Consider the following 139,709-nt stretch of genomic DNA (forward strand, 5'->3'; position numbering starts at 1 on the left):
CCCCTGCATTGGCAGGCAGATTCTTAACCACTGCACCACCAGGGAAGCCCCCTACACTTCAATTTTTTAAAATATTAAAAAATAACAAAACAAAACAAGTAAACCCCAGTGGGCTCTCCGGAAAAAAAAAAAAAAAGGCCTTGATTTATAGCAGTTATAGGTTTCTGGCCAATTTCAAGCTACCAGCGTGATATCAGTGTGATGTTGCCAAATTCCTGAAAAGGTAACAGTCAGTTTTCACAAGTTAGTATAAGTCGGCTCCAGGACACCACCAAAATGTGAAAAACATTGCAATTTGTGCAATTTAAAAAATAATGATTTTTTAGGGGCTTCCCTGGTGGTGCAGTGGTTAAGAATCTGCCTGCCAATGAAGGGCACACGGGTTTGAGCCCTGGTCCTGGAAGATCCCACATGCCGCGGAGCAACTAAGCCCGTTAGCCGCAACTGCTGAAGCCCGCGTGCCTGGAGCCCGTGCTCCACAACAAGAGAAGCCACCGCAATGAGAAGCCCGCGCACTGCAACAAAGAGTAGCCCCCGCTCGCCGCAACTAGAGAAAGCCCGCGCGCAGCAACGAAGACCCAACGCAGCCAAAAATAAATAAAATAAATAAATTAAAAAATGATAATAATAATAATGATTTTTTAAAACACCCATGTCATCATTACCCAGATCAAGAAGAAGGACAGTGCCAGCACCACAGATGTCAACCCCCCCTCACCCCGCATCCCTGGTCACAATTTATTCCCTGCAGAGGTAACCACCATCCTGACTTCAGCCATCACCACTTCTTTGCTTTTTATTCGTTTTGTGTTTGTTTGTTTTTTTTTTTTTCACCGTGCCACATGGTTTATGCGATCTTAGTTCCCCAAGCAGGGATTGAACCCAGGCCCTCTGCAGTGAGAGCTCGGAGTCCTAACCACTGGACCACCATGGAATTCCCTGCTTTTAATTAGTTTTAACACCAACCTGGGCATCTCTGAAACAGATAACTGAATCTCTGAAACATAACTGAGTCTATTTCTTTTTTTTTTCCTTTTTTTTTCATTCTAACAAATTGAACTTTTTATCAAAGTTCATACAGATCTGGGCACATACAGAAAAGTGCCCAGATCATCAGTGGACACCGGGAAGAATTTTCACAAACTGAACACACTTCTGCATCCACCCCTCAGGTCCAGAAACAGAACATTCCCAGCCTCCATCCAGAGCAGGGAAATTTAACTCCACCATCTGGGAGGAGGAGTATGGAAGAATTTGTGGACATATGTTAAAACTATACTAACTAATAAATGCTTTGAGTGAGATGCTTTGAGGCTATGCAAAGACCCTGTTTCCCGTTCCACCCACTGATGTTAGCATTCATTGGTGGATTGTGTGCATTTGCTATTATTTATTATTTGGAATTCTTCTGTAAGGAAGAGTTGTTTCATCTCCATTTATTTACTTGTTCAATTATTTGTTTATACCAATATGGACTCATGAATAGTTATTTTTATTCTTTGGGTTAAAATTCAATACTATTATTATTTATTTCACTGCCCAAATTGTTCCAGCTTTGGCCATTGGGAGCTCTTTCAACTGGTTCCTGCTCTAAGCATTTTCTTTCAGGCGCTGCTCTTTTGACATGACTATCTCTCTCTGTCTCTCTGTCTCTGTCTCTGTCTCTGTCTCTCTCTCTCTATATATATATATATATTTTTTTTTTTTTTAAAGTACTTCCTTACTGTCTGGCACCACAAGATGTTCCAGGCTCATCTTGCATTTCCCCTGCCCCAGTCCTAGTATCAGCCATTTTCCCAAGGAGCGTGTGTTCCCTTTACTGGAGAGTGGCATTGAGAAGCCAAGACCTGGATGCTGAGTCTGCTCATTGCTACTGAGGGTGGGAGTTGATGTTGTTGCTTCTGGGCCTTCTCAGCTGATAGCATCACTTTAAAAAAAATATATTGAGGTAAAATTCATATGAAATAAAATTGACCATTTTAATGTTACATGTACATGCATGTTCATAGTAGCACTAGTCACAATAGCCAAAAAGTGGAAACAACCCTGATGCCCATCAACAGATGAATGGATAAACAAAATATGGTCCATCCATACAATGGAATATCACTCAGCCTAGAAAGGAACGAAGCAATGACACATGCTACAATGTGGATGAACCTTGAAAGCATTGTGCTGAGTGAAAGAAGCCAGACACCAAAGGTCACATAGTGTATAATTCCATTTATAGGAGATGTCTGGAATATGCACACCCATAGAGACAGAAAGCAGACTAGTGGTTGCCAAGGGTTGGGAGGAGGGAGGAATCGGGAGTAAATCCTACTGGTATGTCTCTGGGGTGACGAAAACATTTTGGATCTAGACAGAGGTGGTGGTTGCACAACATTATGAATATACTAAATACCACTGAATTGTTCACTTTACCACGGTTAATTTTATGTTATGTCAATTTCACCTCAATTTATTTATTTGTTTTGTTTTGTTGGTTTTTGTTTTTTGCCACACCGCGCAGCTTGTGGAGCTTCCCCAGAGAGGGATCGGAACTGTGCCCCCTGCAGTGGAAGTGCTGTCCTATTTAATTATTTATATTATATAATTTTAAATTTCACCTCAATTTACAAAAAACAACAATAAGGGCTCTGGTGATGGGCAGAGCTGGGTTCGAATCCTGTGTATGCCTAGTTCCTGCTGTGTGTCCTTCGGCAAGTCACTTAAGCTCTCTGTGCCTTGGTTTCCTCACCTGTAAAACAAGGAGGATTCAATGAGTGCATCAAATTCTTAAAACGCATGCAGTAAGTGTTGCTTAATTAAATGTTATTTCTTTTTTTTTTTTTTGCGGTACGCAGGCCTCTCACTGTTGTGGCCTCTCCCGTTGTGGAGCACAGGCTCCGGACACGCAGGCTCAGCGGCCATGGCTCACGGGCCCAGCCGCTCCATTGCATGTGGGATCTTCCCAGACCGGGGCACGAACCCGTGTTCCCTGCATCGGCAGGCGGACTCTCAACCACTGCACCACCAGGGAAGCCCAATTTTTAAATTTTTATTTTTATTTTGGCTGCATTGGGTCTTTGTTGATGCACGAGGGCTTTCTCTAGTTGTGGTGATCGGGGGCTACTCTTCATTGCGGTGTGCAGGCTTCTCATTGCGGTGGGTGGCTTCTCTTGTTGTAGAGTGTGGGCTCTAGGTGTGCGGGCTTCAGTAGTTGCGGCACATGGGCTCAGTAGTTGTGGCACGCGGGCTCTAGAGCTCAGGCTCAGTAGTTGTGGTGCATGAGCTTAGTTGCTCTGCGGCATGTGGAATCTTCCCAGACCAGGGCTCGAATCCGTGTCCCCTGCATTGGCAGGTGGATGCTTATCCACTGTGCCACCTGGGAAGCCCCTTAAATGTTATGTCTACTTGACGCATCCCCTTTGGATTCGAACTTTATTCCTTTGTCCTTTTCTTCATGACGGACTCCTGGCCTTGGTTGCCCCCAAGGCCAAGGACAACGCTCCAGAAGACAGGAGTCATATCTGACTGTACTGCTTCAAAAGGGCTGATGAATAATATGCTCCCCTCCTCTGCCTCTTCTCCTGGCCACTCTCTAGGGATGTACCCTTCTGCCCTTTTCTCCATATCCCCAATCCTGGCCCAGGGGTTGCTGATGAACAAACATGTCAGGAAATATTTGTTTCCTGACTGTTTGACTTTAACTGACTGTCCCAGAACCAGAAGCTTCTTTTGTGCCTCACACAGAATCAGAATTTTGAGCCCATCACCGCTGAGTGCAAATCCCACTTCCTGCGAGCAAGGCGCTGCATCTCTATGCGTTCATTGGGAAGATGTAGATAATAAGCGTTCTACTTTATGGGATTGTTTGAGGACTTGGGTGAAATTATGTAAAGTGCTTAGCACCGGGCAAAAGACCCAAGTGCAGAGGGTTGAATGGTGATCACCTCCTGGTGATATACAGCAGGACCTGTGAACGTGATCTTATTTGGATAAAAGGATCTTTGTGGATATAATTAAGGACTTTGAAATGAGATCATCCTGGATTATCTGGGTGGGCCCTAAATTCGATGACAAGTGTTAATAGACAGAGACAGAAGAGATAAGCCCAAGTGAAGATAGAGGCAGAGATTGGAGTGATGTAGCCAAAGAGGCTAAGTCATGCCAGGAGCCACCGAAAGCTGCAAGAGAACGAAAGATCCTCCCCTAGAGCCTTGGGAGGGAGCCACAACTCTGCTGACACTTTGATTTCAGACTTCTGGCCTGCAAAACTGTGAGCGAATAAATTTCCACTGCTGTAAGCCACGCAGTTGTGGTGAATTGTTACAGCAGCCATAGGAAACTAATATATAAGAATTGGGAAATATTATCTGCTACCAATATCATTATTGTTACTGTCATCATCATCATCATCACCACCATTATCATGGGCAGCATAAAAATGCACTTAAGGGACTTCCCTCGTGGCACAGTGCTTAAGAATCCGCTTGCCAATGCAGGGGACACAGGTTCGAGCCCTGGTCTGGGAAGATCCCACATGCCACAAAGCAACTAAGCCCATGCACCACAACTACTGAGCCCACATGCCACAACTACTGAAGCCTGTCCGCCTAGAAACCGTGCTCTGCAACAAAGAGAAGACACCTCAGTGAGAAGCCCACGTACTGCAACAAAGAGTATACCCTGCTCATGGCAACTAGAGAAAGCTGGCTCGTAGCAACCAAGACCCAACGCAGCCAAATATAATTAATTAATTTTTTAAAAAAAGAAACAAAAATTAAAAAAAAAAACTCCTAGAAATCAGGAAGGAAAAGATCAACAACCTAAAAGAATAATGGACAAGGAAGGTGACCAGAGAGGAAAAAGAAAACTATAAATAGCTCTTAAACACATGGAAATATGGAAACATGTTCTGTCTTGTTTGTGGTTAGGAAAATGCAAATTTTCTCTACTCTGAGATACCATTTTTCACTTGTTCTTTTGGCAAAAATCCAAAGTTTGATAATATTCTGTTGGTGAAGCTAAAGGGAAACAGGACTCTTATCCATTGCTGGAGGGAGTGTGAATTAATCTAACCCTCAAGGAAGGAAATTTGGTAATATCTGTAAAAATTACAAATGCACATAATCTTCGAGCCAGAAATCTCACATTGCAGAATTTATATACAGATACACTTGCATACGTGTGAAATGACATTTGTGCAAGGTTCTTCACTGCAGTGTTAACCTAAGAACAAACGAATGAAAAAAATGTCTGTCTCTGGCAGTGAAATTAACTATGGGGTATCTACATGGCAAAATACTATCCGGCTGTAGAAAATGACAAGGGTGCATAAAGAGAGCTTTGGAAAGGGGAGCACTCCAGCATTTGTTGTTAAGTTGGGGGGGTGGAGGAGGAAGGTACAGAAGAATATGTAAAACATGTTACCTTGAACTGAAATTCTGACACATTCTACCACATGGATGAACCTTGAACGGTTACACTAAATGCAAGAATCTAGACACAAAAGGGAAAGTCCTGTATTGTTCCAATTTGCAATCTACCTTGAATAAGCAAATTCATAGAGACAAAATGTAGAATGGTGTTTACCAGGAGCTGGGAGAGGGAGGAATGGGGAGTACCTGTTTAACTGGGTACAGAGTTTCAGTTTGGGAAGATGAAAAATTTCTGGAGATGGATGATGGTGATAATTGCGTGACAATGTGAATGTACTTAATGCCACTGAACTTTATACTTAAAAATGGCTAAAGTGGGGCTTCCCTAGTGGCACAGTGGTTGAGAGTCCGCCTGCCGATGCAGGGGACACGGGTTCGTGCCCCGGTCCAGGAAGATCCCACGTGCCGCAGAGCGGCTGGGCCCGTGAGCCATGGCCGCTGAGCCTGCGCGTCCGGAGCCTGTGCTCCGCAAAGGGAGAGGCCACAACGGTGAGAGGCCCGCGTACCGCAAAAAAAAAAAAAAAAAAGGCTAACGTGGTATATTTTATGTTATATATATTTTACCACAGTAAAAAAGCCCGTGCTCTGCAACAAGAGAAGCCACCGCAATGAGAAGCCCGCTCACCGCAATGAAGAGTAGCCCCTGCTCACCACAACTAGAGAAGGCCTGCACATAGCAACAAAGACCCAACGGAGCCAAAAATAAATAAATAAAATAAATTTAAAAAAAAAAAGAAGAAGAACGAGCCTGCTAATCATTCACTACACCTCATGTTTAATAAGCAGAAATGCACAGGCTTTTAAGATGAATTTCCAGCATAACAGAAGGACATCTTGTTTGCATTTCAATGCACCAAGTGTCAGATTCTTATTTCATTACTCACTGGCACATTAATGGATGGCTCTTAATTTCTTTTTTTCTCTCTTTTAGCAAAACTCCATGAAGACCTCTCACTCCTGCCACTTGGGTCAGGAGCAAGGTTGCCTTATTTTAAAATGCTATAGTGTCTGAGTTTCACCGCATCAGCATCACATTTTTTAAGAGCTACTTTGCTGCTTTCACTGTTAGATTAGTACTCTATATCATTCAGCATTCTTATTTCATCTTTCTAGTCCCTGAGGGATGGACACCTACATTGCTTCCAACTTCCTGCTTCAATGAGCATTCTTATCTGGTGCAAAACTCAGCGACTATAAAAACTTGGAAGAGAATTACCAAAGTTGTGGTTCTCTCAATTTAACAGGGATCCAATAACTGGCTTAAACAAGAGAGAATGTTTGTCTCTGCTGGCAGACAGCCTGGGGACCCTGGGTCCTTCTGTCAGTTGCTCCACCATCCTCCAGGGCAGTATCTCCAAGGACATTTGGCTGTGTCTGGAGACATCCTTGGTTGTCACACCTGGCAAAGGGAGGGGGTGGGAGGTTGTGTGCTACTGGCATGTAGTGAGTGGTGGCCACGTATGCTGCTCAATACTCTACAGTGCACAGAATATCCCCCTGCGACAAAGAACAATTTGGCCTCAAATGTCAATGATGTCGCCTGCCCTACAATAGTCCCCACTCTTTTTTTTTTTTTCTTTTTTGGCCTCACTGCGAGGCATGCAGGACCTTAGTTCCCCGACCAGGGATGGAACCTGTGCCCTCTGCAGTGGGAGCATGGAGTCTTAACCACTGGATCACCAGGGAAGTCCCCCACTCCTTTTTGTCATGACTGACGCGTTGAAGACACTGGGACAGTTGTCCTGTAGCACACTCCACCCTCGGGGTTTGTCAGTTGCTTCCTGATGTCATTTAACTTGTTCCTCTACGCTTCCCATTTCCTGCAAACTGGATGTTAGGTCAAGAGAACTGATCAGAGTCAAGTTTAACATTTTGGCAAGATGTGTCCCAGGGGAAGCTGTGAACTTCCATTGGTATCGCATCAGGAGGCCCCGGAGGCCCAAGGGTCCCTCTACTGTGATGCTCAGCTTCACTGCAGCTAACACTGGTGACAGTATGTCCTCTGTGATGAAGTCTGCACCCCTACACCAAGTGAAGCCTGGGTGTATCTTTTTTTTTTTCCCCTGGGCGTATCTTGCTCCCCATCATCTTCTCACCTGACGTTTGATAACACCCATCGATGAATGCTGCCCAAATCAATTATTTCATTGGCTTCTGCAAAATGGTGATTGTTCTAATTCTCCCATTCCTTCCAGTGTTTTTGGTCATGTCACACAGCTTGCGGGATCTTAGTTTCCCGAGCAGGGTTGGGGCCAGGGATCAAACCCAGGCCCCCTGCAGTGGAAGCGTGCAGTCCTAACCACTGGATCGCCAGGGACTTCTCTCCTTCCACATTTTTTAGCTGGCATTCTTAGACTGTTTGGTGACCATGAAAAGTTACTACTGGGAAGGAAACATCGTGCCTAATTCCTTACTTTTAACTACCAACATTTTCGGAAAGGAGTTGGTTGAGAGCTACTTCCAATGGGTTAATAAGTGTGTGTGTGTTTTAACTTTCAAATCGAGGCATAACATACATAAAGTGCACAGATCTTAAATGGAGAGCTCAGGGAATTTTTACGGCTATATACCCGTGCAACCACCACCAGATAAAAATATAGAGCATTTCTAATCCCACACTGCCTTCCCTGCCATTAAGTTTTTTGTTTCTTTTTTTGTGGTACGCGGGTCTCTCACTGTTGTGGTCTCTCCCGTTGCGGAGCACAGGCTCCGGACGCACAGGCTCAGCGGCCATGGCTCACAGGCCCAGCCTCTCCGCAGCATGTGGGATCTGCCCGGACCGGGGCACGAACCCATGTCCCCTGCATCGGCAGGCGGACTCTCAACCACTGCGCCACCAGGGAAGCCCTATAATGAGTAATTTTAATTGAAGAAATGATTTCCAGGCTTGGTTGCACCCATCTTGGGGGGTCAAGGACTTCAGGAAGGTGGGGAAATGGGTGAGAAGTAAAAATAGGGCTTCTTGGCACTCCCCCACCCAACATGGCTGGCTCTGGCACCCAAACCTGTCTCACAGAAGTAGCTGCAAGGGTCAAGCGACTTGCTTTGCCAGTCAGGATTTATCCCGGGCACCTCCTGCCTGGAAGTCTCATTAATTCTTGGGGCTCAGCTAGCATTTCCAAGCAGAGGGGGTCTGCCCCTTCTAGTCTTCCATCGAGGGTCACACCCAGGGGCAGAAAAGCACACTGGCAAGTCCCAGAAAAGGAGACAGGCTGTCTGGGTTCTGCAGCCTTCAGTTACATGATCCTAGAGGAGGTACTTTCCCTTCTGAGCCTTTGTTTGCCCACCTGTCAAGTGGGGGGAATATTCCGCTTTGCTGGGTTCTTGGGAGGATTTCTGCAGAACCATCAGACTACCTTTACATTTCTGACCTCACCTCTTGGCACTTTCCTCTTTGCTAATTCCGCCCCTGCCAGATGTTTGTTCCAGTCCCCAGGCCTTTGCTTCTGCAGTTCCCTCCACCTCCGTTTTGTGGGGCTTGCTTGCTTTCTACAACCCAGGCACAGTTCGAATGACCCCCTCCTCAGATTACATGCGCTACAGTGGGCTCTCTTATCACACACACTCTAATGTTGCTTTTTTTTTTTTTAAGAGTTTTTGTTGTTGTTGTTTTGCGGTACTCGGGCCGCTCACTGCTGTGGCATCCCCCGTTGCAGAGCACAGGCTCCGGACGCGCAGGCTCAGCGGCCATGGCTCACGGGCCCAGCCGCTCTGCAGCATGTGGGATCTTCCCGGACCGGGGCACGAACCTGCGTCCCCTGCATCGGCAGACGGACTCTCAACCACTGCGCCACCAGGGAAGCTCTGTTGTTGTTTTTTAAATTGAAGTATAGTTGATTTACAATGTTGTGTTAGTTTCAGATGTAGAGCAAAGTTATTCAGATATATATATATATATATATATATATATATATATACACACTTTCTCAGATCCTTTTCCCTTATAGGTTATTACAAAATATTGAGTATAGTTCCCTATGCTATATTATCAGTCCTTTCTGATTATTTTCTATATAGTAGCATCTCACAGCTCTTACGAACCTATCTTGAGTATTAATTTCACTGCTTATTGTGTCTCCTCCTGTAGTAGAATGCAGAGTCTAGGGACTTGTCTGCTTTTTTCACTTTTACAGGCAGGGCCTTGCACGAGGAAAGTGTAATGTTTGTTGAACTAGGAAACATAAGCCCAGAGAGGTGGAGCCACTTTCTCATTTGTCACACAGCAAAATCTGAATTAGAACTTAAGGCTCTGAGCCTTTGCTTTCTTTTCCCTCCCTCTTTGGTGGGGATTAGGACACAAAATTTAAGGGGTGTCAAAAAAATTAGTCATCAAGATATTTTTAAAAGTCAAAATTGGGGGCTTCCCTGGTGGCGCAGTGGTTGAGAATCTGCCTGCCAGTGCAGGGGACACGGGTTCGAGCCCTGGTCTGGGAAGATCCCACATGCCGCGGAGCAACTAGGCCCGTGAGCCACAGCTACTGAGCCTGCGCATCTGGAGCCTGTGCTCCGCAACAAGAGAGGCCGAGAGAGTGAGAGGCCCGCGCACCGCGATGAAGAGTGGCCCCCGCTCGCCGCAACTAGAGAAAGCCCTCCCACAGAAACGAAGACCCAACACAGCCAAAAATAAATAAATAAATTTAAAAAAAAAAAAAAAAAGTCAAAATTGGGAATTCCCTGGTGGTCCAGTGGTTAGGACTCTGCGCTTTCACTGCGGAGGGTCGGGGTTCAATCCCTGGTCTGGGAACTAAGATCCTGGCCAGCTGTGCCGCCGCCAGGAAAAAAAAAAAAAGTAGAAAGAAGCAAGCTGTGTGTCGCCGCCAGGAAAAAAAAAAAAAGTAAAAATTAATGTCAACAAAAAGCAAAAGATAAGATTCGACCTTGCACTCGCATGACTCACCCCGCCCGAATCCCAGTCCTGGCACATCCCGTCTTTATTTAAAATTTTGCTATTCTGTTCACCATGGATTTATTTTTTCCCCATTAATTTTGATATTTAAAAAGTATTGCAATATTTCATTAGAATGTTATTCATCTTGATGATTGAGTTTTTCCACCCAAGACGCTCACCCTAGTACAAGCCCCGCTTCTGTCTCTTCTCCTCCCCTAGAGAAACTGAGGCACGGACGACTCGGGGTGGGATTCGGGGAAGGATGGGGGAGCTGTGTGGAGCCGGTTGAGCAACCCGAGCTGCCCCGGCAGGGGCTGGACGCTGACCTTTGCTTATCGTCCGCGGTAGAAGCAGCTAATTAAGTCTCCCCCGCCTGCGGGAGACCTTTCCCAGGTCGGCCCGCGCCTCCTGCAGGGCCGAGACAGCCGCCGTAGCCCCGGCAGCGGTGACCTTTCTGGGTCCAATGGGGCGGGGAGGCGGGAGAGAGCGGGATGGGTTTAGGCGGAAATGGTGGCGGGGGTGTCGCGCCCCTGGGATCGAACCCCGCCTCGGCCCCCCACGTTCATCCTACCACCGTAGGGTGATGGGGGAGGGAAAGAGCGCCCGGTGACGTCATCGAACCCCGAGACCGGCCTCCGCCGCCAACGTCACAGACAAGAAGCGTAGCGTCACCGCATTCCTCCCGTGACGTCAGCGCGCAAGGCCAAGAACTGGCCCATAGGGGAAGGGAGAAGTCTGAAGGAAGAGATCATTCCTTTCACGCACTTCGTATTTGGTAAGGCGTTTGAAGTACGCAGAAACTGACTACCACTCCCATCTGGCCTTGCGTGCTGCGCATGAGCGCAGCTTCCAGCGAGAGAGGGCGGCAAACCTTTGGGCTAGATTGACGTCCCTTTAGTCGAACCAAAAGGCAAGTTTTACGGCCGCACAACAGTCCCGACCTTACAGGCCCCACCCCTTTATTCTTAGCCCGCAGCTTCCTTGAGGGAGTGACGGGCTCCTCTGCCTTTGAGGGCTTAGTTTCCCTTGATGGACATTCATACCAATGAATCAGAGCGCCGGGAAGTCGAGAGGATGTTGAAAGATGTGCCTTGGAGCCAATAGCTTAGCGGTAGGGCCTGGCGCCATCCAATCACTTTTCCCAGTGCCGCCAATCACCCTGGACCCCGCCCCCGGCGCGTGACGTAAGTAGGGTGGGTAGCAACAGTTGCCCCGGTGAGGGAAACGGAGGCGCCATAGCCACGGTAGTCGTGGCGACCAAGCAACCCGGCAACGCGAGTCAACAACAACAACCGACCGGCCGACCCCCACCCCCACCCCCCCGGCCCGGCCCGGGGACCCCGGCACGTTCTGTCCCCCTCCCAACATCGCCTCCGAGACCTGTGGAAAGCCCTTCCGCGGACAGAAGTAGGGAGAAGCCGAGGTAACCCGTGCAGCCCCAGGGTGGCGGTCCGGGCCGGGGAGGACAGCGAGGCCCGGGCGGCGGGTGTCTCTGTAATCATAATCTTGGGGGAAGGGGCGGGCGGTCAAAATGGCGGCGGCGACTGTCGGGGCCGTGGGGGAGGGGGCTGGGGCCCGGCCGGGGCTACACCACCCGCCCCCGGGCCCCGCAGCCCGGCCCCCGCGAGGGGCGGGCGCTCGCAGGCAGACGGCGAGTGGAGGTAGGCCGGCCAGCCGGGGCGGGGGGCTTTTATATGTCGGGAGGTGCAAGGGGGCGGGACTGGGAGGGCTGGGCCAATGGGAACGAGGGAGGGGCGAGGCGGGACCGAAGTGGGTGGGCGGGACCAGGTCATAAGGTGTGGGCGGGACCGGCCGGTGCCCCGGGAACCGGGTGGGGCAGCTGCCCCCTAGGCATTCCTGCTCGCCTAAGCGATGGAACCTGTGCCTTGTCACTTTAGAACCTACCAGGACTCAAGTGTGTACCACATGTGAGGCCTCAGTTTTCTATCCTGTAAAGTGGGGAGAATCACTGCCACCGCCTCTTTTTTGCATTTCAGGGACTCCTAATTCCTAGGAATTTCTCTAGGGCTCATTCTTGAACTTTTTACTCCTATCTACTTTTTCTGAATTTTTTTTTACAGATTAACTGTTAGTCTTGATTTCAACATTGCTGTTCGCTCCTAAATCTGTCTTCTCTCTGAGAAGAGGTGAAGGTAGACAATTTCATGAAGCTGTGGGATAGGGGTATGGCTTTAGTCTGGACGATCTGGTTCGCAGAAAGCGAAGCCCATGGCAGAGAGGAGTGATCTTGGGTGACTGAGTTAGAAGGACAGAAACTTGATTGGTTCTATGTGGGCAGCTCTAAGATCTAAGATCTCGTCTTGTTCCTGGGCAGGGTGCTTGTTCCCGGAGATGGGACCATTCCTAGCTGTTCTGCCCATTCTGGTCTTCCTTTGGGGAAGGAAGTAAATGATGGAGTAAAGGGCGCCTGAGGAAGTTTCTGACGCTGCTTCTCTTGGCTAGACACATGTTTTTGTGTCAGTCAAGTTGGTGTCAACTGGGTCACATGTCACTGAGGAGGTACCAGCTTCCAGAGCCACGTGGGCAGGGAGCCGGGACACCGAGGTCAGAGGGAAGGGGAAGTGTTCCACATTTGTTAGAGGAGAATCTGAGTGACTGCTTTGCCGGGAGACAAGATCTGCCAGCTTGGGGAAGAATTTTTTTTTTTTTTTTTTAAATAGCAGCTGGGCCAAGTCCACTGTGCTTATTCTCCGTCTTGCTTTGGAGCTTGACATCAGCAGAGCCGAGTGCATGCTGCAGCCGTTTTCTTTTAAAATCAATCAGTAAACTTCAGGGAGAAGGAAAGTTTCAGGTTCTCCCACAGCTTTCCCTCAAGAATTTGAGATAAGGCTTAGGAGTGTCACTTCTCCAGGGACTTCTCCTAGGTCAGGAAATAACCTGATCTGGGAAATATTTCTAAAATCTAGAAATAACCAAGTTGCCAGGTCATCGGCACCTGTTAGAAAGGCGAGCTCTGAGCAGAAAGTGATCTAGTCTTGTTAACTGCCCCTCCCCCTTCTTATATCTTATGCATTTGAAAGGCCCAAGCCCAGAGGGGTTATTAGACTCCTGAAGGGAACACTGGCTTTGGTCACTTGTCCTTGAAACAATCAACTGCTTTCTAGCTGTATGCTCCTGGGCAAGTAACTTAACTTCTCTGGACCTTAGTTTCCTCCCATCTAAACTAGGGACAGTGATCACTGGTAATGATTTTAATCTCATATTACTGTGCTGTGGATCCCATAAAAGAATACATGCTGAGCATCAAATACATAGTAATTGCTCAAACTGTGTTGGCTGCTACTGTTATTATGATGGTTGTTGCTTCCTGCTCAGCCTTTGGAATTATACCATTCGCATTTATTTTTATCATTTTGAATCGGGTGACAGCCTAGTGGCTTTAAGGCTTGACTCACTTGCTGTGTGGGCCGATGACTGGGATCCCGGGAAGCTGAGTGCTAGGACTCTAGTTTCTAGTGGGAAAGTGTCACTCTCCTAAGGCCCTTCTCCAGCTTTAGGAGTGTAGCCAGAAAGAAATTTTTTCCCTGCGCCCAGGCTCAGACTCAACCTTCCGGGAGGCAGCTGGATGAGCTGGGGCTGTGGGTGTCATGGGAAAGGTGGGGACCTGGGAAGGGTGTCTCTGGAGCTAAGGGTCTCTCCCTGCCCTTCCTGCCACACGCCCCAGCATTTTGGGGCTGAAGACAGGGGTTAGGCTAGGCAGGATCCACCCCCTCCCCATCACCACCTACTAGGGACACGGCCTCCAGATAGCAATCTCACAGCGCATAGTCTTCCTGGCCTAAGGGGCCTGTTCTGGACCAGGAGGCATCACCTGCCCCTGTAGCACAAGCTTGCTGCTGGCAGGAGGCAGTAACTTTTTCACAAGGTCTTACCAGTCTGTAGATTTGAACCGGCTTTTGACAGTCACTAGCGGTGTGTTCCCAGCATTGTGGACACTTATTTGACAGTAAAAGTTGAGCCCCAGCTGTGTGCTTGTCAGTGTTTTAGTAGCTGGGGATAGAGTCATGGGCAAGGCAGGTCACATCTCCACCCCTGGGGAAAGTTTACCTTTCTTGTCGTGGAGGGAAGAGGAAAATAAACAGGATACAGGGCCAGGAAAAAAAATAAAACAGGAGTATGTACTCCAGAGGGCTTGGAAGGGGGTTACTTGAGACCTGAGAAGGTGGCATATGAGCTAGGACATGAGTGATAAGGAGCCAGCAGGTGGAGGTGAGGAGAGCATGCCAGTAGATGGAAGAGCTGGTGCAAAGGTCCTGAGGCAGGAGGAGGCCTGGAGCATTTGGGAAGCCACATTGTGGCTAGAACATTCAGAATGAGAAAGGGGAAAGGGCCAGATCCCACAGGGCCCTATGGGTCATGGGGAGGGCTCTGGATTTTATTCTCTGTGATGGGGAGCCTTAGAGCCTTCTCAATAGAGAAGTGACACGATAGGGTTTGTGTTTTCAAAGGATCTTATAGACTATACAGGCAAGAGTAAAGCCAGGAGCCAGTGATGAGAGGGTCCAGGCAAGAGATGATGATGGCCCAGACTAGCATGGTATTGATAAAGATGGAGGGAAATGCCCAGCCTTAGGATCTATTTTGGAGGAATTATTGACAAGTCTTAAAAACTAAGTGGCTAGGGAATTCCCTGGCAGCCTAGTGGTGAGGACTCCGTGCTTTCACTACTGGGGCCTGGGTTTAACCCCTGGTTGGGGAACTAAGATCCTACAAGCTACGTGGTGTAGCCAAAACAAAAAACAAAAAAACCAAAAAAAACTGGATATAGAGGATGAAGGAAACACACATTATTATATTTAATTTCCCCATTCCCCAAAAAGTTCATTTTTGAAGCCAGTCTACAAGTGAGGGAAGTGAGGTTTTCTTTCCATTTCCTTGGGAGGGCCTTGTCCAAGATGTAAACCATTCAATTAAGTATCTGGCATCTAAAACAGTTGGCAAACTACAGCCTTCACCTGTTTTATATGGCCTGTGAGCTAAGACTGATTTTTACATTTTTAAGAATGATATTTTGTGGCATGATTAATATATCATGATATGTGAAAATTATGAAAATTCAAATCTAAGTATCTAGAAATAAACTTTATTGGCACACAGCCACACTTGCTTGTTTACATATTGTCCATGGCTACTTTAACACTCCAGTGGCAAAGTTGAGTCATTGCAATAGGCTGTCTGCCTTCAAAGCCAAAAGTGTTGACTGCACAGAAATTTGCCAGCCCCTGACCTAAAGAATTGATTCAAACATGCTCCAAAAGCAGGTGTTGGCTTTGAAGATAGGTGCAGCCATTGGTGCTTTTTTTTTTTTTTTTGGCAGTTTCGTTGCTAAGGGACAGATTTGCTGAGTCATGCTCAGATAGACGGGGGAATGCCTCATCCTGTATAAATATTTGTGACTTATTCCTCTCTAGGGAACACCCTACAGAACTCTGCTTAACCTAGTCTTCCACAAATGGCAAAAAAAAGGGTGCAATAATTATGGGAAATATGTCATTCTGTATCATTCTTCCTGGAGACTAACAATGACAGTGCTGAGAAGGTCTCCAACAGAGAAGTTGGTTTAACTGTTTTATCCATCTCCTCTTCCCCTTTTTGAGCTCAGCCTTTTAGTTGTCTCATCGCCACCTCCCCCTGCCCCTGAGGGGAAGGGAGGAGGCCTGCAGGGTTGGCACCTCGAGGAGGAGAAAGCACCAGTAAGTGTGGAGCTTTTAAAGCCCTTTTGTGGTGGGAGGGGCCCCTAGGGGCCAGCTCTCCTAGGGCTGGGAAAGTCCAGGCCAGGGTTTCTCAGTGCCCCCAGAACCACCTGCCTCTGAATCATCCAGGGGACTAGCTCAAATAGTAGACTCCAGGGTCATCCCAGACTCTGGCAGTGGAGCCTAGGAACCTGCATTTAACTAACTCCCCAGGTGAGGCTGATGAACACCAGAGTCAGAGTCCCCCTTGGCACCTCTTTCCAAGAGCTTGAGGATTGTGTCTCTCTCCCCCTTCCAGCCCCAACTGGCATGGATGTTTGTTGAATGAATAATAATAATAGCAACTTCCATTTCTCAGTGCTTATTGGGTGCTGGGCTGATCACATTGGATCTTTACAACAGCCTTATGAATCAGGTGTTCTCATCATCCCCAGGTGACGGATGGGAAAACTGAGGCCCAGAGGAAAGTCAGTTACATGTTTATGAATTAAGAGACAGGCCAGGGTTCATGTGGAGGTGGGTCTGATACTGGGCAGACAGGTGCTGATCAGCTGCAGTGACTTGAGCACCTGATCTGGGCCAGAGTTTGGACCCAGTAGTATGAGACCTGAGGAGGTGGGCCTCTCTAATGCTGGCAGAAAAGAGTTTGGGAAGGGCAGGGGCTGGGGGAAGATGTCTTCTCTGTGTGCATGGCAGGCAGTAGCCTCTTCCCTCTCCCGGTGGGCAAGCTCCCCTGCTGCCTGAGCCCCTGGCAGGCCACCCTTCCATCCTGCCCAGTGGGAAAGCCCAGAACAGCTCCCCTGGACCTGAACCAGGGCCCATTCCCCCTTGGCAAGAGAGACCATGTGCCTCACCCAGCTCCTGGGAGAGGGACCACAACCTTTTAGTAGCCACAAAAGCTGCCTCTGCCTGGTCAGGTGGGCCCCATTCTGAGGTCAGCGGCGGCTGCTGGGCCTGCTCTGTGGCCAGGACCTGTTCCCAGCCCAGCTGCCCCTGGTCCTAGAAGGCCACTTTCCTTGAGGAGCTCACATCTGGTGTCACCACCCATAACTGCCCTCACTTCTGTGGCAGCAAGCAGCTCAGGAGGCTTTTTGGACTCAAACAGCTTCCCTGTGTCTGGCACCCCACTGGGAATGATACTCAGCCAAGAATCCAAGCCCAGATGGCAGGCAATTAGGGAACTGGCACAGGTTGGCTGGGAGATAGCTTTCCCCATGACTTTCCTTTCTGGCAATTATCCAACTAGTCAAGTGCTTAGAATGCCCAGGGTTCAGACTCAGTCTTGCCACTTCCCTGCTGTGTGGCCTGGGGCAATCTCAACCTCTCTGAGCCTCAGCTCCTCCTCGGGCAGAAGGAGCCCAAATTCAGATGAGATTGTTGCAAAGTTTTAAATTAAGTAATGTAGGGGGACTTCCCTGGTGGTGCAGTGGTTAAGAATCTGCCTGCCAGGCTTCCCTGGTGGCACAGTGGTTGAGAGTCCGCCTGCTGATGCAGGGAACACGGGTTCATGCCCCGGTCCGGGAGGATCCCACATACCGCGGAGCGGCTGGGCCCGTGAGCCATGGCTGCTGAGCCTGCGCATCTGGAGCCTGTGCACCGCAACAGGAGAGGCCACAACAGTGAGAGGCCCGCATACAGCAAAAAAAAAAAAAAAAAAAAAAAGAATCTGCCTGCCAGTGCAGGGGACACATGTTCGAGCCCTAGTCCAGGAAGATCCCACATGCCGCAGAGCAACTAAGCCTGTGCACCATGAGTACTGAGCCCGCGTGCTGCAACTAATGAAGCCAGCGCGCCTAGAGCCCATGCTCCACCGCAATGAGAAGCCCGGGCACTGCTCGCCGCAACTAGAGAAAGCCCGTGTGCAGCAACAAAGACCCAATGCAGCCAAAAATAAATAAATTAATTAATTAAAAAAAAGAAAACCACAAGCTTAAAAAAAAAAAAAAAGTCATGTAGGTACTTCCCTGGCATGGCAGTCCAGTGGTTAAGACTCCACGCTTCCACTACAGGGGGCACAGTTTCAACCCCTGGTCAGGGTACTAAGATCCCATATGCCACGTGGTGCGGCCAAAAAAAAAAAAAATTAAAATTAAAATTAAGTAATGTAAAGAAAGCACTCAGCACCAGTGCCCAGCCTGCAGGAGCCTGCAGGAGAACTGTATTATTTGTTTTGGGGTGAGAGCTGGAGCTCTCCCAGCACAGGGGTCCCCCAGGCGCTGGGGCCTAGGAAGGAAGAAGGCAAGAAACCTGTGCAGGGAGGAGTGGAAGAGGTGCAGACCAGCTCCGGTCCATACTCAGTTGCCCTGCAGTGATGGATTCGTTATATCTTGCCACCAGCCTCGGGATTTAATTAAGTTACTGATGAACTCAAATGTGTCTCTAGGGAGCCAGGAGCTGTCCCTGGTTTCCTCTGCCTGTAGATTAATTCTTGTTTTTCCTTCTTTTTTCTTCCTCCTCTTCTCCCCCGCCCTGCCCCACCTTTCTTCCCAAGCAAGCAAAAAAAAAAAAAAAGAAAGAAAGAAAAGCCTTATTTATTATCATTTTCCCCACTGTTGGCATGGCAACACAGGCGTACGTTACTGAGCTACAGGCAGCCCCGCAACCATCCCAGCCGCCACAGGCCCAGCCCCAGCCACCGCCACCACCCCCCTCAGCAGCACCCCAGCCCCCCCAGCCCCCCGCCACCACTGCCACCCCCCAGCCCCAGTATGTCACCGAGCTGCAGAGTCCGCAGCCTCAGGCACAGCCACCGGGCAGCCAGAAGCAGTACGTGACGGAGCTCCCGGCCACCCCCACGCCCTCGCAGCCGGCTGGCACACCCGCCCCATCCCCGGCGTCCCAGCAGTACATCGTGGTCACCGTCTCCGGTAAGTGGACACGTGCTCAGAGCCAGGGCACTCAGTGAACAACCCCAAAGGGAGTTTTGGGGAGCCTAGCATCCTGGATGTGGGGGCACCCTGGCGCCCTCTCATTGTCACTTATTATGCCTGTTACCAGGAGGGCAGCTTTTAAACTCTCTGGGGTTCCCAGGTGGGATGTGGAGGGCACCTCTGGGGAAGGAGTAGTCAGACCAAGCAGGGAGGCCTCTGTGCCCCCAAACTCCTCCCCACCGGGGCAGCTCTTAGAGCTGTTTCTGTCTCTATCCTCAAGTAAGGTGTCACTTGAAGAAAGGATTGGGCAGTGGAGTTAATTTGCAAACGCCTGCTGGAGATGGAGGGTGAGCACACAGCCATCATCCATAAAGGGATCATAACAGCTTCGAGCGCTCAGGGGCTGCGTGTGAGGTGCTCCCTGTGGCAGTTCAGGGAGGTCCGCTGGGAGGCCTGGAGGGACCACTTCCCCTCCCCTCCCATTTCATTTTTGGCAAGACTCAGGCCAAGCGGGGCTCTTGGCTGAGCGAGTTTGTGAGCATGTGATGCGGCCAAGGGCTCCTGTTTGTCACTGTGGCCGCCCCTTGAGGCTGTGGAGCAAATGACTAGGAAGCTTGGGTCATGGCACCCATGGTTCCTGCCTAGAGCATCTTCCCCGTGCCCGGTTATTCTAGAATGGGGGTGGGCTGAGCAGAGGGAAGTGGGAGCACAGGGTCACGACAGGCAGTCTCTCCCCTAAGGGAGAATGTGGAGCTCCGAACAGGGCTCGGCGTCATTAGTGGTTTCTGATGTGCTCTGTGTAGAGGGGAGGATGCAGCGAAACCTCATGTTGAGGCTGGCCCTGGTCCTCCCAGAGTGGAAAAGGAAGTGGTGGGGATCCTAAGGGCATCCTGGGAGGCAGCGGAAGGAGCAGGTCAAGACTGCATTTAGGACCATAGGACAATAAAGAGTCAAGATTTGGGGCAGTTGACATGGCCCCATAGGACCAGGACAGAAGCAGCTGGGCCCCGGCAGCATCCTGGAGGCTCCTGGCTGTGTCGGGGTCCCCAGGGAGGGCCAGGGGGCGGGGCACGCAGGGGCTCAGGACAGTGACTCTTTAACACACAGACTGGTGTGGAGGGATGGCACGCGAGAGTCAGCTGGGTGCAGAGTGAGGCCAGGCCAAGGACGTGGCCAGGGTCACCGGGCCACAGATCTCCAGGGTGTTCTCGGTGCTGCACAGGGATCCTGCTACATTTCCTAGCCAGCATACCCATCACTCTCCAAGGAACCCACTCCCGCATCTCTCACCTCTGTCACCTCCCTCTCACTCTGTGCTTTTGACCCCTGACCCTGCTACTGACCTCACTGGGGACAAGGTATTATCACATGACAAGAAGGACCCCTTCTCCCACCCAGCCAGCCTCCCAGCACCCAGGGTCCATCTGCACCCACCAGCTCTGCTTTCTGGCTTCTGGAAGGGTGAATCGGTGCCCTGCCTGTTCCAGGCTGCCCCCTCCAAGACTTGCTTCTGCCATCCCGGCCTCTTCGCTTGGTCCCTCTCTTGCTGATCTTTTCCACCTGCTTGAAAAGATGCAACAGCTCCCATTTTAACCGGGCCCCCCCAGGCCCTGCACCCACTTCAGCTGCTGCCCGATTCTCTTCCTTTTAAGTTAGAATTCCTCAAAGGATTCATGCTCCCTTCCTTAGTCTCTTCTCCCTCACCTCAGCCACTTGCACCTTCCCTCGCCATAGTCCTAGTCAGGGTCACCCATGGCCCCTATCTTGTCGATCCACTGGTCGCTCTCTGTTCTTCTCTTCCTTGGCCTCTGGGCAGCGCCTGACACACTGGTCCCCCTCCTCCCAGAGGTGCCCTCCTGCCCTGGTATCTGCCCACCTCCCTCCTTCCTCCTCATCTTCCTGACTTTGTCAGCAATGACCTCATCAGGCCTGAGGCTTCCTCTCTGCTCCCGTAAGTCTCCCTTCATGGTGGCCTTGTCCGGTGTCTCAGCTTGCGATGCCACCTCTTATGCTGACAGTGCTACATTGAGGTCTGCATCCTGGGCCTCAGCCCTGAGCCCTAGCTACCTGTGAGCCATCAAAGGGCCCTTTCAAACCAGCATGGCCAAATAGAAGTCTGGATTTTTTTCCTTCTTCAAATCTGGCCTCCATTGAGACTTCCTTGTCCTTGTCCCAGACCCCAGGTCTGGGTCAACCTTGATTCCTGTCTTACCCATCCTTTTTTTTTTTTCTGGCCGTACCGTGTGGCACGTCGGATCTTAGTTCCCTGACCAGGGATCGAAACCTTGCCCCTGAAGTGGGAGCACAGGGTCTTAACCACTGGACCGCCAAGGAAGTCCCCTGTCTTACCCACCCTTGAGCAAGCAAGATCTCTTGGCTCCACCTCCTAAATGCAGCCAGAACCCACCACCTCTCCCACCTCCACGGCCCCCTACCCTGGTCCAGCCTCTGCTCATACCCTTCACAGTCCTCCCCCCACAGCAACCAGAGGGAGCCTCTTGCCAGCTGTTGATTAGGTTCCATCATGTCCCAGCTCAACCCAGATTATTCCAAGGCAGGTGGCCCTGGGGGCACTCTCTGAGAAACCTTGGCCTGGCCTTCCTTGGCCCTAGGAGATCTGGCCCCCTGTGGCTCACAGGAAGGGGCTTAAAAAGCTCCACACTCCCTGTGCCCCTGCTGACAAATGTCCAACCTCCTGACTCTGGCCTTCAAGGCCTGCTGGCCACCCAGCCCTACCTGGTACTAACCTGCCCCCTAGCACACCTGCTTCAGCCCCACTGGTCTTCCTGTGGCTCCTCAAACCTTCTGGGCTTAGTTCGTCTCTGGGCCTTTGCACTCACGTTGCCCTCTGCCGGGAGCACTCCCATCCCAGACCTTCTGGTGGTTCATCCCTCGTGAATGCTGGCCTGACCCAGCTCAGCCCTCATACCCCATCAGCCCCTGGGCAGCCAAGAGCAGGTAGGAGGGCATGTTTGTCACTGCTGGAGGACTTTTTGTAGCCTACAGGGTATCTTATTGGCCCTGAACCTCCTGAGTGCTGGCTTTTGCTGCTTCAGGTGTCCAGGGTCCCCAGAACAAGGGTCTGGAATGGATGCACATCTCCAGACCCCAGAACACCCCAAGTCCCAGCCTACCTCCTCTCTTCCCCTTGTCTTCAGCTCCTCCTAGCGCTCTCCCCAGGGAGTCCCTGGTGCTTACAGGTCAAAGCCTTTGTTTCCCTCCTCCCCTGGTTCCCCCATCTTGCTGTGGGGCACTCAGTGTGGGCGGGTTGCAGTGTTGGCGTGAATGGCTGTTGGCGTGAATCTTAGCCTCCCTTCTTTGGTCAGGCAGTGGCTTAATTGTCTTTCACAGTGGTCCTGGGGAATTTCATTTCCCTTCTGCTCCCAGTTCTGCCAGGAGCAAGCCTGTCCCCGGAAGGCTTACTGGGCAATGCTTCCTTGATTTGTTCTAAGAGGAGGTTGGGTTGCGCCCTGTCACTGAACTTGTGCTGCTCCGTTCACCCCTCCCCCATCCCCCTTGCTGTGATTTCCTAGGGTTCCTCCATAACCCTCTCCCAGTTTTAGTGTCCCTTTTAACTAAGGGTGGCCTTTGGGCCATGTGAGCCAGTCCTAGGGGTGGAGGTGTGTAACTGACACCAGCAAAGGCTGCAGCAAGGTGCCTGGGGTTCCTCCAGAGCCAGAAGCAATCTGAGCTGAGCAGGGACCCAGGGAGTGGCAGGGAGGAGGCAGGGAGGGGCCCTGGACCCAGACCTGGAGCCTAGACTGGAAGCCAGCCAGGAGCAGCACCAGAAGCAGCTCAACTAACCCGATCCTTGCAAGCTCTGCCCTAAGGTGACTTTGGAGGTGATGGGAAGGAAGCTCAAATTTCCCGGCTTAGGAACAATTCTCTAGATCCATAAATCCCTGTCCTCAGAGGGAACCGGACTCCCACCCAAAACCCAGGTGGAAGGAGGGCATTTTGGGTCCTGCCAGCTGTCCCTAGGAAAGTGAAAGTGAGCCTGTGGAAGGGGATAGGGCTGGGCTGAAGAGGCTGGAGCCTCTCTTCCCTGCTTCTGACTTGGAGTCCTTGGGAGTCCAACAAGACTTGTGTCCAGGAGAGGGACATGGAGGGTGTTTGTCAGTGTCCCCAAGCAGATGGGGAAACCGAGGTCAGGGCAGACAAGGGACTCAGGACGCTGGGGGCAGCAGGAGTCCACAGGCCCCCCAAAGAACCTTTGACTGAAATCATCGGCAGGATGGGAGCAAAGGATCAGGAGGGAGAGGGCCATGACTGCCCCATCTATTGTCCGTGGTGAACTGGGTCCCAGCTTGGAGTCGAGCCTCTCAGGTTTCCCTCCGTCTTCCCCCAAGTAGCTCGCGACATTTGAGGCATGAGTAGGTCTCAGTGAGGAAGTGCAAGGCCCAGGGAGGAAGAGACACTCATCAGATTGAGGGACAGGAAATCAGCTGCTGCTTCCTGACTGGAGACTTGAGACAGCGGGGCCCTCTCTGGTCTGGTGCACATGCCCAGAATGGAGTTTGCAGACAGATGCAGATGCTTGCAGACTCAGTGACCCCCTACGCGCGCATGCACACACACGCACACACACGTGCACACACACACACAGCCAGGGCTAGACACAATGGTAGGGAGCCTGCCCTTGCTACAGGCAGACAGGGGCTCACACATAGGAAGCCCCTTGTCCAAAGAGTAGACTCTGGAACCTCACCTGCCCAGCATGCCCTCCTGGCCTGGCAAAGCTGGGGATTCCGGCCTTTAGGGCTACCCCAGAGGCAGGAGATGGGCAACACTGGTTCCCAGGGCTTTCCTGTCCCAGGCAGATGCTTGATCTCAGCAAGTCCCCCGGCCTCCAACTGCTCAGGGTCCCGCTTAAGGATCAGCCTTGGCATTTTCATCAGAGCACCGGGGCCTAGGAGGTGGCTGGGGCCAGCCCCCCATTCGCTGCCCACCCTGAGCCAGGCTAAACCTGCCACGGGCCTCCTCTGTCAGGCACTATCCCTTGGGCTGTGCCTGGCTTCCTGTGCCTCATGGACACCCAGGTGTGCCGGGCCCCTCACGTGACTTGGGGCTTTCTCAGGTTCCTCCCAGCGGGCCAGCTCAGTGAGGGCCTCCTCTTTTACCATTCAGGGAAGCCTAAGTACAATAGATGCGAGGGACAATTCCAGCAAAACATAGGAATCGGTGCCCCCTGGAATTGGTTGCAGAGGCAGCTGGCCAAGCAGGCCTGCGGTTCTACTGTCCGCCCCACATCTGGCTACCACTCCCCCACACCCAACATGTATACATTCGTGTGCTCTGCCCCAGACTTGGCCCCTGAGGTCCTTGCTTCTACCTGGGGTGACCTTTCTGTCCCGGCCAGGCCCTTCTCCATGTCTCCCCACAGCAGCTGAGGCCCAGCTCCCCACTTTGGAGGCTGAGCCCCAAAGGGACACTCTGGACCTTGTGGTGTCCCCATAGGCCCCTGGCTCACTGTCCTCCGGTACCCACATGCCTGAGTCTGCACACCACTGCCTTTGGGCCCTCAGCCTGGGCCTGACCCTTGACTCTGGGTTCCACACATGGTGTGACATTCATGTGGGCACAGACACGAGCCTGTGTTCTGGTCTGCCAGTTCCCGGCTGGGCGACCTCGGACAAGTTACTTCCTCTCTTCCGGTCTCTGTTGCCCTCTCTAAAAACGGAGGTAATAAAAGTTCTTTCCGTTTCCAGCTGCCCAGGAAGACCCTACTGCAGTGCCTGGGGCACCGGAAGTGCTATAGTTACTCTTATTATTCCTTGCCCACTGCCCTCCAGTCCCACCAGAGGGCTCCCAGGGGATGGGACTGGGACCTTGGCTCCCTCTGGCAGCACACTGGAGGAAGGGCAGGCGCATGTGTGCCCCCAGCCCTACCCCACAACTGAAACTGCTGGGAGCAACCAGGCGACACAGAGCGGGTGGGGTGGATTGTGTCCCAGCTGGGGTGAGGGTCTCCCAACCAGTGCCTCTCAGCGACACTTGTGCTCCACGCCCCTCCCTCCCCGCCAGCTCGCCTGTTAATCACTTAGCGGGATGTGCATGAAACTCGACCTGTGCCTTCCTGATAGCATCTCTGGGTACCAGCCTCCCTCCTGACCCCACAGAGTGGCCCCAGCCCCGCGAAGGCCCCACTCAGGCTCTGCCCGCTGGGAGGGAAGTGTGTTTATCCCAAGAGGACAGCCAGGAACTCTGCACCCAGTGGGGGGGATTAGCTCCCCAAGGTTGCAGGTATAAAGCCGCCCGCACAGCCTGCTGTTCCCCAAGAGGTGGGCGAGGAGTGCCGGGCAGGCTCCCCGGGACAGACGGGGCAGTGGGGCAGGTGGGCACCATGTTCTATGATGGCCTCTTCTTGGCTGCCTGTCAGCGTGAGTACCCGCCTGCCCAGCTCCAAGCCCTCTGCCCCCCCACCCCACCCCAGTGAGGATCAGGAAGCAGGGACGGTGGAGAGGGAGGGGGTGTTTGGCTGCAGGCCCGTGAGACCTTCTGGGGCGACTTCTCTGACCAGCTTCCATCCCTGGGAAGCCAGGGGTCATTTCAAGGAAGGTGGCCCCGACGCCTTGCAAGGCTGTGGGACCTGGTGGGGGGGCGGGGGGCGGGGTCAGTCACGGTCCACAGTCCTGCCTGTTGGGCAGAGGCATCCATCCCTCCGAGCCTCCGCTGCATCATGGCTTCTCAGTCACCGCTTCTGGTCTGACTTCGGGACAGTGAGGGTAGGGGTGAGGAGGGAGGCTGCTTATGGGTGTTAGGGATTATAGGCCCTTGGGGCCCCCAGCCCACCCCAATGGGCAGTGTTGGGGCTGACCATGGGCCAGGCAGAATTCTTGGAGAGCCTAGCCCCATCCAGAGCTGGCTTCAGGCTGCATCGTCGCATCCCAGCGGGCTCAGGCTCAGGGTGAGGGCAGTGGCAGCAGGCAGAGCTGACCTGGTGACCTTTCCCTACAGAAGGTGCCATGAGGGCCAGCGAGACTGTGTCAGAGGCCAGCCCGGGCTCCACGGCCAGCCAGACTGGAGTCCCCACTCAGGTGGTGCAGCAGGTGCAGGGCACCCAGCAGGTAGGACACACACCCCTCCCCCAGGGGTGTGTAGAGAGGGCACCTGAGGGGGGCAGCGAGGCTGTGGCCTTGGGTACCTTGCTTTCCCCCGGTCCTGCTGCCGGAACCATCTGCTCACCTGTTCTTATCAAGCTGTTCACTGCTGCTGCCCCAACAAATCCCCCCCCCAACCCCGCCCCGGGCCGGGCCTCCCAGGGGAAGCCAGCGTGGCTCAGGTCCTTCCTGCTTCTCCCGCAGCGGCTGCTGGTCCAGACGAGTGTGCAGGCCAAGCCGGGCCACGTGTCACCCCTCCAGCTCACCAACATCCCAGTGCCCCAACAGGTAAGCGCCCCGCATCCAGCCCCCACCCTCAGAGCCTCCCCAGGGTGCAGAACCCACCCCTGTGGCCTGCTCTTATCTACCCTCACCAGCATCGAGGCTATGGGGCCTATCCAGGGGCTGCCCTACCTGTTGTCTCCAGCCAGTGAGGCTGTGTCAGTCAGGGCCCATTGGGGAAGGAAGAGCTGCAGGAGTCATCTTAACAGAGAGACCTGAGGATTGACAGTAAGGAACATGGCTGGTGGGTCCAGCCCCAGTGTCCCAAAGCAGAGAAGCCAAAGCCGGTTAGGAACCAAGAACCCATAGCCAGCACAGGGGCGTGACTGGATGGTGGTCTGTCACCTGGAAGGCTACACACCGGGTGCCGGCGTCCAGCATGGACCGGGACAAAGTCCTGTCAGGTTTCAAGGGTGAGAGCACATTTCATGTGCCCTGTGGAGCCAGGCTCCCTGAACACAAACTCCAGCTCTGCTGCACATGGGCTCCAGGATCTCGGGCAAGTACTTTCACTGTCCTAAACCTCTGTGAAGTGGGAGAGCGACTGCAGCATCAGGACTGTCAGGGCGATTCTGTGAGCTAGCAGGCATGCAGCACTAGAACGGCGCCTGGCACGGCACAGGTGCTCATTAAAAACACACAGGCAGGGCTTCTTGGTGGCACAGTGGTTGAGAGTCCGCCTGCCGATGCAGGGGACACGGGTTCATGCCCCGGACTGGGAGGATCCCACATGCCACGGAGCGGCTGGGCCCGTGAGCCATGGCCGCTGAGCCTGCACATCCGGAGCCTGTGCTCCACAACGGGAGAGGCCACAACAGTGAGAGGCCCGCGTACCGCAAACAACAAGAACAACAACAACAACAACAACAACAACAAAACACACAGGCCGTTGTCAGTGAACTGTGGTCCTTCTCCCTTCTGGCTCCAGGCTCTCCCCACACAGCGTCTGGTGGTGCAGAGCCCAGTCCCAGGCGGCAAGAGCGGCCAGGTCTCCCTGACGGTGCATGGCCCGCAGCAGGTGCACTCACCTCCTGAGGTAGGTGGCGGCCCCTTTGGCCACCCTCCCCACCCCTCTCCCCAGAGGAGTCAGGACTCACTCTTCCCAAGTCCTCGTTGACCCTGGCTGGGGTGGCTCAGCCACCAGATCCTAGCCCTGCTGGCTCTGAGCTGAGCCCAGCTCCAGGAGGAGGAGGCAGCTTGTCCCCTGGGTCGAGATGGGCCTTGAAGCTCCAGCTCAGGGCACTGCATCCCAGGAGGCAAAGTGGGCCCCTCTTCCCTTGACAGGGTGGGTAGAGGTTCCTCCTCCGACCACAGGATGGAATCCAGGGACCCCTGAACACCAGTGAGGGTGTGGAGGCAGGCGAGCCGTGGGTGGCCGGGAGCATGGGTGTCAGCAATCAGAGCTCAAGGTCAGATCCCTGGCTCAGCCATTCAGTCCTGGGGACTCTGGGCAGGCCCTCAGAGCCTACTGAGCCCAGAGTTAGAAATGTGTAAAACAGTTAATGATACCCACTGTGACACAGCACGGCCCACAGCTATCGGGTTCTGCAGCCAGCCCACCTGGGGTCAGCACCTGGTGCCACCACTCACAACTATGTGGCCCTGCACACGTCCCTTCCCATCTGTGCATCAGCAAATCATCTGGAAAGTAGGGGTGCCCTCACCTATCCTTTCTCACTTCAGGGCTGCAGCCCATCTGATGATGGAGGCAGCAAGTGGCCCATGAGCTGAGGCTAGAGTCCCAGCGCTCTTCGCTGGGGAAGATGGGTCTGAACTCTGAGCCTTGCATCTGGGATGACTGGGGCTGTGGGCTGTGGTGGGGACCAGGCATTTGGATGCAAAGGAAGGTTACCAGCTTAGGTGGTTAGATACGTCCCCTCTGGCTGCTGCCCTCCCCTAATAGCTCTCTGGACAGCCCTTTCGAGCAGGGTTTTGTCAGGCCCCGGCTGCTCCACACACACACCGTGTTTCCTTCCATTGCAGCGGTCGCCAGTGCAGGCCAATAGCTCCTCCAGCAAGACGGGCACGGTGCCTCAGCAGCTGCAAGTCCACGGCGTCCAGCAGAGTGTCCCCGTCACCCAAGAGGTGCCAGGCAAAGGCGGGCAGTGGCAGGGGCGAGGGTGCTGGCCAGGCGGCCTCTGCATCCTCCTTCAGTTGTCAGTGGGAGTTGCAGTGGGGAAGGCCTGTGAGAGACAAGCAGCTGGGGGTCCAGCCCCAGCCTGCCACCTAGGCCTTTGGCAAGCACCTCTGCTTCTCTCCAGACTCCGCGTTCTCACCTAAATAACAGCTCCTCCCCGAGGCCCTGGGAGCAGGGTGGTTGGGGCCGCCGTGAGGATGAAGCGCGTCCTCGTGGAAAGCACCTAACACTGAACAGGCACTGGAAACAGCTTTGAGAAACAGCCTTGGCCTCTCTGGGCCCATTTGCCTGGAGGAAACCCCAAGGCCAAGTCTTGGCTCGCCCCTAAGGGGCTCAGGGAGAGGCCTCAGCCTCCACTACCATGCCCGGTCTTCTGGAGGAGGCCTCACTCTGAGCTGCCAGCCACGGCAGCCAGAGCAGGTTAAGAGGCAAGGGCTGTCTGCCATCTGGTCGTTACCACTCAGGTTGGGATGTTCCCAATCCCTCGGAGAACCAGATGAAAGCCATAGACCCTTTCCCTGGAGGAAAGCAGAAACCCCACCCTGAAGGATTCATAGATATTCTCCTGCCTGGCACCAGAGCCCCTCTGAACCTCTAGGCCTGGGTTCAAGTCCCGGCCCCATCACTCAGCAGCTTCCCGCCTCCCAGCCTCTGTCCCTCACTCTGCCCTGAGGATAATGCCGGCATCCCCTCCATAGCATGGAAGTAAGGACAGCCAGTATCATGGGCGTGTGGGACAACCCATGTAGGGAGTGGGGGTAGAGAGCAGGGAACCCCTCAGTCAGTCCCAAGTTCAACTCAGTACTACTTCCCATCAGCCTCACCTTGTTGAGCCTGGGTTCCACACCTGTAACGTGGCGCCCAGAGGCAACCTGGTAATGAACCTGGAAGGCACTTGGTGCAGGGCCAGCAGTGAAAAGCTGGAGAAAGGTGGCATCTTTCCTTATGGGGCTGCTGTGAGGCTTACATGAGTTCACGTGGGCAGGGGGTGGTGCTTAGGGGCAGGTGGGCAGCCATCATCGCCATCGTTACCATAGTCTGACTTGCCTTTCCTTCCCCAGAGGTCCGTGGTCCAGGCCACTCCACAAGTGCCCAAAGCTGGCCCCGTGCAGCAGCTCACAGTGCAAGGGCTCCAGCCGGTCCACGTGGCTCAAGAGGTGTGTGTCTCCCCCACCTACCTCTGGGCAAACTGGAGCTAGGCCTGGGCTGAGCTGGGGAGGGGTGCAGGCCCCTCAGGCCGCAGGGAGGGAGTGGAGCTCCCCTGGGGGGATGTGGGTGGGTAGGTGGGGAGGCAGCTGGAGCCTTCAGAACCCCAGCCCCATCCTGGGCTCCACCTCTGGCCATGGGCTGCGGACCCGGTCCTGGAGCCTTACTCTTTCCGGGCACCTGGCAGTTTAAGGCCCAGGTTTTGCTGAGAGAGATCTCGGTTCTCCCTTCGCTCACACGGGGTGGGGATCTTCTGGTCGGGTTGCTGAGTGAGCTCAGCAGCCTCGTGGGAGGTGGAGGCCTGGAGCCCCACCCGCGGCCGCCCCCGGTGACCCCCCAGTGTCTCTGTTTGTCCTCCAGAGCTCAGGCAGTCAGTTTCCCGCTAGGAAGGCAGAGCAGCAGGAGCCCCGGCCCACGCCGCCACCGGAGCCGCCGCCCCGGCCGCCCACGCCTGGGCCCGGGCCTGGCGTGCTGGCCCCGGAACCGCCAGCGTGCAGCGGCGAGGCCCCGCAGCTAGGCAGCCCCGAGCCGCCGCCGCCCCATTACGAGACGGGCGCCGAGCAGTGGGTGGAGCTGGTGGGCGTGCTGCCCCCGCACCTGCTCCTGCAGCAGCAGAAAGTGGTCCTCGAGCCACTGCCCGGGCTCCCGGCCCGAGCCAGCCCCGACCAGAGGGTCAGGATCCAGAGAGTCCCCCAAGTGCTAGTGTTCGGCACGGCCGCCACGGCCCTCAAAGTAGGTGGCGGACGCATGGGCGGGGTGCAAGGGGCGGGCGGGGGCGGGATCCGCCGGCCCCGGCCCGCGCCCGGCCCCGGAGGCCCTGTAGACCCCACCTCCACCCAGCCAGTCTGGGGACCCGCCTCTGATTCCCCCTAAATCGGGCTCCACGTCCCAGGCTCTGCCACTACAGACTGGGGTGGGGGATGGGGTGGGGAACTCAGGCCCCTTTTGTGGGCCCCACCCCTGGCCCCGGCTCCGCCCCTAGCATCCGGTTCAAGGTTTCTAGGCCCCGCCCCTGTAGCCAGGGGTCTGTCCCTGATGCAGGCTCCAACCCTGAAGCCATGTCTGTAGTTCCAGGCTCCGGCTTTAGTGACAGCCTTGTACCAGGACTTGGCTCTGCCCCTGGGTTTCAACTTTCACGCCCACGGTAGGACCCTGTCTGGGGTCCCCCCTGCGCACCTCAGGCCCTACCTTTACTGTCCCCAGCCTAAGCAGAGAGTCCTGGCTTCTCCTGACACAGCTGTGCCTGATTCCCAGCCCTGGCCCCGTCCAGGGTATTCAGAGAGCCCAGAAGTGCAGCCTTCCAGCTGGGGAGCTGCCAGACTTTTAGAAGCAGAGGCGAGGAGCTGGCCCACCCCTGACCCTCTGTGTACCCTTCCTCCTGTGCCAGGTGCAGCAGCTCCAGCAGGTGCCAGTCCCACATGTGTACTCCAGCCAAGTGCAGTATGTGGAGGGCAGTGATGCCAGCTACACAGCCAGCGCCATGTGAGTGGGGAGGGGACTGGGGGAAGGGACAGGAGGAGGGGCATGGGTCTGCTCAGGACCCCCTGGGACTTGAGGCCCCGGCCCCCAGCGGACCAGCCAGCCTTCAAGGCCTCAAGTGGCGGTAAAGCAGAGCGGACCCTGGCAAGTTGGGAAGGGCATCCCAGCAAAGCATAAGAGCTTTGGAATCAGGTTGGTCTGGTTCTATGCAAAAAAACAGAAAACAAAAATGGAAAAAAAAATTTTTTTTAATTTCACAAGATAAAAATTTCTAAGGAATAAGGAATGTTAAACTGTGAAAAAAAAGTTTCCTTCACTCCTGACCCCCAACCCTGCCCCAGAGGGGATGCTGTGGCCCATTTCTTTGTTTCCTCCCAGAGATACCTTGAGAATAGAAATTACCCCCTTTCTTTGTTCAGAAATAGAGGCAGCGTGTTCTGTCCCCTATCTCTTCCCCTGCCATGTAGCTCGAAGCTCTTCGACCATGTGGGTCCCAGTCACCCTCTTTAACCGCTGGGTGATACTCCACCATACAGTCGCAGCATGAAAGACATAGCCAGTCCCCACCCAGCCAACACGTAGGTGACTTCCACTCACTGGTGCTGCACACAGCTCAGCGTCAGCATGTGCCACATCAGGCAGATGTCAGCCCCAGGCCTGCCTTAACCCCGGCTCTGGCTCCTTGCTGGGGATGCTCCATATATATTACCATGGAGGAAGGATCATGGTAATAATTCCAGGACTTATAGTCTCTAGTTGTTCTTTCAGTTTTTGGAAGCTTCATTTGGCTTTTTTTGCATTTGCCTGATTTTTTTATGTCCCTGCCACCTGTTCTTGTGGGCATGACACTGGGGATGGATTAGCTCATGGAATGACTTGGTCTCTGGGTCCTGATGCTGTGGCTGACCCCAAAGGGTGTGACCCTGGCACCTGAGTCGTGGTCTACAGCATCCAGCTACCTCATAGTTCTGTTGATTTATTTCCAGTGCTGCCAGTCTCTCTTATCTGTGCAGTTGACCAGAGCTGGCAGGGACCACAGAGGACATTCCAAAGAGGAGCCGGGCTCCCGAGGGCCCCCAGGGGCTCTTCTGCCTCTCCTGGTCTGTCTTTTGCTTCTTCTTCTTTTTTTTTTTAAAATAAAATTATTTATTTATTTATTTTTGGCTGCATTGGGTCTTTGTTGCTGCACACGGGCTTTCTCTAGTTGCGGTGAGCGGGGCCTATTCCTCGTTGTGGTGCACGGGCTTATTGCGGTGGCTTCTCTTGTTGCGGAGCATGGACTCTAGGCGCACGGGCTTCAGTAGTTGTGGCACACAGGCTCAGTAGTTGTGGCTCGCAGGCTCTAGAGCGCAGGCTCAGTAGCTGTGGTGCAAGGGCTTAGTTGCTCCGTGGCATGTGGGATCTTCCCGGACCAGGGCTCGAACCCATGTCCCCTGCATTGGCAGGTGGATTCTTAACCACTGTGCCACCAGGGAAGTCCTGGTCTGTCTTTTGCTTCTGGTTCAGTTCTTCCTTCTGTGATTATGTGTTTGATCACCCGGAGTCCATTGTTGCCATCAGATTCTTCTGCTATGTGAAGTTTTTGAGGACACTGTATCTTGTCTCTCCCTCATAGTGGGTCATTACCATGTTCCCAGCCCTTTGCTGGTCCAGATCCCCACGCTGACCAAAGCCACAGCCCTTGGGCCTCCGTCCCTGGCCCTGGTCCAGCTTGTGTCCAGAGATACACACATTCATTTATTCAGTCATTCAGCAGTTACCAAAGCAATGTTTTCTGGGAGCACATGTTGCGTGTAGGATGCTGGGCTGGTTTTGGCTCCTACCGAGGGGGGCATGGGCACTTACCAGCCCCTGCTCAGGTCACGCACTCTGGGTGTCACTCGTGCAGTAGATGTGAACTGATGCGAACCAGGGCACAGTGATCAAGAGCTGCATCCTGGTGTCTGATGGGCAATGCTGCGCACCTCAAGTGATCACATCCCCCACCCCAGTCCCTCTCCTTGCTGCCTGCAGAGGCCCCCAAGACTCCCTCCGCTGCATCCTTCAGCACCTTCTGAGCCAGGCCACTCCTGACGGGCCTCCCTCCCTTTCTGGATGCTAAAAATTTAACTTATGTTTTTACATCAGTAATACATTGAGAGGGCTCAAAAATCAAAACTGTGTCCAGCCACGTTGGGTGAAGTGCCTGCCCCCAGTCCGCAGGCCCTCCACCCTCACAGTTGGCAGATATAGGTACGAAATGCCATGTAATCTCCCCCTTCTTCCCACTCTCTGCACCCTTCCCTGCCTTTTTTGTTCACCTAACCGAATGTTCTGGAGCTGGTTCTTTGGAAGGACCCCAAGACCTTCTTCCTCCTCCCTCACCCCTGTGTAGGATTCCATCACCTTTTAACTTGACATCCCACTAAAGATGGACCCCCCCCCCCGAGTCATTTTTACTCTCTTGCTACGATTTGCAGCCTTGAGCTCATGTGACCTGATGCAGATCCTGGGATAGCTGGAGAAGTCTCCGGGGTGGGGTGGGTTTCTGGGTCAAAGGGAAACACATCTGTACCCCGATAGTCATTGTTGACCAGCCCCTCAGGGTGACGGCTGCTGGATTTAGAAGTAGAGCCCCCACTTCTCCAGTACCCTCTTCCTGCCTCATGTACCTTGGTGCGTACCACCTTCTGAAGTGCCCTCAATTTACCTTTGCACTTGGCTTCTCCTCTGGCTCCCTCGCTAAGGCATTAACTCCCCTGTGGGGGACCTTTTCTCTCTCATCCACTGTTGGGTCCAGCGTACCTAGAACAGTGCCCAGCATACAGCAGGCACTCAATAGTTCTTTTTTTTTTTTTTTTTTCTGGCTGCACTGAGTGGTTTGTGGGATTTTAGTTCCCTGACTAGGGATTGAACCCGGGCCCCTGGCAGTGAGAGCGTGAGTCCTAACCGCTGGACCACCAGGGAATTCTCTCAGTAGTTCTTTTTATGATTGACTGAAGTGTGTAGCCTATTGCAAGTTACTTAGCTCTTCCAGTTCCACTTCCTCCCATCTGAAGTAGGGACTCCCAAGTCAGGGGGCCGCTTTGAGGATTAAGTGAAAATTTGCCCATCATGCACCTGGGGTGATGCACGGGGCTGTTGCTTCCTGCTCTCCTTCTCCCCCCGCTGCAGGGCCCCCCTCAGTCATGCCCCTGTGCCACCCAGCTCTTGTCCCCTGACTCCCTCGCTCTACTTTCGCAGCCGCTCCAGCACCTACCCCTACCCTGAGACGCCACTGTACACGCAGACGGCAGGCACCAGCTACTACGAGGCCGCGGGCACGGCTGCCCAGGTCAGCACACCTGCCACCTCCCAGGCGGTGGCCAGCAGTGGCTCTGTGCCCATGTACGTGTCCGGCAGCCAGGTCGTCGCCAGCTCCACCAGCAGTGGGAGTGGGGCCAGCAACAGCAACAGCGGCGGCAGTGGCAGCGGGGGAGGCGGTGGCGGTGGCGGTGGCAATGGCAGCAGCAGTGGCAGCGGAGCAGGCACCTACGTGATCCAAGGCGGCTACATGCTGGGCAGTGCCAGCCAGTCCTACTCCCACACCACCCGTGCCTCACCAGCCACTGTAAGTGCCAACCGAGGCCCAAGGGGAGGTGAGGGTGGGAGGGGGACCCTGGGTAGGAGTGCTGGGTGGTGGATGGTGGTTGCTGGCCACCGTCAGCTGGAGCCTGGGTAGCCTGGTGTCAGGGTGCTCAGGTGAAGATGGCCTGGGGCTGAATCCTCGCTGTGTGGCCTCAGACAAGTTACTCAGCCTCTCTGGGCCTCAGCTAATATGCATGACGCTCTTGGAGCTATTACCCAAGAAGTGTCATCTACTCTGATAGTAACTGGTGTTGGCGGATAGATAGCAAGGGGAAGGAGATGCAGGCACCACCATGCAAGGAGCTGCCCCAAGCAAGGTTCTGTGTCCATCCCGAAGGCAGCGAGATAACCTTCCTCTGCCTAGTGTGGCTCTGTGGAGCAGCCCTAGATCCTAATCCTGACTGGGCCCCTCACCAGCTCTGTGACTGTAGGTGGATTTTCCTGGGGTGGTCCCCGTCCCCTTGGAGCTTGGCGTCTGGAGCGATGGCTTCCCCTCTTTTTTTTTTTTTTTTAATTCATTTATTTTTGGCTGCGTTGGGTCTTCATTGCTGTGCGTGGGCTTTCTCTAGGTGAAGTGAGCAGGGGCTACTCTTTGTTGTGGTGTGCTGGCTTCTCATTGCGGTGGCTTCTCTCATTGCGGAGCACGGGCTCTAGGCGGGCGGGCTTCAGTAGTTGTGGCGCATGGGCTTAGCTGCTCCACGGCATATGGGATCTTCCCGGACCAGGGATAGAACCCATGTCGCCTCCAGTGGCAGGCAGATTCTTAACCACTGCACCACCAGGGAAGTCCCTTTCCCTCATTTTTAACTATCGCCCTCTCCCATGGCGACCCATTGTGGACCCCATAACCAAGACAGAAGGTTTCTCAGAAGACAGGACCTCCCTCATGCACCCATGCAGCCTGGCTTCTAAGTCTAATATTTGAATGCTGGTCATAACCCACATAACTGATTTCATGACTCCCTGATGGGTCCTGAAAACATGCTTCGCTAGACCAGTGCCGTCCGATAGAACATCCTCCAGTGATAAATATTTTCTCTCTGTGCTGCCTAGTGCAGGGGCCTCTGCCACATGAGGCTATTGAGCACTTGAAATGTGAGTTTCAAGGTCCCAGGAACTGAGTTGTTTTTTTAAAAAACTATTTTGAAAGAATTATTGTCACAGAAGCTGCACAATAGTACAGAGATCCCTGTGGACCCTTCACCCAGGTTACCCCACTAATTACATTTTACGTAACTGTAGTACAGTATCTAGCTAGGAAACTGACATTGGTACAATGTGAGGGTGTCTACTTCTGTGTCTTTTTATCACATGGGTAGGTTTGGGAAACCACTATCACAGTCAAAATGCAGAACTGTTCCGTCACCACACACCCCTCCTGCTAACCCTTTTAGTCACCCTTGCCCTCCTCCCTCCCAGCATCCCTAACCCCCGGCACTCACGAGTCTGTTCCCCATTTCTCTAATGCTGTCATTTCGAGGATGTTCTATGAATGGACTCATACTTTACGTGACCTTTTGACATTGGCTTTTTCCATTCGGTGTAAATTAATTTATCAGCTCTGTGTGGCTGGTGGTGACTGATTTGGACAGTACAGTTCTAGAGAGTTCCACTGGATTTAGTTCCCATGGGTGATTGTGATATGACACCCTCTCCAGTGTGGTTGTCAAGATCACAATCAGAAATAAATATAGAGAGCACTTAGCAACGAGCACTTGAGAAATGGAAGCAATTCTTAGCATTCTTCCATCCCTCCTCGGGCCCCAGGTCCAGTGGCTCCTGGACAACTATGAGACAGCCGAGGGCGTGAGCCTGCCTCGGAGCACCCTCTACTGCCACTACCTGCTGCACTGCCAGGAGCAGAAGCTGGAGCCCGTCAACGCCGCCTCCTTCGGCAAGCTCATCCGCTCTGTCTTCATGGGCCTGCGCACCCGACGTCTCGGCACCAGGTGGGACCACCTGCCCCTGACAGTCCCTAGCAGCCACAAGGCCCAACCTCACCCTAAGTTATCGAGGTCCTCAGCTCCCCTTGTCCCCTCACTCACTCCACTCCAGCCCCACTGACCTCTTCACAGCTCCTCTGACACTTGCATGCTCCTACCTCAGGGCCTTTGCACTGCTGTGCCTTCTGCCTCACGTACCTTTCCCCACCTCCTGACTCAAACGTCCCCTGACCCCCTTAACTAAAACTTCAGCCTCCCCTCACCTCCTTGGCCTCCACCCCCCTTACTTGATTCTCCTTAGCACTGAGCACCATCCAACATGCCTCTTACGTTACTTCTCCTTTCTGATCTGTCTTCCAATGCTGAAATGCACGTCCCTTGAGAGTGCAGGGGCTACACACAGTCAGTGCTTAATCAGGGCCTATGAGTCAGTGAATTCATGTAGGAAGGAGCAAGGAGCCCTCCCATGAACCCGCTCTTCCCTGCCTCTCCTTTGCAATCCCCCACACCTCTCCAGGCTGAGCCCCGCTCTTCTCTTGGTTCCAGCTCCCAGCTTAGGCCTTAGACATCACCTCATTCATGCATTCATGCATGTGTACATGCAGAACCTTGGGCAAAGTACTGCATGTCTCTGTGCCTCAGTTTCCTCAGCTGTCAATCTAGGATGCTAGGAGTACCCTTCATAGGGTAGGGATGAGGAACACATGGATTCGAATATGCTAAGTGCTCAGAACAGTGCCTGGCAAATTGTTATGACTAGCAGGCAGCAAATACCTGCTAAGTGCCTGCCCCTGACTCTGGCCCTGTCTTCACAGAGCTCAGTCTGCAGCTGGGGGCCTCTCCTGGCACCCATAGACCCTGTGGCTTCCCCAGCCCAGCACCCCCAGCTCTGTGGAAATATGGGTCTCATCCCCTGGGCTCTGTTCAGCCCCCTAGCAGAGAGGAGGCAGGTGTGATGTGAAGCTCCCGGTGGACAATCGGTGACCACCCCCAGCCCAGCCCTCATCCTCTGCCTCCCTCTCAGGGGCAACTCCAAGTACCACTACTATGGCCTGCGCATCAAGGCCAGCTCACCCCTGCTGCGGCTGATGGAGGACCAGCAGCACATGGCCATGCGGGGTCAACCCTTCTCGCAAAAACAGAGGTAGGAGGGCAGGGCTGGCCCGGTGCTGGCGGGCAGGGAAAGGCATGGCAGCCCATCTCCACTCCAGTCCCCTGCCTATCCCTTCTCCAGGCTCAAACCCATCCAGAAGATGGAGGGCATGACCAACGGTGTGGCCGTGGGGCCACAGCAGGCCACTGGGCTGTCGGACATCAGCGCCCAGGTCCAGCAGTACCAGCAGTTTCTGGGTGAGGGCTCCCTGGACTCTGGGGTGGGCCCAGGGCAGGGTCTGTGGCCCCCGGAGAGTGTGCAGATGGTTCACTTGCCCTCTTGGAACCTCTTCGCCCCCAGTGCACATGGGGGAACTTCTGCTTGGTAGCAAAGTGGTGCCAACTTAGCAGGATCCCAGGATGAGGCTCGAGGGGGCAGGCAGCTGTGGGATGAAGGGGCTCACGGTGTCTCCTCTGCCCCCAGATGCCTCGAGGAGCCTTCCTGACTTCTCAGAGCTCGACCTCCAGGGCAAAGTGCTGCCCGAAGGCATCGGGCCTGGGGACATCAAGGCCTTCCAGGTCCTGTACCGGGAACACTGTGAGGTAGGGCATCTGGGCAGTGGGCAGGGGCGAGGGAGGGCCACACTGCCGCTCAGCCCCCTTGAGCATCCAGCCTCCCCAACAGGCCATCGTCGATGTCATGGTGAACCTGCAGTTCACCCTGGTAGAGACGCTGTGGAAAACCTTCTGGAGGTACAACCTGAGCCAGCCCAGCGAGGCACCGCCGCTGGCTGTGTGAGTGCCTTTGGGGGAGGGGGAAGGAAGGGAGGAGGTTGGGTACCATGTGAGTCGGCCCCCAAGGCTGGGGTGGCCAGACCTCAGACTTCATGCAGGAGTGGGGGCTCCTCTCTACCCCTGCAGTTTGTGGGGTGCACATGGCCTTCTGAGCCCGCCTCGAGTGTGCATTGGTACCGGTCTGATGCTCGGTGTTTGGGATGGCGTGCCCCACTAAGCCATTTCCTCTCTGCGGTGGGCAGATGCCTGTGCCCTCATGTGCAGGGTGTTAAGATCCCTGTCTGACCCTGGGGGCAGTGGGGTCTGGGTCAGCCTGACCCCGGGGTCTTCCAGAGACAGAGAGTACCTGCCTGACCCCAGGGTGGGGTGAGGGTGCTGTGCCCTTCTGACCCTGGGTACAGGACCATGGAATGTCCTCGTGACCCCCGGGTGGGGTGGGTGCCCACAGGCATGATGAGGCCGAGAAGCGGCTGCCCAAGGCCAGCCTGGTGCTCCTCTCCAAGTTCGAGCCCGTGCTCCAATGGACCAAGCACTGTGACAACGTGCTGTACCAGGGCCTGGTGGAGATCCTCATCCCCGATGTGCTGCGGCCCATCCCCAGTAAGTGCACGGCCCCCCGGTCCCCGCACCCCACCCCAGCCCTAAGTCCTGACCAGCCCCCCTACCGCCCACAGGTGCCTTGACCCAAGCGATCCGGAACTTTGCCAAGAGCCTGGAGAGCTGGCTTACCCACGCCATGGTGAACATACCTGAGGAGATGCTGCGGGTGAAGGTGAGGGCGTGAGGGGGGGCCGAGGGGCCAGCTTGGCCCACAGCCCGGGGCCTCCCTCCCGGCTGGGGGGCGGGTCTCGGGGCCTCGGTCTCTCCTGCCTGACAGAGGCGGTAAGATTTGTCCCCGTGTCTGTCCCCTCAGAGTGAGCTTTGGGCGTTGTCTTTACAAACCAGCTTCCTCAGGAGCCCACTTCTGAAACACAACCTGTGTGTGGTGTTTTTGTATGCAACACAGCATCTTAAAAAAATAAAAACCAAATGCACACTTGAAGTAGTTCTCTTCAGAGAGCTTCAACAGAAAGTGCTTTAGGTGTTCAGAAAGAGATAAAATCTTAAAAAAAACAAAAAAAAACAAAAAAACAGAAACATCTATAAGGAAACAGAATAGCCCTCTTTGTCAATGCTGCATTCACTAACTACCAAGATGTGAGGAATTAGATGGGGTGTGCTTGCTCTTGAGCAAAAAGAAAAAGAGAGAGAGAGAGAAAAAAAGTTTGTTTTCAAAGTCCTGAAAATGCCAACAAGACAGCTAAACAGAAAGGGATGTCTGAAGAATGACCCCTGGGTATGATGGACACAGGGCTGGGGTTGGGGGCCTGTGGAGAGGGTAGAAGCTGGATCCCGGGGGAGCCCTTCAGAACGGGCAAGACTTACGTATTCATTCATTCATTCCACACACATTTATTGAGCACCTGCTGTGTGCTCGGCATGGTTCTCAGTGCTGGGAGCACAGCAATGACCAAGAAGCACAAAACTCCGGCCCTCCCGGAGCTGACATTCAAGGGAATAATAATACAAACAAAATGAAACCAAAGGTTAGTTATGGAAGCAGTGCCCTTTCTGGGCAATGCCCTCCGAGATTTACCTGTGTCCTTTGATGAAAAATAATAATGCTGTTCAGATACAATACACTGATTTTTTTTGGAGGCATTCTTTGGGTGGGTGGTCGCCCAAAGTTTGAAAACCCCGACCCTTTGATCTCCCAACGAAAGCAACAAGGTGCATTCCTCCCTTTTAGGAGAAAGAAGCAGGCTCAGAGAGGTCGCATTGGGTGGGGCAGGGGGCTGTGCGGGGTGGGTTCCGCGGAAGCCACAAGCCCTGGGCCCCACAGGTGGCAGCGGCGGGCGCCTTCGCGCAGACCCTGCGGCGCTACACGTCGCTCAACCACCTGGCGCAGGCGGCGCGCGCTGTGCTGCAGAACACCGCGCAGATCAACCAGATGCTGAGCGATCTCAACCGCGTGGACTTCGCCAACGTGCAGGTGAGCGTGGCCGGGGCAGGCGAGCGCGGGAGGGCCCGGCGGTCCGGGCCCGGGGCGGCGGTTGAGCCCCGGGCACCCGCCCGCTGTGTCCCAGGAGCAGGCCTCGTGGGTATGCCGCTGCGAGGACCGCGTGGTGCAGCGGCTGGAGCAGGACTTCAAAGTGACTCTGCAGCAGCAGAACTCACTGGAGCAGTGGGCGGCCTGGCTGGACGGCGTCGTGAGCCAAGTGCTTAAGCCCTACCAGGGCAGCGCCGGCTTTCCCAAGGCCGCTAAGCTCTTCCTCCTCAAGTGGTCCTTCTACAGGTGCGCGCTGGCTGGGCGGGATGCGGGCGGGGAAGGGGCTGGGCGGGAGGACTTTCCTCCCACCAGGGCGGGACCCAGAGAAGGCTCCTTTGCTTTGGGATCAGGCCAAAATGGGACCAGTGAAGGCCCCGCCTCTTCGAGGAGGGTGGGGCTGGATGAGGGCCCCAGCCCCACCCTCTCGGCTGGACCAGAGAAAGCCCCACCCCCTGGGGGACTCGGGTGCCTTTTAGGAAGTCGAGGGTCCTGCTGGTGGTGGGCGGGCTCGGGCCCTCCTCCGTCTCTGAGGGACGCCTTTCCTCTCTGACTGGGAAGCCTGTGCGGGGCCGGGCGGTGGTAGCTGGGCTTGCTCGGGTCTGGGGTCCTTACGGCAGGGAAGAGGGGCGCGGGGCGGGTCTCGGCCTGAGGATTTCCTCTCTGTCGCCTCCCCCAGCTCCATGGTGATCCGGGACCTGACTCTGCGCAGCGCCGCCAGCTTCGGCTCCTTCCATCTCATACGGCTGCTCTACGATGAGTACATGTACTACCTGATCGAGCATCGCGTGGCCCAGGCCAAGGGCGAGACCCCCATTGCCGTCATGGGCGAGGTGCGCACGGCGGGTTCGCTGAGGGCACGGGCGGGGCGCCCCTAGGCAGGACCCTCATTCCTTCTCCTCTCTCCTCCTTCCAGTTCGCCAACCTGGCCACCACGCTGAACCCCCTGGACCCGGACAAAGGTAGGTAAAGCGTGCCCCTACCGAGGGCCAGAGTCCAGGGGGCGGCGTACAGCGAGGCTGGGGTGGAGGAGGCGGCGGTTGGGGCGCCATGTGGCGGCCTGGTGGCGCTGCCGCCCCGCGCTGAGCCAGGCTTGGTCCGTGTACCCCAGACGAGGAGGAGGAAGAGGAGGAGGAAAGCGAGGACGAGCTGCCGCAGGACATCTCGCTCACAGCCGGTGGCGAGTCGCCCGCGCTGGGCCCCGAGGCTCTGGAGCCACCAGCCAAGCTGGCGCGGACAGACGCACGCGGCCTCTTCGTGCAGGCGCTGCCCTCCAGCTAAGCCCGTGGCCTCCCCCCACTACCCCGCCGCCCCGCCCGCCCTACCCTGCTGCCCCTCCTCGCCAGGGTCCCTCACAGCTTCTGTGGCTTCGCTGTCACCGCTCCAGCCTCGGCCGGGGCCGGGAGGGGGTCTTCGAGACAGGGAAGGTAAAGGGGTCCCTGCCCCGGATGGGGCGGGCACAATCACAGGGCCGGGCGGAGCCGCAGCTGCAAACTCTGACACAAAAGACGTGCCTTAAGGAACCCGCCGACGTGCCCAGGTGCCCCCTGGGGCAGCCAGCTTGGCCCCTTGGCCCCGAAGGCCGCATCTCCCTCCCCCAGCCCCCCCCCCCCCAGGGGGCAGGCAGGCAGGCCCCCTCCCTTGCGGAACTGTTAACTTATTCAGCTCGCTGGCTTTGCACAGCCTGTCCTAGGCCCAGCCCTGAGCCCCGGGTGGGCGCAGGTGGGCATCACCTGGGGACCCGCCACTGTCAGCAGCAGCCCCGGGATCCCTCCCCCAGCAGCCCCACCGCTTCCCACTCCTTGGTATAAGTGCAATTAAAGCTGTGGGTGTCGCATCTTCTCCAGAGCTGGGCCCTCCCTTGCCCCGCAGCCCTAGAGGGGCACTGCCCGGCCTGGATAGGGGGAGGGCAGAAGGGGCACCACCTCCAGCTTCCAAAGAGCAGCAGGCTGGACCGGGCGCCAAGCCCAGAGGGACCTGCTGCAGGCAGCGGGCCCGGAAGTGCCCATGCCTGCCCCAGCCAGGGCTGGGTGCTCCACTCTCTCAGATCCTGGACCCCCAGTCCTGGGCCCTCCTCGCCGCTGGTTTGTAATGGAATCTCTATGCTCCTACTCTCCCTGGAGACCGTGCTTCTCCTCCATGCGTGCGATCCCCGCCCTCCACATGACTATTGTGCGATTTGTGAGCGCCGCCTGAGCGGAGTCGGTAACTTCTTGGGTTTTTTTCCAACCATCATGGCCTTATCTGTTCCGGTTTTCTCAGTGTTTTCAACCTGTGAGATAGATGTTTATGGCAAAAAGCGAAAAAAAGGAAAAACAAACCTGATCTATTGTATAAAAATCACTATTTTGTGTGCTCCGTGTGCTACAGCTTTTGGGGTGGCTTGCCGACTCCCCCTCCCTACCCCTCGGGGCCTCCCTTCTCCTGGTGGTGAAAGTGTCCACGCGTGTGGTAGTCTAGTGTGCCGAGCTGTTTTCTACCTTTTTGTAGTCTTTCTTAAAACACAATAAATTCCGCTGTGATATTTGGCTACTGCTGACTTGCCGGGCCTTGGTGGGAACCTTGGGGCTGGGGGCTCCAGCTGGGCCCCGAGCACCTGAGTGGCAGGCAGTAAAGGGAACTCAGTGAGGTTCAGAAATAAAACATTTATTATGTGAAGAGGAACAACAGGGACGGGAAGGGGAGGTGTGATGGCCACGAGGTTCACCACCTCGGGTCGGGGGAGAGGCTGGGGGGTGAACAGGGCAGGGGTATGGGATCCATCTGGCCTCCCTGGGGTGGGGGTAGGGGGGCAACGTCCACACCTGTAGCCAAGAAAAGGGGCAAACTCGTGAGGAACGAGGGCCCATGCCCAGCTTAGGGTGAAGGTGGGCGCTCAAGGCTGGTGGGGCAGGGGGCTCCCTCCCTCTGCCCCTTTCCAACTTAAATAGGCATAAATAAGAAGCGTCCAGACTCTCAGGCCACCAGGGGCTGCCCCGCCCAGCCCCCTTCCCGCAGCCTAACACTAGTGCCGGTCATCGGTCGGTCGGCAGAGGCTGCCGGGAAGGCGGCCAGCTCCCAGGCCGCGGAGGTAGTTGGAGTCAGTGTCCAGGGCGGCCGGGCCCTCACAGCACAATCCACGTGTATCGCTCACTGTCTGCCAGAACCTTCAGTGAGCACCCTGCAGGGAAGGGTGGGGACAAAGCCTTGGAACCTTGGCCTGCCCAGGCTGTAGGAGAGGCCTCTTTCCCTGACTTGATATGGGCCCAAAAGGTTCTGGAAGGCAGGCACCCTGCAAAGTTATCTCTGCCTCCTGCCTGCAGCCTTTCAATAAAATGTCTGCTGAATGACTGAATGACTGGCTGGGGGCCCCCAGGTGCCACACCTGAGCTGGCCCCCTGGCCCTGGCCTGGGCTGCCCTCCCCTCACCCAGTGCCACGGTGTCCACTAGCTCAGCCAATGTGCTCCTCCATTCAGCAACACTTAGGAATTAGTGCATGCTCTGGGCCTGGCCTGGCCCCGGGATGAGGACCTCGGTCCTGGACTGTCGTCAGGTCACGGGGCCCACCTTTGTGCAGCGCCTCGTTGGTCATCCTGTTGACATAGCGGCCGCTGCTCTCAGGCACCAGCCACTTCATGACCATGTCCACGCAGCTCTTGCGGTATGAACTCCAGACGCTGCCGCTGAGGGAGAGGGGGTGAGCAGTTCTCCTCACCCTGGCCCAGCCCACCCCCAGCCCTGGCCCCCGGCCCTGCCTCACCTGGTCTGCCCTTTGACCTCAGTGAGGTCGCCCACGCTGACTGTCACAAAGATGCCCGTGTTGAGGTCCCATGCCACCTTGAGGCTGGTGTGATAGGTCTTTGGTCTACAGCGGGGAGGGATGGTGAGCAGAGGAGAAAGGGAGTCGGACCACAGGGTCCCTGAGCTTGAACCCAGGCTACCCAGAGGGGCCTTTATCTTTGGAGCAGTAATGGAGTGGCCAATCCAAGTTTTGGTGGGCAGGGGGAGTCTTCTCACCCCCCCCTTCCCCCCACTGAGAGGTCTTGAGTGCAGGACGCCGCTGGGCAAGGGTGAGGGTGGGGTCCCTGCCCACTCACCGGAGCTGGCCCTCCTCGGTGGGGGACGGGAATGCCAGGAGCAGCAGGCCAATGTTAATGAGGACCTGGTTGGTTTCTGGGCAGACCTGGGGGGCGGGGTGTGGATGGTGACACATACTGAGAGTGCTGCCCAGAGCTGGGAGGCCCTGGGCCTGCCCTGCCCGACACCTGGGCCCACCTCCAGGATGACAATATCGTAGTCGCTGAAGGAACAGAACTGGTGACCCCAAGTGGCATCATGGCGGATGACCTCGTTGATGACATACTCGAAGTCCAGTGTGAGCTGCTCCACTGTCAGGTACTGACCCTGTGGACAGTGGGCAGAGGGGTAGGGGGAGGATTGCGCCAACTGCCATCCCAGCAGGTCCCCCAGGAGCTGCCCCTTGGCCTGCCCGCTGCCAGCACCAACCTGGACGGCAGCCTGCTCCCGCATGGGCCGTAGGTTGCGGCCACGGAGATCAGTCACCACGAAGGGCAGGGAGATCTTGTCATCCTCCAACTCTGAGGGGGCAGGATGTGGGGGTAGGGGTGGCGGTAGGAGGCCTAGAGGCCCCTCCAGGCCAGCCTCCCACGCCTGGGACCCTACCAGGTGGGCTCCCCGCTCACCATCCTCTGGCTCCGTCCCCTCACCGGACCCCAACACATAATACAGCTTGGTGTAGTTGACGTATCCCGGCTCGGAGGCAGGCACCTCTGCTGCAAGGGGGCTGTCCCGGGGCACCGCCTCCCCACCTGGGGCTAGGGGCTCAGAGGGCAGGCGGCAGCGGCTGCTCGAGGGCCCCGGGCAGGGGGGTGGCCGGACTTCCTCCGAGGTCCCACCCTTGGCCTCTTTGGCCCTGCGGAAGATGTCAGCCACAAACTCCTTGGCTTTGGCGATGGCAGGCGAGTGCTCGGGGGCCCCAGAGGGCCGGGCTGGGGCCACTTCGGGGCAGAGGGTGGGGAGGACAGGGGGCATCTCTGGGCTCTGGGGCCCAGGGGGGCTGGGAGGGGCCGGGGGGTAGGTGGTGTGGTCGTACAGGATTTGGCAGAAGCTGCTATCACCTGGAACATAAAGATAAAAAGTGATGGATGTGAGAAAGAGGTCAATAGATGAGTTCAAGTCCAGAATGCTCTTCCGACCTCCCTCATTATGCTGGGGGGTTCTTAGAAACCCACCATGAGGAGACCCCTCTAGAAGATGTACATATTCTGAGATCAGTCTGAAACACCCAAAAGGGAAAAAGGACTTTTACACACACACACACACACACACACACACACACACACACACAATCATGTTCATTCAAACCTTACTCTTGAGCATCTGCTCTATGCCACATACTGAGGACTGAGGAGTGAACAAGACAGACAAAAATCCCTGCCCTTGGTAAGCTGACATGTCATCATACCAGATAAAAGCCACTTAAGTTTGACAGTTTACTACACAGCCCTCTGTCCTTCCCAACGCGAGCCAGACCAGCACAGGCACAGACTGCCCGAATCCCAGGCCTCTATGACTCCATCTGACTGGGAGGCAGATCCCCCTCTGGGGAATGTCAGTGTGGAGAACCCAACGCATTCACCATGGCCAGGCCCTGGGCTCTGCCTGCCCTGCTTCATTTGGGCCCCCCTCAAGCAACCCTTGGAGAGGGGAACTGTCCTCCCAGTTCAGACGCGGGACTGAGGCTCAGAGAACCTTGTCCAAGGTCACACTGAGAGACAATACAAGTCTGCCAACGAACTCCTGTCTGCCAGAGTGGTGGCACTTCTTCCGAAGGGGAGGGGGAATGAGTGGAAAATGTTCAAGTCAAAACTCCCCCTCTGTGTGAACACCCTCCTAGAGTGAGATGAGTGTTAAACACTGATGACAATGCCCCTCACCTGGGCTGTGTGCACACAGGCTGAATCCTGTCCCATGTGGTCCTTCCTAACGGGGCAGGGGGTGGCGGCCCCATCCAGGCCTGGCTTCTTGGGGGCTCACGGCTTGGCGAGAAGCAGGGCCTTGCCCATGCTGGCACAGGTGGCCAGGGCAGGGGTGGGAGGCCCCTGGACAGGCCTGAGGACAAAGCACCCTGCCCCTTGCTGGTCTGTGGGCTTAGTTATATACATAGAATCCTCTTTTCATGTCCATTACCCTCCCACACCCCCAGGGACAACCATTTTAAATGCAGTTAGTGGGCATCTTTTTTTTTTTTTTTTGGCTGCACTGCGCAGCTTGCAGGATCTTAGTTCCCCGACCGGGGACTGAACCCAGGCCCTAAGTGAAACCACAGAGTCCTAACCACTGGACTACCAGGGAATTCCCAGTGGGCATCTTTATTTGCATTCTGGCAAAATTGGAACACGTTTTAAATTTAAATATAAGTGGTATCAGTATCAGGTGACAGATCTTCTTGTGTTTCTTCTGCACTTGAACATGTCTTTAAGGTACACTCTCCACAGATGTGCACGTTGGGGCTCTCCCTGCTGACCTAAGGGAAGTGCCCACCCTGTCCTACCTCCCCAAACCCCAGCGATGGACACCAGGCAGCCCCTGGCTCCCGCCACCAAACCTTCAGACATGTCTGGGTGCAGCGCTGCTGGGCCACAGGCACCTCTGTTGCCATAACGCCCTGGGAGAGCGGGAGAGCCCCTAGGGCCCCACGCTGCCACCAGCCAGTGGCACTATCCAGCTTTTTAACATCTGCCACTCTGCTGGGGGACATCACCTGATTTTCACTGGCATTTCCGCGATCATCAAAGATGTAAGAAGGCCGTTTGTCCGCTAACCACTCCCTGAAATTTTTAATCAACATTTCTCTTTTTGCAGAGAACGCACTGCACTGTCCAGCATGGTAGCCACAGATCGCATGTGACTACTTGAACTTAACATGACTAAAATTAAATTTAACAACTCAGTTCCTTGGTCACATGAGCCATGGTCAAGTGGCTACTGGTGGCAGCTATAACAGATACAGCAGATCTGGAACATCCCAGCCCTGTGGAAAGTTCTAGCGGACAGCGCTGGGGTGGGGAGTGGCTGGGTTTGGATCCCACATTCCCACTTCCTGGCTGTGTGACCATGGATGAGGGACTTCACCTCCCCAGGGCCCTGGTCTCCTCATCTGTGATGCGGGGTAGTGACAGCACCGAGCTCGCAGGGCCGCTTGGCCAAGTCATTAGGTCACAGGGCCCCGAGGCTGACAGCGCACGTGCGAAGGGCCTGTCCTCAGACATGGGGGCCTACCTGCCGAGTGGACCGAGACGGCGCAGGCCACCAGGGAGTAGCTGGTGTTGAGCAGCACCACCTGGTCCTTCTTGAGCTGGAAGGCGGGCTGGAAAGTGGGGAAGGGGTAGACCACCTGGTACTTGGTGTGCAGCATGAAGCCATGCCGCAGGCACTGCGCGCTCGGGTCACCTGCAGCGACACAGGCCATGCAGGCTCAGCTGTGGCCCCAGGGCGGGGAAGCAGGCAGCCTGCGCCCCAGGCCCCAGCCCCTCACCTGGGTGGGCGCGGCTGGCGTCCCGGCAGGCGGCACAGCGTCCTGGCGGCGGCACGGCCACGGTGCTGATGTAGATGTCCCGGTGGTTCTCATCGCTCATCATCATCATGTTCATGAGCATGCCGTTGGCTGAGCGAGTGCTGGGGGCCAGCACAGCCTCAGAGCCTGGCCCACGCGCCCGCCCTACCCACCCCCGACCACCCTATCCCTAAGTCTCACTTGAAGCCGAAGACAATGACCTTGGAGGCGTCACTGGGCCACTCGCACACGGTCAGGTACAGGTCACTGTAGATCTCCTCATCCTGGAAGAGCCGGACCTGCCGGACCTGAGAGACATGTTCGGGTCGGGGGTCCGAGCGGGCCCAGGGCCCACCCGAGGCTGCACCAGCCAGCAGTACCAGGCCAGGGAGCCCCAAACAGCCCCCACCAGCACCCCTCTGCCTTCCTGAGGACAGGCTGAGGAGACTCACAAGCGTTTCCCCTCACAAGTGGGGGACACAGGGAGGCCGGGCCCAGGATAGGACCCGGCCAAGGAGAGCCCTGCCCCAGCAGAGGGGGCTCAGCCAGACACATCGGTTCCAAGCCCAACCCACCCTGAAACCTGTTCACCTCTCTGAGCTCATGTGTAAACTGGGGTTAATGGCACTCACCTCCTGGGGTGGGGCATTTGAGGAGTTGAGGTCAGGGCTAAATTGGGTGTGGCAGCCTGCTCCTTCCTAACAAAGCTAATGGGTCCCTCCTGGCTTGAGCCATCAAACCATATGAAATTGCTGCCGTTTACCCATTTTCAACTCTAAAAATGGCAATTTCCTACACTTCGACCTAACACTTGGAGTCTCAACAATGGCCCCATGAGTACACTGTTTTCATTTTGCGGACATGAAACCTGAGGCTCAGAGGGGTGCCGTGACCGGTGGGAGTCATGCTGTTGGAAGGGACAGCCCAGCGTCAGGCTTGGCCCTACCAGCTTGAGCTTGCTGTGGACGTTGAACTCCCACCAGTACAGGTGGTAGATGTAGAAAGAGAAGTCGTCGTCCCCGCTGCTGCTGGTGTAGGAGAGAACGTAACGGCCGCACTTGGAAAAGCCCAGGAAGATGTGTCTGTGTGGATGGGGGGAGGGGCAGAGTAACCAGGTCAGGGCCAGCCTAACGCCCCACCCAGCCACCCCCCTGCCTGGCCCCAGCCTCACCCTGCATAGAGAAAGTCTTCATCCACAATGTTCTTGAGAGAGACGCAGACCCTGGGTGGCAGCTTCCGGAAGAGGCGAGGAGAGAGCTGCCCACTGATCTGAGGAAGGGGCAGCCAGGGCTCTTGAGGCACCACGTGGCAGAAACGGCCTGCAGCCCCCCAGTCCCCTCACCCAAGGCCGAGCAGCACCTTTGGGGTCCAGCCCAGCCATGCAGGCCTACTCCCTGCCAACCATAATGGTCCAGGGAGGTCCAAGCTCTGGAAGGTGCAAACGGCGTGAGACTGACTCTCCACCAGGGACCCGAGCCATCCTCCCACCTCCATAGCCTCAGGGTTCCTCTTGCCTAAGCCCCCAACCTTTGAGGACTAGAACTGGCATCACCTCCCCCAGTCACCCCTGGCCCACACTGGGCCATGGAGCTGCCTTCTTGAAGGCTGCCTCACTGCACAGTGAGCTGTGGGCATCGAGAACCGCTAAGAAGCCTGGGATGGGGGCTTGACCAACTACACTCACCTGTTCCCGACCCACTAGCCTATACACGGGGCACAGAGGCCCCTCGGGGGCCAGCTGAGGCAGACAGAAGGATAAACCTGACCAGTGACCTTCCAACTCCTGCCCGATTCTCCCTTCCAACAGACTCCCTCATCCCAAAAACTTCACCAAGTACGGATTTGGGGGGCCAGGCAGGCACAAGTTGGGCACTGGGGGATCAGAGCACCTTGGACCCTGCTATCCAGTCTAACGGGGGAGATACAGCCCAGCCCTCAAGGAGATCCCAGGGTGGAACAGCCCTGTCAGCGAGGCCCAGGCTGCCGGGGAGACACAATCCCTGTCCAGGGAGCTTCCAAGCTAAGGGCGGAGCCACAGCCCAACCCAGGGAGCCGCCAAGCTGAGGGTGGAGACTGTCCCTGCCCAAGGAACTCCAGTCAAAAGGAGAAGCCACAGCCCTGCGTTCACAGAGTTCCCAGCCTAATGGACAAGGCACACTACTCCCGATCCATGGAGACACAGACCTGCCCCAGTTGCTGCTGACCTGACAGCAGACTGTCCGCCCTCCCAGAGCTCCCAAACTGATGGGGGAAAGATCCCAGCACACTGAGAGTTTACAGTCTCATGGCGAGACAGAGCCCTGCTCAGGTAGCTGAAGATCAGGCCTTCTCCAGGGAGCTCCCTCTCATTCAATGCGGGAGGCAGATGCAGCTACAGGAACTCTCAGCTCCCCTGTGGTCAGAGCTGGACAGAGAGAGGAACCCCAGGCGGAGGAATCCCAAAGCCGGTAGCAAGGGCTCTGCCAAGGGGGCGGTAAGGCTCCATAACGGAAGGGCCGTGGGAGCAGGGTTTTGAAAAATGAGTCTGACCCTGGATCGCCCCCTTCCTCCTTACTCCCCCAGCGGCCTCTAACGCCCCCTCCATCCAAGCCCCCTTCACGGGGCCCCGCCCCCAGCCCCTCCATCCAAGCCCCATCCCCGGGACCCCGCCCCCAACCCCCTCCATCCAAGCTCCCGCAGCAGCCCCCCCAATCCAAGCCGTCTCCCCGGGGCCCCGCCCAACCCCTTCCTCAGAGCCCCCCTCCCCCGGGGCTCCGCCCCCAACCCCTCACCCCGCGAACGCCCTCCCTCCCTCCGCCTCCCTCGTCCCTCCTCCCCACCCTTCGACGCGCTCCTCCCAGACTCCAGGCCTCACCTTGACCCGCTCCAGTTGCTTGAGGACGTGCTCCCGCCGCCGCCCCGTTGCCCGCTTCCCCCCGGCGCCCCCGGGGCCGCCGCCGCCGCTCCCGGCCCCGCTGTTCCGCTCCGATTTCGAGCTGGGCGCCATTTTCACCCCCTCCCTCCACTTCCGGAGCAACCGGCCTCTTCGCCCCACCCCCGCCGCCTCTTCATTGGCCCTTTCCCGGCACTGCCGCCCGCGGGTTGGGTGAAAGCCCGCACTCAGGTCCTTTGCCCGCTACGCCTGTCCATCACAGCCATCTCGGCCCTTGATTGGTAGAGACGGTACAGTCCCGCGGCCTGTCGCCGTGTTCCCGCCTTCCCGCAAGGACGCCCCCGTCAGAGGCCCCATTTGCGCCCCTCGCCGAGATGACTTTGACTCAATAGGCAGGGGCGCCCATCAGTCTCCACGGCGTCACGCCCCCTTGTGGCTGGTGGGTTTCCATGGAGACCCAGGTGGTCCAGGCCTGTGGGCGGGGCGACGGGAGCCTGTCGTCCAGAAGGGCCAGAATTCCCAGCCCAGGGATCTCCGCGCCCCGTCCGGGTGCGCGGAGGCCTGGCGAGCATCCCGGGGCCACCGGGCCGGGCCGAAGGAAGGGATTTTCAAAATAAAAGGAAGAAATTCGATTAAAACATCTTTCAGATGGTCTGGGGGGCGGCCTGGCTGGATGATGATGATGGTAATAATGACAACATTAATCACTGGTATATCACTTTACACTTGCCAGAAACAGTTCTGAGCTTACGGTTCTATGTAGTAGGTCGCTGTTATGCCCCTTTTATAGATGATAGTAATAACAATTGTTTAATGTCTGTTATGAGTATCATCTTCCTGTGCTTTTAGCTCATTTAACTTTCAAAACCGTTTTGGAGATGGGTCCTTTTATTATCTTCATTTTACACATGATGAAACTGAGCCTTACAGTGTAGCGCTCCTGAATGGTACATATATACCCCAGATGCGAACTGTTACTATAATTAAAGAATCAAATGGATCTGGCTCTCATATTCTTCCAAGCCTCTCACATTCATTTATTCAACAAATACTTATTGAGCACCTACTATGTTCTAAGCGCTGGGGATACAGCAGTAAACAAGACAGATAATAAACAAGGAAATTAATTTATGTTATCTAATGCCAGCTAGGATCAGAGAGGAAGGAAGAAGGCTGCTTAAACAGGGCAGTTAGTGAGGGGCCCTGTGAAGGTGAGGAGGAGGAATATACCAGCAAAAACAAAGGTTTCAGGGTGGCAAGATTGAGAGACCATAAAAAGACCAGTTGGGCCAGAGCAGGAATAAGCAAGGAAGAAATTAAGAAAGGAAAACAGACAAGGACCAGGAAGCAGGTAGGGAGTGTATGAGGCTTCTAGGTAAGAAAGACACCTGGATTTCACTCTTAAGCATAGAATGAAGTCTCTGGAAGGTTTTTAATAGAAGATGATGGAATCTGAGATGAAATTTAAAAGATCATTGTGATCGAAAGAATTAAATACCCATGAGTCCATACTGGTATAAATAAATGATTGAATAAATCATTGAATAAATAATTGGGGGGAAGGGACCAACCTTCCTTATAGAAGATGAGGGATTAATAATAAAAGTAGGGGACTTCCCTGGTGGTCCAGTGGTTAAGAATCTGCCTTCCAATGCAGTGGACGCAGGTTTGATCCTTCTTGGGGGAACTAAGATCCCACATGCCATGGGGCAACTAAGCCTGCCCAACTAAGCTCTAGAGCCCACGCGCCACAACTAGAGAGCCCTGGCACTCTGCAACTACTGAGCCCTCGCGCTCTGCAACTATTGAACCTGCATGCTCTAGAGCCTGTGCACCACAACTAGAGAGAAGCCCACATGCCACAATGAAGAGCCTGCGCTCCACAATGAAAGATCCCGCGTGCTGCAACAAAGATCCCGCAACTAAGACCTGACGCAGCCAAATAAATAAATAAACAAATAAATAAAAATAATAAAGGTAGAAGGAATGAGGGAGGGAAATAGAAAATCATCATCACACAATTACCACAGTAATCATTGCAGCAAGCAAGATCTACCAATGGATGCTAAAATTCATGGATGAAACTTGAAGGAGAAATAGGACTTTTGCCTACCCTAAAGGTATCTCTCCTAAAATATTTATTCAGTACTGGCAGTTTTAAAATATATGTCCACAAATTATTTGATGTGCCTCCTTCCAGGAGGTGGAGCTTAATTCCCCTCGTTGGGTGTAGGCTGGATTTAGTGACTCACTTATAAGGAAGAAAGAATGGAAAGGGGACAAGTAACCTGGCACTGAAGAAACCTGGCAGATACCACCTCAATCAAGTGATCAAGTTTACCATCATAGTGAAAAGTCATGTGCATGTCATGGTCTCTTGATGTGATGTGATGACACTCGCACCTCTCTGGCATCCTCTCCAAAACCCATAACCTCCCTCTAATGAGGAAACATCGAGTGATTGTCCCAAATGGAGGAACAGGACATTCTACAAAAGTCCTGACCAGTAGGGCTTCCCTGGTGGCGCAGTGGTTGAGAGTCCGCCTGCCGATGCAGGGGACACGGGTTCGTGCCCCGGTCTGGGAGGATCCCACATGCCGCGGAGCGGCTTGGCCCATGAGCCATGGCCATTGAGCCTGCGTGTCCGGAGCCTGTGCTCCGCAACGGGAGAGGCCACAACAGTGAGAGGCCCACATACCGCAAAAAAAAAAAAAAAAAAAAAAAAAAAAAAAAAAAAAAAAAAAAAGTCCTGACCAGTATACTTCAAAAGTGTTCAGGTCATGAGAAAGAATGACCAAGAAACTGGCACAGTTTAGAGGAGTCTAAGAAGACGTGATAACCAAATGAAATGTGATGTCCTAGATGGGATCCTGAACCAAAAAAGGACATCAGGGCTTCCCTGGTGGTGCAGTGGTTGAGAGTCCGCCTGCCGATGCAGGGGACACGGGTTCGTGCCCTGGTCTGGGAAGATCCCACATGCCGCGGAGCGGCTAGGCCCGTGAGCCATGGCTGCTGAGCCTGCACGCCCGGAGCCTGTGCTCCGCAACGGGAGAGGCCACAACAGTGAGAGGCCCGCGTACCACAAAAAAGAAAAAAAAGGACATCAGAGTGTCCTTTTTTGGGGAAATTCATATTAAGTCTGTAGTTTGGTGAATAGTATTATACCAACAATTGTTAATCTCTTAGTTGTGACAAATGTGCCATGGCTAGGCAAGATGTTAACATTTGGGGCAGTTGGGTGAAGGGTAGACAAGAATTCTTTGTACCAACCACCTCTGCAAATTATCTTAGTCTGTTAGAGCTGCTATAACAAAAATACTATAGACTGGGTTGATTTACAACAAACATTTATTTCTCACAGTTCTAGAGGCTGAGAAGTCCAAGATCAAGGCGTTGGCAAATCTGGTGTCTGGTGAGGGCCCACTTCCTGGATTGTAGACAGCGCCTCCTTGCTGTACCCTCCTATGGCAGAGAGACAGACAGACAGACAGACAGACAGACAGAGAGCTTGAAAGCTCCCTTATAAGGGCACTGATCCCATTCATAAAGGTTCCATCTGCCTAACCTAATTATCTCCCAAAGGCCCCAACTCCTAATACCATCAAATTGTGGGGGGTTAGGGCTTCAACATTTGAATTTCAGGGGCACACAAGCACAGTCCATAGCACAGACCTGTAAATCAAAAAATTCTTCAAAATAAAAAGTTTTTAAGAGTTTAAAAGTTTTTAAAGAGTTTAAAAGTTTTTAAAGGGGGAAAGGTCATTATGGCTGTGATGGTGTCTTGAATTCAGATGGTAGCAGCAGAAAGAGAAAAGGGGTCATATGCAGAGATGAGGGGCGATGCTCATGGATTGGATATTGGGGTGGAGGAGAGAAGGGAGTGAAGTCAGTGACTTCCTTAAGCAAGATGAAGGAAACCAGACAGGGAGTCCCCCTCATCCCCTTTCCAGAGCCCCACCTACCCCAATGGAAGAGACCTTGTATCCGTTATCCATTGTTGTATAATAAATGACACCAAAAACAGTGGTATAAAATTACAATAATCATTTAGTATTATTATCTCTCAGTCCTAAGTGTCGGTTGGGCTCAGCTGGGCAGTTCTCACTTGAGGTCGCTCATGTAGTCAGATGGTACCTGGGGCCGGAGTCACCTCGAAGGCTTTCTCATGCCTCATGCTGTCTGTCAGCAAATGCTGTTTGTCAGCCAGAACAGAACAGAGGTCTGTCCAAGTGTCTTGGGCTTCCTCACAGCATGGTGGAGGGGTTCCAAGGTCAAGTCCTATGAGAGAGAACTAGAAGCAATCTGTATCACCTTTCATGATCTAGGCTCAGAAATGGCATTGTATAACAACTACCAAACTCTATTGATTGCATTAGTCACAAAGGTTCACCCAGATTCAAGGGGACGGGACATAGAATCCACCTCTTAATGGGGGAATGGAAGGATATATTGTAAGAAAATCATGCGGTCCCAAAATTTAAATAACTATGCAGTAAACTTTTAATATTTTTTCTAAAAGCACATGGCATTTGAGTTATTGTTATGGCCGCCTTTGGAAATTACAATCTGCCATAGTCCTATTATCAAATGTTGATAAATGTGAATTATCAAATATTGAATATACAAAATAATAATTTTAAATACATGTATATGCCTTGTATAAGAATAAAAATTTTACCAATATCCTTGAAGATCCCATTATCTTTATTCCTCCTCAAGGTAACAATATCCTGGAATTTTGTTCTATCATTCTCATGTTTCTATCCCTAAATAATATATTATTTATTTTGCCTGTTTTGTACTTTTATATAAATGGATTCATAATGGTGGGGGTCTCCTATGACTTGCTTTTTTCACTCAACAATATGCTCTTATGATTCATCCATATTGTGAGTAGTTGGGGACACTTTTATTTTCACTACCATATAGTGAATGCCCCATGATTGATTTATTCATTGTCCTGTTGGTAGAAAGTGCAGCTATTTCCAATTTGAGGGCTATCATGATCAGTGCTTCTATGAGCCTTTTTGTACATAGGGTTCCCAGGGAACCTGTACAAGAGTTTATCTGAGGCTCATACATTGGAGTGGAGTTGCTGGTATGTGTCAAATTGTTTCTCCAAAGTGGTTGTGCCAATCTACACCTGTAGCAACAATGTATGAGCGTTCCAGTTGCTCTACAACTGCAGCGACACTTGACGTAGTCAGACTTCTTCAGATGTGTCCTTTACCAGGTCAGAAACACAGCACTGATGTGTCATTCGACCCTGCTGGGAGCATCCCAATCAAGAAAGGTATCCATATTCTAGTTATAAAAAGGTGTAACCTCCCTTAGGAAGCCTCCTCCCCCAAGTTTGGTGCCCTCTCTGTGTTTCCTTCTCCCATAATGGCATTGTTACTGCTTCCATGGACTTGTGGTTGATACACATTTAAGATATGTAGATTTTACTGTATGTGTAGAACCCACAGAAAAACATGGTAGCTTCTGAGGAGGGGTCCACCTGCTGGGGTGGAGGCAAGCATGGGGTCAGAAGAAGGATACAAGATGCCCTCATAAAGCCACTATTAATTACTGTGGCCAAACCTGTATGCAAACTAATACAATATGTACATAACATTTCTTTTTAATAAATATAGACAATTTGTATACATATTGTATATAGTATATACACATTTCATATACATTTTGTATTCCAGTGTACTTAAGTTTTTTATATATACATATATAAATACATTCGTTTCATTGTATTTAACTTGTTTTTTTTTTAACTTTTTGGCCATACCACGCAGTATGTGGGATCTTAGTTCCCCAACCAGGGATCAAAACCGTACCCCCTGCACTGGAAGTGTAGAGTCTTAACCACTGGACTGTCAGGGAGGTCTGTACTTAAATTGTATGTGTATGTGTATACATATATATTACACACAAATTTGTAACAAGTACAATTTATTAAAGAAACCACCATTTAAGCTTGCCTATTTGTAGTAAAAAAAATTTATCACATTTGAAAATTGTGGTAAAATGTATATAACATAAAATTTACCATCTTAGCCATTTTTAGGTGTACAATTCAGTGGCATTAAGTAAATTCATATCATTGTGCAACCATCACTACCTCCATCTCGAGAACTTTTTCATCACTCCAAACAGTTTCATCACTCTAAACACCCCTTCCCATTCCCCTCCCCCAGTCCCTGGCCACCACTGTTCTACTTTCTGTCTCTATGAATTTGGAACTCTAAGGACCTCAAATGAGTGGAATCATACAGTATTTGTTCTTTTGTGACTGGCTTATTTCACTTAACATAATGTCCTCTAGTTCCTCCATGTTGTAGCATGTGTCAGAATTTCCTTCCTTTTTAGGGCTGAATAATATTTCATTGTGTGAATATAGCACATTTTGTTTATCCATTCAGCCACCGATGGACTTGACTATTGTGAATAGTGGTGTTATGAACATGGTGTGCAAATATCTGTTCGATTCCCTGTTTTGGTTTTTTTGGGTGTATACCCAAAAGTGGAATTGCTGGAACATAATTCTATGTTTAATTTTTTGAGGAACTGCCATACTATTTTCCACAGCAGCTGTACCATTTTACATTCCTCCCAGTGCTCAAGTGTTGCAATTTCTCTACAACCTCATCAACACTTGCTATCTTCTGGTTTGTTTGTTTGATACAAGCCAACTTAATGGGTGTGATCATTTGATTTTTAATAAGTATTATATTCACACGATTGAAAATTCAACAGGAGGAAGACATAGAATGGGCAGTAAGCACATAAAAAGTTACTCAACATTATTAGTCATTAAGGGAAAGCAAATAAAGTCACAATGATATACCACTACACATTCGCTAAAATGGCTAAAATTAACCAGACTGACTACACCAAGTGTTGGCAAGGATGTGGAGGAACCGGGACTCTCTTAGACTGCTGGTGGGAGTGGAAAATGACACAACCACTTTGGAAGACAGTTTGGCAGTTTCTTAAAAAGTTAAATGTACACTTACCATACGATCCAGCCATTTCACTCCTACATATTTACCGAAGTTTCTAAAAGACATATGTTTGGGACTTCCCTGGTAGTCCAGTGGCTAAGACTCTGTGCTCCCAATGCAGGGGGCCTGGGTTCCATCCCTGGTCAGGGAACTAGATCCCACATGCTGTAACAAGGATCCCACATGCTGCAACTAAGACCTGGCAAAGCCAAATAAATAAATATTTTTTAAAAAGACGTATGTTTACTCAAAGACTCATATATGACTGTCCACAGCAGCTTTATTTGTATCATCCAAAAATGGGAAACAAGCCAAAAGTCCATCAACATGTGATTTAAAAAAAAAAAGTTGGTCTATCCATTCACTGGATACTATCAAGTAATAGAAAAGAACGAACTATGGTACACGTAAAACTATGTTTTATGTCAATTATATCCTAATTTAAAAAATAAAGATAATTTAAAAAAAACACTGTGGTTACATTTGACAACATGGATAAACCTCGAAACTGCTACCAAATGGAAGAAGTCAGACAACAAAAATTACACACTCTATGATTTCATTTATATTAATTTCTAGAAAATGCAACCTAATCTATGGTGACAGCAGACCAGTGGTTGCCTGGGGTGGGGAGTAAAGGGAGGGAGGGAGAGAAGGCTGACAAAGGGGCATGGAGATACTTTTGGGGGTGATGGAAATGTTCACTAAACCATGGTGATGGTTTCATCACAGGTGCATCCATGCTGAGTTTTGAAATGATGAGGTTTTTTTAAATTGAAGTATATTTGATTTACAATGTTGTGCTAATTACTGCTGTACAGCAAAGTGATTCAGTTATACATATATATACATTCTTTTTTTTTTTTTTTTTTTTTGCGGTACGCGGGCCTCTCACTGTTGTGGCCTCTCCCGCTGCGGAGCACAGGCTCCAGACGCGCAGGCTCAGCGGCCATGGCTCACGGGCCTAGCCGCTCCGTGGCATGTGGGATCCTCCCGGACTGGGGCACGAACCCGTGTCCCCTGCATCGGCAGGTGGACTCTCAACCACTGTGCCACCAGGGAAGCCCCTATATACATTCTTTTTTAAAATATTCTTTTTTATTATAGTTTATCACAGGATATTGAATATAGTTCTCTGTGCTCTACAGGAGGAACTTGTTGCTTATCCATTCTATATAAAAGCTTCCATCTGCTAACCCCAGCCTCCATTCCATCCCTCCTCCAACCCCGTCCCCCTTGGCAACCACTAGTCTGTTCTCTATGTCTGTGAGTCTGTTTGTGTTTCATAGATAGGTTCATTTGTGTCGTATTTTAGATTCCACATATAAGTGATATCATATGGTATTTGTCTTTCTCTTTCTGACTTACTTCACTTAGTATGATAATCTCCAGTGGCAGAAATGAGTTTTGACTCATGTATGCTTTAAATATTTTCATTTTTATTGTATGTCATCTATATCTCAATCCAATTTTTTATTCAACAGATATACAAGGATATTTGGTGGCATGCCCCCTCTCCTCTCAGCACTAGCCACCCAGTTCTCCCCTCAGAGACAGCCAACTTATGAAAATGTTTAGTTTATGAAAATGATCGCTATTGTTAGCCTGGCCCTGCAACTTTTTTTCTTCACAAGATTAGCTCGACTCACACTAATCCATATAGTGCTTTGAATGGGGATCCACAAAAAGATGTGCTGACGTCCTAACCCCCAGAACATGTGAGTATGACCTTATTGGGAAAAAAAAGATATGCTTAAATGAAGGATTCTGAGATTATCCTGGATTAACCGGGTGTGCCCTAAATCCAATGACCGGCGTCCTTAAAAGAGACAGAAGAGGAGAAACACAGACACACACACAGAGAGAAGAAAAGGCCACGTGGAAACTGAGGCAGAGATTTATTTGCGTGATGCAGCTACAAACCCAGGAACAGCAAAGATTGTCAGCAACCACTAGAAACTGGAAGAGAGACAAAGTAGTCTCCGAAAGGAACCAACCCTGCCAGCACCTCGACTTTGGACTTCTAGCCTCCACAAGTCCAAATAAATAATTTGGACTCCTGAAATGAATCCGTTGATACTGTTTAAAGCCATCCAGTTTGTGGTCATTGGTTACAATGGCCACAGGAAATGAATACAATATGTGTAGACAGAGTCCCTTGTGCATCCTAGATCTTGCTGTCTATTATTTTAATAGGACACATTTTTTTTGTCTGTTTATCTATTCCCCTCTTATGGGATTTTTTTCACTCGCTCACACAACACATGTTCATGGATCACCTGGTACTCAGGACGCACTGTTCTAGGTTTGGGGAGACATTGGTGCCCACCTCCATGCAGCTAATATTCAGGTGGGGGAGACGGCCAGTGGGCAGAAATATAAATTAGGATGTGAGAAATGCCAGGAAGAAAAATAAGGCAGGGAAGAGGAAACAGAGTCAAAAAAATTGCTTCTGGGGCTCCCCTGGTGACTAATAAACATGACTTAATGACTTAATGACTAATAAACACCCTCACAGATGTGCCCAGAAAGAATGTTTAATCTGGGGGGTCCCATGACCCAATAAAATGTTATCATATCATTTTATATTTGACACATTTAACCATCACCAACCAGTATGTGGCAGGCACATCTTCAGTTTTACCAGATACTTTCAGGTTCCTTTCTGACCCTCCTTCTCCATGGCCATTGCTGGCTTCTCTTCTGCCCACCCCTCAAGCATAAGCATCCCTCGGGGGTCTCCCTTGGACTCCCTTCTGTTTTCCTTCTAGACTTTCTCCTTGGTGAACATCATCCATGCTGTGGCTCTACAGTGAGGTGAGAGGATGGGAGGAAATTCCCTGGTGGGCCAGTGGTTAGGACTCTGCGCTTCCACTGCAGGTAGTGTGGGTTCAATCCCTAGTCAGGCACAACCAAAAAAAAAAAGAGAAAAAAGAAAAGAAAAGGGTGGTGGGGGGGAGAAGAAATAAAAGAGAGATGGGCTTCCCTGGTGGCGCCGTGGTTGAGAGTACGCCTGCCGATGCAGGGTACACGGGTTCGTGCCCCAGTCCGGGAAGATCCCACATGCCACGGAGCGGCTGGGCCCGTGAGCCATGGCCGCTGAGCCCGCGCGTCCGGAGCCTGTGCTCCGCAGCGGGAGAGGCCACAACAGTGAGAGGCCCGCATACCGCAAAAAAAAGAAAAGAAAAAAGAAAAGAGAGAGAGAGAAATGGTGGCTTAAACAAGAGAGATACCTCTTTTTCACGCCTGGTCAAAATGACTGGTGCTGGTTGTTTGGAAAAGCCTGAAATTCCAGGGGCTGCTTTGATATCTTTGAGCCTCGTAGGGCCTCAAATGTCTAACTGTGTTTCCCTGCTTTTGTCAGATATGCATCCCCACCCCCAACCACCTGACTTGTTTCTGTATCAGCCAGACCAGCCACACTCCATGTGGTCCTCGACCTAATGGGTTTCACCTCTCTGCCAGACTGAGAAATTATTCAAACAAGACAATCACATCCTCTGATGGGAACCAGAGGTCACCCCTCCCTTTTGTCACTACCAAGCCCATCTCCCACAGCCCCTGCTTCTTGGTTCAGCTGCTGAGTGTACCCCCAACCATGTGGCTCAGTGCCCTCCTCCAATTCTTGCCTGTGAATGTGACTAACTAATCATCAGATGATCTCATCTATCCATATTAGGTGTCATGTGTTTGGCCATCTTGTACTATTTAGGGCATGTGATTCCTCTTTCACCAACGGGGTCAATAGGAGGTGATCAAAACACTGGTCAGTCCATGGGTAGCACAGCCTTCCACAGTATGTGAGACCCAGGTTCCTGCTATCTTGTTGCTCCACCATTCAAGGCCTCTAGTCCCAAGGCAATGTCATGGCCCAAAATGGCTGATGGAGTTCCAGCCATCACATGTACATTCCATCAGTAGGAAACAGAAAAGCACCCCCCTTTCCTCAAAGTTGTACATACCTCTTCTGCTTACATACGGCCACATCCACCAGCAAGGGAGCCTAGGAAATGTAGTTCTTTATTCTAGGCAGCCATACGCCTGGCTAAATATCAGTAATTTTATGGACTGGGTCCAGATCCTGAGGGGCTTGTGAGCCAGATGAAGGCTGACTGAGGAATTTGGCCTTAGCCTGTGTCTCAAGGCTGGATGCCATCATAGGATGAGGAGGGGCAGGCCCAAGGTGTACCTTGGGATCATTAACTGCTACTGAGTTAAGACCCCTCCTTTCCTCTTCTAATTGGGAAAAAACTACATGTTCCATCAGCTTCTTTTTTTTTTTTTTTTTTTTTTTTTTTTTTTTTTTTTTTTTTTTTTTTTTTTTTTTGTGGTATGCGGGCCTCTCACTGTTGTGGCCTCTCCCGTTGCGGAGCACAGGCTCCGGACGCGCAGGCTCAGCGGCCATGGCTCACGGGCCCAGCCGCTCCGCGGCATATGGGATCCTCCCGGACCGGGGCACGAACCCGTATCCCCTGCATTGGCAGGCGGACTCTCAACCACTGCGCCACCAGGGAGGCCCTCCATCAGCTTCTTGCTCCCTCCTACATCAACCCTGCCTCTTCTTCCCACCAACCAAAATAAGAACAGATTGCTGTACTAGCTGCGCACAGTGTTACTGCAACCCGCTGACTCCACAGTCATCCCTACTCTGAGATCAGAGCCTCAGGGAAACCAAGAAACACCAACAGCCCCTCCCCATGCAAACTTCCCCACACGTACAGACACAATTCTACATGCATTTCATAAAGGTGTACTAAATGCTGATTCTGCCAGGCTCTACAATGGTGGACCATACTCCTTTGCTGTCCCTGCAGAACTCCCTCCTGGGCTGGGCAGGGCAGGGCAGTGGAGGACTGAGTTGGGCTGGGCAGAGCTGGGATGGGCTGGACTGGGCTGGGCACGGCAGAGTGTAGAGAAGAGAGTTTGTTGCAGGAAGATAAGGCCAGTGGGTCATTTACAAGAGTGGTGATTATGTTCCTAACCAATCAGCACATTCCATCTCTCTGTGGCCACAGGGACTGATTCCAGATGGACATGTGACCAAAGCTAGGCCAATGACATATAACCTTGGGGCTTTCAGCTGGACTAAAGCTGGAGATATCTTGGCACTGCACAGAGAATCCTGCCAGTAGAGCTGAGAGGTAGAGAGAGACTCCATCCTTAAGGTGTCATTTGAGTCCCTGGATCCAGCTATGCCTGAAGGACAGCCCCTCAACATTTCCATTCATGAGTTAATAAATACCCTTGTTTGTATTAGTTAGTTCGGCTTGGATTCTCTATCCTTTGCAACTTTAAGAGGCCTGTCAGAAACTCACACAGCTTGGTTCTCATTGCCACTTCCCTGGGGTTAGGATCAGTGCAGTAGTTCAGTAACTCTGTGGGGCTGGCCGCATTACTCTGTTAGGGAGACTAAGGGGCTTCTACACAATGTCCAAGCTAGTGGTGGTCAGTCCCACAGGGAGAGCTTGGAGTGGGGCCCATTGTTCTCTTCTGCTCGAAGCTAAGACACGTCTTCTGTCCTAGCCCTGAGGGACCCCTCTCCTGAGGCCACACAGTCCTGGGAAACGTGGTCAAATGAGTACATTTTTGGGTCCAAGTTTCCTCCTCTGTGGAAGAGGGATTAATAATACAGACACCCTCTGTCTCCATCATTCTTCCACATCTTAGTCCCTTCTTCCCGCCCACCTGATATACTTCACTTCCATCACCCCATGGCTTGACCCCCCCCTCAAGCCCCCTGTAGTTGGTGCTGTCTGGGGCCTACCATGCCCCCCCTCCGGCCTCACCAGCAGGCATGTAATATCTCTTTAGGGATGGAGTCTGCTCTACCCAAACTGCCAGGGAATTCAGATCCCTTGGGGGCAGCCCTCAAGCAGTGACTGATGGAGGGAGTTGGAGGATCAATACCCCAGGTCTCTCACCCCTCAGGTGAGACGACTCTGACCCCCCAGGGTTCCCCAGTGGGACTGAGCCCCAGCTGCCTATAGTGAGAATTTGCTTAATTACAAGAGTGACCAAACTATCCCAATGTGACCAGGACTGAGGGTTCTCCAGATGCAGGATTTTGAGAACTAAAGTTGGCAAGTTCCAGGCAAGTTGATTACCCCAGTGATAACTCATCGATTCAGACTGCTCCCTTCCTTCTCTCTGCCACATCCCTGCTCCCCTACAGCTGCTGTCTCCCAGACAAATGCACTCAGTCCTCATCTCAGTCTGTTTTTGAGAGACCCCAATCTCCTTCATGCCCTTTGAGCAGCCCATCAGCCACTCCAACCCAAGCTGAGCACTTGTGGGGCAGATGCTGTGCTTGGAACTTTCTGCCCACTACCTGCCTTTGCCTTGTGACCGCCTTTTGAGGAGGGGTCTTCTGTCAGCTCCATTTTATGCGTGGGAAAGCTAAGGCTTGGCAGGAAAATGACTTGTCTGAAGTCTCGCGGGTAAGTGGCGTGTCTTGGGGGATCGGACCTGGGGCAGAGAAGGGCTTCCTCACCCCTCAGCACACACTTCCGCTCTGCTGTTGAGGGCCTGGCATGTGCTGGGCACTGTCTCACCCCCTTCTTATGCATGATTTCATTTAATCCTTACACCACTCCCGGGAGGCAAGGCAACCATTCCCCCACTTTGCAGAGCGGGAAACCAAGGCCTGGAGAGGTGGCAGAACCCAGGTTCAAGCCCAGGCAGGCTGCCACTGAGTGCACATCCTTAACCACCAGGCTGGTGCCTCAATACGTGTAATTTCCTTTTGGGCGGTGGCTGTGGCTATTTGGGGATGGGGGAGCCTGGCTGCCAGTGAGGCCAGCTGGCAGGGGGGAGGAGGGGCCCAGATGGCAGACCTGGCTGGGAGCCCACAGACCGGTGTCTGGACTGGCAGGCTGAGCCCAGGCCTGCCCTGACCCATCATTGCCAGCCCCGGTTCCTTGGGGACCCTCCTGTGCCCTGAAGCGTCCTCCACTCCTCTGCCCCCACCTCTACTCCTGCGGTTGGCCCAAATACCAGACAGGGCAAATCTCAGCTTTCCCCCAAACATTCCTCGCTCCTGTGGCCCAGCCCAGGCTGGCCGAGGTTACGCAAGCAGAGCTGGGGAGGTGGCGGGGGGGGGGGGCGCGGAGGATTGGGGGGAGGTGGGTGGGACCGAGGGGACAGGCTGGCCTGTCCTCATCACCCCATCCGGCGCCTGCCTGCCCTCCGCAGGGCGGGGAAAGGGTGGGCCAGCTCCCCTGAGCCCCTGGGAGAACAGGCTGTGGGGGGAGGGTGGCCAGTGCCAAGAGATGGGGGGCGGTGGCGGCCACAGCGGAACCTCCAGGAGGTGACCGCCTGCTTTCCATTAGGGAGCCCTGGTCAGCAGTTCCGGCAAGACGGCAGACCTGGGGCTGGCTATGGTAAGTTGGGGCAGGGGAGGGTCTGAGGGTGGGGCCTGCCTGCCCGCCCCCCTCCATGCGGGGATGCTCCTGTCGCCATGGTGACCCGGTGCCCAGCCTGGGGACACCCTGAGCCGTCCCTCAACTCCCAGTGGCTGAGCCTACTGCTGTTGCCCCTGCTGCTGCCCGGGCCCCCGCCCGCCCTTGGCATGGAGGACGCCTCGTTCCCCCACCTGGGGGAGAGCTCGCAGCCCCCGCCCCGGGCCTGCCCACCACGCTGCTCCTGCCCCCGGGCTGACACAGTGGACTGTGCCGGCCTGGACCTTCGGGTGTTCCCGGACAACATCACCAGGGCAGCTCAACACCTCTCCCTGCAGGTGGGGCCTGGGGTGGGGGGGCAGGGTGGCTCCCAGGGGAAGCGGGGAGCCTGGGGAGTGGTTGGGTTGAGGGTGATGGGGTGTGGGGTCCACGTGCAGGGGTGAGGCATTGGGCGTGAGGGTCTTGGCACTGATGCGAGTTGGCCTTGAAGAGGGTGCAGGGCTCTGTTTGTCCAGTGAGAGGAGGTGGGGGCATAGATATTGGAAGTGGGAAGGGCTGAGGGTTTAGGGGTGTCGAGGAGGTCAAGGTCTGGTGATTACGGGGTTGCTTGGGGTCAGCGTGGCGGGGCATTTGAGATCAACTGTAGGGGTGCATGGGGCACTGGGGGCCACTCTCTTTTTGGTTACAGGGTTGTTCCGAGGTAATAAGGCATTTGGGATCAAGTAGAGGGTGATGGGGTGTCAGAGCTCACTGCTTAGGCTGACGGGAAGCTGAGAAGCAGGGCCCAGGGTCACGGGGGTCAGGGTGTGAGCACCCCCCTCCCTGCCCCACAGAACAACCAGCTCCAGGAGCTCCCCTACAACGAGCTGTCACGCCTCAGCGGCTTGCGGACCCTCAATCTCCACAACAACCTCATCTCCTCCGAGGGTGAGAGGGACAACGGGAGGCGGCCCCTCCCCACCACGGTCCCCGCTGCCCTCTCCCTCCCCAGCTCGGTCTGTGGGCAGGTCTGCGGCAGTTCCCAGCACTGTCCTTTGCTGAGCAGGATGGAAACTCAGGGGATGGGGGGCAGGGGCTGTGGCTTTTGAGGACGTGGGGGGCGGGGCCTGGAGGAGCCTCTGCCAGTCCCTGGCTGGGTGGGAGCACAGACTGCGCCCTGCCCCCACCCCACACCAGCGGTCCCCTCGCTGCCCACCTCATTCACAGGCCTGCCTGACGAGGCCTTTGAGTCCCTCACGCAGCTGCAGCACATCTACGTGGCCCATAACAAGGTGAGCCCCCCTCACACACACACAGGGGTGCAGCCGGGCTGGGGTCATACAGCACAGAGGGTAGATGGGACAGCGGGCGGTGGGGTGCAGGAGGGGGGCCACCAGGACCAGTGCAGCTCTGCTCCCACAGCTCTCTGTGGCCCCCCAGTTTCTGCCCCGCTCCCTCCGTGTTGCGGATCTGGCTGCTAACGAAGTGACGGAGATCTTCCCGCTCACCTTTGGGGAGAAGCCGGCGCTCAGGTAGCCCCTGGCCCAGCCCAGGCCCCAAGGGTCTCAGATATGCCTGAGGTCACTCCCCACCCTGGGGGGGTCTGGTGGGGAGACAGGGCCCTGGATGCTCTGTTTGGAGAACTCAAGACTGAAGCAGAGAGCATGCACGCTCACACACACACACACACACACACACACACACACACACACACTCTCACACTCACACTGAAGGTGGCCCTGAGCTGGGGTGCGGGGCGGTGGGGAGGCCAGGGCGGGGCTGGTGGCCGGAGCCTGGCTCCCCTCAGGTCCGTGTACCTCCACAACAACCAGCTGAGCAATGCGGGCCTGCCCCCCGACGCCTTCCACGGCTCCCAGGCAGTCGTCACCCTCAGTCTCTCCAGCAACCGGCTCAGCTATGTGCCGCCCAGCCTGCCATCCTCGCTGGAGCGGCTCCACCTGCAGGTGCCCCTCCTTCACCTCACCATCCCCGAGTCCCCACCTCCCTGGGCTCCCTGCACCTCTCTCCTGGGGGACCCCACCACCTCCTTGTTATCCCAGTAGTCAGAAATGTCTGAGAGTCCCTTCCACTGGCACTGGCCGCTCACAAGCTGTCTGTGGGCAGCCTTGCTCAAGCGAGCTCCTCGTCCCTTACTCAAGAGCCCTCTGTGGCTCCCCACTGCCCTCTGTCCCGGACCCTCAGTCTCATGCTCGCCCCCCTTCCCAGAACAACCTCATCTCCAAGGTGCCCCGAGGAGCCCTGAGTCGCCAGACCCACCTCCGTGAGCTCTACCTTCAGCACAACCAGCTGACGGACAGCGGCCTGCATGCCACCACCTTCAGGTGGGGCCTGGGGACAGGGGGTTGGGGGGTGCGGCCTCGTGCCGGCAGTAGGGGCTGAGGATTCAGCATCTGGGGGCCCCAGGCCTCCATCCCCCACCTCTGTATGACTCCTAACTCAAGGCCTCACTTGGTGAGCGCCTACGATGGGCCAGGCTCAGCCAAGCACCTGGCAGCATCCCTGTCTCCAACCACCCTGGGCCTCGGTCCTACTACCCAACGACACGGCTGCCACATGAACATCTCAGACCCAGAACTCTGTCCCGGTCACCCCTACATCTAACCCTCAGGCTGGCATCTGCCCTGATCACCCCCAGGGTTACCTCCTACCCAGATCTCTCAACTCATCACCCCCAAGTTGGAATCTCCAGCTTACGTCTCTCAGGACCAGTCCTCAACACCCCCCACCAAGATCCATCCGGCCGCCCACTCTGGGTGCCCAGCCCGACGCCGACCCTCTCTCTCCTGCCAGCAAGCTGCACTGCCTCGAGTACCTGGACCTGTCCCACAACCAGCTGGCCGCGGTGCCCGCCGGCCTGCCGCACACCCTGGCCGTGCTGCACCTGGGCCGCAACCGCATCCGCTGGGTGGAGGCTGCCCGGCTGCGTGGCCTGCGAGGGCTACGCTACCTGCTGCTGCAGCACAACCAGCTGGGGGCTGCAGGGCTGCCGGCCAGGGCACTGCGGCCGCTGCGGGGCCTGCACACGCTGCACCTCTACGGCAACGGGCTGGACCGCGTGCCCCAGGCACTGCCCCGCCGCCTGCGGGCCCTGGTGCTGCCCCACAACCGCGTGACCACGCTGGGTGCCCGCGATCTGGCCGCCACGCCCAGCCTGGCTGAGCTCAACCTGGCCTATAACCGCCTGGCCAGCGCCTACGTGCACCGCCGGGCCTTCCACCGGCTGCGCGCCCTGCGCAGCCTCGATCTGGCCGGCAACCAGCTGACCCTGCTGCCCTCTGGCCTGCCCGCCAGCCTGCACACCCTGCGGCTGCAGCGAAACCAGCTGCGGGCCCTCGAGCCTGAGCCGCTGGCCGGCCTGGACCAGCTTCGGGAGCTCTGCCTGGCGCATAACCGGCTGCGTGTGGGTGACATCGGGCCTGGCACCTGGCATGAGCTGCAGGCCCTCCAGGTCAGGGGTGGGCTGCTTGGCCACACTGAATGCCCGCAGGTGTCCCCACGGCCCCTCCACTCCCCGGCCTGCCTGCCCAGCAACTCCCCTGCAAGGCCCTGAGATGCCAGAAAGAGAGCTCCCACTGCAGGCCAGCCCTGGGGTGGATAAGACAGATCCAGCCCCCAGGCCTTTGCCCGTGCTGCCCCTGCCACCTGGTCCTCCACGACCACCCCTCCACCTCCCCAGCTTCTAGCTCTTTCTGAGCGCTGTTGATGCCACATAATTTAGGCCATCTGTGGGTACCAGGCACTATTCTAGGTCCTGGAGATGCCACTGGGCACAGAAGGACACAGCTCCTGGCCCCTGGCACAAACATCCTAGTTAGGGAGAAAGCAGTCAGCAACAATCATAAGCAAACAATTGTTAGAAGGGCACGAGGAGGTAAAGGAAGCACCATCTTTGTGAGGGATTAACTGAATCAACGGTTCCCACAGCAGGCAGGGACCCTGCCTGTCTGGGCCCCCACCACCTAGAACAGGGCCTGCCCCAGAGGGGACTCAGTTTACCTCCGTTGAGGGCAGGATCTGGCAGCCACAAAGTAGCTGAGGGAGGGGGCAGAAGCACCGGGCTGGGAGGAGAGCAGTTTGGGGCTTGGCTAAACGGGTGGCCCAGGGCCTGGGGCCGCCACGGCGCCATCTCTGCCCGCCTGCCCAGGTGCTGGACCTCAGCCACAACGAGCTGTCCTTCGTGCCCCCCGACCTGCCTGAGGCCCTTGAGGAGCTGCACCTGCAGGGCAACCGCATCAGCCACGTGGGCCCCGAAGCCTTCCTCAGCACGCCCCGCCTACGTGCCCTCTTCCTCAGGTGCCCTGAGGGTGGCAGGGCCAGGTGGCTCCAGGTGGACAAGGGAGGGCTGTGGGGGACGTGAGCAGGCCTGGGGGGGCACCTCCCCTCAAAAACGCCCTCACGCCCACCTCTCGGTCCAGGGCCAACAGGCTTCACATGACCAGCATAGCACCCGAGGCCTTCCTGGGCCTCCCGCACCTTCGCATGGTGGACACAACGGGTAACCCTGAGCCAGTCCTGGTCCAGCTGCCACCCACAGCCCCACGTCGGCCACGGGCAGAGGGCCCCTGAGCCTGGAGGGGCCCAGTAGAGCAGCCCAGACACCTGGGGCTCTTCTGGGCTGTGGACTAAGGAGACAGCGCCCAACCTGGGGCCTCGAGCTGGCTCTCCCAGGCCTGGAGAGCTGGGCCCGCCTAACCCATGCTGGCCAGGATGCTGGGACAGGGGTGCCACCTCGACACACAAGGAGCCCAGGGAGAGACTGAAGCGTGCAGCTCGCACACTGGGTGTGCAGGCAACTCCGACCCTGCTGGACACTCTCCCACTGCCCGTGCAGATGCACACAGCAACAATAAAGCCTAGCCCGGGACCTCCCTCGCTGTCCAGTGGTTAAGACTCCGCGCTTCCGGGCTTCCCTGGTGGCGCAGTGGTTGAGAGTCCGCCTGCCGATGCAGGGGATGCGGGTTCGTGCCCCGGTCCGGGAGGATCCCACATGCCGCGGAGCGGCTGGGCCCGTGAGCCATGGCCGTTGAGCCTGCGCGTCCGGAGCCTGTGCTCCGCAACGGGAGAGGCCACAACAGCGCGAGGCCCACATACCGCAAAAAAAAAAAAAAAAAAAAAAAAAAAGACTCCGCGCTTCCACTGCAGGGGGCGCAGGTTCGATCCCTGGATGGGGAACTAAGATCCCACATGCCACACAGTGCAGCCGACAACAACAACAAAAAGCCTAGCCCTTTCAAGTGTTCACCACCGACCAGGTGCCCTTCAGCTTGTGGGAGGGGCTCTCATCTTCCCTGCGTCCAGCAGAGGCAGCTGAAGCTCTGGGATGCTAAGTGGGTCAGGCAATTTGGCCCAGGTCCTGTGGCCAGTGAGCGGCAGGGCTGGCTGTCAAGGCCCTGAGACACACACGGGTCACCAAGCAGCACCACGTATGACCTGACCACACATGTAAACCCAGATACGCCCAAGGCCACCAGCTGAAGAGACACTCGCAGATGCCCCCCAGGTGGGCCACAGACGCTCATGACACGTGCACAGGCCTTCACACACGTCCTCGCAGCAAGTGTGCGCGTAGCACACATCCTTCACGGGCACACCCCCTGCCAGCCTGCTCTTCTCGCAGGCACCTCTCCATCAGCCCGCAGGGGAGCTGTGAAGGAGACCCAGTCCAGGCACTGAGGGCAGGAGCAAGAAACAAAGGCAGGACAGAGTGAGCCAGGTATGGCCTGGCTGTTTATTCCGTGTGTCAGCCCTGGGGGCCCAGCTGGGCCAGGGCAACCCTCTGGGGAGCCAGCTGGGCTCTGCCTGGCCTCAGTGGCTTCTTTGGGGTGTGGGTGGGCGTCAGGGTTAAGGCTGGGGATGGGCTGGAACTAAAGTGCTTGCAGGGGCCCTTGAGGTTTGGTCCTAGCTGTCCTCCCACCTCGGAGGCAGGCAAGGGGCCGCACACCCCTGGGCTGTGCAAACGGACTCTCAGGGGCCCACCCGGCCAGGCCTAGGTGAGGGGCACACACAGGCGGACGCCCCCAATGTCCCCTGCCAGGGAGGCTCCAGTCGCGCCAGGTGGGCCCAGCCGGGGGAACGTGTCCATCCAGAGCCGACTGTCCACTGATTGTCTGCTTGTCTGGTCTGAGGCTGTGGCCGTGTTAGCTCCTCCCAGCGCCGGGGCCTTGGACCCGCTCCCGGCTCTCCAGGGGCCGCCCGCCCCTTTGGCCCCTCACCTGCGGAGCCGCTGCAGCTGAGGGGAGAGGCCGCCGGGGTCAGGGTGGGGGGGACGTGGCCACAGCTGCCCACCCCGTCCCCAATACCCAAGCCTCTCACCTCACTCTCGACCAGGTTCCGTCTATACAGTGCCTCCTTGGCAGCCTCCTGGGGGGCCAACAGGTGGTCAGTGGGCAGCCCCTGGCAGCCCTGGCCCCCCGGCCCCCCGATGCCCACCCGCCCGGCCCGCCTGCGGCTCACCCTGCTGCCATCATTGCCCAGGCGTCGGGCGGCCTCTGTGTAGAACTGCAGTTGCCGCTCCAGCTGGGCCATGTACTCTGAGGGAGGGAGGGGGTCACGATGGGGCCCCCTGCCTCGCCCCTCCCCCACCTACTCATCCCTGAGATCCTACCCTGCCGGATGCTGGGGCCCCCCTGCTCCAGCTGTGCCCTCTGCCACTGGCTGCGCTGTATGATGTCCTGGTACTGCTGGGCCACCTCGGGGGGCACCGGCCGCCGTGCCTGCCTGAAGGCCAGGATCTGGGGGGTGTGTGCAGAGGGAGTTGTGAGGGCCCTGCCCGGGCCTGCAGACCCCCAATCCTGCCCCACTGAGCCTTGCAGGATGGGTACCCACCTTCCGCTCCAGACGCTCTTGGTCGAAGGCCAGCACGCTGAGACTATGCAGGGGCCGGGCTGATCTATGGGGTTGGGGAGGGGTGAGGGGCTGCAGGGATCTCCCATCCCCGACCCCATTAATTCAACAGACACACTGGGCACTGGGGAACAGCGGGAGACAAGCCAGGCCCACCCCTGTGTTGCCGAGTCCACAACCTAATAGGGACAATGGTTGTACACCCAGGCAACTGTGATGCCAGGTGTCAGGGAGGGCTTCCTGGAGGAGGTGAGAGCCAGGTTGGGACTCAAAGGAGTCAGAGTTGGGCAGAGGAGCAAGGAGATAGTGTGGGGATAGGGGTTGTAGGATAGGGATACAATGCTCAGGACATTGTAACCCAGAGAAGCCCAGAGGTCAGTGAAAACTAAGTGTATCCATGAACCAACAGGAGGAAGTGGGGAGAGAGAAGGCTGGACATATTGACGGAGATCACAAAAGGTCTTAAAGATCAAGCTGAGGAGTTTAAACTAGATGCTCCAGGAGAAGGGAAGCCAGGAAAGGTCTTGAAGCAGGGGAGAGACATGCTCCAATTTGTGCCTGATGGGAAGTTGTCCAGGACAGGCTGAGATAAGAAGAAGGGGGTTCTCTCCAGCACAGCCGGGCGCAGCCACCTACCTGTTCCCTGGCTCCCTCGTAGGAGCAGGCACGGGAGGGGCTTTCCCTTTGGGCCCAGCAACCTGCTTCAGAGGACAGAACCAGTCTTGTGAGCCTTGGCCCCCTTGAACCAAGCCTCCCTCCTTCCCTGGGGCTGCCGATGGGCAGGGCTCTCACTGTGGGCACAGCTGCTGGCACGGGGTCGATGACCAGCCACCTCTCAGTTGTCGTCTCCAACTGCTGGGCTGTCAGTGGCTCCCGAATCCGAACCATCACCTCCAGCCGCCCCCCTGTGGGCCTACGACCATCCAGGACCTGGGTGGGAGTAAGGGGAGCCTGTTAGGAAGCAGGCAGTGGCTGCAGGCTCAGGGCTGGGCTCAGGGAGACCAAAGCAATTTCCAAAATATGAGTCCATGGGTATGGCTGACACACCAGCTGCTCATAATGGAGCAGGGTGCTGAGGGTATTTAAGGCTGGGTAGCAGGGAGGTCTGGGGCTCCCGGGGAGGGGCTGGGTCAGCAGAGGGGACCCTTGGGGGCTCAGGGCAGGCAGCACCTGGGCGGTGTTCCTGAGCGGCACGGCCATACCGGAGCATTCAGACGAATGTCCACCTCTCACCTCAAGGATCTCCCGAACCTCGCATGCTGCCTCCAAGGCGTCCAGCTTCAGCTGGGCTGTGCCCAGGACCCGGTCGGTCTTGAACAGCCCCCTGTGTGTGTGAGAGGGGACAGGATGGTTGGCCCAGGGAAGCTCCCCCTCCTCTAGAGCCCATGCAGCACCTGTGGCCCCAGCTTACCCCTTGTGGACCACTTCGAACTTGATGCCTTTGGTCTGGATGGCCCTTCGGAAGCCACGGTGGCTGCGGTTGATGCAGAGTTTGAACTGCTCCTTGAACTCTGCCCAGGGAAGGAGGGAGGGAGGAAGGAGGGGTCAGGCTATGGTCTCATGGGCTTTCGGAGGAGGACTGCTTCCCGTCCAAGGCTCACCAGGGGAGTCTGTGTTCTTGATCACACTGGTCTTGTCTTTCTGAGCTTCCTCCTGTGACCAGACAGGAAGCGAAAAAGCTCAGGGGCTGAGGCTTGCCCTTGAACCCCGGCCAGACTCACTCCCGGGCCCGATGGGGCTAGAGCCCGTCCCTCCTCAGCTCCCCACATACCACGTTGGGATAGGGGAAGTCGAACCGAACAAAGACATCCAGGTCACCGGGGGACAGCCCTGTGGGCAAATGAGGGTCAGAGCTGGGCAGAGGGGTGGACCCCACGGCCCCACCCCTGCCTGAAGCCCCCTCACCTGGAGGTGTGGGCAAGTTGATGCCCTTCACAATGAACAGGAGCATGTCGTTGCTGCTGAGGTCAGGGAAGATCCTTCCAGGAGGGCGGGCAAGAGACAGAGGCACCTCAGTGCCACTGCCTGCCCGCCTTCTCTGCCCTCCCCCCGGTCTCTTAGGGCTGTCTCAGCGCCTAGGCTTGAGTTTTAGGACCAGACAGAATTCTCTATCCAGGTCCACCACTGGCTACCTTTTGAGTCCTTTCTCCACTCTGCACATACTTATTTGGGACTTACTCTGCACCAGCCAGTGGCCCTAGCTGCTGTGGGACCTGCTCTTTCTTTGACAGTATTTCTTGAGCATCTACTATATGCCAGCCAGTGTCTTCACTGCTGGGGATACAGAAGTAAATGAGGCAGACCCCATGCCTTTGCTCATGGAGCCGGGGCTAGAGCTGAGTGGACAGATGACCCATGAATATATAAATAAGCAAACAAAACAACAACAACTCTGCAGAGAATTAAAACAGGGGAGAGAGTGGAGTGTGCTCAGGAGGGGCTGCTTTAGACAGAGTGATCAGGGAGGGCCTCTCAGGGGAGGTAACATCACAGGTGACTCTGAATGTCAAGAAGAGGCCGCTACATGGTAACCTGCATGAGAGAGTCTGAGCAGAGGAAATAGCTGGTGCAAAGGCCCTGAGTGGGAACACGGCTGGTGTGTCTGATTGACCAAAAAGAGGTCTATGTGGCAGGAGGTGAGTGAAGTGGGGACAGTGGGAGGAGATGAAGTGATAGGGAGCCAGGCTATGCAGATGCAGGGGGGCCGGGGTAAGGGGTGTGGGTTATCCTAGATGGTGATCTTAGGTTATCCCAGTGCCTGCACCTAATCTCATCTACAAGTGGGAAAAAACAATCCCAACTCCCTGGGGTGTAAGAAGACTTAACAGGAGCAGGACCAAGATCACCATCCCACGGGCTTGCCCAGGCCTTTGGGACCAGGCACATGCCTGCAGTCAATAGATCATCCCCACTTCCAAGTGTGTCACTGTCAACACCCTATTGCCATCCTTCACTCGCGTGTCACGTCTGCCTCAGGACCCCTGCACACATTGTGCTCCCACCAGCTCCCCAAACTCTACTCCAGAGGCAAATCCTCTGCTGGCTTCCGGGGAGCACAAACCCCTCTCCAAAGGGCTGGGGGGGTCCCAGGGGCCTTACTTGATGATGCTGAAGGTTCTCTGCTCAAAGCGAGCAGCGGGTGTGGGGAGACCCCGGGCAAAGGCCTGCTTCAGCGTCTCCATGCTCCGCTTACAGTCCTCCGCCAGCTTCTCAAATCTGCCGGCAAGAGGGCCCTGCTCAGGTCCCGGGTCCCAGGGGCGGGCTGGGGGTGCAGATGTCTGGTGGGGATGGGGGCGGGGCCTCTTACTTGCTGGTTTCAGCGATGTTGCCCAGGTGGGTGAACTGGTTAGAGTGGTTCAGGCACATCTGAGGGAGCAGAAGAAAGTGAGGGGAGGGTTGGGGGCCCATGCCCTTGTAGTGACTTGGGCAGGGAATCCCCCTTCACCTCGTGCTGCTGCCTTATGAGCTTGGTGAGTTCACCGTAGCGCCGGACAGACTCCTGAGAGAGACCTGGGCCGGGCCGCTGGACCAGGGCGAAGTCGTCCTTGTTGACAGGGGCGGGTGGCACCTGGGGAGGACGAGGCTCATGAGGTAGGGTCTGCTGGTCAGCAAGGAGCAGGCCCACCCAGGTCTCTGCCGAAACGTCACCCCTCCTTAAAGAGGCCTTTCCTGACTATGGCTTCATCCCCTGTCCCTGTTCTTCCTTCTTTCCCAAGGAGAAAAGTAATGCTCAAAGAGAAGTGGATGGTCCTGCCCCAAATGGCAGAATCTGTTATCCATTTTCCTCCAAGTCTGATCCCCACCCCCTCTTCCCTAGTAATGGAGTCCTGCCTGGGCACACAGCACACATGTAGTCTACATGTCCCAGTCTCTGCTGCAGCTAGGTGTGGCCATGTGACTCAGTTCTGGCCAGTGGGAGGCAAGCAGAAGTGATGACAATTCCATGTAACTTCTCATAGCCGGGATGCAGACAAGGCATCAAACCACTTTGACCATGTGGACAAGACCTAGGGTGCGGCAGAGCAACAAGATAAAAGAACCTGGGCCCTGAAGGGCTTTGTCTTTTAGAGACCAGAATGCCCTGAATGTTACATGCAAGAAACATAAATGTCTGTCTTGTTTCAGCCACTGTCTTGGGGAGGCCTATTTGTTTCAGCAGCTTAACCTGGATGCTGATTAATACACTCCAAGTCACATGGCTGCTAAGTGGCATGAGCCTGAAGGGTGAGTGCTTGGGAAGGTCCAGCAGGCCTAGAGGGTTCACCTTGGCGATGTCCACGGGCAGTCCGTTGCGTGAGGCCTCCAGCATGGGCTCCAGCCCCTTGGCCTGGCGCAGGTGCATCTTGGCACCCTCCACGTCATTCTTCTGCTTGGCTCGCAGCGCCGCCTGCAGGAGCTGCTTCCTGCGGCCCTCCAGGAAGGCCAGCTGCTGCTGGGCTGTGGGCACAGGGGCGTCTGCGGGTGCTGCCCAACCCGTGGCCAGGCAATAAATAGGTAGCCCAGGTGGGGCAGGTGTACCTACCTCTGGTGGATGTGCCTTTGGGGGCTGCTTTGGCTGCTGGGGCCGATCCTGACTGGGGTGCCTTTGAAGGTGGGGCTTTGGGCTGGGCTGTGGGGGCTGCAGGGCTGTTGAGCTGCTGAGGGATAGAGAGGAAGTCAGAGCTTTCCCAGCACCTGTGATGAGTCCACTCCCCAAAGGGTCAGGGCCCGACACTGACAACACTGACCGTCTTAGTTTCTGTTTCCTCAGCACTGAACACAACATATGATCTTGTTCACACTGAATCTTTGCAACAGCCCTGGGAGGTAGGGACTATTACTGTGCTCAGTTTACAGAGGAGGAGCCCGAGGGTCAGAGAGCAAAACGACTTGCCCATGGCCACACAGCCAGAAGGCAGCAGGGCCCCGATGTGTAGCCGGTTCTTTCTGGCTCAAGGCCAGGACTGCTGGGGCTCGGCTTTGCTGCCACTCCCTTGCCTCACCCCAAGGCCCCGGGCCCTCACACCTTCTTAGGCTCCTCATCCTCTTCGTCCTCTGGGCCTTCATCCTGGTTGGCCAGCTTCACGGCAGTCTCTAGGACCCCCACCAGGCTCTGTTGGGTGGGTTCAGTGGCCTCCAGGCCCTGGATCGGGGGAAAGCCTGGGCGGCCAGTTGGGACCCAATCAGGAGGGAGAGGCCAACACCATAATGGCGGAGACTCAGGTTCCTCCCCCGATAAGGAGACTCAGGCCATTGAGTCTACTTTGCATGTAAGAAAGGAGATGCTGCTGGTTGGGTGGAGATGGCCAGACCATTCCAACCTCCCTCTTGCCCTTCCTCTTGCCTGACCCCGACTGGGCCTTGACCAGACTCCAACAAGCAAGCACTGTGTGAGGTAGTGTGCTGGGCATAAGAGGTAGTCTTGGGCCTGGAGGGACTCCCACGGGACCAAGGTGCAGACACATAATTGCTCTCATGGGGGACACACGGGCAGCTCTGAGATCCCAGAGGAAGCCTCCTACCCACTGGGGGGCTGATGGGAGGCTAAGCAGGGATCTGTAAAACTGAGAGCTGATGACTAGGAAGGAGTTGAGTCAAAACAAAGAAGAAATGGAGGGAGCAGGCAGTGGTGGGCTGGTGAACAGGCTCTGCAAATAAAACCTCCTGATTTTTAGTGCTTGCCAATTTCCGTGGTATAAACTCTCCCATTGCGACTGATTTTAAGCTACCAACTGTCTAACAAGCTTGCAGAATTTCTGAATGTGCAAGCCATTGGTTCCCTGAGACTGCAGAGTCGGAAGGAATAGCACCTGCAAAGGCTCAGAGGTTAGAGGGGTAGGGGCCGGAGGCGGGGCCTACCTGGGGGCACAGGCAGCTCGGCCACATCCACGGCCCGACCAGCCTTGTGGGCTCGGATGGCATCTTGGTATTGCTGCAGGGGACGCAGGTGTTAGGGCTTCCTGGGCAAGGTTTTGAGGGGCTGCCGACCCGCCCACTTGGTCTCCACACACCTTCACAATGCGCTCGTGCATGCGAGCCTTCCGCTGGTCCCCCTTGGTCTTCGCCTGAGCCGCGGCCACACAGTACCGCTCCATCCGCTGCTCCAGCGCCTCCAGGAGAGTCCTTGGGGGTGCAGGAACCTCTGGGCCAGACAAGGGGGTAGAGTTAAGAGTCTAGGGGTGGGGAGACTGTCTTGCTCTGGCTGGCCCACCCCACAGGGTCCCAGAAGCCTACCTGGCATGGAGGGCACGACGGCAGGAGTTGGAGGCTGTGGTGGCAGTGATGGTGGGTCTGGGGGCAGCTGGTCTGGGGGCAGAGAGGTCCAGTCCGATGGGGGGCTTGCTTGTGGCCGCCCTTTCCCCCACCAGGCTGGCCTGGCCTGAGGGTGGGGTCCCTGGGCCTGACCAACAGGGGCGGCAGCATTAGAAAGAACTTCGTGGAGGCCTCCAGCAGACCTGGAGGGTGGGCAGGGTGGGGTCCTCACCAGCTGGAGGGGGCAGGCGTGACAGGTCCACAGGCTCCCCCCGGCTCAGGGCCTCCAAGACAGCGTCAAAGCTCTGGGAAAAGGAAGATCAGGGGAAGAGGCTGCAGCTGGGGGCCAGGACCCTGAGGGGAGTCCCTATGCCCTGCCCACAACAGAGGACTCCCCGCTCTGTCCCTTCCTTTGCAGCAACTTGCTCAAGCCTCTTCCAGACACTTATGCCCATTTCACAGAGAGGGTAAACTGAGCCTTCAAGAGGTGCAACAAACTACAGCTACAGAGTGACCAGGATTCAAATCTGTCTGACTCCAGAGCCCCTGTTCTTTGCCATCACACAATGTCAGGAGCATCCTGTCCTCTCCCTCTGACCCTGTCAGTCAGTCTGGGCACACCTTGGCCACGCGGAAGTGTCTTGCGGCAGTGGCGGTATCTCCCTGCTGCTTGGCGCGGAGGGCGGCCAGCTTGTACTCGCGCTGGCGGCTCTGCAACTGGGCCAGGGGGCCAGGGCTGCAGGGACCTGGGAGGGGGAACAGCACGCAAACCATTTCTACTTAATTCTCACAACAAAGACTGTTCTTAGGCCCACCTTATAGATTTGAGAATTAAGGCTCAGAGAGGGGATACTGCCTCCCCAAGGTCACACAGCCTGAAGATGGCATGGTGGGGACTCAACCGCATGACTGTCAGTCTCTGGAGCCATTTCTGTTTTGCCCCCAAGAGAATTCTGGAAAACTTTATGTACCCTTACACATTTTTAAGTTGACAACGAAAACTTTTCATTTTAAGTTGAAAAAGTAGCAAGGGTTGTCATTCCCAGTGTCTCCAAATATTGACATTCGATAAAGAAAACCATCACACCACTCTTTTAAATCAAATGTATCCTAACTACTATGGTGATTTGAAACTCACCAATATTCCCTTTTTATTTTTTCAAATTGCGGTAAAATACACACAACATAAAATTTACCATCTTAACCCTTTTTAAGTGTACAGTTCAGTGGCATTAAGTACATTCACATTGTTGGGCAACGTTCCCCACCGTCCATCTCCAGAACTCTTTCATCTTCCCCAACTGAAACTCTGTCCCCATAAACACTAACTCCCTATCCCCTCTCCCCGAGCCCCTGGGAACCCCCATTCTACTTTCTGTCTCTACGAATTGGACTCCTTTAGGGACCTCCTGTAAGTGGAATCATATAGTATCTGTCCTTCTGTGACTGGCTTATTTCACTCAGTATAATGTCCCCAAGGTTCATCCATGTTGTAGCAGGTGTCAGAATTTCCTTCTTTTTTAAGGGTGAATACTATTCCATTGCATGAATGGACCACATCTGTTTATCTATTTACAAGCATACCTCTGAGATATTTCGGGTTTGGTTCCGGACCACCGCAATAAAGCAAATACCGTAATAAAGTGAGTCACTCAATTTTTTTGGTGTCCCAGTGCATACAAAAGTGACTACACTATACTGTATTCTATAAAGTGTGCAATAGAATTATGTCTAAAAAACCAACGTACATACTTTAGTATAAAAATATTTTATTGTTAAAAAATGCTAACTACCAACAGAGCCTTTAGCAAATTGTAGCAGTAACATCAAAGATCACTGATCACAGATCCCCATAACAAATATAATAATGAAAAAGTTTGAAATACTGTGAGAATTGCCAAAATGTGACAGAGAGACACACAGTGAGTAAATGCTGCTGGAAAAATGGCGCCAACAGACTAGCTCAAAGCGCGGTTGCCACCACCCTTCAGTTTGTAAAAAACTGCAATATCTGTGAATCACAATAAAGCAAAAACTGGAAAAAACGAGGTGTGCCTGTATCCGTCAATAGACGCTGTGTTTCTTCTACCTTTTGGCTATTGTGGATAATACTGCTAAGAACACAAGTGTACAAATACCTTTCCACGTCCCTGCTTTCAATTCTTTTGACTATATACCAACATTTACTTCTTTTTTTTTTTTTTGGCTCGGTAAAAATTTTTAATTTCTTATATAAAAAATAGCAAAGTTAAAACTGACTGGGGAAAAATATATAGAAAAAGGTAAAAATTATTTTTTGCTATTTTATTAGTTTCCTGTTGCTGCTGTAACAAATTACTGCGAAGTCAGTGGGTTGAAACAACACAAACCAACATTTACTATTTAAATATGTGTCAGGTTTCACATTTAGCAATCAGGAATTTCAGATCTTCTTTTGACTATATACCAACAGTTACTATTTAAATATATGCCAGGGTTCACATTTAGCACTCGGGAATTTCAGATCTTCCCTTATTTACATCCACGTCTCCCACAGAACTGTATCATAACATGATATATGTGGGTACTTGAAAGGCTTTTTTTGACAACCCCATCGTACATTTAAATGTACATCTATGCACTGTATCAGCAAAGTTGGGAAACAGGATTAAATGGCTTATTAAACAGTATGTTAGTTACAGTTTCAAACAATATGCTCAGTTTTTAGGGGAAGTATCCCTAAATTGAAAACAATAGGTACAATTGTCAGTATATTAAAAAAAATACAATAGATACACCACCCAGTGTCCAGAAATCCTAGAAACACCTGAAAAACAGCATGCATTGTACTTTTTCAGACTGACAACTGGACCCACTGCTTTAGTTTTGGAGGACTTGTCAGAAGAGGTGTCTAAAACACCTTAACGTTTTTTTAAAATTGAGGTATAATTAATTTACTACATTGTGTTAGTTTTAGGTGCACAGCAAACTGATTCAGTTATTTATATATATATATATATATATATATATTTATTCTTTTTCAGATTCTTTTCCATTATAGGTTATTACAAGATACTGAGTACAGTTCCCTGTGCTATACAGTAGGTCTTTGTTGTTTACCTATTTTCTATTTTATATATAGTAGTGTGTATCTGTTAATCCCAAACTCCTAATTTATCTACCCCTCTCCCCAACACCTTGACATCTGATTCGCTTTGTTTACTGCCATCGCAAGTCTCTGTGTTAAAGAATTTTTCTTCCAGGATAGAATTACTGTTACAATTATTATCAGCATGAAATTGAGCAAAGCCTAAATATATTGAGCTTTTTTGACAAATAATTTTTATATACTAAGAGTAAAATTTTATTGGCAAGGCAGCTCTTGCTGACACAGTGGTGGCTGGGTCTACCTCCTAAGATTTATCTCTGTTTCCTTGTTTATTCTTTTCCTGCTTTCCTTTTTTGTTTTTAATATGTAGAGAAACCTGCTCCACATCAACAAATAGAAGGAAAGAGACAGTCTTATTATTGTGATGTCACGTGATTCTCAGAGCCCCTGCCCAGCTACATACCAAAAACTCCATTATGAAAAATTATTGATGATTTCAGCTGAGAATCTCAGGTGATGATTTCTGATAGTCGTCCTTGAACTTTGCCAAAAACAAAAGCTTAGAAACCAGCCTGGCTGCAGAAGGATTTAGAGACCAGGGGTTCACTTTCTGAACCCCAGGCCAGTGTTTCAAGTATCTCTTTGGTTCCCACCGGGGCAGCGTTTGCCCCTGGGACAGATCCCCATGTTTCTTTCCTAAAGGGGGAGAAGGGAGGTTGGGGGAAAGAAACTTCTTGGGAGGTACATCCTCCAGCAGGTGAGTTTTATAGGAAAGACAGACAAGCTGAGGGCTTGGGAATTATTCACTCAAAACCCTATGTGTGGGAATCAAAAAATCTACAAACAATAAATGCTGGAGAGGGTGTGGAGAAAAGGGAACCCTCCTACACTGCTGGTGGGAATGTAAATTGGTACAGCCACTATGGAGAACAATACGGAGATTCCTTAAAAAACTAAAAATAGAGCTGCCATATGATCCAGCAATCCCACTCCTGGGCATACATCTGGAGAAAACCATAATTTGAAAGGATACATGCTACAGGGTGAAGTAAGTCAGGAAGAGAAAAACAAATACCGTATGCTAACACATATATACGGAATCTAAAAAAATGGTTCTGAAGAACGTAGGGGCAGGACAAGAATAAAGACACAGATGTAGAGAATGGACTTGAGGACACGTGGAGGGGAAGGGGAAGCTGGGACGAAGTGAGAGAGTGGTATGGACATATATACACTACCAAATGTAAAACAGATAGCTAGTGGGAAGCAGCCGCATAGCACAGGGAGATCAGCTCGGTGCTTTGTGACCACCTAGAGGGGTGGGATAGGGAGGGTGGGAGGGAGACACAAGAGGGAGGGGATATGGGGATGTATGTATACATATAGCTGATTCACTTTATTATACAGCAGAAACTAACAAAACATTGTAAAGCAGTTATACTCCAATAAAGATATTAAAAAAAAAAAAGGATACATGCACCCCCAACGTTCATTGTAGCACTATTTACCATAGCCAGGACATGGAAGCAACCTAAATGTCCATCAACAGAGGAATGGATAAAGAAGATGTGGTACAGGGACTTCCCTGGTGGCGCAGCGGTTCAAGCCCTGGTATGGGAGGATCCCACATGCCACGGAGCAACAACTAAGCCCGTGCACCACAACTACTGAGCCTGTGCTCTAGAGCCCACAAGCCACAACTACTGAGCTCATGTGCCACAACTACTGAAGCCCACACGCCCAGAGCCCATGTTCCACAACATGAGAAGCTACGGCAATGAGAAGCACGTGCACTGCAACAAAGAGTAGACCCTGCTCGCCACAACTAGAGAAAGCCTGCTCGCAGCAACAAAGACCCGACACAGCCAAAAATAAATAAATAAATTAATTAATTAATTAATTTAAAAAAAGAAAAAAGAACATGTGGTACATATATACAACGGAATATTACTCAGCCATAAAAAAGGACAAAATACTGCCATTTGCAGTGACATGGATGGACCTAGAGATTGTCATACTGAGTGAAGTAAGTCAGACAGAGAAGGACAAATATCATATGATATCAGTTATATGTGGAATCTAAAAAAAGAGTACAAATGAACCGATTTATAAAACAGAAATTGAGGGCCTCCCTGGTGGCGCAGTGGTTGAGAGTCCGCCTGCCGATGCAGGGGATACGGGTTCGTGCCCCGGTCTGGGAGGATCCCATATGCCGCGGAGCGGCTGGGCCCGTGAGCCATGGCTGCTGAGCCTGCGCATCCGGAGCCTGTGCTCCGCAACGGGAGAGGCCACAACAGTGAGAGGCCCGCGTACCACAAAAAAAAAAAAAAAAAAAAAAAAAAAAAAAAAAAAAAAAAAAAAACAGAAATTGAGTCACAGATGTAGAAAACAAACTTACGGTTACCAGGGAGTAAGGCGGGGGAGGGGGGAGGGATAACTTGGGAGACTGGGATTGACACATACACACGACTATATACAAAATAGATAACCAATAAGGACCTCCTGTAAAGCACAGGGAACTCTACTCAATACTCTGTAATGACCTGTATGGGAAAAGAATCTAAAAGAGAGTGGATATATTAACATGCATAACTGACTCACTTTGCTGTACAGCAGAAACTAACAGAACATTGTAAATCAACTCTACTATACAAAAATTAAAAAAAAACCTAAAAGGTCTTGAGATTTTGAACATTGCCGATGTGAAAAAAAATAAAGAGGTCATGATTAAAATTACAGTGACTAATAAAATAATGTTGTGTTTCTGTAAGAAACAAACCAACCCCCCCCCGAAAACCCTATGTGTGGGAATGTTACTCTGTCATAGAAAGGAATGGAGTTCTGACACACACACTGCAACATTATGCTAAGTGAAGGAAGCCAGACACAGGAGGGCAAAGAGTGGACTGACGATTCCACTTATGTGAAACGTCTACAGAGGCAAACCCATAGGGACAGAAAGTAGAATGGTGGTTACTAGGGGCTGGGAGAGAGAGAATGGGGAGTTAGCATTTAATGGAGACAGAGTTTCCGTTTGGGGTGAGGAAAAAGTTTTGAAAACAGAAGTGATGACTGAGCAATATTGTGAATAAGCCAAATGCCTCTCAATTGCACATTGAAACACGGTGAAATAGCAAATGTGTTGTTAAATATATTTTACTGCCACCACACACACAAAACCTCTCTGTGAGCTCATGTCCCCCCTGGAAAGTAGGCTCCGGGGAGGGAAGGGTGTTAAAAATATCTAACAGTCAGTGTCAGGCCTGCAACCCCGCAGAGCGCCCTACCACTGAATAAATACCCGGCCCATCCCACATCAGCCCAGCCCTGTCCTTGGCCTACCTGGGGGCAGCTGGGGCTTAGCAGAGACCAGGGACGAGGCTGGGGCAGTTGAAGGAGGACCCTCCACGATGACCCGGGAATCTGGGGCCGGTGGGTTCGTAGGGACCGGCTGGGTGGGTGCTGGGATGTGGCTGGGCGTAGCCACTGGGCCCTTCCCCACAGCCACAGGCGGCGGGATGTCCCCTTCATCGATGGCTTTCCCCTTCTGGACAGAGGCCAGCAGGTTTTCAAGTGTCTGGGAGAAGATGTGAATGTGGGTTTGGCAGGGGCCTGGAGCTGGGTGGTGAGGTCCCAGCACCCTCCCGTCTGCCCGCTCACCTTAAGCCCCCGGTCGTAGCGCCGCATCTTGGCACCATCTCCAGCTTGCCGGGCGCTTTCGATCGCTGTCTGGTAGAGGGTCAGCCTCTCCTGCAAGGTGGCCTCCAACCCTGGGCTGGGGGTTGTGGCCTTTGGCTGTGGGAGGGGCCGAGCACACAGTCTGGGCAGTGACCCCACTTGGGCCCGCCCTGACATCTTCCTTGGTTGAGTACCCACTGTATACCAGGCATGTTGCTACCCTAACCCCAAAGGGGCAGAAATCATCATCCCATTTCCCAGGGCAGAGAACTGGGGCTCAGTGGCATCCCGCCACCTGAGCGAGGTCCCATGGCTGAGAGGGGAAGAAGAAGGCCTTGAACCCCGGGCTGCAGGGACCAGTGTCTTCGGAGGTATACCTGGGCCACAGGAGGGTGGGACTCCAAAGCCTTCTGTTCCTCCCCAAGGACCTCATTCAGTTCCGCCTAGAGGGACACACAGCCAGGGGCCAGTCATGAGGGCCTGCCAGACGGGGCAGCAATGGAAGGGAGGTCCCCTGCCCCATCCTGGGTGCTCACCAGCAGGTCATCATCAGCCTCCACATCCTCCTCGTCCGTCCCCTCCTCCTCATCCTTGTCCGGGTCTCTCATGCACAAGCTGGCCATCTTCTCAATGGCCTCCATGGGCATGGGACCTAGAGGCAGGGGGAGGCCCCAGCTGGACCGGGATCCTTCAAGAGTCCCCAGTCTCCCATCCTGTTCACCCACGGCCCCGAAAAATAGGGTAGCAGGTGGTGGGGCAGCATGTCCCCTTCCTGGCCCTTCATGGCACCCCATTGCCCTCGGGCCAGCCAGGCATGATCCCCCTCCCCGCCAATCTCCCTGGTCTCATCTCTTCCTTATCCCGCCTGAGTTGGAATCCCAGATCTGCAACTTTCTCACTGTGGGACCTTGGGCAAGTCACTTCACCTCTCTGGGCCTTAGTCTTCACATCTGTTGGATGGGGACAACAATAGTCTCTCCCTCATAGGTAGCTTGTGGGGACTAAAGGTAAAAGAAGCTCTTAGAACAGCATACTGTCAGCATTTTGTTGTTCATGTTATTCTCGTTATCCGCAGTATCCATGTGCTATAAAGTTGCTGCAAACATGGAACGAGCGAATACTGAACCATTGTCCCTGGAGGAAATACAGCATTAGGTTCCCGTGAGCCTCTGGGGCACATTTTTGTCAACCAGCCAATACATAACCTTGTCTTATGTGTGCTTCTATTTAAAGATACCTTATTTAATATACACTGTTGATTCGTTAACATTGAACTCGAGGCCAACACCACTATAACTCATGCCTGAATGAAGCTTATATAGAAGGTACGTCCCAGCCTTCTCACGCTTAGGAACAGGAGACAGCACTTCAGCACTACGCTTGGGGGCCATATGGATTCACAAAATCACCAACAAAAAGCACAAAAAAGAGAAAAATGTGGCATTAAACACACCAAAGAAAGGACACTTATTTATGCGCTGAGACAAGAAGGCGGAGTGTCGCCTCAGCTGGGAACGTGCACATCGGGTGACTCAAGTTTTCTGCAGCTCTGTACACTTCTGTGAATGACTGCAAAAGTACTACAAGCACTGATTTGGGGGTTACAAATAAATTTAAGCTAGTAAGCGAAATAACAAATTCAGAATCCATGAATAACGAGTATCAACTGCATTAGCTAGAAAGTGTAAAGGCTCCGTCTGCCCCGAGCTCCAGCCCCACCTGACCACTGCAGAGTCCCCTGGCCCCTGCCGTCTCCTCCAGGGCCTCTGCATGTGCTGTGACCCACCCTCCAGAAGCAGTCCCCCACTCTTCACCTGGCTCTCCCCACTGCAGGTGCCTCCTCCGGGAATCCCAGTCCAGCTCACAGGTCTCCCCCATTGCTCTGTGCCTTCCCTATCCCAGCCCCGATCACGGAACAGTGGGTTGGAGGACATGACACATCCTATGTGAAGTGCCTGATGAACACTAGAAGATTAACTCCTGTGATGTAAGTGTGGTCATTATTCCCATTTTACAAACAGGGAAACAGAGGCCCACACAGATGCTGGAATTCATCAAGTCACACAGCCAGTAAGTTGCAAAGGTGGGATTCAAACCCTCATTCTGGGTCCAGAGTTGATTGCTTAACTCTTACCCAGACTGTGGATGCCAGAAGGGCAGGCACCTTCTCTGTTTCCATTTCACCATCGCCCCAGAGCCCAGCTCCAAGCCCCGCCCACAGAGGGAGCTCAGAAAATGTTCAGGGGTGTGTTGAGAGTCTTACCTTTGCCTTTAAGCTTCTCCAGGGCTTGGGGCCGGCCCCCCACCAAAGCCAAGAACTCAGCCTCCAGTTCCTGATCGCTAACTCCCTCCTCAGGGATCATCAGGCCATCTGGGGAGAGGTCAACTAGCAGGCCCAGCTGTGGGAACAATGGGGGTTCAGTCAGACCTTGGGATGCACCCCAGCTAGCTAGAGGCAGCCATGATGGACCTGGAGTCCCCTTGGAAGGAAGGGAACCCAGAGCTGGGGAAAGTCATTTCCCTGGGGAGTGCCAGGAGGCCAGAACAGGCCCAGAATACAACAGATGTCCCAAGGTGGGCAGGCCCTCTGGCACAGATCAACATGGGGCAAAGGGCAGCTAGAGAGACCCAACTGCCCGCTCTGAGCCCACACCCATGATGTGCTGCTAGCCAAGGTCAGTGGGGAAGGAAGGCCCCACACCCTGCCCCATGGCAAAGCCACTCTGCACACCTTCGTTTTTCCTTTCCAGCATCTTTTGCAGAGCGAGTCATGAAGGAAGGTTGGAGGCGTCAAGAGCAAATAGAAGCCCAGACAACGTAGAAGTTGGAATTGGGAGCTTTGCTGTGTAACATACCTGTCTTCCTATCCTATCCTGGTTAATGACCAACCATGATGTGATAATATCAGGTTGAAGTACACAAAATTACCCCCCTTTCTTTGGATCAAAAATGGCCAAATATTGGCAATCATATATGTCTCCATCTAATAGTAATAATGATGATGAAAACACTTATTGAGTGCTATGTTCTAGTACTTTCCATAAACTATCTCAATGAATTTTTGTGACTATCCTGTGACATAGGGACTCTTAGGGGCTCCATTTTACAGATGAGGAAACTGAGGCTTAGAGTGGTGAAGCCAAGTGTCCAACGTGTAGAAGCCGGGAGGGAACTTCAGGTCACTCAGACTGTAATACCTGGGCACTAAGTTATGGCCTGAGCTCCTTCCATCAAAGCTGAGAAAAATCAAACTCTCCCAGTGCCTGGGGTAAAGGCAGTGAGGGAGGGAGAAGGGGCCCAACCACAGTTCAGTGGGCTCATGGCAGCAGTTCTGGATTTGTGCTTAGCTCTGGCCAAGCATTTAATCCTTATGACCTTGGGCAGGTGTCTTCACCTCTCTGGGTCTCAGTGTCCTCATCTGTACAATGGGGATAAAAGAGTCTGACCTGGCCAGGCTGATGCGAGAGTTCCACGAGTGATCAGGCCAGGAGACCCATAACTGTCTTTCTTACCCCAGGTCGGAGGCCTTCCCCTCCGGGACTGGAGCTGCTGCGGCAACAGGTGGCCCTGAGCCCTGGGAGGGCGCTAGAAGCTGGGGAGCAGGGGCCAGTAGGCCGCACTTTGGGGGTCGAACCTAACCAGGGGGGCGGGACCGGGGCTCACCTGGGGTGGAGATCTGGCTCCCCTGGGGGTGGGGCCCTCCCTTGAATGTGTGACAAGGGTGGGAAGGGTCCCCTGGGCCGGGCCGTGGGGTACAGACTCACCTGGCGGGCGGTGGCGGCTCCTCGGCCCGGGGGTCCCGGGGGTCCCTTCCTCTTGTGCATCTTCCAGGCTGGATATTCGGACCACCGGACCCCTGGCCTGGCCTCCCCCGGGGCCTATGGTCGCGCACGAGCCCTTCCTGAATCCCACGTCCCTCGTTGGCGCCCCGCGACCGCCGACCTCGCGCCCTCGGCCCCCCGGGTGGCCGCCCCACTTCCGCCTCGGCCCTTGGGCTCCGCGGAACCCGGGCGCAGCCACCGGACTTGCAGGGCCCGCCGCATTGAAACTACAATTCCCGGCAGGCAGTGCGCGAGCGCGCAGGCGCGCTGCGGAGCGATGGGCGGTGCCGCGGGCTGCGCGGGAAAGAGGCGGAGCGTGCGCAAGTGCGAGGGGGCGGTGTTGGCGTTGCGCGTGCGCGCGACGAGGCCTCGAAGTGTGCGGGAGAGAGGCGGAGCGTTTTCTTGTGTGAGGGTTGGTGGTGGCCGCCAGGTTAGTCACCTGCGAGCTCCGGCCTCACCTGGCGGTCCTGGTCTGGTCATTCCTCGCTTTTCAGTGGACGGCGTAGGGTTAGGGTGGGCCTGGTCACCGGAAGCCGGGTCCACAGTGGTCAGGCCTCAGACCCCCAGCTGCCTGGCCTCCGTGAGGGCCAACTTTGCCTTTTCTTACCTCAGAAAAATCCTACGCAGATTATTTAACCGAATTATCCCCCAACAGATCCAGGTAGATCTTCCCAGTTCCCGTTAAGGACAGAGGGACCTCGACAACTTCTCTGGCCCAGGTCGGGTTTGGCCTGTCTGGCCCCCTAGGCCGGAAGGAATTGACCTCTGGCGGCGACTCCTGCCTCCCCAAGACCCCAGGCATCCCCCGAAGGGCGCCCCACCCCTTGAAGGGTTCCCCGGTGGCCCCTCCAAAGTCCTCCGATGACCCTGAAGGGCCCCACGTGTCACCTCGAAAACCCTGCGTTGTCCCTAGAAGGGTCCTAGGTAGCCCAGCTTGGAGGGAGGGGGCTTCACACAGGCTGCCCCATCTTAGAGACTAGAGGGGGGCGGCCCAGGTGTTCTCAGACCCTGGACAGAAGATAGGCAGTTCCCTCTCTGCTCTCAGCAATATGGAGGAGTTTAAATTCTTAACTCGGCCATAGTCCAGGGTAGCCATGACTCCCACCCTGTGTCCTTTTGGGGCCCAAGTGACCCCTGGGGCAGCCAGATGGGCCCAGGTGGGGGTGGGGTGGCCTCAGCCAAGGCCACTGGGTCTGTACCCAGAGACAGGAACTGCTTGTAATGATGAGATTTGCTCCTTGTTTTCAGATTTCTCTAGGGAGGGATAAAATGAGTAAGAGGAAGAAGCTTCGGACCTCAGGTATTTGGACATTCAAGTTGACACCTCTTTATTGCTGCTTCTGCTTACAGGAGGAAGGTGGGCTTATTGCAGAAATGCTAACATGATCACACCAAGCTCCTTAAAATAACAACAATGACTTAATACAAGTGTAAATCATGGAGAAGTGCTTACAGTAAAAAGTGAAAGCTTTGTGGAGCTTCCCCCAGCCTCTAGTGGGATCCCACAGCCTTGGGGAGGCCCCCAGGCTTCAGGGCAGGGGTACAGCCTCTATGCAGGCCCACTCTCAGAGACGACCCATGAACAGAGCTTGATGTGCTGGTGTGTGGCGAACTGCTTCACTCTCGAACCAAAAACCTGGGTTCATCTCACTGTGATGGCAGATGACTTACTGTGTGTCTCACTTTCCTCCTATTTGTAGGGGATAAGAGCACCTACGCTTTACTTTCGAACAGTGATTCTCAACCTGTTGGGGGGAGCAGTTTGACCTCCAGAGGACATTTGCCAGTGTCTAGGCACATTTTTAGTTTTCACAACTGGTGTGTGGGCAGTGGCAGGAGTGGGGGGGGCGGTGTTGGTACTGGCATTTAGTGGATCTAGGCCAGGGATGCTGCTCAAAATCATAGAATGAGGTGGACAGTCCCCACAACACAGAATGACCTGGCCCCAAATGTCAATAGTATCCAAATGTCAATAGTGCCAAAGTAGAGAACTGTGCCCTAGAGCTCACATGTGGATTAGTGTTTGTAGAGCACGGAGAATAGATCCATGGTAGGACACAAATACATGCTGCTGTTATCATTACCCTTTCAGATTAAGAAGAAATTTTTCATTCTGAAACAATTTTAAGCTTACAGAAAAGTTGTAAAAACAGTTCATTTCTGTTTGAATAAAAAAAAAAAAAAAGAAATCAGGGACAGTGGCTAGCTTTGAAGGAGTTGTGCCTGGAAAAGAAACATGAGAGGAACTTCTTTGTTCCTGGAAATGTTTTGTTTCTTGATCTAGATGTAAAATACGCTGTTCATTTTATGAATTTGCAGTGAGTTGTACACCTATGCGAACTTCTCTGTTCTATATTATTTGTTATTAAAAAGCTAAAGAAAAAAAGAAAAAAAGTTCAGAGTTCTGTCTACCCTCCCCCCAGCTTCCCCTAATGTTAACATCCCCCTCAACCATAGGATGGTGATCAACCGTATAGTGTAGCATAAAAAACAGGAAATGAACCTCAGTACACTACTTCTTCCAAACTTTTTCTTTGTATACACAAATACAGTGTTTTTATTGGAAAATAGAATCATCACACATACTGATCTGCAACCTCTGTTTTTCAACTTCATGGTATTTCGAGACTGTCTTTACTTCTCAGTATACGTGTAGAATTTCCTCATTCGAAAAGGCAAACACCCAGTGTTACATAGTATAGCTTCATTTTCCTGTCATTGGCTAAGGTAGTTTAAATGAAAAGTTTAGAAATGACCCCTTCACTTGGTGGTTAATGAACCTCGAGAGGAGCACTCATTTTTTCCCAGGCTGTGGGACAGGAAAGATGCAGATTGAAGATGTTTTGTGCAGAGATGAGTAACAAGCTTTTTGGAGGCACAGGAATTTTTCTGACCTTCGAGGGGGAAGCTGGGGCCAGCCAGGCCCACCCACAGCAGGTCATATGGGGCCTCTCTTCGCAGTGGACTCCCCTGCTCAGTGGACCCTGGGCTGGCCCAGGACAGCTCTTTCTGTGTGTCCTGGATGGCGTGGAGAGAAAGGAAGAAGATTCTGGCAGGTGGTGAAAGGAGCCCTTTCCCTTGTGATGTCTTTGGCCTCTGGTGTTGAACACAAGGTTCTGCCTTAGTTTTTCTTAAATTAATCCTGTGGGAACAGATCACAGGAAGGAAATGGGAACCTCTTCACTTCTGATATTTTTGCTTTTTATTTGGTACAAATAAATGTCCATTGGATGAGCAAAGCAAGCTAGTGTTTGGACATCTTAAAGAAACTAAATGAAGCTGCTGTATTTTTGCATTTTATGGCAGACCACAAGGTGGAATGTGTTTGTGTTAGAAACATTCATCGCAGCTTTGCTCTGGGTGCAGCGCTGGCATGGGTACCTGAGGTGGGGGGCGGGAGGCAGGGTGAAGATGAGATCAAGATGAGACTCAGTTCCTGCCCTTGGCAGCTTCAAGGTCTAGTCGGGGGAAAAATAAAAATGTTTCTCACCGAGAGAGCTAATCAAATAACAGTGGGGTGAAGTTCTAAATGGGCATACACGAACCATAACTGACAGACTTGGGAGAAACTACAGGAAAGCCACTGTGGTCTAGTGAAGCCCCAAAAGCTGAATGGATGCTGAGGAGGACCCTAGCATTCAGTGTTGGAGAGAGGGGGCTCATTCAATGGTTTTACTTCAAGGTATGTAAGGAGCTGAGTTTGGGAAGGGTCTACGTGATTGACCTCCAAGAAAATCAGACCTGGGTCTGGTTTGTCTGTTTGTTCGCGCTGCCTAGTCAGAGATGCAGTACATAGTAGGTGCTCAGTAAGTGCTCGAGTATACTTAGGTGTGGAGGTTCTGGAACTGGACTGCGTAGATTCTGTTGCATATTCCTCAGCCTCCCTGTACCTCAGCTGTCTCGTCCATAAGATGGGCCTAACATCAGGGCCCTGCCTGAAGTTTTGTCATAGTGCACCTGAGTTCTCAGGACAGTGTCTGGCATGGAACTCACTAGAGTCAACCGTTATTATTTGTTCATTGAATAAATGGTTCAATTGGGGCCAGATTTGGGGGAGGTTTTACAAGCCAGCCACTATTGGCAGTTTCTGTATAAGGGCATTTCCTTCATTCAACAAATAAATGTTAATCTGCACCTTTAGGCTCTAAATTGCTTTCAGTGATGGGAAAGGTATCGTAGGGATACAACAGGGACCAAGAGGCAGCAGAGAAGTCACCTCCTTAGCACTCGATGACTCTGGGTCCCAGTTTTCCCAGGATGGATATTCTGCAAGCATCATGGAAAACCAGAGTGGTACATAATTTAGTGTTGTCTGCATTTCCTGGGAGGTGATCTGGGTTTTCTTGTGCGTTTATTCAGTCATCTGCCAAGTATTTATTGAGCACCAACAGTTTATTAGATGCTCTTCTAGCTACTTGAGACCCAGCAGAGAGTGAGATAGATGAGGCCCCTCCTTGCGTGGAACAGGTTGTAGTGGAGGAGACAGAAAATGACCCAGTGCATCGGATACTTGCAGAAAAGTTGTGAAGTGAGTAAAACAGAGCATGGGGCCAAGAGGAGTTGCTCTATAGAAAAGGCAAGGATGCCTCTGCAGGGACATTTGAGCTGAGACCCGAAGGAGCCAGCACACACCTCTCAGCACTTCCGCAGAGCGACAGTCGGCTGGGCCAGGTTGTCTCGTGTGGTTCCGAGCCAGGCCCGGTCACCTCAGGATTGAACGTCAGTTATGACCAGTCCATAGATTAAAAGCCTTTGGATCCCATAGCCATGTAAGCTCCTGGGTTCCACCTGGATGAAATTCCATCTCATCTCTCACTCTCCAGGCAAGCGTCAGAGCAGGGATTTCCTGCCCTTTGCACAAGCCTGCTCATGTTGCATCAGTGGCCCAGATGTGTTTGGTGGTCGTCCATGGCAGTGCATGCTCCCGCCATCCCCCTCCCCTTCATCTTCTTTTGTCTCTAAACCAGGAGGGAAAGGAAACCATCCTCCAAAACTTCCAAAGAACCCAAGGTTAGGAGACTCTGACGGGGACCCCCAGAGTTCCAAGTTGGGCCATTGGCATCACCCTGAAGAGACAGAAAGCAGCTCAGGACCCGCTCCCTCTGCAGAGCAGAGCAGGGAGGAACCAGGACAGGCAGCTTCCAGGTAGGTGGCTCAGAACATTCCAGCAAGCCTCTCCACTGACAGTGGGCACAGCACAGTGGCCTAGTGGACAGGATGCAAAGGGGAGGGGGCCAGTCAACACGACCCATCCAGTGCCATGCATCCGCCACAGGGGCTCGGGGCCCTTGGATTGAGCTTCTCGAAGTTTTGCTCTGGGGACTCTCCTCTTCAGCGAGAAAGGTCGATATTTTAACCACGGGCAAGGAAGACCTTGAATTTTTCAAGGTCACTTAGTTACAGAATGCACCTTGTCCTGCCTGTTGGTCAAATCCATATTTATCCCACATTCCTTCTTAATCAAGAGGAGACTGAAGGAGTTGTGGGTCTGTGAAATAATAACCCATAAGAGAGAATAACGATCTTTATGTTCCAGGCAGCATTCTAATAATAAATACTTTACACGCATCAGCTCATTTAATCCTCACGGCACTGTGACATGGGTTTATATCCCCATTTGGCATATGAGGACTCTGAGACTTTGAGAGGTCAAATGACTTTCCCAAGGCCACTGAGCTGGTACAAGGCAGGCTGGGGTTCTGGCTGCGTCTGGTTCCTGTGCTCCTTACCACAGTGGTTTCCCAGTTCCCTTATTTTTTCAGGAAATATGTAATTAAGCACGGTGGGGGAAAGGAAGAAAGATCTGAAGAACCATTCAGTCTCCACGGGGTTAAACCACGTGTAGCTATAGCAGAGTAGAAAGGGTTAGCAGGAGTTAGGAGAAGGAAGGTTCCTGCTACCTGATGTCTTCAGAGAAAGCATCACGGATTGGACTAGCAACGTTTTCTGAGTGAAAAATTGAGGCATGCAGCCTGGCTGACAGAACCATTTTCTGGGGTGTGTGTCTGTCTGATCTCAGGTCTTTGCAATCTTAGGGCTGAAGGCTGTGTGTGATAGGAAGAGAGGGGCCATGTGTCACACCTAAGCTGTTCCCCCAGACAGACACAGTGATGTCACACTGTGCCCCTCCCCCTCGAGAGGCCATATCGGGGCTCATGGGGTCACGGCTGCTGCCCACCCTGCTGTCCGAGACCATGAGAATAATCAGAACCCACAGAAGTGGGTTCCTACTCTTCTGTTTTTTAAATGTTTTATTAAGAAATACCACACGTGCAGAAATATAACAGAAGAAAGCAACATAAAGCAATCCGTTTAACACATTTATGTTGAGAAATGAAACTTTGCCAGTACCCCAGAAGCTCCCCAAACAACCCATCCCAATGAAAAATTTTGAAACAGGCGGTTGCTATCTATCTAGAGTTACTCTGTCTCCATAACCTCCCTTGGCACGATTCAAGCCCATTAGTGTAGCTTCATGCGTTTTCCTGCTCCACTTCCAAAGTTGAAACCATGAAGTTTCAGTTCCAGATTTTGATCTTTTTTTTACAACATACATATCCGCATTTATTTAGACATAACCATAAGTCTCACCAGTTTTTTTAAAAAGAGTTTATTTCTTTAGAGCAGTTTTAGGTTTACAGTAAAATTGAGAGGAAGGTACAGTGGTTTCCGCTACACCTCCTGTCCCCACACATGCACAGCCTCCCCCATTATCACCATGACTCACCAGAACGGTACATTTTTTAACCAAGGATGAACCTACATTGACACAGTCCACGGTTTCTTCAGAGTTCATTCTGTGTGTTGTACATTCTGTGGGTTGGCACAACAGTATAATAACATACATCCATCATTACAGTATCATACAGAGTCTTCTTATGGCCGTAAAAATCCTAGCCTATTCATCTCTCCCCCCAACCCCAGGTAACCACTGATCTTTTCACTGTCTCCATAGTTTGCTCTTTCCAGAATATCATATAGTTGGAGTCACACAGTACGTAGCCTTTTCAGATTGGCTTCTTTCACTTGGTAATATGCATTTAAGGTATCTCCACGTGTCTTCATGGCTTGAGAGCTCGATCTTTTTTGATAAAGCAGATGGCATGATTTTATTTTTTAAAATTTTTATTGGAGTGTAGTTGATTTACGATGTTGTGTTTCAGGTGTACAGCAAAGTGAATCAGTTATACATATACATATGTTCACTCTTTTTTAGATTCTTTTCTCACATAGGCCATTACAGAGTATTGATTAGAGGAGAGCTCGTTTCTTTTTAGTGCTGAATACCGTCCCATTGTCTGGATTACCACAGTTTATTTATCCACTCACCCACTGAAGGCCATCTCGGTTGCTTCCGCATTTTGGCAGATATGAATACACCCGTTTTTTTAGACACTGTGTTTTTTGTATCTACAACTTGTTTACTGTTTGCAGAGTTGGGGGCTGGAGTGTCAGTCAGTCCAAGTGAGAATTCCTGTTCTTACTTCAGGAGCCAGTTCCTGGGATTATAAGAGTTTAAGTGCTGCCAGAGCAGGCAGCTTGGATTCTAGATGTGGGACTCCACACCCTTCTTGGCAGTCACATGTCCCCTTCTCCATCCCACCCTCTCTAAGCAGGTGCTCCAGGGCCTCCCTTTTAGGAGACCCTGGGCGCTACTTTGCATTTGGATTTCATTCGCCGCTGTTTGTCTTACTATGCAAGTTAACAGCATAGGAGGACTTGCGAACCTCCTCTTTTGTCTTTCTCCTCCCAGTTCTCCTTATGAGGAAGCAGGAGCTCCCTCCAGGCTTCTCGGGCAGCCAGAAAAAGAGCCAGTTCACCTTCCTCCTTCCCAGGTGAGCCTGTTTTGCAGCCTGACATATGTACAAAAGGTGCTGCCTCCCTTCAGCTGGAGATCTTGTCTCTATTCCTCATCAATAACTGCTGGTGGGAGGGTGTGCTGGGGATGGAAGGCAAGGGCCTTGAGAGTTTGAGATTGCAAGAGAGAAACTTGTTCTGGTGTCTGCTTGCTTGATTTCCGAGACGTCATTCCTCCCTCATCTTTACTGCTGTTTTGTTCTTGTTGTATCTGGTTCACAGAACTCAGTCAGGAGGTTTGTCCCCCAGTTTACAAAACCCAGGAAGACAGTGACAGGACGAGCAGAGGGGAGGGAAGAGGACCCCAGGAGTGGGGCCTTCAGCTTGGTAAGGTCCTACCACTGACCTTCCTCTTGGCCCAACCTTGGCAGCCAAGTTCAGCCTTGATTTCCTTTGGCAGTGGCTAGCCCTGCATCTCTCCACACACACACCCCGTTTTTAGCACTACAGATGTCTGTGGATGGCAGGTGCCATGCCAGCAACTCGCAGGCCTGTGAGAGGCACTCAGGACAGCTGTGCCTGCCCTGAAGCTCTCGAGGCCAGAGCTCTCTTCCCCAAGTTGCATGAAAGTAGTGAAACTCAGAAAGGCAGCCCACATTCCATCCCTGAACCCCTAAGCTTCTCAGAAGCTTTTGTGTGAGTCGGGGTGAGTGGGTCTTACAGCACACTCTCTTGTCCTTGCACCATGAGCTCCAGGGGTCACGATGTCTCTGGAACACACACACCTAAAAAAGTGAGTGGGGGCTTCCCTGGTGGCGCAGTGGTTCAGAGTCCGCCCGCCGATGCAGGGGACACGGGTTCGTGCCCCGGTCTGGGAAGATCCCACATGCTGCGGAGCGGCTGGGCCCGTGAGCCATGGTCACTGAGCCTGTGCATCCGGAGCCTGTGCTCCGCAACGGGAGAGGCCACAACAGTGAGAGGCCCGCCCACCGCAAAAAAAAAAAAAAAGTGAGTAGTGGGCATTCCCAGCAGCTTTGTTTGTAATCGCCCCCAACCAGGAACACCCCAGATGTCCTTCAGCTGGTGAATGGTTGAACAAATCATGGTCCATCCACACCATGGAACACAACCCAGCAATAAAAAAGGAACAAACAGGGCTTCCCTGGTGGTGCAGTGGTTGAGAGTTCGCCTGCCAATGCAGGGGACACGGGTTCGTGCCCCGGTCCGGGAAGATCCCACATGCCGCGGAGCGGCTGGGCCCGTGAGCCATGGCCGCTGAGCCTGCTCGTCCAGAGCCTGTGCTCCGCAGCAGGAGCGGCCGCAACAGTGGGAGGCCCGCGTACCGCAAAAAAAAAAAAAAACAAAAAAAGGAACAAACAGGTGTGATACACATAACCACCTAGATGGATCTCCAGGGCATTATGTGGACTCAGAGGAGGTTGCAGAAACAGTATGCTCAGCCATAAAAAGGAACGAAATTGGGTCATTTGTAGAGATGTGGATGAATCTAGAGACTGTCATACAGAGTGAAGTAAGTCAGAAAGAGAAAAACAAATACCGTATATTAACGCATATATGTGGAACCTAGAAAAATGGTACAGATGAGCCGGTTTGCAGGGCAGAAACTGAGACACAGACGTAGAGATCAAACGTATGGACACCAAGCGGGGAAAGCGGCGGGGGGTGGTGGTGTGATGAATTGGGAGACTGGGATTGACATGTGTACCCTAATATGTATAAAATGGATAACTAATAACCTGCTGTATAAAAAAATAAAATTCAAAAATACAAAAGAAAAAAAACAGTATGGCTACAAATGTCCATCGATGGATGAATGGATAAACAAAATGTGGTATATCCATATGATGGAACGGATATTTGTGCATCCATGTTCACTGCAGCATTATTCACAGTAGCCAAAATGTGAGAGCACCCAAAGTATCCACCCAAAGATGAATGAACAAATAAAATATTGTATATTCACACAATGGAATGTTATTCAGCTTTAAAAAGAAATTTCTTTTTTTGGCTGCACCATGCAGCATGTGGGATCTTAGTTCCCCAACCAGGGATCAAACCCGTGCCCCCTGCATTGGGAGCATGGAGTCTTAATAACTGGACCACCAAGGAAGTCCCAAGGAAGGGATTCTGACACATGCTACAACATGGATGAACCTGAAGGACATTACGCTAAGTGTAATAAGCTAGATACAAAGCAACAAATACTGTATGGTCCCACTTATACAAGGTCCCTAGAGTAGGCAAATTCTACTGATTCCACAGGAGGTAGAATGGGGGTTGCCAGGAGCTGGGAAAGTGGGGAGTTAGTGTTTCATGGGGACAGAGTTTCAGTTTGGGAAGATGAAAGAGTTCTGGAGATGGATGGTGGTGATGGTTGCCCGACCTTGTGAATGTACTTAATGCCACTGAACTATATACACTTTAAAATGATTAAAATGGTGGGAACTTCCCTGGTGGTCCAGTGGGACACGGGTTCAATCCCTCGTCAGGGAACTGAGATCGCACATGCCGCGGGGCAACTAAGCCCGCACGCTGCAATTACAGAGCCTGTGCCACACTGAAAGGTCCCGCGTGCTGCAACTAAGACCCAATGCAGCCAAATAAATAAACATTTTTTTTGAAAAAGATCACTTCCTTCAAAAAAGATAAGTAAAATGATTAAAATGGCGAATTTTAGGTTATGTGTATTTTACCAAAATCAAAAACAAAACAGCACAGAGAGGCCCCCGTGTGTCCTCCCCGAGCATCCCCTGGTGGTAGCATGTTATGTAACTGTAGTCCATTGGCAACACCAGGCAACTGACATTGACACTGGTGCGATCCACAGGACCTCCTTGATTTTTATATCCTTGATCTTCCCGAGAGCCTCCACGTGCCTGGTGCTGGTGGGGAGAAGGAGCTGGTAGAAAGGGGGGTTCCTGGGGCTTCCCTGGTGGTCCAGTGGTTAAGATTTTGCACTTCCACTGCAGGGGGTGGGGGTTCAATCCCTGGTTGGGGAAGTTCCACGTGACGTGAGGTGTGGCCAAAAAAAAGAGGGGTTCCTGTGCTTCCGGTTCCCCCTCTAGCCCCTGGCACAAAGCTCTGCCCGGCATTGGGACTGATCGCTATTTGGGTGCACCGTCATCCGTGCAGCATCTGAGACTTTGTGCAGGGTCAGTAATGACTAGAAAAATCCTCAGAGCGGTTGATTATTGAAGGCCCAAGGCTGACTCTTTTTCTCTCCATAGGAAACACTGCCAGAACCCAGTGCCCAGCAGCCCAGAAGCCAGCCTCAAGAGGAGTCCCCAGGGCTTGCCCTCCAGGAGACCAGGGACCCAGGAGACCAGACCCAGGCAGACAGCGCCTGCCCCGAGCCCAGCAGCCAAAACCCTGTTGCGCCTGTGCCTGGCAATGGGGGTCCTCAGCCCTTGGCCTCCAGCATTGCCTCTCTGGAGTGGGGGACAGTGCCCTCGGCCTCAGAGAGGGCCAGCCAGGACCACCTGTCAAAGCATGGGATCAACGTGCCAGATGGTGGAAGCACGGAGGAGGGTTGGGTTCCAGGTGATCATGACCAGAAAGGGCACCTGCCAGGCAGTGATGCTGAAGAGGAGCCAGACCAAGGAGCCCCTCAGGAGGGAGGTGCCCGAGGGGAAGCAGGAGCTGAGCTGCCTGAGGAGCGCCAGGAGGAAGAAGATGGCATCCTGGGCCCAGAGCCCAGATCTGCAGCCCAGGGCCCTCCTGACCCTCTGCAGACACCCAGCTGGACTGGCGGGGGAGCAGAGTGGAGCTATAGCAGCCCAAGATGCTCCCGCCTTGGGGCTGTTGTCATCGCAGGTGTGAGCACAGACCCCACGGAGCCAGAACAGAGGGCTCTTGGGGTGGCTGGGCCAGACGGGACGGTCAACGCCAGGGTGACTGCCTCTCCCAGCGGGAAGGCTCCTGATGGAGGCCACAGCAGAGCCCTGCTCGGGTACATGCCTCGCAATGGGGAGACCACAGGAGGCAGAGAGGAGTCAAGGCGGGAAGACAAGCCCCCTGATGACGTCCCGGGGGGCCTTGCAGCCTCCCTGGCTCTGGCTCACGAGATCCAAGAGTGCACAATAGGTGTTGGGGATTCCAGCCCTTTAGCCTTGGAAATGGGTCCAGGTGTGGGTCAGACACAGGTACCAGGCCCGGATCAAGAAGGGCTGGGAGGTATGTGCTTGCTGCCTTTGCTATCACAACCTGTGGCTAAAAAGGCAGCTGAGTTAGGGAGCCGTAGCCACAAACAAGACCTCAAGGGGCACAGTTTGTCCCTCAGAGCCTGTGCTCCACCAGTGTACAGAGAAGCAGTGGACAGCCCTCCCCAGGATGCTGGGGCACGTCAGGGCAGCCCAGATACCCACACGAGCCCGGCAGGCCAGCCTGAGCACCCTGCTGACTCTTCAGAGCAGGCTGTCTGGGAGGGGTCCCCAACCATGGAACTCTACTTCCTGCCGGACAGCCAGACACAGGATGCCCTGGAAGCCCTTGGTTTTGAAGCCCCACGTGAACAGGTAAGAGCTTCCTTGAGTTACAGCCAGATGTCCTAGTACAGGTGCCAAATGGCCACAAGCCCTCCCAAACCACCCAGTAGTGGGGGAAAGGTGGGCACGTGGCCATCTGTTTGTACAGCAGATGAGTCCAGGGGTCTGAGTCACAGCTTTAGCGGCTGTGGAGTCTGTGATATTCTGGAAAGGATAGACCTGCCTTTCTATGAGAGGCCCATCTGTGTGAGAGCTGAAGAGCCCCGGGATGTGACACACATGTATTTTGTCAGCCCAGGGAGAGCCCCCAGTGCACCTGCCTCCTCCACCCTTCAGTGCCCTGCTCTGGCCGGAGGTTCCCAAGGGATGTATGGAGGGTGACAGACCAAACGGGGTGACCTAAAGAAGCCAGTGACCTCAAACCTGGGCCTGCGGGCGGGGACTTCATTCCCCCACTGGAAAGAACCTTTGCCCATCTTTACGGTCATTTGGGGGCCCAGATACAATTCTTTTTCAGACACGTACATGGAATTTCATTTGTCTGCTGGAAATTTAGGGGCTTTGCTTCCTTCAGGGATCTGCCTGCTGATCCTGTGCTGGCCGTTGGCGGTCACCTGTCAGGGCAGGTGGCAGTCCCTGCTTTGGCCCCGCCCCCCCCAGGAAGCGCCACATCTCTGGCTGCTGGCGCACTTGAGCCTGAGCTAAGTGCTTTGCAGCCTCGCCCTGATAGGTAGGTGGTTCTCTTTCCACACACTGGGTGTGGCTGAGAGGCTGAAGAATGTTGGGCACCTGCCCCAGGTGAGGCAGCCAGGAGGGGAGGAGCCTGGGTCTGTGCCCAGGTTGGCCTGATTCTGCAGCTTTGCCTCAACTGTTCCATCCTGGAACGAACACAGAGTCCATGTCGCTTCACAAACATGGCCTCCGTTTCTTTGGCTGTCCCTGTTTTAAAACTTCATTTTTTTGGTTGTTTGAAAATGTTTTTAAGATGTGAGTCCGCTCTATGCCAGGAGTGAACAGATCAGGCATGGTCCCTGCCCCCATGAGGTTTTCAGTAGCACCGTTCCCACCTGCCTCTCCCGGAGTGAGCATTTTGTACCCTGTCATCTCGGCACTTAAAGAGTCTTATCATATGACACAGCCCCCAAACAAGCAAAGGATGTCATCTGGTGCCCAGCCGAAGAAAGCCAGCTGTCCCCACTGCAGAGGGGGATGTGACTGGGTTGAGCTAATGTGGGTCTCAGGCGCTGCCTTCCCAAGGGATGGCCAGGGGTCATTTGTGACACAGGCCTACCCAGTGACTCAGACCCGGCCCTGCCTGCCCCGGCCCGAATTCCTTGTACATTGCTGTGATCACCAGATGAGCAAGATCTCAGAAATCGAGTCACACTGCGGTTTGGTCATAGTGTTTAAACATGATTGCCCAGGAGAGGTAGGCACTCAGGTGCTGGGCAGAGCTGAAACTTTATAACTAAAGCTGCATCCCTTGAAAAATGCAAACCCCTCTCTTGGAAAGAAGAGCTAAGTCATCCCCAGTCTCTAGCTTCTTGGGCTGTGGCTGAGGGATAAGGCTGGGGAAGCAGTTGGGACCTTGGGTGGTGCCCAGAGGGCACAAAGGAGCAAGCCCTCCCAGACCTGCCACCAGTGAGTGCACTCTGAAATCACCGAGGAGCTGGCAGCCCCAGTGCGGGGGACCCAGCAGCAGCTGGGGTGGACAGCCCTGCTGGGAGCAGAGGCACTGCCCTGACAAGGCTGTGGGCGCCCAGGCACGTTTTGTTTTGACACTGGGCGTTGCTGAACAAGTCGGGGCATCCCAGGCACAGGTTCTCATGGGAAGGTGCGGGAAGGCCCTGTGGGCAGGGACACATGGGAACAGCGCACAGGTAGACCGAGAGAGCAGCCCTCGACCTCACTGTGCCACAGCTGTGAGCACCGCTTCAGTGGAGGGGCCCTGGGGTCTCACAGCAGTGACAGACTGGCTTCAAACCCAGCTGCCCTCACAGGAACACTTGGTGTTTTCTTCTCATCGCGGCTCCCTGGGGACGTGGTGCTCACCCCAGGGCTGGTGGAGCCCTCCTCTGCCCACAAGCAGTGTCATTTAAAACACTGACTCCGGGCTTCCCTGGTGGCGCAGTGGTTAAGAGTCCGCCTGCCGATGCAGGGGACAAGGGTTCGTGCCCCGGTCTGGGAAGATCCCACATGCTGCAGAGCGGCTAGGCCCGTGAGCCATGGCGCTGAGCCTGCGCATCTGGAGCCTGTGCTCCGCAAGGGGAGAGGCCACAACAGTGAGAGGCCCGCCTACCGCAAAAAAAAAAAAAAAAAACAAAAAAAACACTGACTCCCAGGCCCCTCTCACAGTCCACAGGGGTGGTCCCCACACGTTCAATACAAGCACCGCCTTTGTCATGACATTTACACAACCCCGGTGGGAGCCGTGGTACCTGTTGGGAAAGAGACTATCCCTCATGACCAAGAATGGTGCCGTGAGTTGGGTAAATCTGTGGCATCAAATTGTATTTTTTTTAAAATTTATTTTTGGCTGCTTTGGGTCTTCTTTGCAGTGCGCGGGCTTTCTCTAGTTGCAGCGAGCAGGGGCTACTCTTTGTTGTGGCACACAGGCTTCTCATTGCAGAGGCTTCTCCTGTTGCGGAGCACAGGCTCTAGGCATGCAGGCTTCAGTAGTTGTGGCACGCGGGCTCAGTAGTTGTGGCATGCTTGCTCTAGAGCACAGGCTCAGTAGTTGTGGCACACGGGCTTAGTTGCTCCGCGGCATGTGGGATCTTTCCAGACCAGGGCTCGAACCTGTGTCCCCTGCATTGGCAGGCGGATTCTTAACCACTGCGCCACCAGGGAAGCCCTCAAATTGTATTTTAAGTCACAGAGTTGCCTCCGTGAAAGTCGGCCAGGCGCACGGGAGAAACTGTATCGTCTAGAGCAGGCTTCCCAACCTCGACACTACTGGCGTTGGGGGCTGGATCACCATTCTGTGCACAGCAGAGGCTTGAGCAGTGTCCCTCGCCTCCACCCCCAGGTGCCAGGAGCACCCTCTCCCCGGGCATGACAACCAAAAGTGGTTTCGGACACTTAAGTGTCTTGGAGGCGGAGTCATTCCCACGTGAGAGCCGCCGGGCTGCAGCCAGTTCCTCACGTCTTCCTTTGGATTCGGGAACCCTTTGCAGGTCGAGCGCAAGCCCTTCACCCCATCCGCCACCCCAGGACTTTAGTCTCCTCAGAAAAGGCCCAACAGCCCTGGGCCGGCCGCTCCACTTCAGCCTCTTTGCCTCTTTTCAGAAGGACGTATGTCACCTCCATGACTGAGCCTGACATTTTCCATGAAAATTAAACCACTGTTGACATTTAGAAATTTAAGCTTCTCAGGGTTATCTGGCTCTCTCCCCTATTAATTATGAATTTTCCCTTCAAAATACATTTGTAAAATCTCTTCCTGACATGAAACTCGTGGCCTATCTAGCCGACCTTTCTCCCTCCACGCCAGACGCCCACCTCGCTGCAGTCGCCACCACTCAGAGTCTTCTCTGTACTCTTCTAGATACTGCAGGACAAGCTGGAGACAGTACCACTCCTCAGTTGTCAGGGACAGAGAACGTGTGGATGGAGCCGCCCACCAGTACAAATCAGCCTGTCGGAAGGCGCAGGCCCGGGACGGGACCCCAGGGTCAGGCCCAGTGTTGCCCTTCTGCTCTCTTTCCAAAGAGGGAGGGTGAAAGCAGCCCGGGCTGGTGGCCCGTATGTCTGGCCATCATGGCATCTGTCCCCCACACCACTTTTCCTCTGCAGGAGTCCAGCTTCCGTGTTCCTGGCGTGGCAGAGGAGAAGCCAGACCTCCCCTGCCTGACTTTTCCTTCACTATGCAGGGCTCACCCAGCTGGGCCGTTCACACGTGTGCGTGCTCTGTCTTTCCAGTTGTGTCCTGCAGGGAGCGGGCTGGACCCTTGCTGGCCTGGCACCAGCCCACGTGCCGATGGAGGCTCCCTTGCTGAGGCCCAGCCAAGGTAGGCAGGGTGGGAGGCCACCCCAGAACGCTTTCCTTGACAGGAGTCCTCCTTTTGTCCCTGGGAGGGGAGAGAGTGGCTGCTTTCCTGGCACTAGAGCCCCCATGCTCTCCCTTCCCCCAGCCCTGTGAGCTCCCATTTTGTGGATGAGAGTGTCGGAGGTCGCCCTGGCTCTGCCTCGAGGGGCCTCACTTTCCTTGGTCCAGTAAGGTTGCTAAGCCCCGACTTTCAAACCACCCATGTCCCCTGTTCCCCGCGAGTGGAGAACTCATCAGCAATCTGCACCCAAGCCAGCATCTCTCCCAAGGACCCCTGGGATGATGCCCCCAGCTCAGTGGTTGTTTTAATGCACATTGTGCATTTTTCTGGAGAGAAGGTCCAGAGCTTTCCCTGAATCTCCATGGAGGGGGAGTGGACCCAGACAGGGCTAAGAACCATTGGCCCACAGGGGCCATCCCCTCTCTGGCACCCTCAGGCCCTCCAAAGTCTCTGACCTGTCCCATCTTATTTCCTGCTTGATTTTATTCCCCAAGGCAGCCCACCTTCTTTCCCTCCTGCAGGCACCAGGTGTGCTCTTCCTCCAGCCTGTGGAGTGTGTGTGTGTGTGTGTGAGTGTGTGAGTGTGTGTTGGGGGGGGTCCTCTCCCCCCACCCCAGAGCCTCTCACAGTCCATCACCTTTCCTGTCTCCCAGCCTTGCTGGTGGCTAGCATTGAGCGACAGCCCTCTCCCGTTACCTTGAACCTGAACTGGCCTCTCTGCAGAGTGGCAGCTTATTGATTATTTATGGCCAAGCTTCTGTTTCTGTCTGGCAAGTGTGGAGGAGGGTTAGGAAGTTTGTCTCTTTCCTCTTTCTCCTCCCCCTCAGGGGAGAGGGAGGCCGTGCTCCCACCTTCTGCCCTTACACACATCTGTAAATAGTACCTGTTGTACCACTTGTTGCCCCACCCCCTGTGCCCCCCTCCACGCACACACGCACGCCCTGCACAGGGACCAGAGGCAGTTTAGTCAAAGTGACCCCACTATTGTTTGAGCAAAGAGGAGGGAGATTCCTGGGTGAATCTCCGGCGGCCTCCGTGGATGGCTGGAAGCCCCCAGGTGGGTCCCAGGGTCTGGTTCTGTGGCCCATGGCTGAGGGAGAAAAGGCAAGAGACTGAGGCCCGGACTGGCCAGTCGTCTCAGGGTGACTGAGGCAGGTGGAGCAGAACCAGCGTCCCCATAGTGACAACCCAGGAGATGCTGCGAAGCTGGGCAACCCTCTGCCCACCACAGGCTGCACCCATTAGATACGGTGGTACGGAGGCACGTCCACCCCTTCCATAGACACTGACGCCCGCCAGTGCCAGCTCTTCCAGGAACTGCTCTGGGCACTGGGGAGGCTGCGTGGGACAAAACATGAAGCTTCTACCTATTGGGGGTCGGAGCAGGGGTGAGCGAGACAGACAAATTAGGTGGTCAGATGGCAGAGTGTTGGGGAGAAAAAGACAGCAGGGCAGGGGTTAAAATTTTAACCTGTGGTAATGGAGAGGACTCCCTCCTCCCACCTTCTCCACCCCCCCACCACCACCCCCAAAAGGAGGAGACATTTAGGAAAGAACGTTCCAGAGCCCTAAGAAATGCTCAGGGAATGGCCAGGAATTCAGTGTGGCTGGAGCAGGAGGGAGGGGAAACGGGAGGGAGGGGCTGGGGGCTGGAGGTGCAGCAGATGGTGCAGGGCTTTGGGGAGGGGCTTTAGGCTGGCTTTCCATTGCCACGCCCTCCCCTGCCCCCCAGGCCACAGGGGGGACAGGCTGTAGGGGCAGGAGCTGGGGGTCAGGGAGGCTGTGGCAGCTGTTGGACAAGGGCCACGTCGGTGGGGGAAGTGGCTGGATTCTGGGTGCGATTTCAGCAGTAGAGCCAGCTGGGTCGGCCATCAGGGCTGTGCCCAGGGTGGCCTCATGACTGTCAAAGGCGTTCATCTCTGGAGAAGACAGCTCGAGGCCCAGCAGAGCCCCCCAGGGCAGAGTCTGGTGGAGCTGTCCAGTGAGGTCAGGCCTCTTGCCCTCCCTCCCTTCCCGCCAGGACCCGAATGGGGATCAAGACCTGTGAAGCCGCCAGGATGGAGGATGCAACAGACACCGTGCAAGGCCTTGTCATCGAGCTCTCCAACCTGAAGTAAGGGCTGGGCTCGGATCCACGGATCCACAAGTCCCCAGGTTGGGTGGAGGGGATGGGGCCGCGGGAGGATGGTGGAGGGCCCAGTACAGCAGCGATCCTGGGGTGTCAGGGTGGGCCCCCGGGATCCCCAGCAGGGGGCCTCTGGGAAGCTCCACCGTTCCTGGGCCCCAGCCGGTTGTGTCATAAACCCCTCCTTCACAGAGTTGTTAGGTTCTGAAGAGGGGCTAGAAGGGTCACAACCTGCCCTGCAGCAGGCTGATTCTGATTATGCACGTGTGCATGCCTGTGTGTGTGTGACCTGTGAGTACACATGAGTGTGCGAGCCTGTGTGAGCAGGCTGGTGTGTGCCCGAGTGTGAGGCATGGTCCCACTCTGCAGCGAGGTGGAGCACAGCTCAGACCCTTTCCCACACAGCAGGCTGATCATGAGCGCCCACCGGGACCTGGAGGCCTTCAAGCGCCTCAACTACTACCAGAAAGCAAAGCCAGCAGGGAAGGCCCCTGCAGCCTACACACCAAAGGGGGCTGGGAATCCCCCTCGAGGGGAGCAGTCCTGGAGGGACTTGTAGGTGTGTGTGCTCGTACACGCTCACCGGCCCCAAGAAGTGCCTGATGTTCCTGCCAAACAGCTGGAAACAATCCCTCAGCAGACTCCGGAAAGCCTGCTGGCCCCTGTGTGCCCCTTGTTATTTTGTTACCATCTGAGATGCTCCAGCAAGTCCTGGTGGGCCCCAGAAACCTCCCCTCAGCTGACCTGGAAGTCACCTTCCCATGGGAAACACAAAAGGCCCTGCCGTCCTCAGCAGCCTCCCTCTGGAGTCGTGTGGGGGAGGGAACCTGCTCCTCCCGGTGGCAGAGGCCTGGAAGCTGGAGGCAGAGAGACGGGCTGGGGCCCCAGGAAGCTGTGGGTGGGTGGGTGGGGGCACAGAGCCGCCCAGATGTTTATCTGGGTTTGCAAATTTCAGCTCCTTAGCCCGAGGTTATGGAAGGTTCAGAATTTGTTTCTTTCCTGGAGGAGAAAAGGGCTCGCTTTGTTGGTTGTACCCTTGTTTTTCTCCGGATTTCCATTTTCTTTTGGGAAGCCCATTAATAAATGATTCCCTAGCCAGACCTCAGACCTCGTGACCTGTTGTTTGGGGTTTGAGGCATTTTCAGTTCCTTGGTGTCTTGCCACAAACCTCCCTAATCATCTCTTTCTCCTTTGACTTCGACTTTTCATCTTCCCTGGGAAGACAAGTTCAGCTACTGTTGGATCCAGGGGTCCCCCAAGCAGTACTGAGTGTGTCAGACTCAGGAGCAGGTGGCTGTGTGCACGAATTCAAGCACACACAGTATCTTGACTGATTGTCCAACTGGAGTTTGCGAGTCTGTATTCAGTGCTGAGATGGCTTCGCCGGTCCTCCGTGGGACAAGCTGCTTGGAGGCCTTGGCCTGGAAGGAGGCAACCCTGGGGGAATGTTACCGATGCAGACACAGCTACTGCCTGGAGGGTGCTGAGGGCAGGCCTTGCACACACCATCCCACCAAACCATACCGCAGCCCCAGTGATGTCACATTGTCATAAGCAGTCCCGGGTGCTGCTGTCAAACCCATTTTGCAGAAGACGTGCTTCTATTAAATAGGTCACCACGAGATGGACCACACCCAATACTTTGTTTCTCTCTGCCTGTGGCTCCTGCACCCTAATTCCTACAGCCAAGGCAGGGCCCCCTCCCACCGCCTTTTTATACCCTGGGATACCCCATTTGCGAGGGAGCAAGGGGGGTCAGGGTCCCCCAACTCTTCTGCCTGCTGGATGTGCAGCTACTTCCTTGAACCCTCCAGGATGTTCCCAGTCGCCCAGTTCCTTGTGTCTCAAGCCCCAGCGGCTCTGGCTTATACAATTAGCATTTGCAGGCACCTGGGGGTGGCTGGGGGATCCTGTCCCTGACTCAATCTGAAACTCTTGGGGCTGCTAAAGAGGCCTCCTGTGTCTTTCTCCTCCTTCCCTCTCCTCTTCAAGCCTGGGCAGCAGGCTGTCTTCAAGGGCCGTCTCCCATCCCTGGCTCACCCCAGCCCTCCTCCTGGGTGGCCTCAGGTCCCAGTTCAAGTGGAAAAGCCAAGGGCAAATCCAGGGAAGTCCAAATCCTGCCCCCACTCAACCCTGGGAGACCTTGTCAGCTGGGGGTGGAGACCGGGCCCTCAGGCCAGCCCTCAGATTGGGGGAGGAATGTGGACAGGCACTTGTCACCTGCTGCCCCCAGGAGGCTGGGGGAACAAGATGTGGGGGTGCAGGAGGCAGATGGGATGGGGATCCCCCCAAGCACAGCTCCCCAGGAGGACCAGATCATACTTCCTGAGTGGGGATGGATGTCCATCCCCCCACCCACTCCTGCCTAAGCACAGCCAAATCACTTCAGTGGTGCCCCCTACCCATGGCCTCGCCTGGCCCAGCCCCCTCCGGACATACTCCTATTCCTTGCAGCTCCCCACCCCACCCCTGCCCCAGCCCAGAAGTCCTTCCCTTGCTCTGAAGGGCCTGCATGTGACTCCACGGCCCCCAGCTGTTGGGGCATCGATGGTGACCTAAACTTTCACTAAGAGCCTCCTAGGTGAGGACAGTGATGGGGAGGAACCTCTAACTGTCTCTCCATTGCCCCCTCAAGTCAGGCCCCCACCTCCAGGGTAGGGGATTCCATCTGACATGTCAATATGCAAGGGGTGGCTGGAAGGGTCTGCAAACACGAAGCGTCACAGAAACAGCCTCATGGCACCAACCCAGCAGCAAGTGCCCTGCTCAGAAGTGCCAGGCTGGGGCGACCCCTCAGAACCCCATAGCTGCCCTGTGGTGCCCACTCCCATTTCTCAGCACAAAGCAGCTCACCCCAAGGCCCCAGGGTAAACGGCAATCCAAACAGCAGTTGGGGCATGTGGAGGTCAGAGTAACGTGGGGGTAAGGGATGAGCCAGGAGAGGAGGGTCCCCAGTCCCATTGGCTACCTTGTCCCAAGACCGGGCCTGCTATGACGCTGATCCATTCATAAACATTTATTGAGAGCTGACTGGGTGCCCAGCGCTGGGGAAGGAGGGCTGGGGTGCCTGAGAACCACCTCCTTCCGTGAGGTGGTCGGAGCGCCCTTTGGGCTGTGCTCCCAGACGGGGCTCCTTTGCCAGGCCCTCAGGCTGGGGGCAGGGCCTAGGGGCGGATCCTCGGAGGGTGAGTCTTCCCTGAAATCCAGCCTCCAGTGAGCCTGGGTCCCCAACCCCAGGTGAAGGCAGCATCCCCGTCCTGCCCGCTCCAGCCTCCTTAGGCAGAAGTGGAGGGACAGCAGGAAGAGGGGGTAGTTGCAGAAGGCTTCCCGGCACCTTTGGAACCTGGATTTTAAAAGCAGAAGGGGAGGAGAAAAACATTTAATAACAGGGATGATTCAATGCTCCGGAAGTACCGACTCAACCTGCAAGACTGCCATGGCTCTGGCGCCACCTGCAGGCTATTTCTGGAATAGCACCCCTGTGACATTCCCGGCCCAGGGCAGCCCCAGGTGGGACCCAGAGCCAGACACAAAGCGCAGAAACTCCAACTCAGTCCTGCCGTGTTGCCTCCTCGCAGCCGCAGGGCTCCGGGAACCCCGGGTTTGTTACACCCAGGTTACCTGGGAGGACGGCCTCAGGCAGCTTTTCTGTGCCAATATCCTGGTGAGGGCTTCCCCAAACCCCCACGCCCGCGGAGGCAAGTTTTCCTGTTCTCTCGGACTTGAGGGGAAAAAATGAAGACTGAGACCATCATCTTTGCGTCCCTTCAGCTTCCCACCTCTCCCAGTTGGACCTCGTCAGACCTCATAGGGAATACTATCTTCTCCTGGAAGCAGTCTCTTCTAACAGATGTTCACTGCACAGCTGCCGGGATAGGGAGGGGTCCTCCCACCCGGTGACTTCCCCAGGGGCTCACAGTCTGATAGGAGAGGCAGTGTCCACACCGGGCACCCAAAGGGGTGGGGGTACCGCCCGGTCAGACCCGTCTCCTCTGTTGCTGACTTCCTCAAAGGCAATGAAAGTTACTAAAACGGATTTCTCCTTTAAAACCCTGCAGAAGCTGAGGTCTTTCTTGTCTGTAATAATAACTGTTGCCATTTAAGACAGAGCTACTCAAAGCCTGCCGGTCTGTGGCCTTGCAGTATGGCAGCGTCAGGGGGAGCTGGTTAGAAATGCAGATGCTCAAGCCTCACCCAGACCTGCAGAACTGGAATCCACATTTGATGAGCAAGATTGGTGGGGGGGAGCGCCCTATGTGGTGGGCCGTGCAGTGTGGGGAGAGCCCTTTAGACCTCAGGGAGGCTTCAGCCGTATTCTCTTCTAAACTTCAGCCCCAGCCAGTGGCTGATTGGCACACAGCAAACTCATGGTACTTCCCTCCAAACTGACGTTTCCCCAGGCGCTGGGACTCTCCCTTTCGCCGCCTTGAACACCTCTGCCTGGAGGACCAGCCTCTTCCAACGCGTTCACATCCGTTCCCACGGTCCAGCCCGTTAGCCACGGTCTAACACATTCACAGTCAAACACATGCAGACCTGCTCTTGTCCCTTCCTTGGCTCCCTAGTTCTCAAGTCCAAACCCTTTAAGGTGACCAGCAAGGACCTGCAGGTCCTTTTGCCATCCCTGAAATCTCTGACACCTTCCCCTCCGACATACATGCACACATACTCTATCCCAGACACACCGAACTTCACTAAGTTCCTAAAGGAGCCCCATTGCCTGGGCTCCACTTCAGCGCTCCACCAAACTGAATTAGGCTTCCAGAAGTCACTTTCTCCAGGAAGACCTCCTGGACCCCTTCACCTGGATCAGGTGCTTCCTCTAGACTCCCCCATGCCTGTGTTTTAACTCTCACTCTCCCATCTACCACGGCAGGCCAAGCCCAGCCCAGCGCTTGGCACCCGGCAAGCCTCAAAAACTATCTGGTGAATGAGTGAACAAGTGAGGCTCAGTTTCTGTAACTGAGCCACTTCCCTCTGGTCACACAGTTCCCACGTGCCAAGCCGGATTGGAGTCCCTGCTGTACCCATCCCCAGACCCCACCGGTAGCCCCCACAGCCTCCCTGCTAGATCACACCGCGCCTGGAAAAGGACGGTGTTTCCCTTACGGGCCCAGGGAGGGAGAGTGCCTTGCCCAAGGCCACACAGGGAACCCCATCCCCAGCTGACCAGCGTAGGGCAACAGTTCTAGAATACTGCTCTAAGCTGTCTACATGGATTATCACCCCCCAACCCTCTGAAGTGGGTGACCCCAGGGGTTAACCCACTTCACAAAGGCCCCTAGGGGCTCAGCCCAGGGCAGACCCCCTCCTCGAGTTCCCCCAGCCACCTGCACAGGCACCTCCTCCTCCTCCTCGGTGGTGTCCGGAGTCCTGCGTCCTCGCCTTGTCCGAGCGGGCCAGCTTCCTGCCGGCCGAGTTGCGGGTGTTGTAGCTATAGACGGAGGTGTAGCCCTGGCTGGTGAGCGGGCAGAAGCGGCGGGTGTGGGCATGCTCGCGAGTGGCACCACACTGGGGGCACACGTAGTCTCGAAGGATGGGGCACAGCACCCGGCCCGCTTCGTCCTTGAGCACGTGGGACTGGTAGATGGCCCGGGACTCGCCGTTGTGCTTGCAGAAAGAGCACAGGCGTTCAGGAGCTGGTGAGGATTCCAGGCTGGGTGTCTGACCCTCCACCGGCTCTGGCACTGGTTCTGGCTTGGGGTCCAGCCTGGTCTCAGGCTCCTCTTCCCCACGCAGAGCCCCCACCAGGCGTGCCAAGCCCAGGTAATCTGTCCATAGATTGTAGGTCCCCATGGCTGGACACCGTGTGCCAGGCGGAGGGGCAGAGAGAGAAGAAACCCAGCCGCCCCAAAGCTTGTCTTTCTACACCTTCCTTCTTAACCCTCCCTTCCCCTCTCTGGAGCCGAGCAGTCTGGGCTGTCAGTTCCCTCCTTATACCTCCAAGGGGCTGTGAAGAGGGAGGGGCATGCTGTAGGAGGTGCCTTATTGTCACAGGGGGGGCTTGCTGCCTCTCCCCCAAAAATGCACCTGCCCAGGGGATGCATGGTCTCTGGGTGGGCTGGAGGCGAGGGGGGGTGATAAGACACAGGCTGCAGGGGGCACCAGTAATATGGAGCCACACACCCCACCCAGAGGGCATTGGGAGGGCGACCCCTCCTTAGAGCCTGCCTGCCTCTCCTGCCCCACAGGGTGATGGGGGTGGGAGGGTTGGAGGCCCCACCCGACAGACTAGCATTGATGTAACCAGTAACTTAGTAACTTCTTTCTTCCTTTTCCTGGGCTGGGGGAGGGGCCGAGTACCCCTGAGCTCTTTGGGAAGGGTTGGGGAGCTGCTGATGTTCCAACTGTCTTCGGAAGGAGAATGGGCCTGGCTTATGGGGTGGGGGGATAAGGACCAAGGCTCCCAGCTCTGGTCACCCTCAGGGAGCTTTCACACCCCTTTTCAGTGGATCGGGCATTTAATGGATGAACAAACTGGGGTATGAAACCACCTGCCCCTGGGGTTATTCACAAAGACAAGCACAAAAGCCTGCCTCCCCACACAGTTAGCAGTTACCACCGGAGCCTTAGGTGTTGGAGAGCCTTAGGACCAGCTCGTCCTGGTCCTGGGGTGGAAAGGGGGTGAGGCAAAATATTATGGGGGGTGGAGCAGAGCACAGGCACAAGTTGGGCTAATGGGGGGACCCCTAGCATTCGCCAATGCCTTGATCCCCCCCTCAAATGAGACCTCAGCTCAGTCTCTGGAGGATAAGGTGCGCCCAGGAGTCACCCACGTGGGGCACACAGATGGGCAGGGGGAAGAATCAACTGGCGTCAAGGTGCTAGGCGGGCAACTGAAGGTAAAGCAGGGGTCTGCCGGTACCAGGCAAGGAGGGTGAGAAAGCTGGGCCCGGGACTTGAACGCAGAGAAGAGGTGCTATGCTGCCTACCCACCTCATTCATTCATTCATTCATTCATTCATTCAAGAAAACTCTATTGAGCCTTCCGGAAGTGGGGCTCACTAATCCATTTCACAAAGGTTTCCCAGCTGCCCAGCCCTGAGCCTGTGATTCATGCCCCCAACCCTCCAGGATTTATTCTCCAAATCCAGCCCGTGTCTGTAAGGATCCCAGACACCAGCCCTCACCAAGGGGTGAGAGGCTGAGGTCAGGGTCAGGTACTGGCTGAGAAACTCTGGGGGGGAGTCCAGGCTGGGTTTTTTTCCCCATCCCATTACCCTTAGGCTGTGTCCGGCCCAGACACAGTGACATTCATCCCTCGGTGGGTCTGGCCTCCGTCCTCACAACCCACCGACAACAATGAATGTTGATTGTGACCTTCGCTGTGGCCTAAGGGAGGGGATGTGTTCAGGATCCCCTGGCCCCCCCAGATCTGGAAGGTGGGGGTCGTGATGGGTGGACGGCAGTTCCAGGCCTCGGGGTCCACTCAACGGTCGATGGTTTGCCTGAGCTGCCCAAACTCACCGACAGGTTGAATGTTCCCCCAAACCCTTGGCAACTTCTTGGGGAGTGGAGGCTGGGTGGGGGTGAGGGAACTGGATAGGGTGAGGGGAGAGGGGAGGGAATAGGGAATTTATAGAATCATTAAGTCAGCAAATAGTTATTAGGTGCCAACTCTGCTCTGGGCACCGGAAAAAGCAGGACAAAATATAAATAATAATAACAGTAGATATTTATGTCACCTTTGCTATGTAAATGTAGCAGTACTGGGCCCTGGGCTCAATTTTTCATGCATTTACCCAAAGCATCCTCAAAACGGCCCTCAGAGGTGCATATTACTTCCATTTGTCCGTTTGGGAGGCCCGTAGGGCACCGCTAGTGAGAGGCAGAGAAGGGATTCCTAGAGGCCCCAAGATGTCTGGAGGCCAAGTGGTTCTTGCCCCGGGGGCATCGATGCAACAGAGAGATAAAACATTTTAATACAATGTAATACCTTGGTGAGCTTCATCCTGTTCCGGGCACAATTGTTTCTGAATCACAAGAACCCCCAGGGGTTGTCAGTCTCCACTTTGCAAATTGGGGCCGGCGGTGGGGCCGCTACCAGGCAGGCCCAGCCCGCACGTCCGCTTGCGGGACTTTTGGACAGGGGCGAAGCAAAAGGACCACAGAGGACCACAGGTTGCCCGCCTGCCTGCAGGGTCTCAGGCATCTGAACTCAGGCCCTTGTGGCGGTCAGCGCCCAAGCGCACAGACACGCGAGGGTTGCCCCGTTAATGCGGGGTGCGGGTTCGCTCACCCTCGGGCCTCGAAATGGGTTGCGGTCAAATCCCTGCTTCGGCTCTGATTGCGTCAAGATGCTGCCCGCTCCGCATTTCTTCACCCGCAAACAGGGCCCCCAGTCCCTCCCTCCAGGGGCTGCGCAGACTTGGGTGCCCGCCCCCTCGGGTGCCCCTACGCGCAGTCTCAGGGGAGACCGCCCCCCACCTGGCTCTGGGGCCCTCCGAGGACAGTCTGGGAGGGGACTTCAAATTTCCTGTCCCCTCCCATTTCACTAAGGGCAATATCGAGCCCCAAAGGATGAACCCCCTGGCGTAACCCTAAGGTGGATTAGGGCCCCCAGGGGTGCTGAGCTTGAGTGAACCCCAAAACGACCCTCCTTGGAGGCGGCCTGAGGCGACGCAGCCCTTGAAGCCCCACCCCCGAGATCCCCACCTAGAGACAGCCTCCAGAGACCCGCCCCTCAGAAGCCACAGACTCAGGCCCCTCCCCCAAAACCCGCCCCCTCAAAGCCCACCCACAAATTGCACGTCCCTAGGACCCTCCCTCTAAAGCCCGCCCAGATAGACTACCATGTAGCCTGACCCCAAAACTCAACCTCCATAAAACCCGCCCCCTAAGCCGGTTCTCAAAGCGCCCAGCTCCCTTAAGACCCGCTCCGGGGCCCCGCCCTCAGGCCCCCCCCGCCCGCAGACTTCCCATCTAGTTTTGGCTCTGGGAGCGCCCAAGCCTCCAGAACCCCGCCGTCTAGGATCTCTAAAGTCCGCCTGCCTAGACCCCCAGGGACCGCGTCCCTACGGAGTCCCCAAGGCCGTTCCCTGGAGCTCAACTCCGCTAAGGTCCGCCCTGGCACGACCTTCCCCCAAACCGGACCTCCTCGGAGCCCGACCCCCGCAAGACCCGCGCCCCTTGAAATTCCCCCACCTCATGGAGTCCCTTCCCCAGAGCCCGCCCTCTCGCCCACCCTGGGCCGGGGTCCAGTCACGTTCCCACCCCTGTCTGGAGCTCCGGGTGGGGCGCCCTCTCCCGTGGCCCATCCACCCGGCCTGCAGGGCCCCATTCAGGCACAGGGTATCCAGGACCTTCTCAGGGAGCATGTGGGGGGTGTCTTGCTTTGAAGATGGTGGTCCTAACAAGCAGAATATGGAGAGAGGAGGGGTAATAATAATAATGCTTTATATACATAACCCTATTATTAGAATACCCATTTTATCGATGAGGAAGATGAGGCTCTGAGAGTTTGGAACAGAACTCTCTCGGCAGTTCCTAAAAAGCTTTGTTCTTAACGACCACGAGGCTAGAATGCGGGGTCATCAGGCACGAGGCACTCTGGCCACAGTGCGTGGGGTGGGGGGCTCCCCATGACACCGCTGCTCCTTCTGTGCCTCCTCACAGGTTTCCCGGAGGGCTCTGACCTGGACCTACCTAGGAGGTAAGTTCTAGTGAAGGTGGGGCTAGGGCAAGAGGGCGGGGCTTCGGGCCAAGGGGAGGGGTGGGAGGCGGGCAGTGCCTAGACTCATCCTATGGGGGAGGGGCTGTCTGGGCACAACCTGGGGTCTGTCTCCCTTCGTCATGGTAAGTGTTGGCTTCCCTCCTTCGGTGTCCGTCTGGGTCTGACCGTGTCCCTCACAGGCGGGTATTTGTCTGGGTCCCCAGCCCTGCTGTGTGCGCTGTCTCTGGTTGTCTGGGGTCGCCTTGTGTGTCTGGCCCTTTACACCTGATCTCCCCTCTTTGTCTGTCCACCTGTAGGACAGACATGTCCGGGGCTGCCCTTTGGTGAAAGGCGGCCTCTGGTCTGTCTGTATCTCACTGTCTGCACCTGGGGCCCTTAAGCAGGGCGCTGACTGTTCCTCCCACCAAGTGTCCTGAGGCCTTCTTGGGGGCTGACTGGGCCTCCAGTCTGACTTTGAAGCCCAGCAGGGTAGGAGGCAGGGAGTTGTCTCCTCCCACCCCCAACCCCGGGCCCTGGAGCAAAGCAGGGGTGCCCTTCAAGGCCTGCTTCTTCCTCATCCTTATTCCTGGGACCCTACACCCCAGCTGGGAGGGTCTGTCTGGGCAGGGGCCTGAGAATGACTGGGGTGGCGGGCAGCCTGCCAGAAGCCATGCTGACCCTGAGCCTATCCCCACCCCGACCCCCATCCTGAGCTCTGGGAAGGCAGGGCAGCTGGCAGAGGGTCTGGGGGTCAGGGTCGGAGGTGAGAGGTCTCAGTGGAGCCAGATGGCCAGGCAATGGATAGAGGCAGCTCTGCTGTCAAGTTGAAGAACAAGGTGGTGGGGCCGGTGGGGGGTGGGGGGCAGCATGAGGTCAGAGATGCAGGGCTTCCAGGGGGTGTCTAGTGGCTTGTGTGTCCCTGCATGTGTCCCAGTGTGCATCTGTCCTTATGTCTGTGCCCTTGTGTGTGTGCATAGGACCTGGGGGGGCACATGGGGAGGAGGTGCTCAGGGCCTGGCAGACAAAGAGCCCATTATGGAACATGCAGTAACAGTGTATGTAGGGGTCCCCCTGTGGGGTCCTGTTGATGGCCCGGGCTGTCTAGACTGGCGGGCAGGGGCCCCTCATTTCCATGATACCTGCATGGCCTCTCAGGTTCCCACCCCGCCCTCCCCGGGCCGTCTGCCCAGCTTCCTCTCCGCTGCCAGCTCAGGCTTTGGACTCCGTGTCCTCAGACAAGGGGCTTGTCTGTCCTGCCCAGACCTGGGGGTGGCCAGTCGGCCAGGAGCCTGAGTTTCCTTCTGAAGACCACCAGACGTGGAGCCAGGGCTGGGGGAGGCGAGAATGCTCCCCTGGGTTGGAGCTGGGGGCTGTGGAGGGACCTGGGGCAGGTTGATGAGAAATTCAGACACTTCTACTGAGGCTTGTGGGCTCCATCTGCAAAAATGCAGGCAGCAGCTGCCTATGGGCCTGTTACTGGGGGGCTGTGATGGGCTTGGGGGTCTGAGCTACTCTGGTGGGCTATTTTAGGGGGCCTGTGGGTGTCTGTAAGTCTAGGTGGGTGTGTGCCACAGTGAGCGGCTGTCTCTATGCCAGTTGTGCGTGTGCATGTCGGCACTCCTGTGGGCTGCTGTTTGTGTGTGGATGGATGTCAGTGTGACTCTGGTTGTGTGTCAGGCTAACCGTGGGTAATTGCAAGTCGATGTGTGAGCCAGTGTATGTGGGTGTCTGGTGTCTGTCAGTGTCACTGGGGGTGACTGTGGTTTGTGTCATCCGATTATGGTGCCCCCCGACCCTCCTCACTAAAAATTCAGCTCCAGGAGGGTAGGGATCTTCATCTCTTCTACTCCCAGTGCTAGAACAGTGCCTGGTACATAACATGCTCAATAAGCAAGTGCTGGATTTGTGGGCTTCCAGGTGACTGTGGACTTCTGCATGTTCCTATGTCCTTTTCCTGTATGTCATTTTCACTGCACATGTTTTATTGTGTCTGTCTGTGGGTCAGTGATATTGTAGGTGTCCAAGGGTATAATCAAGTGTCAGGGTGGGTGACTATGGGTGTAGGTACTGTTGGAGTGTTGTATCTGTTTGTGGGTGACAGAGTTGTAATGGGTGTCTAGGAGGGTCAGTTTAGCTGTATGTAGGTCAAGAATACTATAACCCGATGTCAGGATGTCAAGCATCTGTGCAGACCTTGTACCATCTGTGTGTATGTGTGTCAGGTTGCCTGGGTGACTGTGGGTGTGTCCTTGCCTAGGCGGGCACATGGATATCTACGAGTGCATGTCCAAGTTCTTGTGAATAATGGTGTCTATGTGTACCTCTGTTGGGGCATTTACCTATCTGTGGTTGTCACAATTACTCTGGATGACAGCCCATCATGGGTGCCCATGGGACAGTGAGCCTAGGAGTATCTGTGGGTGCAATGGAAAACTATGTGTGTGTCAGCGTTATATGCAAGGATGTGTCTACCACGGTCGGTGGCAGCTTCATTTCTCTGTGTGGCACTGTTTTCACGGGTGTCAGTCCTGGATGTCCCCGTCATTGTGGGTGATGTGTGTGCCCACGTGGCAGTGTTATGATGGGTGACTGTGTGTGTGCATGTGTGCATCAGCGTTCTTGCAGGTGATGTGAGTAATAATGGGGATGAGGTACGTCGGAGTATAGGGTGTGGATTTGGGGGTCTTCACCAGCGATTTGGGGATATCTAATTGTGACTCTGTAAATGTATCTGTGAGCGGTCCAGGGAGGTGGAGAATCAGTGGGAAAGGAGATGGGGGGAACTTAAATGTAGTGGGGTGGGGGGGCACTTCTCAGGTCCCATCAGCCAATGAGGGGTCTTCTCCGTCCCCTCCTCCCTTCCCCCCACCTCATGCCCTCCAGGGCGAGGGCCCTGTGAAAGGCGCCCTGTCGCTTTAAAAGGGCTCCCCAGCAGTGGGATTCCGGGCCATTTTTCCTTTTTATGGCCACTTTTGGAGGGCGTGATCCTGTTAGCAAACCTTCGCCCCAGTAAATACCCTGCAGCCGCCGCCGGTAATGACAAGCCGGCGGGGAGCCCGCGGGGGGCGCCGGGGCTCCGGCAGGCGGCGCCGCTGCAGCCCCGGGCCCGCGGCCGCAGCGAGGCCCGAGCGAGGCCCCCGCCGGGATCGGTCTCTGCAGGGCCCGCACAGGCCTGCGCGGCCGTGAACTTGGCCGGGAGCGCCTTCCCGAATGCGCGCGCCGGCCGGGAGCCTCTCCCGGTCCCGGATATCCGAGGCCCCCACCCGCTCGGCGCCCCCAAGAACAAAGCTCGCCGCCGCCCTGTCCCAGGGCTCCCGCGGTCAGGTGTCAGGCGGCCTGGGCACCACTGCCCCTACGACCCTCGTCATGCCTCCCTGCCCCGCAGGGGCATCTCGGCCTGCCCTCCCCTCGGCGGCCCCCGCTCACTCGGGACTTGTGTGTCTGTCCCCTGTGGAGGGGTCTGGTCCTCCCGGGGCCCCTTCTCCGGGAAGGCGAGACACAGAGATGCCGCCGGGGCCTCCCCGCCCCCCTTCCCCAGCCGCCGCAACAATGGAGGGCCGGGCTGCAGAGGCCGGGTCGCCAGCCCCCCGTCCGCGAGCAGGTGCGCGAGGGGGCTGCGGCCGGGTCCCGCCGCCGCCCCGTCCGGCCGCGCCCCCTCCCCGTGGGCGGCCCCCGCGCCGCTCGCGCCCCCAGCCCGCCCGGCGCCCGCGCTCACCTTGTTTGGGGCCGCCGCCGCGTTTCCCCTCTCCTGTCCAAAACCCTCCCGGAAAAGCCCCCCGAGCCGAGGCGCCAGCACGGGAAATTGCATTTTGGCGGCTCCGGGGCTGGGCGGGGGCTCCCCAGGCCGCGGGCAGGGGGAGGGGGCCGCGGTGCTCCGGCGCCGGCTCGAACCCGCGGCCGCCGCCTCCCGCCCACCCGCCTGTCTGTCTCGGTGACGTGCCCGCGCTCCCCGCCGCCGCCGCCCCCTCCCTCCTCCCCGCGCCGTGCCGGGCGGTGGGTCCAGCCGCGGCCGTGTGCGCCCCGAGGCCTCCCGCCAGGCGCACCGGGACACAAGAGGGGATGCCCATGGGGCTCCAGGACGCAGCTCCTGGGCTCCGCGCAGGGGACACGGGGGCGCGAGCGGGCACACGCAGAAACCCAGATGCACGCAGACCTGAAAGGCGCACGGGGAGCAAACGTGCACAAAGGCACACGGACCACAAACACAGGGGAGGGTGTGCAAGGGGCTTCCAGACACAACCCCACCGGAGGAAATGGTAGGACATGCAGGAGCACCCGCCACACAAGGATGTCCATAAAACCCAGCTACACGCATAGGGACACCCAGGGTCACACAGACACATGCAAGACACAGACACACACCACCTCCAAGGGACAGGAGGAATGTCCTCAGAACTGAAATATAGTACATAGAGGATCCCGGGGCACACACAGAAAATACTGGCACACAAATACACAGACTCACAGGAATGGCCCCAGAACACACACATGCACGCACACAGGCCCAGGGGCATCCACAAGGCATCCACACAGACATACAAGTGTAAACATAAAACCAACACAGCTCCCCGTTCATCAGGTGCACAGCCATGGGAACACCCTGACACACAACACCTCAACACACATGGATATATACACAGACACAACACACGGATACATACACAGAACAGAAACCCATAGAGACCTGACAGGTACACAGTCTCAGGGGCACACGCAGACACACAAAGTTCACAGGCACACAACTATATGCACAATCACTCATGTACAAAGGGCAGAGGCACACTAGAATCCATAGAACCGACACGCATACCCACAAAACCCCCGGGCAGGTCCCCAGGGCCACAGGGGTCCGCAAGGACACACAAAATACAGGGACACTTGGGGATATGTGTGCCTGGGACCATCTGGTGTAGGCACACACACAGGCTAGGTGTACAGGTCACATACAGGAAGTGGACTCAAACGTTGAACATGGGGTGGGGCTCTTCTGATTTCCTGGACTTGCTCACATGGAGCCCCCATCTTCTCACACAGACACACAGACACACACACACCACGTACATGGGCACACACAGTAGGAAAAGTACACTGGCTGAGGATTCCTCCAGGGATCTGCACACAGGTCCCCCCCACATACTCCCTAACAATACACACAATCCCTGCCTGCCGTGGCCACCTCGACTGGTGGAAAGAGGTCACCTCAGGGCAGACTGTGGTGCCAGCCGGACCTTCCATTGGCTGGGACTTAGCTGACAGATTTCTCATTCAGTGGATCTATTTCTCCCCCACTCCAGTCTGAGAAGGGGTAAAGAAAACCTTCGAGCCCCGCACCCCCAAGCCCAGGCCTTAACCTTTGTGAGCCAGCGCCCTGCTCCATCTGGCCATGCCCCTCCCCTTTGGGCCCCCTCACCACAGTCCTGCCTCACTTTCTCCTTGACAAGTCTCCCTTTCCCATACCCGCCCCCCTTGCTTCAGGTTTCAACCCAGAAAGCCAAGCTCCAGCTGGTCCAGGAGGGTGGATGTCCCCAGGACCCACCAGAGGCTATTGAGGTTCAGCCCTACTCTATACCTGACTTCCCCACAAATGGGGGATAATTCCCTGGAAGAGAGGGCCACGCAAGGAAGAGGATGAGAGTAAGTAGTAACTGGGCCTCCGTGGGTGGGGACAGCTTTGTTGATGTCCCTTATGTAGCCTCCCCCTTCTAACTGAAAAGGAGGGGATTGTTTTGGAATATACAACATTTATTCGTTCAATCCCAATCATCTCAGACTCTTCCTGGCAAGCCAGTGAAGTGAATGTTGTAATTTTTACATATGGGCAACTGAGGCCCAGAAAGGGACTGCCTCTTGCCTAGGGAGGCACAGCCTGTAGGTTGCAGAGCTGGGAATCTCCCCAAGGCCTTTCCCCATCTGCTTTCAGGATGGGCTTGAAGAAGCTCTCCCTCCAGCTTTCTGGCCTGCTGAGCTTCCCTCAACTGCCAGCAGGGGGAAGCAGACTCCAGAGCCCTCCCGCTGTGGGGGCAGGCGGGCTCTCAATTCCCTCTTCCTGCCCAGCCCTCCCCACATCCCAGCAGCTGAAGACTCTGCCTGGACCCCGCAGGCTGGAATCTCCACTGTCAAGATGCAGGGGCTCCAGAAGAAAGGAGCTCTTCTTAAATAAAGCCCCTAGAACTGACATACCGACCAAGGCCTCAGTCGCTCGTGGTCCCTCTTTTTTTTTTAAAAACATCTTTATTGGAGTATAATTGCTTTACAATGGTGTGTTAGTTTCTGCTGTATAACAAAGTGCATCAGCTCTACGTATACATACATCCCCATATCTCCTCCCTCTTGCGTCTCCCTCCCACCCTCCCTATCCCACCCCTCTAGGTGGACACAAAACACCGAGCTGATCTCCCTGCGCTATGCGGCTGCTTCCCACTAGCTATCTGTTTTACGTTCAGTAGTGTGTATACGTCCATGCCGCTCTAAGGTCTAGCTCCACTCCTTGCTGCAACACAGGCTGGCAGGCAGCCTCTGCATTCCTGAACTGGGTCAGACCAGGAGAGAGGATTCCTGGATCCCGGCCCAGTGTTTAGTCCCACCCCTACCCCAAAGTCCTCTGAATATCCCCCGGAGCCCAGCACAGGATGGGAGGGTAAGTGGGGGAAGCCCCAGTACCCGAGCCGCCTGGTTCCTTCTGGCGTGGGAACTGCCCTCCCCACCTCACCCCAGCCCCCAGTTCCTGGGGCCCCTGCCAGTGCTGACTCATAGGGGACCCACGGCTGTGACTCAGCAGCGGCCCTTCCTGAACCTCTCCCTGAGAGATTTCTCACCCTATGTCCCTACTGTCCCCTGAGGGTCTCCTCAGGGACCCAGATGTAGGCTTGGTGGGTGTGTAAACCAGAAGGCCCTTCTCAGCTCCATCAATCCCTGAGCCCCAGTCCCCAAGGACCCCCAAGGCTGTGGCTATGGGTGGATATGCCTGGCTGTGGGGGTCTGGGGCAGTGCCCATGTGTGCCCAGATGTGTGCCCCAGGCAAGGCCCAGTCTGTGAGCGTGCCTTCCTCCACACTCCACTGGCGTCTGGGCAGAGGGTGCTCCATGTCCATATGAGGCCCGGGCTGGGAGCTAGTTTACTCAACCACAGACCAGCTTCTCCAACCATTTTCCCCCTCTCCGGAAATGGCAGCTCCATTCTTCTAGCTACTCAGGCCAAAGCATTTCTTAACAAATGCAATCCATTTACAAATTCAGTTACTGTCCTTTCTAAAGGCACCTAGAATCTTACCCTGTCCAGAGCCCCCATGCAGGTCCAGCCCCCATCATCTCTCCCCTGGACCTATGCAGTTGCCACCTCCTTGCTCTCCCTGTCCCAACCTCCCACAGTCTGTTCCACCGCAGCCCAAGGGCACCTGTGCACACCTTAGTCCCTCTTCTGCTCAGAACCCTCCATGGCTCCCATTTCATTCATACCAAAAGCCCAAGTCCTCCCTGCGGCCCTGCACACTCTATCCTGTCCCCTCCCTCCCTCACCTCCTCTACTCTGTCCCTTATTCCCTCTACTCCAGCCACATGGGCCTCCTCACTGTTCCTCAAACACACCAGGTATTGTCCGGCCTCAGGACCTTTGCACAGGCTGTTCCCCCTGCCAAGAACTCTCTTCCCCCAGATACCCACCCACGGGGCTGCCTCCCTCACCTCCTTCAGGTCTCTGCTTAAATATCATCTCCTCAGTGAGACCTTCCCTGACCCCCCCCATTTAAAATCACACCACCTTGCTTTATCCTGCTCTATTTTTTCTTTTCCATTGGCCTATCACCTTTGAACACACTATATGTTTTACTGCATATTCTTGTTTCTTGTCTGACTCCTTTAGTCACATGTCAGCTCCCTCAGGGCAGGAAGCTTTGACTTGATCACTGTTGGAGCACTGAGAGCAGAGTCTCAGACTGTTGTGTGGACGTATTGATAATTACCATGTTCCTGGCATGTTGGGAAACAAAAAAGACATAGCACCCTCCTGCCACTGTCGGTTGGGGCAGGTAGTCACGTAGCTAGCTGATTGCAGTGAAGAGTTTTCAGTGCTGAAAGCCAGAAGCACAAGGGAGTATAGGGGAGGCATGGGGCCAGCCTGGAGGATGAGGTGCAATCAGGGAAGGCTTCTGGAGGAGGTGAGTTGAGGCAGGGCCTTGAAAGCCAGTGAAGAGTTTGGATATAAGTATAGGGCTGGAAGATTTGGAAGGTTTTAATTTTTAGTTAGGTTTATTGAGGTATCATTTACATAGAGTAAAATTTAGCCCTTATACTATTCTGAGTTTTGACAAATGCATAGAGCTGTATAACCACTGCCTGAATCACAATATAGCAGATATAATAGGAGTATGAGGTCACGTGCACCAGGCCATGCACACAGCAATGGGGACACGGGTAGAAGCAGAGGGCCAGAGGGGAGACCAGTGTGGCTGGCTGTCCATTGGCCTGGATTAGGACAGAGCCCTGGGGGACAGGTGGGAATGGGAAGCTTCAGGAAATGGGGCGGAGAGGTCTCAGAGGTGGACCAAGTGTGGAGGTTGAGGAGGAAGGGTGGGCAGGTTGAGTCAGAGGCACCTGTGGGCCCCCCGGGAGGAGATATTCAGAGAGGGAGGTCATCGATACGTGGTGGTGACCAAAGCTACGCCTAGGTCGGAGAGCATTTGAGAGGCATTTCACAAAGACTGAGGAGGAGAAGGACGGGAAGGAGGTAGGAGAAGGGCCACCAGGAGAATGTAGTGTCCTGTGGCCAAGGAGGAAGTGGGCAAAGGTGACAGATTCTTTTTTTTCTTTTTTGGTCATGTGGTGTGGCATGCAGGATCTTAGTTCCCCCACCAGGGATCAAACCCATGCCCCCTGCGGTGGAAGCATGGAGTCCTAACCACTGGACAGCCAGGGAGTTCTCAAAAGATGACAGAGTCTATATAGAGGTCGAGGACAGTGATGACTGGGAAAATTGGCCTGACTCAGCAACTTGGTGTCAGTGGTGTGATCAGGCAGCCCCTTGAGAAGTAAGGAAGGGAAGGAAACAGAGGCAGTGAGCCCAGCGCGGCACTCTCCAACACAAGTACTGTATACTGTAAGCCACAAACGCAATTACACATGTGAAATTTTAAAAAATTTTAGTAGCCCCTTTGCAAAAAAGTAAAAAGAAACAGGTAAAATGAATATTGATAATATATTCGACTTATCCTGATATACCCAAAATAGCATCGTTTCAACATGTAATCAAGATTTAAAAAACCCTCTCAATCAGATATTTCACATTCTTTAAAAAAGCTTGAGGGACTTCCCTGGTGGCGCAGTGGTTAAGACTCCGTGCTCCCAATGCAGGGGGCCCAGGTTCGATCCCTGGTCAGGGAACTAGACCCCACATGCATGCTGCAACCAATAGTTTGCGTGCCACAACTAAGGAGCCCTCGAGCCACAACTAAGGATCCGCCTGCTGCAACTAAGACTCGGTGCAACCAAATAAATAAATCAATAAACAAATATTTAAAAAAACAAAACTTTATATTTACAACATATCTCAATTTGGAATAGCCACATTTCAGGTGCCCAGTAGACAAGTGACAAGTGGCAATGTCACTGGTAAAGCACAGATCTAGACAGGACCCAGTTTTGCTCTTGCATGACTCACCTCACTCACATCTCCTTAATCCCCACCCTATCGGATCCTGTCTTTATTAGTTGATTTCCCCCACAAAAACTTGTACACAAATGTTCATAGCAGCATTATTCATGTTAGCCAAAAAGTGAAAAATACCCAAATGTCCATTAACTGATGAATGGATTTAAAAAAAATGTGGCATATCCATACCACATATGATTTGGCAATCAAAAGGAATGAAGTTGTGGTACATGCCACAACATGAATTCATCTTGAAAAGTGAATGAAGCCAGTCAGAAGTCACATTATATGAGTCCATTAATATAGAGAGACAGAAAGTAGTTTAGGGGTGCCAGGGGCTGGGGGAGGGGAGGGACTTGGGGAGTGACCACCTATGGGTGCTGGGTTTCTTTTGGGGGACAATGAAAATGTTCTAAAATCGATTGTGGCAATGGTTACACAACTCTGTGAATATACTAAAAACATTGAATTATTTACTTTAAATAGGTCGATTGTACAGTATGTGAGTTTTAGCTCAATAAAGCTGTTATAAAAAATATTTAACCTTAATTACTGAGTGTTTCTGTGCTCCCTTAAACTTTGCCTCCCAATGGAGTGCCTCTCTCTTCTCAACCTAGTCCAGGCCCTGCTATTCTTCCCACACCACGCTTAAGAGGGACAGATAAGGTAGAGAAAAGGCCCCAGGGCAGGTCCAAGGAGGGGAGGCCTGGGCGGAGAGGTAGTAAAGCCAGGGAGATGTGGCCAGATGTGCCCCCAGCGCCCTTGTTTCCTACCAGAAGTCATGGGCTTCCCTGAGTTGCAGGCTCTCCGAGGTGGGAAGAATGATGCCTCCAAAGCCTGATTCCAAGGGTCCCGGCCTACCGGCGCAACCAGACAGCCTGACTCAGTTTGCCCGCTGTATGCGTGTGACCTTCCGCTGTCCCCCTAGTGACTCAGGCTGCTTGGGAGCCCCCTCCCTGGGGATGCTCGGCTGCCCACGATGACTTTTCACAGACATTGTGAAAGTGGGCTGGCGCCCGGGGTCCTGCGGGCAGCCCACCAGGGCCTTGTCCCCACAGCCTGTCTCCCCCAGAGGGCCTGGGTCTGGGGGAGGGAGGTGGGGAGCTCTTCTCAAAGGGCCTTTGTGGGAGCGGCTGGGACGCTGGGGGGGTGCTGCCGGGGGACCACGCCCTGCGTGACTCACTCTTCATTGCTGGGCAGTGACTCACGCCTAGGCCCCCCTCCTGCCCGCTTGCAGCAGGTGCTGCCAGCGCCAGTTTCGGGATGGGGGCCCCCCGAAGCCAGGTTCATGCCACCTTACAGCGGGCCTGTGATCTGCACTCATTTCCAGGGGTGCCCGCCCTGCCCTGCCCTCCTCGCCCTGCAGGGCTCAGACCACGGAGAAAACTTCCCACAGTCCCTCTTGTTCTTGGTGGGATGGGGCGGGGGGCACAGCCCTGGTACTGAGATGTGCCAGCTATTATCTCACGTATGATTCGTGGAATCCCCAAACCACCGGAGTGGTAGGGCGTTCTTGCTACCTCCTTTAACAGATGAGGAAACTGAGGCTTGGTGAGATTATGAAGTTTGCCCAAAGACCTAAGAAGCAGATCAAACCCAGAGTTGGGGCATATCAAAGTGATGCCCGAGTGTATATAGGTAATGATCCCAGCTGCCTTGTGCACCAGTAATGGGTTACTGCAGCCTGTAATGTTGCGTCCATTTTACCGATGAGCAAACTGAGGCAATGAGCGCCTAAGCCACACCCGAGAGTGAGAGGCTGGGACGGGATTCGAACCGATATCTGCAGCCGGGGCTTGTTCCGACGCTTCGCAACCGGCCTTGAGCACCCACTTGGGGGCTGGGGCGCCCCAGCCGCCGGGCCCCTCCAGCCGCCGGGGCCAGCCGGGACCCGGCCGCCCGCCAGGCTGCCGGGCGCCGCGCCCGCCTGCATCACGCCGCTGTGAGTCACCGAGCGCGCCGGCCCCGCCCCCCGCGCCAACAAACAGCGCGTTGCCTGGCAACCGCCGCAGGTTCCCCGCCCGGGCCGCTCTCGAGGACCGGGGTTCGAGCCTCCAGCCCGGTGGAAGCTGTGAGAGGCTCCGCGAGCCGGTGGCTTAACTCAGATTAGGGACTTAGATCAGGCCTGCAGTCCTGGATAGCACGGAGATGAGGGCGAAAGACACAGCAGTGGTTCAACGGCAGGGGGGTGGGGGTGGCGCGGGGTTGGAGTGTGTGGGGAGAACAGAGGGTCCCTAAGCCAGACCTGCCCCTGGTTCTCAGGAGGCCGGTGCCAGGGTCAGGGGATGGCACTGGAGACTCGCTGTGGGGTGAGACGTGCCCTGAGGAGCTGGGCTAGAGCTGTGGTCAAGAAGCCATTGTCCTAGAGGGATCTGGGGAGCCGACCTGGGGGTGGGGATCAGGAGGGCTGTGGTGGGAGCTTTTGGCTTTTCACCATCCCCCCACCCTCAAAGGCGCTAACACAATGAGCACGTTCTATGTTCCAAGCTCTGTTCTACACACGTGTGTACCTATGGACATTAATGTTCGCAACAGCTCTCTGACATTCCACTGGTATTATTCCCATTTGACACATGGGGAAACCGAGTCACAGAGAAGCAAAATCCTTTGCTAGAAGAGTATCAAGCTTGAAACCAGGGTGACTTGGGCTCCTTTGCTCCTGTCAGTGGGTGCATGTCCCCTCTTGGGGGCCGTCATATCTGTGGGAGTCTCCAGCGTGGTTATGAGTGACAAGTCCACTCGGAGCTTGGGTGGGACATGTAAGGCTGTGATAGGGGCTGGGTGGGCTCCTTGGGGACTGTTGACACAAGGCTGTGTCCTCCAGAGGCTGTGCCAGGCCCCCTCCCAGGCTGCCAGGCTATTTGAGGGCAGGGAGAGAGTTCCCCAAGGGCCAGCATCACTTCACTCTAGGCTCCCCAGGACCCATACTAGCCACCACGGAGCTGCCCACGGGACCCCTAAGGGGGCTGCATGAGGGGTTTCCCAGGGCCCCAGACCCCGTGGGGTAGGGAAAAGAGTAGGTACCAACGCTGGAGCAGGGTGGGCAGGGACATGCCCCAACCCCACCCCTGGCTACCTTTGCGTCATTTAAGAAACGTTCATTTTACTTAAATGATTGATTAAATTACCCATATGTTTGAGTGAGGAGACAGAAGTGTACAGAGTCTCTGGAGAGTGTAAAGTCAGAGGGTCATGGTGGGAGGTGAGGAAGGCTTCCTGGAGGAGGTGATGGCCTAGGACCTGAAGGATGCTCATGAGTTGGCAGGTGGGTATGAAAGGCAGGTTGGAGAGAAGGTGGGGACCTGACAAGCAGGGTCTTGTAGGTGACAAGGGGGACCATGTAGGAACTTTTCGCAGCGGATGGTGGAAGGGAGTTGTGACTGGATTTAATTGGCTCTCTCTGGAGAATGGATGGAAGGAGTAAGGGTGGAAGCAAGGAGACCAGGGAGACCTGACTGTTGGAGTGTTTTCAGGCCAGAGATGATGGTGGCTCAGAAATACAGTTGCTAGATTTAGCAAATAAAAATACAGGATACCTAGTTAAATTTGATATTCAGATATAGAGCAAGTAAAAGCATTTTTTTTGGTAAAATATATCCCAACTATTGCATGGGACATACTGATACTAAATGATTCATTGTTTATCTGAAAATCAATTTTAACTGGGTGTCCTGTATTTTATCTGGCAAAAGTACTTGAGGGTCTCAGGGAACCCTGGGGATGGGGAAACGATAATATAACAACGATGGTGCAAATGCACTTTGAAGTGTGTACTACTATCATCCCCATTCTGCAGATAAGTAAACTGAGGCCCAGAGAATTTTTTTTTTTTTTTTGGTAACATGTCTCTACAGTTAGTAAGTAGGTGACCCCCGATTGGAACCTAGGCATATTGATTACAGTTCACCAGCCGATTAGAGCTGGCATCCCCCCTCCTCCCCGGGGGTGGGGTGGGGAATGGGACTTAGGCGACAGGGTTTCCTCGGTTTCTGGTGACCCAGGTAAGGGCCTTCTTAATGCAATAGGCTCCTCAGCCCCCTCTTCCAGCCAGGGATCTGTGCCACCTCCTTTGCGCCTCTCCTCTCAGGGTACTGAGGCAGTGGGAGGGACGGGAGTCGGCCTCAGGGGGGCTCCTCTCCCCGGCTGAGGCTTGTCCTCGGCCTCCTCCAAGCCGGGAGGATCCGCCGTCTGCGCCCGCCGGCAGGGGGAGGGGGAGGGTTATTTTTACCTCCCTCCAGGCAGCCGGGGCGACAGGAAGCGAGCGCGCAGCCCGCCAGATGTGGGGAGCCAGACAGCTGGGAGCAGCCACAGCTGGACTGGCGGCCGGCTGGGGGCGGGGGGAGGCAGGGTGTGCAGAGGGCGGATCCCAGGCTCAGGTCCCCTCTTTGTTCCCGGCCGCCCCAGCCTCCCCTCTGAGGTCCCCCCCTCACTCCCATCCCCCGCTGCTCATCTCAGGGGTGGCCTCGCTGTCCCCCATCTTCGCGCCAGTGTCCCCGGTGCTCATGGGCTCTCGGGACTCGGGCGGAGAGGGGACCCTGCTTCTAGCCCCCTGGTCCCAGCAGAGTGAGGAGTGGAAGGGGGAGACAGCCCCTCGCCGGCCCTGCCTGCCACCGCCATTGTTTACCCGTCGGCTGCCTCCTAGGAAACTTAACCCGCCCGCGGTAATTTTATTTGGGAACTTCGGCCAGTTGCCATAGCAACCCCCAGTGACGTCAGAGGGGCTGGGGCCCGAAATCCCCGGGAAAGGGGGGATGGGTTTAGGGGGGGAGACCCCCAGGAGGGACCCTCCTTAACCCTGCGCCTGCCGGGCCCCAGTCAGAGGGGAGATGGCAGCCAGATGCGACACCTCTTGGGCGCCCCCATTCTGGCCCGGTGCCAAGTTAGGGTGGCCGGCCAGGCCCTGATGTCATCCAGTGCTGGGTGGGTGGTGAGTCAGTCCTCGGGTGGGGGCTGGGCCAGGCCTGGGGGGCTCTTCCTATCTGACTCACCCCTCCCCCAGCACCCTGATGGACCCTGCCCTGGGGATTTCAGGCACCTGGCTGGGGGTCCCCATAGATCCCTGGGGTCTCTCTGCCACTCTGAACTGTAGGTGGGTAGGCAAGGGCTTTTCTGGTTCTCTCAACACCAGTTTGGTGGGGTTGAATGAAACGGTTAGTGGCAGTGAACTGGGGCCACCACACAATGTCCTTCCCCGGATGCGGGGAGTGGCTGGTGTCCTAATGAGGGGGCAGGTGGTGGGATCCCAGCTCAGTCCATAACACAGCTTGTCACCAGGGTGACGGGAGGCAGGGGCCCTGACTGGCAAGGAGGAGCAGAGCGCCAGCCTGGGGCTGGGCTGGGAGGAGCCACCCTAACCACAGTGACGTGGGACTTCCTCGGCAGGGCCTGTTTGATGTCTCTGTGTGCAGCGTTGCCATGGGGCCAGGCAGGCGGCCCTGCGTATGAGCCGGGGTGACCTACAGGGTGACTGAGTCTGTCAGGGTCCTTTGACCCAGCTCCCCCAAGCCAGGTCTGCATGACTACATAAGCCTGGCGTACCTATGTGAACATGCTCATCCAGCTTTGACCCCGCATCAGGCCCTGGACCAGGAAGGACATGGTGCAGCTCATCTCTGAATCTCATAACAACTGCAAAAGGCACATTTTCAGGCCCATTTTACAGATAAAGAAACTGAGGCTCAGAGAGGTGTGATTACTTGGCCAAAGACATCCAGCTTGAAGCTGGGGAGCAAAAATTGGAAACTCAGTTTTTTCGCTCTGCTCCCCGCCCCCCACCATCGCACTGGTCTCCTCGCTGTTTCTCAAATACTCCAGGAACTTCCTGCTTCAGGGCCTTTGCACTGGCTGTTCCCTCTCTACCTGAAACTCTCTTCCTCCAGATGTCTGCATGGCTTTTCCCTTACCTCCTATAAATCTTTGTTCAAATGTCACCTCCTCCGCAGGGTAGCCTTTCCTGACCTGGCCCCCACCACATCCCTCCTCATCTCCTTTGCCCCCTTCTATTCTCTCCCTAACACATACCACCCAACACACCATGTATCTTTATACCTGTCTATTCATTGTGTATTTCCCCATAGATGTGGACTCCATGAGGGCAGGGTTTTTTTTCTGGCTTGTTCTCTGCTGTGTTCCCAGTGCCCAGAACAGCACCTGGCACACAGCAGGCACTCAAGAATGTTTGAAGAATGAACAAATGGGCGTGTGTGTATGCCCTGTGCCACTTGACCGCTTGGCCTGGTCTCACCCTGGCCCTGTCCTCTCACCCCTCCCCGTCATTACAAAGGATCAGTTGGCCACTTTGGAGAGCTCCGATCCCTGTTGGCTGCTGTCCCTGGGTAAATTGGCCGGCTCGGGACCAGGGTGTGTGCGTGTGTGGGGGGCAAATGTCAGGAATCCAGATGGAGGGCTGAGGGCACCGGGAGGACCCTCCAAACTTGGGCTGAGGGTTGCTGAGCTGAGGTGGTCCAAGCCACGTGCAGGGAAATGGCAGAATGGCTTACATGGGCTCAGGGCCTTTGGCACGGGTATCCCTGGAGGCCATCGTGGAGGAGGCATTTCCCCTAAATGTGTGCCCGATTGGACGAATACGGAGAGGAGGATGGTTCTGGATGGGAGACCTTGCCCTGCGGTGTAAAGGTAGTGTTCTGGATGGGCGGCGTGGCGGGGGTGCCCCACTGTAATTTGGTCACTGTATGCTTCTGGAATGATGTATGTGTGTGTGTGTGTGTGTGTCCACAGGAAGACTCTGGACCCTGGGAACTCCATTCCCCTGTTTGTAGCTGCTCAGGAAGCCATGTGGCGAGTGCCCCACCCCCTCTGGGCCCCACCCTGAGTCGGGGAATTCTGTGCCACCCCAAATCTCCCCCTGGGGCCCCACAGGCGGCTCTGCCCCCTCCTGCCCCAACCTGCCAGATCCTGCAGCCTGGGCCAGCCTGCCCCTTGGGCCCCAGAGAGAAGAAAGACCCAGGAGTCCCCAGGGCTGGGCCCCATGGGATAGTAGCTAGGTGCGGCTTCTGCCCCCCTCTCCGCAATCCCACCAAGATCCAAAGTAGGAGCCTGTTAAGCTGAACTGAGGAAACGAGGGGCTCTGGAGGAATTCTGGGGTGCAAGTTGACCCAGAGGCACTCAACCAGCCCCTCCAGTCTTCTGCCTGGGTCTGCTGCTGGGTCGCCCCCTCCCCACCCCAGCTTTAGTCTTATTGCCTGGGAAGTGGGGTGGTGAAGAATCTGACCCCCAGCCCTAATTATATGACTTCGGAAATGTTGGAGCGGGGGTGGGTGGGAGAAAAACTGTCTCCCATAGCAATGCTCACACAGGTCTGGGAAGGGTCCTCTGGCTGCAGAACCTTGCTGTGGCATCATGGTGGTGGTGGTGGTCTGGAGGTCACTGGCCCCAGTCCCATCTTCGAGAGGGCAAAGTGGCATCCAGGCATGCCCAAGGAGGCTGGCTTGGCATCAGAGGGCACCCCGCCCCCCTTTGCTGAGTTTTGTTCCCGGCCCCCCACCTGGGCACAGGGCCAGGCCCCAAGGCAGGGCCTCGTCCTGGGGAACAATGCCTCCGTGTTCCTCCTCCCAGTGGAGGGGAGGCCGGTAGAGGATGAGGTGGGACAGACACGCATGCAGGGAAGGAGGGAGGGATCCAGGGAGGGCCTCTCTCCTAGGGATACTCCAGGAGCTGGGGAGTTTCCCAGAGGCCCTGGGTGTGTGCCGGGAAGCCTGAGGGGGGAGGGGACCTAGACCAGGGACCACCTGGACTGGGGTCAGAAAGTCTTCAATGGCAGCAGGAGAGGGTTGGGTGGGATAAAAGGAGGGACTTCCCGAGGCTAAAGAATGGACTGTGGAACTGGAAAGAGTGGGGATTCGTGTTTGGCAGAATCCCAGAATACCCAGGCCCATGCCCTCCCAGGGAAGGGAGGGGTCCGCGGTGGCAGTGTGACACCCATGCCCCCTCCATCTCCCCTCCCCTTGTCTACGGCCTCCTGGGTTTCTCTCCCTGCCTAGGGCAGGACCTAGGCCAAGGGGAGTTTCGGAGGTGCGATGTGAATTAGGACCCCTGCTCCCGCCCTATCCCAGCAGGAAGAGCCTTCGCTGAAAAACTGGGGCTAGACCCCGAGTCCAGGACCCAGAGGGAGGAGTTGGGCTGAGTATGGGGCCCAGGAAGAGTTGGGACAAGGGAGGAGAAAGTTGGGGCTGAGTTGGGGACAGGACAGAGTTGGGGGACCGGAGAAAGAAAGTGGGGGCGGACCGGCTCCGGGGGCACATGACGGCGGCGCCCGCCCCGCCCCGCGCCCGCCCCCTGCCCGGCCGCGGGGGAGGAGACGGGGAGGTTTTAAAAGCGATTCGACCCCGCGGCGGGCCGGCCAGTGAGTGGGATGGAGCGCGGTCGGCGACCGCCCCCGGCTCGTTTCGGCCCCGCCGCCCGCCCGCCCGTGTCTCCGCCAGCCGGGCCGGGGCGGCGGCCGGAGCCCCGAGTGCCGGCTCCCCTCCCCCGTGGGTGAGTCGGGGAGGGAACCGGGAGGGAGGCGGCGGCGCCGTGGTGGCGGCGGCAACTTTTCCGCGCCGGACTCTGGGGCTGAGTGGGGGTGCGCCCGGCGGGTCCGCCGGCCCTTGGCGAGGGGGAGGGCGCCGCCCCGCGCCCCGCCGCCGGTGGCTGGGGGAGGACCGCGGGGCCCGTGTATCTGGTGGTGGCGGCGACGGAGTCCCGGGGCGCCCCCTACAGAGCGGGGGAAGGGCGGCCCACCTCTAACCCGTCCCCTGGAGCCCGCCGCGGCCCCCCATCCACTCCCCCCACCAGGAGACTCCTGCGAGTGTGGTGGGGAGGACGGGTCCCAACGCGACCGGCGCAGGTCGAGGTGGGCAGGAGTTGGTCGCAGGGTGGGAGGATATGTGCCTCGCTTGGGGTGCAGGGAATGGCCCCTGGGGGTGCATGTCTGGGCTTTGTGGGTCAGGGTCTCCCAGAGTTCTGTGGATGCGGGTGGGAGACAGTGGTTCAAGTTTTTGACATGTCAGCCAGTGAGTGAGGGGAAGGCCTTCCACAGAGGAGAGGGCTGGGGCCCAGCAGTACAGCCTGGGCTTAGGAGGACTTGGGGGACCCTCTCCTCCCTTCCCACTCCTTTTGGCCCAGTGGAGAAGGGCTCGTTCATAGGAAGGGGGCCAGGTTTGGGAGATTCCTGGAGGGCTGACTCCCCAGCCCTGTGTAGCTTGGGGTCCCCGTGCCCTCGGGAGGCAGGAAGAGGGTGAAAGGACCCAGACTGAACCCTGACCCCTTCATCCTAGCCCCAGACTGACCTCTGACCCCAGCACCGGACTTGACTGCTACCAAAGCCCCCAGCCGTACACTGACTGTCCTATGCAACCCAGCCAGGCCCAGACCCAGTGAGTGGCCTCCTGAATGCCTTGGAGGTGCAGTTGGCTCCCTGTCACCTGTCCCCTCTGCCCCAGCCCCAACCAGCTGCCTGTCCATGGCTGGTGGTATATGAGGGTGAGGCTGGGATGTGTGGGACCCTTGGCATGAGGGGTGTCCTCTGGCAGCCCTGCCCATGCCAGCCCTAGCTGGAGGGCAGTACCCAACAGGTGCCCGGGCTTAGAGGCGAGGTGATGCAGGACACACCCTGTCCGCTCGCCCACGCACCCTGCCCGGGCCAGCCGGTGCGCATGTGTTCACATGCCACCGTCCTGGGAAGGCATGGGCCCTAGGGCCTGGTGCCAGCTCTGTCCTAGTGCCCAGGAGGCACCCATTGCCCTCTGTCCTTGCAGGATGTCCTCTGGGAGCTCCCTCAAGACCCCAACGGGCAAGTCTTGTCTGTGGGCCTGGAGGGGGCCCTAAAATAGCTGCTAGCCTGGCTCGGGGCTGGCACGCGGAGCACATGCGTGACAGGGCGTGTCCAGGGGGGTCGGGCCTGTCTGTGCTGGCCCAGCCGCTGAGTCTCGCAGACCCTTGCTCACTGGAGAGAAACAGCAGAGGCGGATGCTCCAGGGGTCCTCCCTGGGACCCCCGTACCAACCCCTGCCTGTTGTAAGTAGAGGCCAGATGTTCTGTGCAGGCCGCAGCTGCGGGGCAAACCCCTGTCCCATTTGCAGTCACAGGGTCACTGGCCCCCTGGGTGCAGTGGGATGACCTGTTCTCTGGGGGCCCAGGTGATGCTCTGATACACTGTAAGGCATTTTTCAGAGTTTGCCCTTCACTTTGGGAGGCTGGGTGGGGGAGTCTGTTCGAAGTGAAGGACACCGCAAGGAACCCTGGGCGGTCTGAAGAAAACTCCTTCCGGCCCCTCTCTGGGCTGGCTGGCTGGCCCTTTCCCACTTTGGATACACTTTATGCCAGGATCAGGCCTGGCTTTTCCTTAGACTTCCCGCGTGACCTTGGGCCTGGTTCTGAACCCTCTGGGCCTCAGTTTCTCCATCTGTATATGGGAAGCATTGGGAAAAACGAGCGGAGAGAAGTGTGTGCTTCCCTTCCCTGTCCTGGGCCCTCACTTTCAGATCCCTTGGAGGGCACTCCGGCCACCTTCCCTCCTGCCACTGGGTATCCTGCGTGAACACGGAGGTGTGCCTGGGGGAAGCCTGGTCCCCCGGGAAGGACGTACTCGGAAACCAGTGGGTGTGGGTGTGTGAGAATCCTTGGGCAGAGAAGGACACCGCCATGCTGGGCACAGCTGAGTCATGCTGCAGCGGCGCCTTGCCCCAGGGTGCTGGAGCTGGCGCCACCCTGGGTGTGGTCACTGAGCTGTGGCCCTGGGCAGAGCAGGCCTGGGTGGTCTGGGATGGGGTCCTGGATGGTGAGGGGCCAGGGAACTGACTTCTGAGATGCTAAGCCCCTTGGCCTCTCTCTGGCCTTGGTCAGGCGTCATCGTCCAGTACCATGGTCACCCACACCCTGAGAATACCTTGGGGAGCCAAGGAATCCTGACCTTTGGGCCTGGGAATTGTCGGGGTGCTATAGGAGGGGGACAGGGCCTGGAAACCAGCAACTGCCTTCAAGGCCAGTGGCCCCCAAAAGGCAGGCCAGGAGGCCAGGACAAGGATAAGGCAGAGATGGACATGGCAGTAGGGTGTACCCCTCAGTAAAGGGCCCAAAAGTGTGGATATTAGGGGTCCCCTGGAAATTCTGTGACTGGTCTGAGGGGGATTAAAGTTGAAGGCAGGGGTTGGAGCGTGGCGTGGCTGGGCACCATGGGGGCTGGGATGTGACTTGCATGGTTCCCCTATTTATAACAAGTGATTCAGTCCTCACTTACTCACCCCTTCCTGAGCCTGCCCCCCTCCCCCGAGCCCTGGGTGGGCAGCAGGGCCCACCCACTTACCAGTGCCCTGCCTTCCTCCAGCCGGGCGCCAACCTCTGAGGTCTGCCCATTGGGCCGGTTGTTATGGTGGCCACGTTGGGCTGGGGGTGAGGGGTGGGGGGCGGGTGGTCAGGCGGCACTTGGCTGGGCAGCCCAGGTTAGCGGCTGGCTCGGGGCCTGGCCTAGGGAGCCTCTGCGGAGAGTCTGGGCCCATTAGGCAAAGCGTTAGTGACAGGCTGGGAGGGCGGGCAGCAGCAGCGGGCAGGGCGGGGCCTGCAGCCCTTGGTATTTTCCGATCCCAGCTGCTCTGAGAGGGTGGAAAGTATTTGGGGACCAGGCTTGGGGGCGGTGGTGGTGGCGCCCCCGGCGGAAGCTGCCCCTGATTCATTCTTGGAGCATGGGGTTGGGGGGGGCAGGCATTACAGAGTATGTCTCACGAGTCCACGCCCTGTCTGCAGAGCGTACTCAGACATACATCCATACATCCATCCATCCATCGGTGTGGCCTGGGGCCTGCTGTGCTCGCTGGGCCCAGGGCCCTTCCTCCCCACAATGCCTCCAGCTGCCAGGAGCTTGGCCCTCCTTGGACACCATCTCCCCAGAGCCTGAGAGACACGCCTATGGTAACGGGGCCCTGCTTCTGGGCACCTGCATGAGGGTGCCCCCTCCACTCGAGAACCAGGCCTTTTACGCCTGCGGGGATGGGGAGTGGCCTTGGCCCCGGCCCGGGGCTCTGTGCAGGGGAAACCCCACAGGAAACGGGCCTGGCCAAATGGCCGCCCTTCCCGTTCTCGTCCCTGGGACACGAATGTGCTGTCTCACTTCCGGAGGCGGCCCAGGGAGGCCGGCCGCCCTGCGGGGCCTTGTCTGCTCCTGGTTGGTGCCCCTAAACCTTGAGGGAACAGGGCTGGGCTAGGGCCTGACCGTAAAGCGGGTGGCCAGTGTCTATGTATGTGTGTATGGAGGGGTGGAGGCACAGAGCACGACACCTCACTCCACCTGTCTCCCGGTGGTGGCCACCACCTACCAGATCTGGACGCTGGGGTCCTACCCGTGTGCAGCATCTTCAGTGCCATCATCCTTCCTGTTTGTGCCTGGTGAATGGTGACAGAGTAGCCCCATCCTAATTATACACAGCACTCGTGGGATCCTTACCATGACATTATCCCTGCTTTGCCGGCGGGGAGACGGAGGCCCAGAGAGACTGAGTGACTTGAGAGTCACCCAGCTGGGAAGCTGCAGAGCCAGGGTTCACATGCAGCTGGACTGGCTCCAGAGCTGGATCTCGTAGCCGCAGGGCTCTCATCATACGGGAGGTCTCTGTTTACTGAACACAGGGCTGGTTTCATGGGCATGTGACCTGTGCCATTCACAGGGTCACCTGCCACTGAGAAGGACCTGGAGCTTGGGTTCATGCTCTGCTGTCGTCTTGAAATTCTTAATTTGTGGACAAGGGGCCCCAAGTTTTCATTTTGCACTGAGTCCCACAAATTCTGTAGGTGGTCTTGGTGCCAGGTACTTGCTAGGCAGCACTCTTGGCGAAACCTCACCAT

The 139,709-nt window shown here is 54.9% G+C and overlaps 6 protein-coding genes across 16 annotated transcripts; 3 read left to right on the top strand and 3 right to left on the bottom strand.

Annotated features, from left to right (window-relative positions):
- Positions 1 to 11,536: 11,536 nt before the first annotated feature.
- Positions 11,537 to 41,902, top strand: RFX1 (regulatory factor X1; the record flags this gene model as incomplete). Its single annotated transcript, XM_079702760.1, has 21 exons — positions 11,537 to 11,734; positions 18,521 to 18,892; positions 25,853 to 25,962; positions 26,200 to 26,283; positions 27,206 to 27,313; positions 28,261 to 28,362; positions 29,476 to 29,571; positions 31,008 to 31,102; positions 34,322 to 34,688; positions 36,473 to 36,654; positions 37,673 to 37,792; positions 37,883 to 37,998; positions 38,225 to 38,343; positions 38,426 to 38,535; positions 38,984 to 39,135; positions 39,210 to 39,307; positions 40,418 to 40,567; positions 40,662 to 40,870; positions 41,301 to 41,454; positions 41,538 to 41,583; positions 41,733 to 41,902. The coding sequence occupies exons 2-21, from the start codon at positions 18,583 to 18,585 to the stop codon at positions 41,900 to 41,902; spliced, it is 2,898 nt and encodes a 965-aa protein (XP_079558886.1). The 5' UTR covers positions 11,537 to 11,734; positions 18,521 to 18,582.
- A 1,349-nt stretch (positions 41,903 to 43,251) lies between these two features.
- DCAF15 (DDB1 and CUL4 associated factor 15) lies at positions 43,252 to 51,178 on the bottom strand (the record flags this gene model as incomplete). 8 transcript variants are annotated; one of them, XM_079702567.1, is made up of 13 exons in its annotated part: positions 43,252 to 43,781; positions 44,169 to 44,284; positions 44,362 to 44,466; positions 44,699 to 44,784; positions 44,877 to 45,005; positions 45,108 to 45,199; positions 45,305 to 45,739; positions 47,904 to 48,074; positions 48,160 to 48,299; positions 48,379 to 48,485; positions 49,124 to 49,259; positions 49,349 to 49,446; positions 51,032 to 51,178. In XM_079702567.1, 13 exons carry the CDS (start codon positions 51,161 to 51,163, stop codon positions 43,726 to 43,728), a joined length of 1,803 nt encoding a protein of 600 aa, XP_079558693.1. In that variant the 3' UTR covers positions 43,252 to 43,725. The 8 variants fall into 8 exon arrangements, with proteins under 8 accessions (XP_079558693.1, XP_079558688.1, XP_079558689.1 ...); XM_079702562.1 differs by having other exon boundaries at positions 49,349 to 49,410; positions 51,032 to 51,163; XM_079702563.1 differs by having other exon boundaries at positions 49,124 to 49,202; positions 51,032 to 51,163.
- Positions 51,179 to 65,423: 14,245 nt separating this feature from the next.
- PODNL1 (podocan like 1) lies at positions 65,424 to 70,252 on the top strand (the record flags this gene model as incomplete). Its single annotated transcript, XM_079701993.1, is given in 10 exon segments — positions 65,424 to 65,463; positions 65,466 to 65,782; positions 66,278 to 66,371; positions 66,651 to 66,715; positions 66,846 to 66,955; positions 67,231 to 67,387; positions 67,650 to 67,765; positions 68,235 to 68,892; positions 69,589 to 69,737; positions 69,860 to 70,252. Coding segments are annotated over 10 exon segments (1,857 nt in total). The 3' UTR covers positions 70,011 to 70,252.
- An 892-nt stretch (positions 70,253 to 71,144) lies between these two features.
- Positions 71,145 to 89,108, bottom strand: CC2D1A (coiled-coil and C2 domain containing 1A; the record flags this gene model as incomplete). 2 transcript variants are annotated; one of them, XM_079703319.1, is made up of 29 exons in its annotated part: positions 71,145 to 71,673; positions 71,757 to 71,804; positions 71,898 to 71,974; positions 72,049 to 72,175; positions 72,270 to 72,333; positions 72,924 to 72,985; positions 73,080 to 73,217; positions 73,521 to 73,611; positions 73,699 to 73,798; positions 73,889 to 73,940; positions 74,059 to 74,117; positions 74,193 to 74,266; positions 75,387 to 75,503; positions 75,595 to 75,653; positions 75,733 to 75,855; positions 76,552 to 76,724; positions 76,810 to 76,921; positions 77,293 to 77,426; positions 78,126 to 78,198; positions 78,278 to 78,408; positions 78,501 to 78,572; positions 78,751 to 78,823; positions 79,140 to 79,264; positions 84,949 to 85,183; positions 85,267 to 85,401; positions 85,662 to 85,727; positions 85,821 to 85,936; positions 87,548 to 87,683; positions 89,049 to 89,108. In XM_079703319.1, the coding sequence occupies 29 exons, from the start codon at positions 89,106 to 89,108 to the stop codon at positions 71,653 to 71,655; spliced, it is 2,853 nt and encodes a 950-aa protein (XP_079559445.1). In that variant the 3' UTR covers positions 71,145 to 71,652. The 2 variants fall into 2 exon arrangements, with proteins under 2 accessions (XP_079559445.1, XP_079559444.1); XM_079703318.1 differs by having other exon boundaries at positions 72,924 to 72,988.
- Positions 89,109 to 89,164: 56 nt separating this feature from the next.
- On the top strand, positions 89,165 to 108,140 carry BRME1 (break repair meiotic recombinase recruitment factor 1; the record flags this gene model as incomplete). Its single annotated transcript, XM_079702310.1, is given in 10 exon segments — positions 89,165 to 89,437; positions 89,439 to 89,516; positions 90,354 to 90,405; positions 94,073 to 94,250; positions 96,859 to 96,940; positions 97,185 to 97,289; positions 100,151 to 101,437; positions 105,329 to 105,417; positions 107,477 to 107,569; positions 107,987 to 108,140. Coding segments are annotated over 10 exon segments (2,391 nt in total).
- Positions 108,141 to 110,620: 2,480 nt separating this feature from the next.
- On the bottom strand, positions 110,621 to 113,377 carry NANOS3 (nanos C2HC-type zinc finger 3; the record flags this gene model as incomplete). 3 transcript variants are annotated; one of them, XM_079703163.1, is made up of 2 exons in its annotated part: positions 110,621 to 110,924; positions 112,924 to 113,377. In XM_079703163.1, the coding sequence occupies 2 exons, from the start codon at positions 113,375 to 113,377 to the stop codon at positions 110,857 to 110,859; spliced, it is 522 nt and encodes a 173-aa protein (XP_079559289.1). In that variant the 3' UTR covers positions 110,621 to 110,856. The 3 variants fall into 3 exon arrangements, with proteins under 3 accessions (XP_079559289.1, XP_079559290.1, XP_079559288.1); XM_079703164.1 differs by having other exon boundaries at positions 112,918 to 113,377; XM_079703162.1 differs by having other exon boundaries at positions 112,912 to 113,377.
- Between the last annotated feature and the right edge of the window lie 26,332 nt (positions 113,378 to 139,709).

The sequence above is a fragment of the Hyperoodon ampullatus genome, assembly GCF_949752795.1.
Source record: "Hyperoodon ampullatus genome assembly, chromosome: 4".
NCBI lineage: Eukaryota > Metazoa > Chordata > Mammalia > Artiodactyla > Ziphiidae > Hyperoodon > Hyperoodon ampullatus.